This window comes from Bos grunniens, chromosome 18, assembly GCF_055505025.1.
Source record: "Bos grunniens cultivar Pamir isolate PY7600 chromosome 18, Bosgru_T2T1.0, whole genome shotgun sequence".
Taxonomy (NCBI): Eukaryota; Metazoa; Chordata; class Mammalia; order Artiodactyla; family Bovidae; genus Bos; species Bos grunniens.
In genome coordinates, this window is record NC_141182.1 from 60,446,412 (window position 1) to 60,587,459 (window position 141,048).

Genomic DNA, 141,048 nt, shown 5'->3' on the forward strand with positions numbered 1-141,048 from the left:
AACCAAGAATAATGTATTTATCTTTGCTAAGTGATCTTGATTTTTATTTATATTATCATTTTTGGTGAGCTGCATAGGTTGCAGGATCTTAGCTCCTTGACCAGGGATTGAACCTGGGCCCCACAAGTAAAAGCAATGAGTGCTAACCCTGGACCACCAGGGAATTCCTTGATTTATGTTATCTTTAATATGAAATCTTTATGTTACATTTCTGTTACTAATATTTTATGATGGATTTTTGAATCTTCATGGGGGATTTAATTATTCACTTTCTCTTTTTCTATTTGTCTAGTTTTGTTTCCTAGTAATTCTGGCCTCATAAATTGAGTTGACAGGTGCTTCCTCTGTTTCTTTTCTTGAAAATAAATCACATAGAATTGCAGGTAATTCTTTTTGAATTTGATAGAATTGTAAGATGCCATTGTTGCAACTTTGTTAAATTACCTTTTGTAAAGTAGAGCCCTTGAGTGTTGAATGTTAGGCAACAGTCCTGCCAAAGACTGCAAGGGAGAGTGAAATGGAGACGTTTATTACACAGAATCTTGAGGAGCTACAAGGTACATCTGGAGGGAACATGTAGAAAGTCCAGGCAGGGTCTATGCAGAGCATGATGGAGGAGTTTAATTAAGCTCTCACAGTCACTATCTCTGCTTTTGAGTTTCTTTCTTAGGTGGTGGGCATTTTGAAATTATAAATTTGCATTGCAGTTCATGGCAGTTATTCAAATAATGTTTAATATTGGTGATTTGTTGTAGGTTATGGGTTTCATGGAATTAGTACATTTCATCTTATAATCTTGTAGAGTTTTTGTAAGAGTTCCTTTCTGTCCTTTTCATGTCTGCATGGTCTATAATGATATTCCCTATTTTATCTAATATCAGTAATTTTATTTAGTGTAAATGAAGGGAAAAGTCACTTCTGATAGATGCTGCAGTTATTCATATATATAGAAATATTATGTACAGCCATTTATCAACCTTCTGTGAGATCATGTGTGTCTGCCCTTTGATATCAAGTTTGGTCACTAGACTAAGGCAACCCTCCCTTTCACTTGAGAGGATTTGCACTTTTTTTGCCCATTTCATGCAAGCTTGTCTTTTTGAGTTCTTGGGCCAATTTGGTATGAGTGGAGAGGCATGTTTCAAGTTTAAATGGAAGCTTTCAAAGCTTTTATTTGCTTCATGTAACCCTGTCTTTATTTGCTTGGGCTCTAAAATCACTGCAGATGGTGACTGCAGCCATGAAATTAAATGGCTCTAGCTCCTTGGAAGAAAAGCTGTGACAAACCTAGATAACATATTAAAAAGCATAGACATTACTTTACGGACAAAGGTTCATCTAGTCAGAACTAAGGTTTTTCCAGTAGTCGTGTGTGGATGTGAGAGTTGCACCATAAAGAAGGCTGAGTGCAGAAGAATTGGTGCTTTTGAACTGTGGTGTTGGAGAAGACTCTTGAGAGTCCCTTGGACTGCAACATCAAACCAGTCAATCCTAAGGAAATCAGTCCTGAATATTCATTGGAAGGATTGATGCTGAAACTGAAACTCCAATATTTTAGCCACCTGATGCAAAGAACTATCATTGGAAAAGACCCTGGTGCTGGAAAGATGGAAGGCAAAATGAAAAGGGGACCACAGAGGATGGGATGGTTGGATGGCATCACTTGACTCAATGGACATGAGCTTGAGCAAGCTCCGGGAGTTGGTGATGGTCAGGGAAGCCTGGTGTGCTGCAGTCCATGGGGTTACAAAAAGTCAGACATGAATGAGTGACTGAACCCTGTCTTCTACTTCAAGAATGGCCTTGGGTAGACTGAAATTTTATGCCGAATGACAGAATTTTAGATACAAGAAGTGAATAATGATAGATATGGTAAGAGGAAGTCTGGAGGGTGAGCTGTGTGATTTGATGCATCCTCTGCCCCTTCTAAATCTATGAACACTTAGTCTTTACTGTCCTTGTAGCAGTATGACTGCTGAGTGACCAAGGATGGTGAAGGTTTCAAGTAAAACTCTTTTCATTTTTAGATTTTGTCTGATTTTCAGCAAAATGTCTGTCTCATATTTTCCCTAATATTAGCTACTAGTTAAATGGCCAGCATAGTTTTAATAAGAAAAATTAATTTCTGCAATGTCCCATTTCCACCTAAAGAACAGAGAAAAGGTGAAAAGATGTGAGGGAGAGAACATGTCTGCAGTTTGTTATTTATCCTGAGTATAACATGCGATGAGAAATGCTTATTAAACTTACTGTGATAATTATTTCAGTCTCTGTAAGAATATCGTGCTGTGCAAATTAAACTCACAGTCATGTAAGTCAGGTATATCTCAAACTGGAGGTGGGAGCGGATGTGATTTTAAAAGGCAAGTAAAACACTTGAGCAAAAAGAAGAATGCAATTTATAAGAATTTTTTTTTAAATATTGCATTTTTTAAATGTATTGCAGTGATTAGTGACAGAAATTACTACATGTCATGGTGCTCCAGTCTCAGATGCTAGGTTATGTCCCTGAGGCTCTGGAACCAAGGCGTTGAGTTAGTTGTCCTACCAGAATGAGGATTATAGAAAGGGAAAAGTATTCTGTAAGATGTCGGTGTGAAATGGCCCATTCTTCAGTGGGAGACTTTCATCACTCATTCTAGTTTGGTAATACAGAAGGGCATGTCAAGTTCTTGTTTCCCTAAACTGTTCAGTTCAGTTCAGTCGCTCAGTTGTGCCCGACTCTTTGTGATCCCTGGACTGCAGCACACCAGGCCTCCCTGTCCATCACCAACTCCGGGAGTTTACTCAAACTCACGTCCATTGAGTAGGTGATGCCGTCCAACCATCTCATCCTCTGTAGTCCCAATTGCTCAAGTGAATTGTAATTGCCGCACAGAGTCGGACACGACTGAGCAACTTCACTGGCACAGCAACCACTCTTAGTCGCACTTTCCCAACCACCGAAGTGTTTGCTCCTCGAGACCACAGAGTGCGAGCAACCTGCTTGCAAAAGCAGGTTTTCCCGTAAGCATTCTCCACTTGTTAGGAGGAAACAGATTAGCTTCCCACCAAGGTAGCCCACACGGCTGTACGCTTTTACTCCCAAATTGTTCAAGACAGTAAGGTAACAGCACATTAGGGGATCCTGAGAGGCGCCGGGTCCCGCCTGCCCTCCCAGGTCTGAGTTCACACGCGGCCCGCACCCGCCCTGAGGCCGACGCCCCGCCCGGCGCCCCCGGAGGCCCAGCGTCCAAGTCCGCGCGTGCGCAGTTGGTTACGGAACGGGAAGCGCGGAGCGCAGAATGAACGTTGAACCGCGGCGGGTTAAGCGTCAGCTTTCTGTGTAAATTCCTGCTGCGCCTCCTCCGTCACTCAAACCTCGGGAGCTGTGGAGTGACTAGATACCTGACATCTCAGCACCTGGCCCTTCCACCCCCAGGTAAATCCAGAAGTCCTCGTGCAGTTCGGGTGTTTGGGGTTTAGATTCATCCGGAGGTCGGTACCTCGGCTCTTCTGCCTTCAGTCAACGTAGACGCCGCCTTTCGCTACATTTTCTGGCTGAAAAACCCGTTAGTCCTTCCGCTCCCCAGTTAAGCCCTCTTTTGCCAGGCGGATTCGCGCCCCTCTCCTCCCAGCCCGCTTTCTGGAGCCCTGGAGGGCAGCGCTGGCCTTCCCGCCCAGGGAGAGGCCCCGTCCTCCTGGCGGGACCTGGTGAAGCTCTTTTGTGTCGTTGGTGGCGGTGGAAGGGGTCGCCGCCGAGCTTCCACACCACAGTCCTTTCAGTCTCAGTGCAAAAAAAAAAAAAAGTCAAATCAGTGAGAGGCAAAGTGATAGATAAGTGATTTATTAGAATAGGAAGTTTGCGAGTCTTACAAGTGGGCAGCCGAGAGTATGCAAAGCCCAGAGAACTTGCTGGGCTACAGATTTATCATCAGAGGGAAAGTGGCGTTGGGGGTGAGGTGGGGAGAAGACTTTCCTCGTCTTTCTTGAGTAGGTGTCAGCCTTCCTGCACCAGTCCCACCAACAGGTTGGGCAGGGGAGTTTTTTGTTGTTTTTCCTACCTGGTCAAGCTAGCTTCACAAATTAGTGCTTTTTATGGGTGCACAGAGCGTGTGGTAATTTACTGAGCTCACTGAGCGGGGTTGTTTCAGGGTCCTCTTGAGCATCTGTTGAATAGCTTTGTTGCTAAGCAAGCCTGCTTTCTTGAGTAATCATTAACTTGCAGGAGTCTGACAAGTCTGTTATTCTACTGACAATCCCCTAGTTGGATTAACTATTTAATCACCTAGTTTGTCTCCTCACTCCCGTTCCTAACTCTGGGATTCAAGACAGCCCGCCCCTCTCCTAAGACCCCCTCCTCCCTGCCATCACCTCGGTCCTCCCATCTCCTGAGGCCAGTCCTTCTGCCCAGCAAGCCTCCCCTTGTAATGGGAGGTGACCTGAGCTAGCCTTGTGAAACACAGTGGTCTTCTGTTCCAAATTCCACATGATGGAAAAAGTGTTTTCTTTTTTTTTCCTGTAGGCAGATGTCTTACTCAGCCCTGTAAATACGTGGGTCAGAGAGCTCAGGAGAAGCAGATAATGAGCAACTGAGAGAAAAACTGAGAATGAGAAGAGGATGAAGGAGAATCCATAGGGATAGAGACTGTGGCTGAGGGACTTGTAAACCGAGTGAAATGAAAGATTAAGCACTGAAAATAGCAGGTGAATAAAGATGTAGAGTTTTTACAAAGTTGGATCTCTGGGGATGGGAGATGTCAAGTTTAAAAAAATGCACAATATGAGGTTTGCAAGTAAAGTTTTGTTTGGGGCAAAATGAGGACTGCAGTCCAGGAAACAGCACTTCACATAGCTCTGAGAAGCTGCTGCAAAGAGGCAGGGGGAAAGGTCAGTATATAGAGTTTGGTGAAGGGGGATTACATGCAATCAAGCACATATTTTTTTCCAGAAGTTTTCTACTACTTTTGTGAAGCTTTGCTAATCACAAGGAACAGTCATCACCATGGAGGACTTTAGTGCTTTTCTAGATATGGGGAGATACAAGAATTGGGCTCATAAAATTGGCTCCTGAAAATATCTATCTGAAGACCTGATCTGCCAGTTTCTCCCCCAATCACAGATGCCTCATTTCTGCTCTCCACTGTGAACTCCTTTCAGGAGGTATTGAAGGTCAGCAGCTGCAGCAGCACATGAAATAACCCTTGTAGAGGTAGACAGGTAGATTATTATTGTTTAGTTGCTAAGTTCTGTTTGATTCTATGTGGCCCCCAGGACTGCAGCATACCAGGCTCTTCTGTCCTCCACTATCTCCCGAAGTTTGCTCAAACTCATTGAGTCGGTGACGGTATGCAACCTTCTCATTTTCTGCTGCATCAGGGTCTTTGCTGATGAGTTGGCTCTTGCCATCAGGTGGCCAAAGTATTGGAACTTCAGCTTCAGCATCTGTCCTTCCAGTGAATATTCTTGGTTGACTTCCTTTAGGATTGACTGGTGTGATCTCCTGGCAGTCCAAGGGACTCTCAAGAGCCATCTCCAAGACCACAGTACGAAAGCATCAGTTCTTCGGTGGTCAATCTTCTTAATGGTCCAGCTCTCACATCCAAACATGACTACTGGCATGTGGGTAGATGGCAAGTGCCAGTTTGTAACTGACAGAGAGTAACATAGAAGGGCCTTGGATCAGCGGTAGGGCAGGGCCACCAAAGGAGAGGCACTTCACATAGAGTGGGGTGAGAGGATGAAAGAGCTGGACACTTGGGCTGCAGAGCTGCATGGCGCTGGGAGAGAAGGAGGATCAAGTGTGACCACAAGAGGAAATGAGAGCAGGAAGGATGCATGACCACCTGGGGTGTCAGAGAAGGGGGAGAAGGAGAGTGGAAGAGGGAGAGAAGGGGTGTAACTGGAGGGCAGAGAGGGAGCAGGGAGGGGCAAGAAAGAGGCAGAAACACAGATGGAGGACCATCAGAAAGGATGCAGAGACCAAGCATCTCGAGGGAAACAGTTTACAGAGTGGGCAGGACAGGTGTGAGGGAAGAAACAGGAAGAGCTGGAGAGCAGAAGGGAAGAAAAGAGATTAACCGACTGAAATGGAAACAGTAGAGCAGGTGGGTAGTGGGAACTGGATGCAGATGGATGGTGAGTTGTTTGGTTGTGGATAAGTTGTGATATATGATTTCTTATTTTAGAATGTAATAAAATGTCTCTAATTGTACAGATGAGGATGAGAATTGCAGAACTTGTGTCTTGTGCATTCTGTAATTCTTCATATCAGAGGATAACTTGTATTTGCAAGCCCTGTTTAGCCAGGGGGCTGCTGCTGCTAAGTCACTTCAGTTGTGTCCAACCCTTCGCGACTCCATGGACTGTAGCCCTCCAGGCTCCTCTGTCCATGGGATTCTCAAGAATACCAGAGTGAGTTGCCAGGCCCTCCTCCAGGGGGTCTTCCGACCCAGGGATGGAACCTGCATCTCTTATGTCTTCAGCATTGGCAGGCAGGTTCTTTACCTCTAGCGCACCCAGTGATTTGATTCACTCAGTTGTGAGTCACCCCCTTCCCTTTGCTTGACATGGGGCACAGGAGTAGGAGACGACAAGTGGGGCAAGAAATGATTGAATCTGTCACTGCATGGTGCCTTTTAAAAGGAACATTGAGGACTTTCCTGGTGGTCCAGTGGTAAAGGATCTGCCTGCCAAGGCAGGGGACGCAGGTTCGATCCCTGGTCCGGGAAGATCCCACATGCCTTGGGGCAACTAAGCCCGTGTGCTGAAACAAGAGAAGCCACCACGATGAGAAGCCCTCACACCACAACTAGAGAAAGCCTGATCACAGCAACGAAGACCCAGTGTGGCCAAAGAATAAGTAAATAAAAAGTCAATTAAAAAAAAAAGAACATTGAGAATGCTCCTTTTTGTGATGGGCCTACTTTTCTTTCTTATACCTTTACATATAATTCTTTTTGTAGCTTGGAAAAAATTTTAGTTTATTCAGTTTCTGCTTCCCTGGAAATGATCATTAACTTTTGTTAATAAGCTTTGGTGCTTTTCTATAATCAAATCATTCTTTAAATAGTAATATAATGCATTGTGAAATTTTTAAAACATTGACACCACAAATATTAGATGATAAAAATTCATTCTTTTGAAAATGTGTTTCAGGTTTCTTGGCGGCCTGCTTGCTTTGTCCTCTTTTCCCTTTGTACTGGAAAAGCTCTTTGGTATGTAATAAATAATTTTAGATCTTTTTGGTGGGTACTTGGTAAAGTTGTCAATGATCTTTTATATTAACAGACAAATCCTAGTTTTATCAGTTAGTCTAATATTTTGTTTTCTCCCTTTTTGTGTGTCCTGCTAAGAGGAAGAGGAGGAAACAGAACAGGAGCCAGGAATGCCTCTTTCTCAGGTAAAGTCATATTCTCAGCCTGTCCTCCAAATGTCCTTTTTTGGATTCTCTATTCTTCCCTGGCTCCAAAGTATCCTCCCTGACACTTGTACATTCATCCTCTTTTTCAAGAATATTTTAGCTGTTTGCTGGTTCTTGAGATTCCCTATGAATTTAGGAATGATTTTTTTTTTCCTTTAACTGCAAAAAATGGCATAGGAATTCCTTAAATCTGTATACTGTGCCTCCTGCAGTGGAAGCCTGGAGTCCTAACCACTGGACCACCAGGGAAGTCTCTCTTTGGGTCTTTTTTTTTAAGAAAATTTTACAATGAAATCTTACTGGCTTGATTTTTGTAGTTTGCTATTTCTAAGGAAAGAAAATGTTATCTGTTTTTAATCAGCTCAACTGCCTCTTAATTTCCATTGAAAAATTATAGGGGCATACCAGGTCTTGCTGGGTTGCAAATGAAGGAATTTTTTAAATTATGTATTATTATTTGCATTTTTAAATATTTATTTATTTGGCTGCACTGGGTCTTAGTTTCGGCATTGCAGGATCTTCAGTTTTTGTTGCAGCATTCAGGTTCTTTAGTTGCAACATGCGAACTCTTCGTTGCAGCGTGTGGGATCTAGTTCCTTGATCAGGGATGGAACCTGGACCACCTGCATTGGGAACATGGGGTCTTAGCCAGTGGACCATCAGGGAAGTCCCGTACATTTTTTAAAATTTATTTTTAATTGGAGGATAGTTGCTTTGCAATGTTATGTTGGCTTCTGCCATACAAGAATGTGAATCAGCCATATATCCCCTCCCTTGGGAGCCTCCCTCCCACCCTAATTTGGTCATTTTAAAAGCATAAAGTTCCCACTCCAGGGTGTGTTTCTATTTATATGTATCTCCAGGGACTTTTGTTTTAAAGTTTAGTACTTTTCAGTGTAGAGGTCTTACACCTACTTGTCTGATCTTTTTCCTAAGTTTTCTATAGGATTGTTCTCTCATTTTCTGTCTAAATGGTTCATTGTGTGTAGATAGAAATGCAGTTGATTTTCATGTGCTGATATTTTATGCTGCAACTTTTCTAAATTTTTTCAAAAATTTAATTTATTACTTATTTATTTTGGACTGTGCTGGGTTTCCTTGTTCGCACTGTGTTTTTGTTGCTGCAACCAGGCTTTCTCTTTCGGGTGGTGCAGAGCCTGTTCTTTAGTTGCAGTGCTCAGGCTTCACAAGGCGGTGGCTTCTCTTATTATGGAGCACATTTGAGCATTACCTTATTAGCATGTGAAATGAGTGCAGTTGTACAGTAGTTTGTACATTCTTTGGCACTGTCCTTTGGGATTGGAATGAAAGCTGACCTTTTCCGGTCCTTTGGCCACTGCCGAGTGTTCCAAATTTGCTGGCATATTGAATGCAACACTTTCACAGCATCATCTTTTAGGGTTTGAAATAACTCAGCTGGAATTCTATCACTTCCACTAGCTTTGTTTGTAGTGATGCTTTCTGAAGCCCACTTGACTTCACATTCAAGAATGTCTGGCTCTAGGTGACTGACCACACCATCGTGGTTATCCAGGTTGTGAAGACCTTTTTTGTATAGTTCTTTTGTGTATGCTTGCCACCTTAATCTCTTCTGTTTCTCTTAGTCATTGCCATTTCTATCCTTTTATTGTGTTCATCCTTACATGAAATATTCTATCTCCAATTTTCTTGAAGAAATCTCTAGTCTTTCCCATTCTCTTCTTTTCCTCTATTTCTTTGCATTGTTCACTTAAGAAGGCTTTCATATCTCTGCTTGCTGTTCTCTGGAACTCTGCATTCAGTTGGATATATCTTCCCCTTTCTCCTTTGCTTTTTAGTTCTCTTCTTTTCTGAGCTCTTTGTAAGGCCTCCTCAGACAACCACTTTGCCTTCTTGCATTTCTTTTTCTTTGGGATGTTTTTGGTCACTGCTTCCTAAACAGTGTTACAAACCTCTGTCCATAGTTCTTCAGGCACTCTTATTTACCAGATCTGATCCATTGAATCTATTCATCACCTCCATTATATAATCATTAAGGGATTTGCTTTAGGTCATACCTGAATGGCTAGTGGTTTTCCCTACTTTCTTCAATTTAAGTCTGAATTTTGCAATAAGTAGCTCTTGATCTGAGTGACAGTCAGCTCACTGTCTTGTTTTTGCTGCCTGTATAGAGCTTCTGCATCTTTGGCTGCAAAGAATACAATCAGTCTGATTTCAGAATCGTCCATCTGGTGATGTCCACGTGTAGAGTTGTCTCTTGTCTTGTTGGAAGCGAGTGTTTGCTATAACCAGTGCATTCTCTTGACAAAACTCTTTGTTAGCCTTTGCCCTGCTTCATTTTGTACTCCAAGGCCAAACTTGCCTGGTACTCCAGGTATCTCTTGACTTCCTACTTTTTGCATTCTAGTCCTCTGTGAGGAAAGGACATCTTTTTTTGGTTCTAGGATGCCTTGTAGGTCTTCATGAGACCCTTTTACTTCAGCTTCTTCAGCATTAGTGGTTGGGGCATAGACTTGGATTACTGTGATATTGAATGGTTTGTGTTGGAAGTGAACAGAGATCATTCTGTCCTTTTTGAGATTGCACCCAAGCACTGCGTTTCAGATTCTTCTGTTGGCTATGTAGGCTGCTCCATTTCTTCTAAGGGATTCTTGCCCACGATAGTAGATATAATGGTCATCTGATTTAAATTCACCTGTTCCTGTCCATTTTAGTTCACTTTGCCATCTCCTGCTTGACCATGTCCAATTTACCTTGATTCATGGACCTAACATTCCAGGTTCCCATGCAGTATTGTTCCTTATTAGCCTCGGACATACTTTCACCATTAGACACATCCACAACTGAGCATCATTTCTGTTTTGTCCCAGCTGTTTCGTTTGTTCTGGATTTATTAGTAGTTGTCATCCACTCTTCCCCAGTAGCATTTTGAACACCTTCCAACCTGGGGGAGACAAGATTTAGGGAACACAAGCCCTCCTCACACCCTAGTTTTATCAGAGACTCCACATTTGAATCCCTGTTATAAACCCCTTCATCAGGTCCTCCTGGGTTGATGTTAGATGTGTATATATTTATAATTATTATAGCTTCTTGGCAAATTTACCCTTTTCTCATTTCACGATGTATTTTGTGTCTTGTGTTAGTTTTTTTCCTTAGGTTATTTTGTCTGATATTGTGCAGTAATTCCTGATATCTTTTTCCATCCTTCTACTTTTTGATTTAGATTTGTGAATGTTCACAGTTCCAGCTCTGACATGCTGTGTGTCTTGCTCCCACTCTGTTTTCCTCTCGTTACTTCCTCTGTTGGTCCCTGCTCAGGCATGCTGTACTGAGGTGAAAGGCAGGACCCCTGGCCAGCCCCCTTAACTCCACTGTCAATTCGGTATGAATTCATCAAGTGTTTCCTTCTGATCATGATATTTAGAGAAATATTCTTTCTTAATTACAGTATATTTTTTTCCGTAACTTTTCTAAGTTTGAGTCAATGTTTTAGGAGTCAAGTGTTTACAGAAATAAATACTGTGTTTTTAAATTGTATTTATATATAGGTATTCCGTAGAAGCTGTACTTAACGTTTCCTGCTTTTTTCCTGTTGGTACCATTTAGCACAGGTAACTCTTTCGTTGTTCCAAAAAATGCTGAAATTCACATATATAAAACTGATGATAAAAAATCATGCAAAAATATGTCCAGAGGGGATGGCCAGGTAATTCCCTCTCTTTTATATATAGCAGCAAGTGTGTATATTTATTCCCAACCTCCTGGAAGTCTCCTTAACTGTTGTCTCAAATTTTCTTTATGTTGATTGATTTATCCTCTCTATCCTTATTGTTTACTTATTGCATACCGAATCCCGCACAGACTGTTGGGAGTAGAATAGTGAATTCTGTGAACTCACTCCTTTCTCTTAAGGAATTTCAGACTAGTTAGGGAATACATAAGGGTGTCCTGTCCCTCCTTGTTCATTTGGGTCTTACCATTCCAGTACATTCTTGATGGCAACTGACTGCAAACACTGAACTCTCCTGTTTGGGCCAGGAACAACCCCCAAAAATGAGGGATGGGGGCTTCCCTGATGGTCCAGTGGTTAAGACTCTGCACTTCTGCAGGGGGGGGCAAGAGTTTCATCCCTGGTTGGGGGAGCTAAGATCCTTCATGCCATGCCTTGAGGCCAAAAAAAGAAAAATGAGGGCTGGGTGGGAGTAAGTAAGTAAACACCCAAGCTCCCTCACCCCTCTGTGGGGGCAGTTCTGAGGTTGTTTCACAGACTCTCAGAGCATGTCCATTCACATGGAGCTCCAGTTGCCCATGGCTGCAACTTTCTCTTCCTCACTGGAACTTTCTGGAATGTTCCTTTTTGGAATGATGCTGCTGGATATTTCTAGAATGATCTCTCAAATTATTTGCACTTGAAAAAAAAAAATGTCCCTAGATAACATCTCTCATTTCAGTTATTTCTGCGTTTGTAATACACGTGCGTCCATAAGTTAGTTCATGGATCTGCAAGTCCATGGTTTTGATAAGACATCATAATTTTAAAACTATGTACTGCATTTTTTTGTAGCTGAAATTATATCATAAATATATTCTGTGGCCTTGCATTTTTTCCTACACTCTCCTGTTCAAGGTTCAGATAACAGTAAGATTACTAACATGTTATATGTATGTGTTTGTGCACCCACATCTGTAACGATCTTTTATTGCCTTCCGTGTTGTTCGCTTTGACCTTATTTCAAGTTTTCTCAGGGAACCCTCTATCAGTGTGCTTCTAGTGCTCTTCTTTATTTTTTTTTCTAATGCTCTTCTCTTACTTGAGTTTTTGCTTCTTTACCTTGAGTTCAAGACCTCATTCTCCTTAATTGAGATTCTTGCTGTATGATTACTTAGTTTCTTGAACTAAGTAGAGTTTCTCCAAATGTCTCTGACACTTTTGTCTCTGTAGGATGGCATACTTCTTTTTCTACTGAGCTATGATGTTGACTAAAAAAAAGTTCATAGCCATAAAGCATTTAGAGTATTGTTTAGCATCTTTGAAGTATTCGAACACCCTTAGTCACTGTAATCATGGTTTAAGATTTTGACCTTTTTTTTAAAGCACTGTTGACTCTGTCATTTCTGATGCCATCACTCATAGTGTAGCTCATCTAGATATTGAATAGCAGTGTGTAACAAACACATACTCTAACAGTTCTGGAGAAACTACTCATTATTAAATCTTATTTACATATATTTCATGTAGTGTCCACAAAAATGGACATTGATTTACCTCCACATTGGACATCAATCATCCTCCACATTGGTTAGAGGTTATCATAATCTCTGGGAAAAAGCATAAGGAATTAAAATTAAAGGCCCATAATTTCCTCCAAATAGCTTTCCATGGATCTGTCAGAATATTACTTCAACTGAGTTCATCCTTAGCCCTCTCTCCTCTTCTCCTTTTGTGTGAAAATAAGAGCTCTCCTCATGGCCCCTTGGTGAAATGTGTTTTCGTTTCAGGCACAGCTGACCTTCAAGGATGTGGCCATAGAGTTCACTCAGGAGGAGTGGGAATGCCTAGATGCTGCTCAGAGGGCCTTGTACAGGGACGTGATGGTGGAGACCCTCAGCAACATAGTCTCCTTGGGTGAGGATCACTTCCCTTTGAAGTTGGGATCTACCCTGGGGTATCTCTGCATTTCCCACTGTGTGCCTCTTGGGAGCCCCGGTTTTACTTGACTGATCTGAAATCCCTGTTGATTCAGACGTGAAGAGCTTCAGGACGCAGCCTCAGGAGTTTAAATCTACCTTTTCCTCTGACGATCTGCCCACTTCATGATACATCAGGAATTGTTCTAGAGCTTTTGTAGTGATAAAGTTCAATGGAAAACTTTTAAGACACGCCTTTTCCTGTTTCCTACCTATGTGCTTTTGATTTAGAAGTCTTAGGAAAAGGGGTATGTTTCTGTGCATTATACTGTTCCCTTCGTATTCAGAAGGAGATAACAGCCTGTAAATTTTGGAAATATTTTTCTGTTCCTCTCTGTATTCCCATCAATCCTCAGTTGAGCAAGGGACTAGGATTCTGGCAAAGCCACAGTAAGTTATGTGTCTTTCCTCTTATGTGGAGGTATTTGTTTCTTATCTGAGTATTTTACCCTTGTAACGAAGCAAAAAAGACTCCTGGTCTGTAGAGTGAGGTACATGCCTTTGAGGGTATAACAGGTCATATCTTGGAAGGGCCTAGAGGAAGCTTCATTATTGACAGTGTGTGCAGACTTTCCCTTCATCAGAGAATTCTATGGGAAGTACAAACATTTACTTCTTCTTTTTTTTTTTTTTTTAAACATTTACTACTTATCTGAACTCTCAGAGGAAATTTTTCTTCTGTGTAACTTATCTATGGGGTGAGTTTACTGGTTGACAGATTATTTTGAAAAAAAAAGCAGAGACATTACTTTGTCAACAAAGGTCTGTTTAGTCAAGGCTATGGTTTTTCCAGTGGTCATGTATGGATGTGAGAGTTGGACTATAAAGAAAGCTGAGCACGGAAGAATTGATGCTTTTGAACTGTGGTGTTTGGAAAGACTCTTGAGAGTCCCTTGGACTGCAAGAAGATCCAACCAGTCCATCCTAAAAGAGATCAGTCCTGGGTGTTGATTGGAAGGACTGATATTGAAGCTGAAACTCCAATACTTTGGCCACCTGATGCGAAGAGCTGACTCATTGGAAAAGACCCTGATGCTGGGAAAGATTGAGGGCAGGAGGAGAAGGGGACGACAGAGGATGGGATGGTTGGGTGGCATCACCGACTCAGTGGACATGGGTTTGTTTGGGTGGACTCCGGGAGTTGGTGATGGACAGGGAGGCCTGGTGTGCTGAGGTTCATGGGGTCGTGAAGAATCAGACATGACTGAGTGACTGAACTGAACTATTCGTCATATATTGTAATCTTTTTCCGCTATATAGAAAATAACCACTTCATGCTATATTGATATGGTCTGCATATTCTATGATATGAAATAAGAAATATCCCCAGAGCCTGGCTGATAAATCTTTCTGGGTGTTTTTGTGCTTTTGAGCAGTGTCACAAAAGCCTGTCTCAATGGCATCATGACAGTGATGTTCACATGTGCAATAACCATCCCCTTACATTCTCAGCAAGCAGTATAGGGATTTCTCTTCAGGATAACGCTGTCCAAGTTCCCGTTCTCGTTTGTGAAGCTGTTTTGTAAACTGTTACTGATGCCATCTTTTGGTCACCTGTGTGCCATTATTCTTTTACATCAACAGCTAAGTTTAAAACATCTAAATTAGAGAACTTATGAAGTGGAATGATATTTTCAATAGGAAACATAGTTCATTTTTTGTTTAATAGCCTGTCCTTCCCCCATTGGGTGGTCCACATCCTCTTGTTGAACATGGGGATCCCCTTGGACCACATACACAAGAATTTATTTCTCATGCCACTGTTGTATGCCACTGGTCTTTGTGCTAATACCACACTGCTTGGATTAGTTTAGGTTTCTGAGACTTTTAAAAGTAATTGTGAAACCTCCAACTTTGTTCTTTTTAACCTCAGTTTTTTTGTTGAGTGTCTCTTTAAAAAAAAAAAATGTTATTTGGCTGCACCAAGTGTTAGTTGCAGCATGTGGGATCTAGTTCCCAGACCAGGGATGGAACCCAGGTCTCTTGCATTGGGAGTATGGAGTCTTAGCCACTGGACCACCAGGAAAGTCCTTCAGTGTCTTTTGAGGTTGCATTTGAGTCTTAACGATGGATTTATCTATTTAAGACACACTATCGGGGTTTTGTTAGGGATTGGGTTAAATCTGTTGATTACTTAGAGGAGATCAGGGTTGTTCAGGGTGGTATGGCCTTGGACTGTTGATCACTTAGAGTAGTAGTATTTACACCCTGACCATGTTTACTTCTAGTCCATAAACTTGAGATGTCTGCATTTGTGTCCTTTGGGTTATTTTTCAGCTGTTTTTAGTTCACAGAGCATATATCTTTGCTTTCTTCTGTAAAGTTTTGCCAAGTACTTTAGTTTTTTAATAATATTTTAAATGGAGTTTTCTGAATTTCCTTCATGATTTTTTTATTGTTAATATATAGAAACAGTATTGACTTTTGTTTGTTGGTTTTGTATATTGTTGTTTTTCTGAGTTCATTATTTCTTTTTTTTGCCAACTATTCAAGGTGTGTGTGTGTGTGTTTTTTTTTTGCCTTACCATGTGACTTGTGGGATCCTTGTTCTCCCAACAGGGATTGAACCTGGTCCCCTGACAGTGGAAGTGTGGAGTTCTAACCACTGCACTACAATAATTTCCTGGGGTGTTTTACGTATTCGAACATTTCATTTTTCAGAAGAGATGGATTTGCTTCATTTGCTGTTGGGACTGGTTATATGTGTTTTTCTTCTATCTCCATGTTCTTGGTAGGAATTTCCGTAGTTTTTCTTTTAGAAGTAGTGCAAACATCTTTGTTACATTCCTGGTCTTAGAGGAAAAGGTTTAAGTCTTTCCCCATTGATTATGATGTTAGCTGTGGGCTTTTATTACATGTCCTTTATTGTGTTTAGGTCACTTTTTTCTATTTCTAGTGTTTACTGAGTGTTTCTATCATGTTTTTAGCATTTCTGCCTGAGGGAACCTCTGGGAATGGGGAGACTTGTGCCAGTTAACTCTCAATGCAGTGTAAGAAGGAGGAGGGAAGTTGAAGGCCAGGAAATTGTCATGAACTTTCCTATGTTTTTCCGTCTAGTGTTTTAGGACAAGCATTTGCTTGGGTGCTGCCTCTTCTTGATTGGTTTGTTGAATTTTCCCCAATTGCTTTTCTTTTATTGTTTTTAACTTGGTTCCCTCATGGGTAATGGGTGCCTATGGTTTACTGTCCTGCTGACATCACTCCCTCATGGTTTTGTTTTTCTTTGCAGAGTTTGTGTTAAGAAATTTGATGATATGACTTCTAGTATTTAGACGGGCTAGCTAAAAGAACTGCTGTCATGTTTAATAACAAGGGATGTTGATGTAAATATTTTATATAACCAAAGTATGTTATGTAATTAATATTTTAGTAACATTTTTTTTTCTTTACTTACTTAACTATTGTGATCATATCCTGAAATTGCTCAGGCTTCGGCAAACACTTTCTGCTATCTTTTTTTCCCCATACAAGGTGTTCTCGCCTAGCCAAGAGATCTTCATTCCAAAATCACGATCTCCCTCCTTTACTTTGCCCTGTTTTTGTGTGCACAGAATGAACTGATTCATCTCCTTCTGATAGTCTTCTCCTGGTTTTCACTTCTGCTTTCTGCTAAGATCATTATTGCACAGTCTCCTGAAATATTTTGTATGTGTTTATTGAACATATGCATGGAAATACAGTCATTGGAATATTCGGTTTGCATAGCAAATAGTATAGCAGATTGAAAGTTAATTTCCTTCTGCAGTGTTTAAATCTCATGTGGTTCTTTCCCATACTCATACTATAATTCCCCTAGTTAAAAATGGACCAGTAGTATACTATTGCTAAGCCAGTTCTTTTAAGGTCAGTATTTTAATTGTCCTCACACAGTTATAACCACACAGATGTGCTCCTACATATGCATATACCCTGAGCTCCAATCAGTCCCTTTCTCAGTTCTGACCTTTCTTTATATGGTCCCTTGGAGTGGATGAAAAGGTTGTTATTTCCTAGAATGTTTAAGTTATTCTCCTGAACTTCCCAATTTCCATTGCACTCTTTCACCCACCCCTCCACCTTCCACATTACTCACACTGTAAAAATAACACCTCTGTATATTGATCAACTTTCTCATGACCCAACCTAAATCATTGTGTGCAGCTGTGACAACTCAGAAACCATTTCCAGGAGGGGTGGCTGAATCCCCTTAGTAGTTACACAGTCCACTGCTTGCAGCTCCCTTGAAGTTTTCTTCTAAGCTCCTGGTATTTGTTGCAGTATTTTGTAATATACTGCTTGGGTAAGGGTCATGTTTAAGAATATATTGTCTCAGTCTCTAGGTTACAGTTCTCATCATGGTTCTCACTACTTTCTGTGTCAGTTGGGGTCATGTACATAAATCTGTGATTCCACTCTCCTTACTTGAAAAATTGTGGTAATTATCCTCAAGCCTTTAAAAAGAAATAGTATTTTTTTTGTCTTTAGGTTTTTGTGTTTGTTTTTTGGCCCCACCATGCTGCTTGTGGGATCTTCCTTCAAGGAATGTAACTTTGGTCCATGGCAATGAAAGTACTGAGTTCTAACCACTGGACACTCTTAAATTCCCAGAAATAGTGCAGTTTTTATATTAAGTCAAAATGTCTTTTGTGTAAAAAGATGCATGAATAGTCTAGCATATTTATTATGCTATCCCTTTCTTGCATTATAAATTGTATGCTTTTTTTTTCAATTTGTTCTCAGCAATATGGTGTATCAACCTAGTTAAAGTAAATTCACAAATTGCTCACTCTATATTATATACATTTTGGAGCCAAAGAACTGGATATTTTAGGGCACTGCAGAATTAGGGAATTGCTCTATTTAATGGCTGTCAATATAAATGGAGAATATTTCATTTACTAATCTTTAATTTTGATTTACAGAAGGTGGCCTTTCTGAATGTTTTATGCTGCTTCATGGGTACATAGTTTTACAGGAGGTACTTAGAAGAACATTTTGTTTTTAAAAAAACTTTTTTATCATATGCACCATTTTCTCTATTCTTTGTTTGGCAAGTTGAAACTATCACTCATTGAAATTATTCATTGAATAAGTTAGTTTTGGATTATTTACTGTTACAGTAGATTTTGTCTGGTTTTTAGCATTCATTTGTATTAAACAAGTATGCCCAATATATGTATAATATTCTTTTCCCCTCAGTTTTGAGCCACCAGTAGGTATGTTTACTGCTAATTGGTATGTGCTTTGGTGTCATGGTTGAAAATTACACTTTCTTGGATTGGTAACAAAAGTTTTTCCAATGTGAGTGTTCTTGTTATAGGTTGTTTTAAAATTTGTTGTTGTTGAGTTGCTAAGTCGGTTCTGTCTCTGTGCGACCCTGGGAATGCAGCACACCAGGCTTCATTGTCCTTCACTGTTTCTGGAGTTTGCTCAAATTCATGTCCATTGAGTCAGTGATACTAGCTAACCATCTCATCCTCTGCCACCATTTTCTCCTTTTCCCTTCAGTCTTACCCAGCATCAGGGTCCTTTCCAATGAGTTGGCTCTTCCCATCAAGTGGCCAAACTGTTTGAAATTTAGGTGCCCTAAAATTAAGTAATATTATCACAGATCAGTTTACCTTTAGTAAAGAATCATTCCATTTGTGTTTGAAAGGTTTTTATATCATGGTTGGTAATTTTCATAACTCCTTTTTGTGTAAGTACTAGTTTGGTGTAATATCACCAAGTATCATGTTTAACATGAAATATTTATTTATGAGTTATAATAAGTGAGATACTTACAGTTTTTTGTATCTTGTAGATATCTCTCATATACTTGTGATCGAGAAATTACAACTAAATGAAAAAACTGATAGAGCAGAAGAATTCCAAACAGTGATATTGGGAAGACACGAAAGGAATAAAATCAAAGATTTTTACCTCAGGGAAATCCAGGAAAATATATATGACTTTGAGTCTCAGCCAAGAGATGAGGCAAGAAATTACAAAGTAAAGCCTATAACACATGACAAAAATCTCACCAATGAGAGAGAGGAACACAGTAGAAGTATTGCAGGAATCAAGCCTATTGAAAACAGGCTTGCATTAAGCTTTTGGGATGACCTGCATGTTTACAAAAGTGAAGAGAAGATTGATGAATTTAATCAAGCTGACAAGAGTATCAGTATTAGTGCTTCATTTTCACTACTTCAAGGAATTTCTCTCCTTGTCCAAACCAACATTTCTAATTCATATGGGAATGATTTTATGCATCCTTCAATACTAACACAAGACCAGAGTACACACATGGAATGCCCTTACAAATGTAATCAGAGTGGTGAAACCTTTCATCAGGGCTTGAACCTTACCCAGCATCAGTTTATCCATACAGAAGAGAACATGTTTAATTGTGATGTGTGTCGCAAAGTCTTTAGTCGACATTCAGACCTTGCTATTCATCAAACAATTCATACTTCAGAGAAATCTTACAAGTATAACAAGTGTGGCAAAACCCTTTACCATGGCTTGCACCTCACTGGACATAAGATAATCCATACAAAAGAGAACTTACATAAATGTGATATATGTGAAAAAGTGTTTACTCAAAGTTCATACCTTACAGTTCATCAGAGAATACATACTGGAGAGAAACCATACAAATGTAATGAATGTGGCAAGGTGTTTAGTCAGAATTCATACCTTGCAAAACATCGCAGAATTCATACTGGAGAGAAACCTTATAAATGTAATGAGTGTGGCAAGGTCTTTCATCACAAGGCCAACCTTGCAAGTCATCAGAGACTTCACACTGGAGAGAAACCTTACAAGTGTAATGAATGTGGCAGAGCTTTTAGTCAGAAAGGAAACCTTGCAAGCCATCAGAGAATTCATACTGGAGAGAAACCTTACCAATGTAACGAGTGTGGTAAGATGTTCAGTAGTAGATCAACCCTCGTCAGTCATCAAGTCATTCATACTGGAGAGAAACATTACAAATGTAATGAGTGCAGCAAAACCTTTTATTTTGGCTCACACCTCAAACAACATCAAATCATCCATTCAGGAGATAAACCATATAAATGTGATGTCTGTGGGAAAGTTTTTGGTCAAAATTCATACCTTGCAGTTCATCGGAGAATTCATACTGGGGAAAAACCTTACAAGTGTAAAGACTGTGGCAAAATCTTTAATCACAGCTCGAACTTCAAGAGACATCAAATAATCCATACAGGACAGAAATTATGTAAATGTGATATATGTGGCAGAGTCTTCAGTTTTAATTCATATCTTGCAAGGCACCGAAGGACTCATACTGGCGAGAAACCTTACAAATGTAACGAGTGTGGCAAAGTCTTCAATCGAAATTCAAGTCTTGCAATTCATCAGAGAATTCATACTGGAGTTAAACCTTACAAATGTAATGAGTGTGGCAGCTGCTTTAGTCGAAAGGCATACCTGGCAAAGCATCAGAGTGTTCATACAAAAGGGAAACCTTTCAAAAACAAAGACTGTTGAAAACCTTTCATTAGATCTCAACTATCGCTCCACACCAGGTAATAAATACAATGGGGAAATCATTTAACGTGATATATGTGGGACTGTCTTCATTCATTCAAAATTTACACTGTATATTCTTGGGAAATTCATAGTGGATTGAAATTTGCACGTCATAAGAGTGGCAAAACCTTGCCATTACATAATCTGTACTAGGCCGAAACTCTAGAAATATGTTGAATGTCTCAAAGTCTCCAGTCCACAAAGTCTCCAACCTTAACATGAACTGAAGTTTCATGTTGGAGAGAAACCTGACAAATATTATGATGAGTTTCAGAAATCCATCAGTGTACTTTGAAACCTACCTTTCCATCAGGTAATCCACATTGATGATGAACATTAAGGATGTGTTTTAATTTATCTGATGTTGCCATCTTAGACTTCATTGAAAATATCATCTTGGAGAGAGAAATCAGATAAGTATGTTTAGTTGACCAGCCCTTAGACAAGGAATTCATTCGCCAAAGATTTCTTTCTGGAGATTATTACCTCACAAATGCCAGGAATGGGCAAAACCTTTACTTGGGGCTCACATTCTACCCATCATCAAATAATCTGTGCTGGATAGAACATTACATATGTAATGAATAGGGCAAAGTTCCAAATTAGTGCTCACTCATGACTTATATTAGAATATTTATCCTAGAGAGAAACCACACAAATATGTGTGGCAAGGATTTTATCCAAAGATAAGATGGGGAAGATACTGGAGTCCCTTAAATGCAACAAGTGTGGCAAAATCTTTACCTTGAGTTCAAGCATGAGGCAACAATGGAGAGTCCATTGAAGAGAAACCCTACAGACATATGAGCAGAAGCTTTATCCTAACTGCACAATTCACCAGACTTCTCATATATGTCTTTTGAGAGAAACCACACAAACTAATATGTGTGCCAAGGCTTGTACCTGAAGATGAAACCTCTGAAACAGAGAATTTAGTCTGGAAAGCAATGTTTCACATGTAATAAGTGTTGTAAAAAGTTTTTGTCAAGTAGCTCCACTTTTGATGTAATGATAGAATTCATACAGGTTAGAAACTATAGCAATTTACTAAATGTGGAAAGAATTTGATGAAATGATGCATCCTGAGGTTTCATCACAAAGCTCATGCTATTGGGGATAATCCTTACAAATGTAATGAATTTGGTGAATTTTTCGCACAATTCTTAAATTAGCCTACATATCAGAGAATCCGTAATAGGAATAAGTTAAGGCTTTATTTCTCCCAAGAGTAATATGAGATTGTTATGCACTTCAGAGTCATTAGAAGTCACAGAATGTTAAAACTTAGGAAATGACATGTATATGACATACAGAAGAACATATGTGTAAATGGCCAAGTATCTGTGTAAATGTTCTATTGAGCTTTCTTGAAGACCACATTACTATTTATGCCTTTCAACCTTAATTTTGAAGACTGTTGATCTTACACCTTCATTATAGGCCTTTGATGATGGTCTCTGGGAAGGAGTCAGTAAGGTGAAAGGAGGCAGCTTCATTAGGTGTGGTTCATTCACAATCCATGTTCCCTGGAAAAACAAGGACCCTGAATTACCAAAATCAGTAGTGTGTCAGTTAGCATCAGGAAGGGGCTCTAAAGAATAGTGTAAAATTGCTGTTGCTTATTGTGCTTGTTATGTTCATGGTCCATGGATTGATCACAGTGGACAGAATCCTCTACTAGGTGACTGTGAGCAAAGCAGTAAGGACATTAAAGGGCTTGACTATTCATGAGAGGAGAGGGACAGGTTACTAGGGATGGATTATGTGGTAGGAACAGTGCCCAGAACAAGTTGGTTGTTTTCTCCATTGCATGGGAATAAGTGTTATTTGCATCTATGTGTTTTGTTTTGGCCATACCATGTGGCATGCATGATCTCAGTTCCCTGGCCAGGAATCAAGCCAGTGCCGCCTAGAGTGGGCACACAGAATCTTAGCTACTGGACTGGCAAGGAAGTCCCTGCATCTGTGTTTAATAAGATATTAGTCTTAAGAATTGAAGGGAGAGCAATTTACCTGAGAGGAAAAATTTAATTACTGGGTGAAGCTTACAGTTTGAACTTCCAGTTTGTCTCAAAGGAAGGCACCCTCAGGCTTTAAAGAAAAAAGTTTGTCCAGATAGGCTGAAAAAGAAGAGGTTTTTCCTGAGCATTAAAAGGTTTCAGTAATCAAATAGCAAAAAAAAAAGGAGTTGGGAATTCCTTGGCGGTTCAGTTGTTAGGACTTAGTACTTTCACTGCCAAGCTCACAGGTTCAGTTCGTGGTCAGGAATCTAAGATCCCGTAATCCCAGAAAAAAATTTTTAATGGAGTCAGACTTCATAAAACACTGAGGCAGAGCCCTCTTCTTGCCTACCAACTTATGTCCCTCACAAGTGTCCTATATTAAGAAGTCTACTTCTTGCCCGTCACTTTGCTTCTTGCTGAATTCCTTCTGTGCTGAGACACAAAGAACCTGAGCGTTAGTAAGTCCAGGCTCCAGAGACTGAAACCCCCACCAAGTGGGAGACACTAAGCCTGCTGCCCACCAGCATGTGGAACCCAGAGCAGTTGGAGCCAGAAGGTTTATGATGCTGACTGCCACTTACCTCACCACCAGCCAATCAAAGAAGAGTTCATGAGCTGACCACACCCACTTTGAGCCATTACTATAAAACTCCTCTCTACCCTTGTTTGAGACACACAGTTTTGAAGTCATTAGCCTACTGTGGCGCCTTTGCTTGGCAAAGCAATAAAGCTATTCCTTTCTACTTCATTCAAAAAGAAGGGGGGGAAAAAAAACTGAATGCTTATTTCTGAAATTCCTGGCTTTCTGACTTGGAAAAGCACATTTATGTTCATGCTAATAATTTATTAACATTTCTTTTCCACAGCACACACATATTCTGTTGTTTAATATGATTCTTGAAGATGCTTGTAAAACTAATCTGTTGGAGATATTTTTACCCTAGTTTAGTAAAATCTTTGGAAATGTTTATTAGCTAGTATAATGAAATAGTTTACTCCAGCAATTTTCCAAGTGTTTTTAAAATTTCAGTTTCAAATTAAGCTAATATGCAATGTGTTACATTGTTTACTTTTCTAGTGTAATAAAGAGTTTTCAGTTTTCCTTAGCAATATTTTTTCTACCACGTGTATTTGTCCTATTTTATCCCAAGGGATTACTGGGTTGTTTTGGGACTCCTGTGACGTGATAATGCCTATAAGGCCATGACAGGTACAAAGTAAATGCATTGTGAACATGAAAAACAGTTACTTTGGGGCTATAGTTCAGTGAAAGAACTGACATGGCAAAAGGGTGACATGAAATCTTTTTGTGGGACATCCAGTATCCACATAGAATTTGTTTGTAACCAAGAATAATGTATTTGATAAGTAATCTTGATTTTGATTTGTATTTTTAGTTGAGCTTCATTGCTTGCAGAATCTTAGTTCCCCAACGAGGGATTGCACCTGGGCCCTGCCAATAAAAGAGATGAGTCATAACCACTGGACCACCAGGGAATTCCCTGATTTATATTACCTTTGATAAGAATTCTTTGATTCATTTCTATTACTAATATTTTATGATGAATTTTTTAATCTTCACACGGATTGATCATTTTACTTTTTTCTATTTTTCTAGTTTTGTTTCCCACTAATTCTGGCCTTATAAATCGAGTTGACAAGTGCTTTCTCCTTTTCTTAAAAATAAATCATAGAATTACTGGTAATTCTTTTTTAAAAATTTAATAGAATTGTCAAATGCCATTGTTGCAACTTTTAAAAATTACCGTTTGTAAAGGAAAGCCCCTGAGACTGCGAGGGGAAGTGAAGTGGAGACATTTATTACTCAGATTCTGGTGGAGATTCATGGTATTGCTAGAGGGAACATGTAAGAAGTCCTGCAGGGTTTTGCAGAGCATGGGACATATACCTTTATTAGGATCCATAGATGGGTCGTTTGAATTGGATTGATCAATTCAAACTCAAAAGAGTAGGAATTGCTAAGCTTCAGTCAGGGGAGGAGAGTCACATCTAAAGAACAAGAAGGGGAAGGCAGGTGGTGATAGGGAGTCATATCCTGTGTCTGCTGTTACTTAGGATGTATTGTCAAGGGAAAGGGCAATGTCAGTTCAAGACCCCTGCAGGGCACTTGTGGTTAGTCACTCAGTCGGGTCGACTCTTTGCGACCCCAGGGACTGTAGCCCCCAGGCTTCTCTGTCCATGGGGATTCTTCAGGCGAGAATACTGGAGCGGGTTGCCATGCCCTCTTTTAGGGAATCATCCCAACCCAGGGACTGAACCCAGGTCTCCTGCATTGCAAGTGGATTCTTTACTGTCTAAGCCACCAAGGAAGCTGGCAGAACAGTAGGCTACACCAAATACATCAGCACTCATATGATGGAGGAGTTTAAGCTTTCACAATCACTGTCTCTGCTTTTAGGTTTCTTAGACGGTGGGCATTTTGAAATTACAAATTTATATTGCAATTCAAAGCAATTACCCAAATATGTTTCACATAGGTGATTTGTTGTAGGTTATGGGTTTCATGGAATTGGTGCATTTCATCTTAAATCATGTAAACTTTTTGTAAGAGTTCCTTTCTATCCTTTTCATTTCTGCGTGTTCTATAGTAATAGCCCCTATTTTATCTAATATCAGTAATTTTATTTAGTGTAAATAAAGGAGGGAGAAGTCCTAATAGAAGCTGCAGTTATCATATATAGTAATATTCAGTTCAATCGCTCAGTTGTATCTGATTCTTTGCGACCTCATGCGTGGACTTCAGCATGCCAGGCCTCCCTGTCCATCACCAACTCCCGGAGTCCATTGAGTTGGTGATGCCATCCAACCATCTCATCCTCTGTCATCCCCTTCTCCTCCTGCCTTCAGTCTTTCCCTGCATCAGGGTCTTTTCAAATGAGTCCGTTTTTTGCATTAGGTGGCCGAAGTATTGGAGTTTCAGTTTCAGCATTAGTCCTTCCAATGAATACTCAGGACTGATCTCTTTCAGGATGGACTGGTTGGATCTCCTTGCAGTCCAAAGTAATAATAATATTACGTACAGCCATTTACCAACCTTCTGTGAGATCATGTCTGCCCTCTGATATCAAGCTTGGCTACTAGACTAAGGCAACCCTCCCTTTCACTTGCGAGAATTGCACTTCTTTGCCCATTTCATGCAAGCTTGTCTTTTTGAGTTCCTGGGCCAATCTGGTATGAGTGGAGAGGTATGTTTCAAGTTTAAATGGAAGCTTTCAAAGCTTTTGATTCTTGTAACCCTGTCTTCTCTACACTGCAAGAATGGTCTTCGATAGACTGAAATTTTATGCTGAATGACAGGATAGGATTTTAGAAACAGGTGAATAAAGATAGATACAGGAAGAGAATGTCCAGAGGGTGAAGTATGTAATTTGATGGTTCCTCTGCTCCTTCTGAATCTATGAGCACTTAGTCTTTACTTTGTAGTAGCATGGCTGGTGAATAACTAAGAAAGGTGAAGGTTGAGACCAAAACCCTCTTCATTTTTAGATTTTTGATTTTCAGCAAAACATCAGTCTTACGTTTTTTTCCAAATATTAGCTACTAATTAAGTGGCCATCATAGTTTTAATAAATGTGAATTTTTGAATTTCATATTTCCACCTGAAGAACATGAAAAATAAAGGGAAAATATGTTAGGGCTCGAGCATGTCAATAGTTTGTTCTTTATCCTGAGAGTATAATATTAAAAGATACATGCTTAATAAACTTAACTGCAGTAATTATTTCAGTCTGTGTAAGAATACCATGCTGTACAACTTAAACTCACAGTCATGTAAGTCGGATATATATCAATAAAACCAGGGGTGAGAGGTGGGAAGTGTAATGTGCTTTTAAAAGGCAAACACTAGGAAGAATGCAATTCATAAGAACTTATTTTTAATGATATTCATTTTTAAAAGCAATGGTTAGTGACAGAAATTATCACATGATTTAGTGCTCCAGTCTCATGCTAGGTTCTGTACTGAGGCTCTGGAACCAGGAGAGTGTTGAATTTGTCCTCCTGGCTGAAATAAGAATGGAAAAGAAAAGCTATTCTGTAAGGTATCAGTGAGAAATGACCCACTTTGTACTAGGGAAATTTTTCATTACTCATTCTAGTGTGTAAAACAGAGCATGTCCGGCTCTTGTTTCCTTAAACTAGAAACTACTGAAATGATTTCTAACTGCCAGACTGGAGACCCACTTTTCCAACCACTAAATTGCTTGAGCCTTGGGAGCAAACCTATTGCCAGTAGGTTTTATTGAAGCCATTTTCAACTTGTTAGGGAGATACATATTAGCTTCCCACCTAAGTAATCCACACAACGGTAAGCTCTTACTCCAAAAGGTTCAAGACAGTAAGTTAACAGAGCACTTTGAGGATATGAGGAGGAATCATCTCCTCTCCACTGCCTCTTTGGGGGCTACATAGAACTACCGCCATTTTCGTCACGCCCCTCACCGGTAGCGCACTGCCAAGGTCCCGCCTCCGGAAGCCGGGCTTGTGAATTTGCGCTTGCGCAGTTTCTTACGGAAACGGAAGAGCGGAGCTCAGCGTGAATGTCGGGCGTTGCTGGGTAAGCGTTTCCTTCCTTGTGTAGATTTGCGCTGCGAGGCCCCCCGACTTTAGTCAAACCTCAGTATCTTCGGAGTGACTAGGGATCTGAAATTTCAGCACCAGGTCCTCCGCCCCAAGTAAAACGAGTAGTCCCCTTACTGATCGGGCATTTTGGGTTTAAATTCGTTTCGAGGTTTGTCCCTAACCTTGCCTTTCTGCCTTCGGTGCACGTGAATGCCTCCCTTCCCTACATTATCCTGCTTAAAACTCTTTACTACCTCAACCCTTATGTAAAGTCCTCTTTTGCGAGGTCCTTTTACACCTCTCACCTCCTAGCTTAGCCCTCTCGCCCCTGGACGGCAGCGCTGGCCACCCCACCCGGGGAGAGGCCAGCTCCTCAACCTCAACCTGGACTTGGTGAAACCGTTTGTGTCTTTTCCCGCGAAGGGGTGCTGAAGAGCTCCGTGCCAGAGTCCTTTATATCTCATCTTTTTCGACAGGCAAAGTGGTAGATAAGTGATACTAGAATAGGACCCCTTGTGAGGCTAACAAGTGGGCGGGCAAGAGGGTGCCATGGCCTGAGGACTTACTGGGCTACAGTTTGAAAAGGGAAAAGTGGGGACGAGAAGACCTTTCTTGTCTTTCTTGAGTAGACCTTTTGCTTCCGTCTTCAGCCCGTCCTCCAGGTTAGGCAATGGAGTTTTCTTGGTCCTGCAAGATCAAGTTAGATCCACAAATTACTGCTTTTTATGTGTGCGAAGAGAGTGTCCTAACGTAATGAGCTCACTGGGCACAATGTGGGTTTCATGCCACCATTGTTTTATTGTTTTGTGGCTCATCTTGTGCTCTGTTGTTTGGGTTTATTGCTATGTAACCCTGCTAGGTTTTGTGGTTAAGCAAATCTGATGTCTTGTGTAATCATTGACTTACAGGCATCTCCCTTAAATTTTTCTACTAGCAATGCCCTTAGTAGGATAAACTTTTCTTTTCTAAGTTTATTTGTTTGGCTGTGGTGGGTCTTATTTGTGGCATATGGTATCTAGCTCCCTGCTGCTGCTGCTAAGTTGCTTCAGTCGTGTCCACTCTGTGCGACCCCACAGATGGCAGCCCACCAGGCTCCCCCATCCCTGGGATTCTCCAGGCAAGAACACTGGAGTGGGTTGCCATTTTCTTCTCCAATGCACGAAAGTGAAAAGTGAAAGTGAAGTCGCTCAGTCGTGTCCGACTCTTAGCGACCCCATGGACTACAGCCTACCAGGCTCCTCCGTCCATAGGATTTTCCAGGCAAGAGTACTGGAGTGGGGTGCCATCGCCTTCTCCGCGACCAGGAATCAAATCCAGGTTCCCTACATTGGGAGTGCAGAGCGCTAGCCACTGGAACACCATGGAAGTCCCAGGATTAACCTGCTTTATCCCTTTACTCTGTCTCTATCTCTGGCCTTCTGGAGACCCCACCCCTCTCCTGAGAGCTCCCTCTCCCAGCCCCTCTGTCCTCCCTTCTCAGGTTGGTCTGTCAGCCACTCAGGCCTCCCCTTCATTGGGAGCCTTTCCCCACCCAGGCGGAGGTGACCTGGGGCAGCCATGTGACACATAGTGTTCTTCTATGTGTCACAAATTCCACCCAGTGGAAAGCCTTTTCCTGTAGGCCGGCATCCTGTTCGATTGCCATCCCTGTAAATATGTAGGGGACCAGGAAAAGCAGAGAAATGAGCAACTGAGGGAACTAGAAAAACTAGGAACAAGAAAGAATGAGGGAGAATAGCTAGGAATAGAAAGGGTGGCTGAGGGACTTGTTAAAAGAGTAAAAGCGGTTAAGCATGGAAAATACCAGGTGAATAAAATAAGTAAAATTTTAAAAAGATGATTCTCGACTGATAGGATCTGTCAAAAAAAAAAAAAAAGCACAATGTGAGGTTTGCAAGTAAACTTTTATTTGGAGCAAAATGAGGACTGCAGTCCAGGAGACAGCACTTCACACAGCTCTGAGAAACTGCTACAAAGAAGCAGGGGGAAAGGTCAGTATATATGTGATTTTGGTGAAGGGTGAGTACATGTAATCAAGCACATATTTTTTCCAGAAGATTTCTACTTTTGTGAAGCTTTGCTAATCACAAGCAACAGTCATCACCATGGATTTTAGTGCTTTTCTAGATATGGGGAGATATAAGAATTGGGCTCATAAAATTGGCTCCTAAAAATATCTATCTGAAGACCTGGGCTTTCAGTTTTTCCTGAGCACAGAGTGCCTCATTTCTGTTCTCCACCCTAAAGTCCTTTCAGAGGGTACTGAAGATCAACACCTGCAAAAGCACATGATTTAATCCTTGTAGAAGTAGATAGGTAGATTGTTGTTCTTCAGTCCCTAAGTTGTGTATGACTTTTTGAGTCCATGGACTGCAGCACATCAGGCTCCCTGTTGTCCACCATCTTGCCAAACTCATGTCCATTGAGTCAGTGATGCTGTCTAATTGTCTCATCCTCTGCCACCTCCTTATCCTCTTACCTTCAATCTTTCCCAGCATCACAGTCTTTTCCAGTGAGGTGGCTTTTGCATTAGCTGGCCAAAGTACTGGAGCTTCAGTATCAGTCCTACCAGTGAATATTCAGGGTTGATTTCCCTTTGGATTGACTGATTTGATCTCCTTGCAATTCAGGGGACTGTCAAGAGTCTTCTCCAACATCACAGTTTGGCCCTCAGCCTTCTTTATGATCCAGCTCACACTTCTGTACATGACTACTGGCATGTAGGTAGATGGCAAGTGCCAGTTTGTAGCTGACAGAGAGTAACATAGAGGGGCCTTGGATCAGCGGTGGGGCAAGGGCACCAAAGGAGAGGCACTTCACGTAGAGTGGGGTGAGAGGATGAAAGAACTGGACACTTGGGCTGCAGAGCTGCATGGCGTTGGAGAGAAGGAGGATCAAGTGTGACCACAAGAGAAAGCGAGAGCAGGAAGGATGCATGACCACCTGGGGTGTCAGAGAAGGGGGAAAAGGGGAGTGGAAGAGGGAGAGAAGGGGTGTAACTGGAGGGCAGAGAGGGAGCAGGGAGGGGCAAGAAAGAGGCAGAAACACAGATGGAGGACCATCAGAAAGGATGCAGAGACCAAGCATCTCGAGGGGAACAGTTTACAGAGTGGGCAGGACAGGTGTGAGGGAAGAAACAGGAAGAGCTGGAGAGCAGAAGGGAAGAAAAGAGATTAACCGACTAAAATGGAAACAGTAGAGCAGGTGGGTAATGGGAACTGGATGCAGATGGATGGTGAGTTGTTTGGTTGTGGATAAGTTGTGATATATGATTTCTTATTTTAAGAATGTAATAAAATGTCTCTGTACAGATGAGGATGAGAATAGCAGAACTTGTGTCTTGTGCATTCTGTAATTCTTTGTATCAGACGATAACTTCCATTTGCAAATGCTATTTCTCCAGGACATTGATTTGACTCACTCAGTTGTGAGTCATCCCCTTCCCTTTTCCTGACATGGGGCAGAGGAGCAGGGAGAGGATAAAGGGGGCAAGAAGTGATTGAATCTGTCACTGCATTGTGTCTTAAAAGGAACATTGAGAGTTCTTTTTTGTGATGGGCTTACTTTTTTCTTTTTATATCTTTACATATTATTTGTTTTGTAGCATGGAGAAACAATTTAGTTCGTTCACTTTCTACTTCCCTAGAAGAGGAACATTAACTTCTGTAACAAGCTTTGGTGATCTTATATAATCAAGTAATTCTTTTCTAAATGTTAATACACTGTGAAATTTGTAAAATGTTGACCCACAATTATTAGGTGATAAAAATTCACAAATTGTTTCTTTTTAAAATATGTTTCAGATATCTTGGAGGCCTGCCTGCTTTCTCCTCTTTGTCTTTTGTATTGGAAAAGCTCTTTGGTATGTAATAAATAATTTTAGACAGTTTTGCTGGGTACTTGGTCAAGTTATCAGTGGTCTTTTATATTAACAGACAAATCCTAGTTTTACCAGTTAGTCTAATATTTTGTTTTCTGCCTTTTTGTGTGTCCTGCTAAGAGGAAGAGGAGGAAACAAAAGGAAGAGAAGTCAGAAATGGCTTTATCTCAGGTAAGTCATATTCTTAGTTGTTTTTCAGTCTGTCCTTCTTGAAATGACCTTCTTTGGACATGCTGATCTTTGAAGAATCTGAAGTATCCTGCCTGATAACCTGTGTGTTCATCTTCTTTTTCAAGAGTTTTTTGGCTGTTTGCTGGCTCTTGAGATTCCCTATGAATTTATGAATGATTGTTTTTCTATAGGTGCAAAAATTGCCTTTGAAATTTTGATAAGGATTCTTTATATCTGTAGACCACACCCCCTGCAGGGGAAGCGTGGAGTCCTAACCACTGGACCTAATTTGGGAAGTCCCTAATTTGGTCATTTTTTTATAAAGAAAATTTTGCAATGAAACTTTATTGACTTGATTTTTATAGTTTGCTACTTTTAAGCAAAGGAAGTGTTACCTGTTTTTAATCAGTTTGGCCTCTTAATTTCCATTGAAAAATTTGGGGGGTATGCTAGGTCTTATCTGCTGGGTTGCAAGTGAAGGAATTTCTTTTTTTTTTTTTCTATTATTTAAATTTTATTTTTAATTGGAGGATATTTGCTTTACAATGTTGTGTTGGTTTCTGCCATACAACAACATGAATCAGCCATGGATATACATATATCCACTACTTCTTGAGCTTCCCTTCCACCCAAATTTGGTCATTTTAAAAACGTAAAGTTCCCACTGCATGATTAGAGGGTGTGTTTCTTTCATATATATCTCCAGGGACTTCTTAAAGAGTTTCCTATTCTTCAGTTTAGAGGTCTTGCACCTAGTTGGCTGATATTTTCCCTAAGGATTCTATGGGATTGGTCTCTGATTTTTTGTTGACATTGTTCATTGTGTATCGAAGTGCAGCTGATTTTGGTGTGCAGATATTTTATGCTGCAACTCTTCTAAGGTTTTTCTAAATTTTTGTTTATGTATTTATTTTGGGCTGTGTTAGTTCTTTGTTGCTGCGAGTGGGCTTTGTCTAGTTGTGACAGTTGGAGGCTACTTGCTAGTTGTGGTACATGAGCTTTTCATTGCAGTTGCTTCTCTTGTTGCAGAGCACAGGCTCTAGGTGGGCAGGTTTCACTAGTTAGTTGCCCCACTGCATATGGGATCTTGCTGGACCAGGGACTAGCAGGCGGATTCTTTACCACTGGACCACTGGGAAAGTCCTTAGTGTTTTTAGAGTAGTCAGTTTTCTTCTACAATCTCTTCTGGGTTCTAAATATAAAATCTTGTCACCTACAAAATAAAAGGTAATTTTGCTTTCTTTTCTGTTTAGATAACTTAGATTTTTTGTTTTTTCCTTTTCCAATTGCTCTGGCTAGGTTGTTCAGTAGTTTCTTGAAGAGTAATGCAGAGTGTGCACCTTTCTCTTTGTGGTTGTAAGGATTTAGCAGCGTGGACTTCCCTACTACTGCATCTTTGACTACCTGTTAATAAATTTGATATGCTGTGTTTTTATTTTCATTCACATGCTTTACAATTTTCCCTGTGATTTCTTCTTTGACTCATCCCTTCTTAAACAATAAACTGCTTACTTTCCACTTTTGGAAGCTTTTCCTGTTTTTCTTCTGCTGTTTATTTCTAGTATCATTTTACTGTGGTTAAAGGAGATACTCTTCTCTTTTTTAGAAGATACTTTTTATGATTTCAGCCTTCATATATTGAGCTTTGTTTTATGGTTTAGCATGTGGTCTGTGAAATGGAGAAGGTTTTAAGACATGTGCTGGAGAAGGATGTGATTTTTTCTGTTGTTGAGTGGAATGTTCTGTACACGTTTGTTGCTGCTGCTGCTGCTGCTGCTAAGTCACTTCAGTCGTGTCCAACTCTGTGCGACCCCGTAGATGGCAGCCCACCAGGCTCCGCTGTCCATGGGATTTGCCAGGCAAGAGTACTGGAGTGGGTTGCCATTGGCTTCTCCGACATGTTTGTTAGGTACAGTAATTCTACAGTGTTGTACAAGTGCTCAGTTTCCTTGTTGATCTTTTGGTTTCCATGTGCTGGTAAAACTCAGGTAGTGAAGTCTGATACTAATGTTGTGCTATTATCTATTTCTGTTTTTACTTCTGTTAAGATCGTCTTCATTTTCAGGGGAACTCTGATGTTAGATATATACATATTTGTAATTGTTATATTTTCTTCATAAATATACCTTTTCCCATTTCATAATATATTTTGTGTCTTTTGTTAGGTTTTTCCTTAGACTGTTTTGTCTTTTGTCTGATGTTGTGCAGTAACCCCTGCTCTCTTAAGGACTGAATATCTTTTTCCATCCTTTGACTTTTCACCTTAGACTTGTGAATGTTCACCGTTCCAGCTCTGATGTGCTCTCTGTGTGTCTTGCTCCCACTGTTTTCCTCCTGTCACTTTCTCCAGTGGTCCCTCCTCGGGCACACTGTACCATGGTGAAAGGCAGGCAGGATCTCTGGCCAGCCCCCTTCACTCCACTGTCACTTCAGCGAGAATTCATCAAGTATTTCCTTCTGATCATGATGTTTGGTGAAATATTCTTGGTTGATAACAATATATTTTTTTCCATGTTGTTTTTGTTTTCTTTTTGTCATGGTTTTAAATTGTCCAACAAGTTTTTTATTTTACTATGGTGCTAATTTTGTTATTAATCTACAAATAATGTGTAATAATAACTTTTCCAAATTTGAATCAAAGTTAATTACTGCCCAAAACAAACTCATTGGCCTTTATTAATGTGTTTTGGTTAAGACGACTGTGGGATAACATGGCCACGGCCATGGGCTTCACAAAGATCACCCCAGAGACAGAGGCTGGAGCAGCATAGTGACCAGTGCCCCCATTTCCTAGCATGGAACCTGCAGTGGCAGCAGATTGGCCCTAGGTCCACCAGCGGCAGCAGAAAAGCCTGGGTATGGTCGACTCGCGTGCAGCTGATCAGCTCCACTGGCAGACAGTGGAGGGCAGCAGATCGTCTCTACAGTGGACAGTGACTCCCAGTCTGTGGTGGATCCCAAGGAGGCCAGCCACTCCTGGGCAGTGGATGGCTCCGGGATAGCCAATGGCAGCAGTGAGGCCAGGGTTCCCTGAACTTCTGGGCGTCATCCAATGTCAGCTGCAGCCCTTCCTAGACCCCCTTCCCCGCCACTCCAGCAGGGCCTTTGCCTCAACCCCTGGTCGCACGTTGAGAGACTCCACAGCCAATGAATGTTTAAATGGTCAATGGGGACCAGCATTGGGACTGCCAGGGCACCAAGCATGTCATCCAGCTACACTGAGTGGCTAAAGGGCATGTCCTTGCTAGTTAGGGCCTGACAAAACATCCACTGGAGAAAGGAATGGCAAACCACTTCAGTATTCTTGCCTTGAGAACTTCGTGAATAGTATGAAAAGGCAATAAGATATGACACTGAAAGATGAACCCTCCAGGTTGGTAGGTGCCCATATTCTCCTGGGGGTAAAGTAGAGAAATAGCAAAAGAAAGAAGAGGCTGAGCTGAACACCACCACAAGAGATGATTCTACACATGAACATCACCAGATGGCCAATACTGAAATCAGATTGATTATATTCTTTGCAGCCAAAGATGGAGAAGCTCTATACAGTCAGCAGTAAAAAGACCTGAAGCTGACTGTGGTCAGATCATGAGCTCCTTATTGCAAAATTCAGACTTAAATTGAAGAGAGTAGGGAAAACCTGTAGGCCATTCAAGTATGACCTAAGTCAAGTTCCATATTATACCCCATATAAGTGGGGGTGATGAATAGATTCAAGTGATTAGATTTGGTAGACAGATTGCCTGAAGAACTGTGGTTGGAGGTACATAATATTGTACAGGAGGTGATGACCAAAACCATCCCCAAGAAAAAGAAATGCAAGAAGGCAAATTGGTTGCCTGAGGAGGCCTTACAAAGAGCTGAGAAAAGAAGAGAAGCGAGAAAGGGAAAGATATACTCACTTGAATGCAGAGTTCTAGAGAATAGCAAGGAGAATAAAGAAAGCCTTCTTCAGTGACAAATGCAAAAAAATAAAGGAAAACAATAGAATGGAAAGACTAGTGATTTTTTTAAGAAAATTGGAGTTACCAAGGGAACATTTCATATAAGCTGGATTGAGAAAAGGCAGTGGACCCAGAGATCAAATTGCCAATGTATGCTGGGTCATAGAAAAGCATGGAAATTCCAAGAAAACATCTACTTCTGCTTCACTGACTATATTAAAGCCTTTGTGTAGATCACAACAAACTGGAATACTCCTAAAGAGATAGGAGTACCAGACCACCTTACCTGCCTCCTGAGAAACCTGTATGCAGGACAAGAAGCAGCACTTAGAATGAGACATGGAACAATGGACTGGTTCAAATTGGGAAAGAAGTATGTCAAGACTGTATATTGTCACCCTGCTTATTTAACTTATATGCCGTGTACATCATGAGAAATGCCAGGCTAGATGAATCACAAACTGGAATCAAGATTGCTGGGAGAAATATCAATAATCTCAGATATGCAGATGACACCACCCTTATGGCAGAAAGTGAAGAGGAACTCAAAAGCCTCTTGAGGAAAGTGAAAGTGGAGAGTGAAAAAGTTGACTTAATGCTCAACATTCGGAAAACGAAGATCGTGGCATCTGGTCCCATCACTTCATGCGAAATAGATGGGGAAACAGTGGAAACAATGTCAGACTATATTTCTTTGGGCTCCAAAATCACTGCAGATGGTGACTGCAGCCATGAAATTAAAAGAGGCTTACTCCTTGTAAGGAAAGTTATGACCAACCTAGATAGCATATTGAAAAGCAGAGACATTACTTTGCCAACAAAAGTCCAAGATGGTCAACATAGTCAAGGCTATGGATTTTCCCAGTGGTCATGTATGGATGTCAGAGTTGGACTGTGAAGAAAGCTGAGCAATGCTTTTGAACTGTGGTGTTGGAGAAGACTCTTGAGAGTCCCTTGGACTGCAAGGAGATCCAACCAGTCCATTCTGAAGGAGATCAGCCCTGGGATTTCTTTGGAAGGAATGATGCTAAAGCTGAAACTCCAGTACTCTGGCCACCTCATGCAAAGAGTTGACTCATTGGAAAAGACTCTGATGCTGGAAGGGATTGGGGGCAGGAAGAGAAGGGGACGACAGAGGATGAGATGGCTGGATGGCATCTGACTGGATGGACGTGAGTCTGAGTGAACTCCGGGAGTTGGTGATGGTGGCTGCTGCGATTCATGGGGTTGCAAAGAGTCGGACACGACTGAGCAGCTGAACTAAACTGAACTGAATGGGTCCAGATACCATGATCCTAGTTTTTTGAATGTTGAATTTTAAGTATTTTAAGTACATTCATTTTAGTACATGAATTCATGGATATGCAGTTCCATGCTTTATATAAAAGTCATGATTTTAAAACTATATACCTTTTTGTTATAGCAATTATATTTCTAACATGTTCTAATTACTAGCATTTCTTGTGCATGTGTATGCACACACATGTATAAAGACCTTTTAGGCCAATCTGTGTTGTGCACCTTGAACTTCTTTCATGTGTTCTCCATGAAACATTCTGGCAGTGTACTTTTAATGTTCTCTGTGTTACTTAACTCTTTCATTTTAAACTTCAGTTCTAAAGTCCAGCCTTAGGAGTTCAGTTGCTTGCTCTGTGATTCCTTAACTTCTAGACCTGATTGGAGTTTCTCCTTGTGTCTTTGACACAGGTCTCATCTGCAAGATCAGAATAGGTCTTTCTCTAATGAGCTGTGATGCTGACAACAAGTTAATACATGTAAAACAGTTAGAGTAATGCATTTCAGACAGGAAGTTCAAACAGTGTTCATCTTTGCTGCTCCTGTCATCATCGTGATAAAAAATTCTGAGTTTTCCTTAAACACACTATAGACTGTCATCACTGAAGATCACTCAGCTCCTCCACATCCAGCTTTGATCATCCCTCAGTGATGAAACATACCAAGACTTTCATATAGACAGCCCAGCTTTGAATTTTTATTTGTATCTATTTCATGTATTTCATAAGAAAATGAAAAACCTGTATCTCTTTGGAGGATATTATAATCTTTATGATAAAGCATAAGAAATTAAATTAGACAGAAGCAGCGTCTCTGTCACAATACCTACTTCAACTTGATCTTTCCACCTCTACTCATTTTATATGCAAGTAAGAACTCTACTCATGTTCCCCTGGTTAAGTGTTTTTTGTTTCAAACTTAAGGCACAATTGACCTTCAAGGATGTGGCCATTGAATTCTCTCCAGAAGAGTGGGAATGTCTGGACCCTGCTCAGAGGACCTTGTACAGGGACGTGATGGTGGAGACCCTCAGGAATCTGCTCTCTGTGGGTGAGGATAATTTCCTTCCAAAAGTTGGGAGGGTATTTTTGCATTTACTGCTCTTGGCCTTCTGGAACTCCCTATCTTGCTTAATGGAGCTCAAAGCAGCGTTGACTCAGGCATGAAAACCTTCATGATGTAGGTTCAGGGGTTTCAACATGTCCTTCCTTCACATGATCTGGCCACTTCATGTTAGGAGTTTTTCCTGCGCTCAATGTCTAACCCCTATCTGGAAACTTTTAAAATATTTTAATTCTCTGTATTCTACTGTGATTTTGACTCAGTACTTATTTGAAGAGTGTTGGATGATACCTGCATATTACATAGTTCACCTCTGAATCAAAAACACGGCAGGCAGTTGATTTTGTGAAACATTTTTCCAGAGCCACCTATAATGTCCTCACTCTCATGTGAACACAGAGTTGAAATTCTGGAAAAACCACAGCAGTTGACTTTCTGTGCCTCATTTTTTCTTTTAAAAATTAATTAATTAATTAATTTTTTATTTTGTTGGATCTTCATTGCTGTGTGGGCTTTTCTCTGGATGCAGCAAGTGGGGGCTACTCTAGTTGTGATGTGCAATCTTCTCTTGTTACAGAGCACGGGCTTTAAACTGTCAGGGCTTCGTGGTTTTGGCTCCTGGACTTGAGAGCACAGGCTCCATAGTTGTGGCTCAGGGCCTTATTTTCTCCCTGTCATGTGAGATCTTCTTGGATCAGAGTTTGAACCTATATCTCCTGCTTTGGCAGGTGGATTCTTTGCCACTGAGCCACCAGGGAAGCCCCTAGTGACCACCTGCTTTGATCCTCAAGAAATGGTTTGAGAATTTTTTCTAGAGATAACATCGTCCGAGTCCACATCCTCATGCAAGGGTATTGACTAAACTGTTGATGCCATAGTTTTGATGCCTAGATGCACCATTCTACGTCCACACTTAAGCTTGAAGCATCTTAATGAGAGAGCTTGAGAATTCCCTCTTGGTCCAGTGGTTAGGTGCAGGTTCCATCCCTGGTCAGCGAACTAAGATCCCACAAACCATGGTGTGGAACCCTCCTCTTCTCCAAACACTGAGACAGCTAATGAGGTGGAGTGATACCTTCAGTGATGACCATCATTTGTTTTTGGCACTGCTGCTTTCATTTTGTACTTTTCTATGCATAATAAATGGTCTCGATTTTATTTCTTTAACCATCAGGTTTATGTATTTCATGTTACTTATAGTGCTTGTTTTCTGTTTTCAGTGTGTGGGTTGGTTGATGGGAGGTGAGCCAGCCCCGTCCAGGTAGAATTGGTAATTAGTTCTTTTTTAATTTTTATTTATTTTTAACATTTTTATCTTATTGGTTTATTTTTTGGCCTACCATGTGGCATGCGGGATGGTAGTTCCCTGACCAGGGACTGAACCCATGCCCACCATACTGGAAGTGTGGAATCTTAACCATTGGATCACCAGGAAATTCCAGTGATTAGTTGTTTTTAGAGTTGTTTACATATTCTTGATATTTTATTATGACATAAATCATTTGTAAATATTTTCTGCCATAGCATAGATTATTTTTCACTCTACTAGGTGTGCTCTAATGCACAGTAGTTTATAATTTCCAGGGAGTTCGTATTTCTGTTTTAGGTTTGTCACTGGTGCTTTGCATGTTATGCATAATAAATCATTGGTGACTGCTGTGTCATAAAGCTTTTCCTGCATGTTTATTTCTAGCAGTTTTATGCATTTGGGGCTTGGTTAGGTCTTTTATTGGTTTTGTATATTATGTCAGTTAATGGTCCAGTTAATTGTTGTGTATTTGGAGAACTGGTTTTCTCCACATTTTCTTTTTTTTAATAGACTGCCCTTCCTCCGTTGAGTTGTCTTGACCCCCTTCTAGAACATTTGACCATATATGAGACATTTTTTTTTTTTAATGTCCCTGTACTGTTCCACCAGTTGGTCTATCTTTATCTTTGTATCACATCATTTTATTAGTACAGGTTTGGAGTAAGTTTTGAAATAAAGACCTGCGAAACCTCTGGCTTTGTTCTTTTTAAGCATACTTTGCTCTTCAGCATCTTTTGATATTCCAAATGAATTTGTAGGATGTGTTTATCATTTCTTCAAGAAGTACTATTGATTTTACGAAGCAGTGGGTTGAATCTGTTGATTGCTTTGGTTAATACTGACATCTTGACAATATTGACTTCAAATCCTTGAGTTTAGAATATCTTTGTGTCAGTTGTGTCTTTTCTAATGTTTTTTAGCCATGTTTTTAGTTTGCAGTGTACACATCTTTCTGTCCTTGTATAAGATTTGTCCTTTAATGTGTTGCCATAGCTTTTTAAATTCCTTGTTTATCAAGTGTTTTATTATGAAAAGCTGTTGACTTATGTCAAATGCTTTTTACTGCATTAGTTCAGATAATTATTTTATTTTTTGTTTCATTCCATTAATATACTTTACTTTGCATATTTTGAACCATTCTTAGATTTCAAGAATATATCACCTTATGGTTGCATATAATCCTTTTAGCGTGGTGTTAATTTTAGTTTACATTTATTGTGATTTTGCTTCATTTTAGAAATTTTGATCTGTGGTTTTCTTGTGTCTTTGACTGGCATCGGTATTAGAGGAATTCCTGCTTCATAGAGTTTGGAACTTTTCCTTTTTCTTCTGTGTTTTCCAAAAAAGTTTAAGGAAGATTGACCTTAACTGTTTTGAAGTATTGTCTGCATTTGTGCAGTGAATGTATGTGACTTGCCTCACAATGGTTTTTGATTAACAGTTCCATCTCCTTCCATGACTAGTTTGCACAGATATTAATTTCTTCCTGGTTCTAATAAAATATATTGGTAGGTTGTTATTCTCTAGAAATTTATTCATTTGTTTGTTCTACTTTATCCATTACCTACACATAGAATTTTCTTGTTTCCTTCTAATTTTCTTGATTTCAGTTGAATCATTTGTAATGTCTTTCTCATTTCTAATTTCAGTAATTTGAGTCTTCATTCCTTTTGTAAGGTATTCTACATAAGGGTTTGTCAGTTTTATTCTTTTCAAAGAACCAACTTGTGGTGTTACAATTTTATGTAGTTACTATTCGCTATTTCATTGATCTCTAATCCAGTTTTTTCTTCTACCTTCTGCTAGATTAGGTGTATTGTGTATGCCTAACAGTTTTTATTTGGGTTGAATTTTTATTATCATTTTTTTCCTTAAATTTATTTCTGTTCAGTTGATAAACCAGGACTGTTTTGTCTATGTGCTCATTTTTTCTCTTTCTCTGGTTTATTGAAATTTAATTAATGTTTATCATTGTGTTAGTTTAAGATCTATAGTGTACTGTGGCAGATTCATTTTGATATTTGGCAAAACTAATACAATTTGTAAAGTTTAAAAATAAAAAAAAAAAAAGATCTATAGTGTAATGATTTGATAGTTCTATTGTAATTACCTTAGTAGGTTACTTAATGTATTCATCTGTGACATAATTCCACTTTTTTCTGAGTAGTGGTGAGCTGTTTAAGGTCTAGTGTCTTATTAACTTTTAAGCATGTAATGTAGTAGTGATAGCTATCGTTATCATGCTGTACATTAAATTTGTAGAAGTCTTTAACTAAGAACTGTAAATTTATTCCTTTTAGTAATATCCCCCGTTCTACTAACCCCCTGAGTTTGTTAACAACTATTCTATGTCGCTCTTAGTTTGCCTCCTGTTTTTTTGTGTGTTTTTCCTAAATTAACTTTATTTTATACATACGTGGAATAATTCTGTACTGTTTTCCCTCTGAATTATTTTTACTGAGCATACACCTTCATGGTCCATCTGTGTTGTTGAAAACACCCAGGATATTTTTATTCTTTATGGGTACATACTGTGTATCTCTTCCAGATTTTTTCCCCATTCATTTGTTGGATTATACAGTTGTTCTGATGTTGTGGCATTTGTGGTTATTGCTTTAATGAGCATGGCAATGCAGATATCTTTTAACACAGTGATTTAATTTTGTTTGATATAGTCCCAAAATCTTAACATGCTCCATTATATGATAGTTTTGTTCTTTTTGCAAGATTTTGGGGAACTTTTATACTTTTTGACTTCTTTCTATCTGTATGTTTGTGTACAGAAAAAAACACGTCCATTTCCTTTTGATGGTCTTTTTCTAGTGTTTCCTTCAGGTTTCAACAAAGATCATTCTTACACATCTCACAACATAATATCTGTTCTTAGTGAAAATATGCATGGAAATGGGGCTTGTGAAATATTGAATTTGATAACCTACCTAGCAAATAATGTAACAGATGTACACCTGCTTTATATCTGAAATATCCCATTCTCTTCTCTTTTTAAATCTCTTTCATTTTGGCTACATACCCATAGTATAATTTCCATAGTTAAAAATGGAATAGCTAAACCAATTCTTTTTTCCTTTTAACGTCAGTATTTTTAGTTGCCTGTATGTAGTTTTATTCACACATATGTACAGTCATAAGCCATGATATCCTCTGTTTATTATTCCCTGAAATCTACTCAGACCCTTTATCTCTTACTCTTTTTTTCATGTTCCCTTGATGCAGATAGAAACACTAACCTTTACTCACATATTTTAATAGTTCTCCTGATCTCCCCAGTTTCCAAGTATTCCTTCACCCATCACTCCACCTTTCTTATTACTCGCACTGTAAAAATGATTTCGTTTCATCCCTTGGACAACTTTCTCAGGATACAACTTACTGTGTGCAGCTGTGATGACTCAGAAACCATTTTGAAGAGGGATCCCTGAATAACAATGTTAGTTACCCAACTCATTTCTTCTTGCATCACCTATGATTCCCTTTCTAAACTCCCTAGTGTTTGTATGTTTAGTCTTTAATTTCTTTGGGTTTTGTGGTTATGTTGGAAAAGTACCTTTATTTTTGAGGGCTAATATAAGTTTTTCCAATTTGAATGTTGTGTCATTGTGTGTTTGAAAATAGACTACCCTAAGCTTGATTTGAATTATGGGTAACCACTGTTTCTATAGTGAAGAATCTTATTCTATAGTTTTCCTAAAAATTTTTAACATTGTGGTTGAAAAAATATTTATTCATACACTGTAGTAATATATCTGTGATTCTTTATATTTTGTAGCTATCTCTCATATACATATGATCAAGAAATCACAACTAAAATCAAACATTGATATAGGAGAAAGATTCCAAACAGTGATGTTGGGAAACCGTGAAAGCCATGAAGTCAAGCATTTTTACCATCAAGAATTACAGGAAAATATGTGTGACCTCAGGTGTCAGTGGAGAGATGATGAAAGAAATTATAAAAATATCCCTACATCCCATAAGGAAGGTGTCACTTATGGAAGAGTTCAACCCAGTAGAAAGGATACAGAAAAGAAGCTGATTGCAAATATACTTGCATTAAGCTCTTGGCATGCACTGTGCATGTTTCAGAGTAGACAAACAATTGATGAATTTCATCAGGCTGATGGCAACATGAACAGTAGTATGTCATTTTCACCATCTCAGGAAGTTTCTCCTTCTGGCCAATCCAAAATTTCTAGTATATATGGGAGTGATTTTATGCATCCTTCAGTATTGACACAAGACCAGAAAGCACACAGGGAAAGACCTTACAAATGTAATGAGGGTGGCAAAATCTTTCTTAAGTGCTCAGACTTCAGTAGACATCAGATAATCCATACAGGAAAAGAATTGCGTAAATGTGACTTTTGTGGAAAGATCTTTAGTCGAAATTCACACCTTGAAGTTCATCGGAGAACTCATACTGGAGAGAAACCTTATAAATGTAATGTGTGTGGCAAGAGTTTTAATCATAATTCATATCTCACATGTCATAAGAGAATTCATACTGGAGAGACACCTTACAAATGCAATGTCTGTGGGAAAACTTTTCGGTATCCCTCAGGCCTCTGGAGACATATGATAAAACATACTGGAAGAAAACCATTTAAATGTGATGTGTGTGGCAGAGTCTTTAATCAAAATAAAGACCTTGCAGTTCATCACAGAATTCATACTGGAGAGAAACCTTACAAATGTAATGAATGTGGCAAAGTCTTTGGTCAAAAAGCACATCTTAAAACTCATCTGAGTACTCATACTGGAGTGAAACCTCACAAATTTAATGAATGTGTCAAGGTCTTTTGTGATAAGGAAACTGTTAGAAGGCATCAACAAATTCAAACTGCAGTAACAGCGTACAGATGTAATGCATGTGGCAAGTACTTTCATCATCGGACTACCCTTATACGGCATCAACATGTCCATACTGGACAGAAACCTTACAAGTGTAATGAGTGTGGCAAATTCTTTTGTCAGAAGGTAACCCTTATACGGCATCAACATGTCCATACTGGAAACAAACCATACAAATGTAATGAGTGTGGCAAGTTCTTTAATCAGAAATCCAATCTGGTGCGTCATCAAACGATTCATAATGGTGACAGACCTTACAAATGTCATCATTGTGGCCAGCTGTTTAGTCTGAAAGGAAGCCTTGCAGCTCATCAGAGGATTCATACTGGAGAGAAACCTTACAAATGTAGTGAGTGTGGCAAAGTCTTTAATAGAAATTCAAACCTCGTAGTTCATCAGAGAATTCATACTGGAGAGAAACCTTACAAATGTAATGAGTGTGGTAAGATGTTCAGCAGTAGACCAACCCTCATCAGTCATCAGTTCATTCATACTGGAGAGAAACCTTACAAATGTAATCAGTGTGGCAAAGGCTTTGGTTACAAACAATGTCTTCGAATTCATCACAGATTGCACAATGAATAAGTGGAAGTGAAAGTGATAGTCACTACAGTCATGTAGCCTGTCAGGCTTCTTTGTCCATGGGATCTCCAGGCAAGAATACTGGAATGGGTAGACATTTCCGTCTCCAGGGGATCTTACTTTACCTAATGAGCCACCAGGGAAGTCCACATAATGAATAGAAACATTGCAGATTTGTTATGTGGAAAAGCCTTTACTCAGATCTCAACCCTACCACACATTAGAAAATCCAGCTTGAGAAACACCATGTAAAAAAAAAAAAAGGAAAAAAGAAACACCATATAATTGTGTTATATGTGGGAAGGTCTTCAAAATTCAAACTTCAAAAAAAATTCAAATCTGAAAATTCACAGCTTACAATTTGTTGGAGAATTCATAGCGGGAAGAAACTGTACAAATATGAGTGTTGTAAAGTTTTTTTGCACTCACCACCAGATAATCTGTAATGGGAAGAAACCTTACAAGTTTAATGACCGTCTCTATGTTTAGTCAAAATTCGTACCTTATATATAGTATGCCAGATAATTCATACCGTAGAGAAACCTTTCAAACGTGATGAGTGGCAATTTCTTCAGGGTGCCTTTAAGCCTAAAACGTCCCTACAGGTGTTCCATGATCTTGAACATTGAACAGTGTGGTGAAGTGTCAAGGCTTTTACAGGTGTCCACATCTTCAGCTTTATTAGCGTACTTTGTAGAACTGCAACATCACATCAACTGTAGTGCAAGGACCATAGACACTTGATGAGATGAGAATGTTTCTGGAAAACTGTTTCGCTTTTCTACGTACCCCATACTAAATTTTTCATTTCTGCTGTACCAATTACTACAAACTGAGTGCCTTAAATAAATAGATTTATTCTCTTCTGTTTCCATTCAAGAATTGTAAATGGATCCAAAGTTCTGTGCTCTTTTGGGTACTCCAGGTCATAGTTTGTTTTCTTGCTTTTATGAATTTCCAACATCATTTTCATCCTTTTTCTCATGGTCTCCATGTGGTTTTGCATCACATGCTCTTTACAATGATTTTGTTCAGACATCCTCTTATCATATGAGCACTTCCTCAACACATTGTTTAAATTAGGTCAGCCTCTCTTTCTGTCATTGTATTAATTCATTACTAGGGTCATATCTTACTTAATGATTGCTGACATTCCCTAATAGAATATAACCTTTTGAAGGCAGGGTATTTTATTTCTTGCTACACCATCAGTGATTTGGACCCAGTGCAGGAAATGAATTGGTTGATAAATTTGAAAAATTGTTTTAGACATTTCTATTGCATACTTTATAGTCCAAAGAAGAACTTTTATATGTAGTGTGAATATAAAAAATTTGAGTGACCTACTTTATTGTGTGATTCACTTTATTGTCATTCTCTGGAACTGCATTTGCAGTATTTCCAAAGTATGCTTGTACCTTTATCTCATAGGTCAATATTACCAAAGAATGAATATTTAAATTCATTAGATGCAGGTTCACTGATTACCACATAATTCTGCAAGAAAGATTATTCAAGATGAAGTTGTGTTTACTGAAAAAAATAGGTCACGATTACGATAGATAAAAAACATTTCCCTTTAGGCAGGAAGAAATGTAGAGCAATACCAGTTTCTGAAATTATTGCGCAGTACTGTGACTAGCAGGACTTCCCTGACCATCTAGTGGTTAAGACTCCGCATGTCCAGTGCAGGCAGTGCAGGTTCAGTCCCTGGTCTGGGAAGGGGAACTAAGATCCCACGAGCCATGCTGCCTGCTGGGTAGTCAAAAAAAAGAAATATTCTTCAGATAGAATGGTGGCAACCAAAGTTGTAAAACCTCAAAAGTCAAATTGAAAACTTAGCTTTTGTACCCAGGGATATAAATTAGTTAGGTATAACAAGTTAGGCAAAGTCCCATATGAATTACAAGCTCCAAAGTGGTCCAAGAATTAGCATACTTGGGAGAGGAGAAAAGCTTAAGTAAATTTTGATGAAATCATGTTAACAAGCTTTTCATCCACAGACCTAAAAGAGAAACAGTAATTATTCATAAGGTAATGGAGGGGGAGTTGGAAGATTTCTTTCTTGCTGTTTCTGAAGTAAACAAATGGGCTATCCTGAGTCTTACTGAAATTAAAGAGGAAGCGTAGTTCTTAGCAAGTAAGGGGTCTCCTTCCAGAGAAAAGAAAAGGAGTTCTTTTCTGTTGGCTGTTTTCCAGAGTTACGGGGTTGGAGTAAAGTCTCACATTGTCAGGATGTCATGTGACATCAAGTGAAATTCAAAGACTAAAATGTACACATATGAATAATGGAGTAATAAAAAAATATAATGATGATAACAAATATGCCCAAGAACCTCAGCGTTTAAGCTGTTTAATGGTATCAAAGGACCCTGCGGGGGACCCTGCTTGTTGACATGATTTAAGGTGAGGGTGGGATGATTTGAGAGAATAGCATTGAAACATATATATTATCATATGTGAAATAGATCACCAGTCCAGGTTCGATGCATTAAACAGGGTGCTCAGGGCTGGTGCACTGGGATGACCCTGAGGGATGGGATGGGGAGGGATGTAGGAGGAGGTTCAGGATGGGGAACACATGTACACCGATGGCTGATTCATGTCAATGTATGACAAAAACCACTACAGTATTGTAATTAACCTCCAATTAAAAAAAAGATTTTCTCCTCTCCCAAATATGTTAATTCTCAAACTACTTTGGAGCTTTGTAATTCATATGAGATTCCTCAGATTGCTTTTGACCTACACTCCCTGGACTACAGTTGATCTCTGTCTCCCAGATTTTAGTGTACTCTAAATGGAAATGATGTTCTTGATACCGTTGGAATGAAAATGCACAATCAGCATGAACAGAATTTTGCATTTTACTTGTTAATTTCCATTGCCTACAAAGACAGTCCTGTCTTTGCTTAACTAAATGACCAGTTCTGGGGGTAGTCAGCACCTCCATTGACCCTTCACAGAGCACCCTGGACTCCATCCAATGGCTAAGTTGCCGATCTTTCACTGCCAGTGTACCTGTCTCCACCCACTCATGCCCAGGTGTCTTACTTAATTTATCATGTCATTGTAGGAAATAAATTTTTCCTTCTTTTCACTGCCACAGGGTTTATGGATCTTAATTCCCCAACCAGGAATCGAACTTGGTCCCCTAGAGTGGAACTATGGAGTCCTAACCACTGGACCACTGGAAAATTCCCTAAGTAGCACAGTTTTGAAGTCATTAAGATTAGGTGAATGTGCATATTCATCTTACTGTGAGAATTTCATTTTGAATTTTAAGTGCCTTCATATTTTCATCTTTTTCATGGCATATATATTTTATATCCATTTCTGTAGCCGGCCAGAATCAGGCTTGAATCAGGCTTCCCTGGTAGTTAAGTGGTTAAAAAAAAAAAAAGTCTTCCAATGCAGGTTGATTCAGGAAGACCCCCTGGAGAAGGAAATGGTAACCCACTCCAACATTGTTGCCTGGAAAATCCCATGAACAGTGGAACCTGGATGGCTACAGTCCATGGGGTTGCAAAGAGTCAGTCAGGATTGAGTGACTGAGCATGCAGGAGCACATTCGTTATCTACTGCTATGTAGCCAATCAGTACAAAGCTTAGAGGCTTCACAGTGAGCATTTGATGATAGTCCACAGTTTCTGGGCATGTGGGAACATCTTAGTGGCGTGGGTGTGGCTCAGGGCCTCTTGAGGTTGAAGCCACAGGAAGGCTCCTTCAGGGCTGGATTAGCAGGCTTTCAAACTCCCTCTCCTAGCTGGTGGCGAGGGCCTAGGTCCTTGCCCTCTGGCCCTCTTCATGGGTTCGCTTTCCTCAGAACTCCCTCTGAGACAGAGAGGGAGAGAGTGGAGTGGAGCCTGGGGCCTTTCATACCTTTATTGTAATTATCCTTGTGTAATATTTTAATGATGAACCACAACAGAGAAAAGGATTTTACTGTGTGTCTAAAGTCGTCATGACAGGATGCATTACAGATTGCAACCTAGCTCTCCAGATACCATTTTGAAAGAAGGATACCTAAGTTCAAGCAGTTGTTGTATTTTAATGACTGACCTTAACTATATACTTTTACTAGCAAGAAATGCTTTACTCTGCAGCATGAAGAGATTAGAAATACCAAGTGTTAAATATCAGCTTCTAATCAAATTTGGACTGAAAGAATTATTAAAAGTCTGTGAAAATCTCTTGGACCTGGTCAACTCTTGCATAGCCTAGTCTCTGTGGACCCAGATACCTCTTGGGTGAGAGACAAGCCAGGAGCTGGGGAAGAGAAACTCAGTTGGATGGGACCTGTGCACCCACAGCCGGCCTCGCCCCCATCTTTCCCATCCTCTTCCTGAAGCAAGGTCAAGGGCACCAACTCATATAGGAACCATCACTGAGCATGGCACCCCCTGCAGAGACACTCACACATGTGGAAGGTGAAGACAGGAAGTCCTGACAATAATGTGCAACTCTAATAAGGACCTCCTTTTTCCTCTTCCTCATTTTACATTTGCTTGCAAACATGTTTAATGAATGGACCTTATATATTTTTTAGATTTTCACCATACAGCCATTTTAGATTAGGTAGCAAATGTAACTTTTACTTACTAGATGACATATGAAGAAGCTAGCAAGAGATGTGTTCAGATCTTGTTGCATTATTATGCAGACGATACATAGGTAGACAGAATCGGCTTATCTTTACATTTGGGTTCACAGTTAATTTAATCTTTTGTGAACTTCCAGATTGTCCTGGTATGTGAGCAGGTTGGAAAAGCATTTCCAGACATGAGGTGGAATGAAAGGAGAATAGAGTGGAAGACTGTTAGAATAGCAGGATGGCTCAAGGGAGAGCTGACCTCTTTGTTGGGCTAGTGGCCAATTTTTATAGCCTCCAGACAGAAAATTCTTACTGGAAGGGGTGGCATTAGGTGATTGATTAGGATTCTATAGGATGAGTAATATGGTAGGTGTTTTACTTAATATGGGGGTCACAGAACTGGCTGGATTAGACCTGGAGATTCATGACAACACTTGCTATGGGACTTAGTTCCAGAGATTTTTGTCCTGTGACCTTGGTATAGGGCTCCATGCTGATTATGTAACAAAGTATATACAGTCTACTCAGGAACTATTTTTATCATAGTATTATTTATTGCTTAGTTTCAATGAAGTACTGAAGCAAAATTTTCCACTGCCTGTAAAGGGTACCAAGGGTAAGCTGGACTCATACTGAGAATTGACCACACATGTTAATTAGAGCCGGTATTGTCATATGGAAATTCTGTTATAGAAATCAAGAGAGAATAAAAAGACTAGAAGATGGACATAAAGGAGCTCCTCCAAAGGATAAACAGGTGTTCGTGCCTACGGTTTTGGAAACCAGACTCCATCTCTTCAGCACCTATGGGGAATAGGACCCTGGAAGCCTCTGCTGCGGGAGGCACCGGCCACAGGCCTATTATGGGAAGCAAAGTCGAGCTGTAAAGGCTCACCTGCGGAGTTCAGGGAGGGGGCGCCCCAGGGCAATCCTGACCCGGACCTGAATGATGAGACCAAGGAGTGTACGTGTGCACGCATGTGTGTGGGTGCTTTAAAAATGTTTGTTTTTGTCAACAATTTTTATTATTCACATGTTCCATAGAAACAAGAACCTGGGGGGGGGGGAGGGTCACGGAAGTAGGAAAAAAGATTTTTAATGCAGATTCGCAGTAGCTCTGTATACAACTTGAAGCAGCCAACTCCTCCCTTCTCCCAGTCCCTCCAGTCTACAGGGCACAGGGCTAGGCTTTTTCCTGGCTCCGCCCCTTGCCGGTAGGCCCCGCCTCGGAAACCCGGCCTCTAACCCGAGGAGCCCAGCCTAATGACCCGGAAGATGGAGGGCTCGCAGCCAAGGTCATGGTCCTGAGGTAAGTTTCTTCTTTCTACCGTGAACTTGTGCTGTGCGGTACCCCTAGTCCTCAAGGTGTGGGAGTCGCTAGGGATCTAACATGCCAGGACCCGGCCCTCCGCCCCAGAAAATCTGGACTTCGCCGTTTCGGGTCCGGTATGTTTTCTTTTTGGTTTGAAGTCGCTCTGGGCCGGTCCTTGCCCTTGACTTTTCTGCTTTCGTCCCACGTAGACACTGCCTTTCAAGACTCTTTCCTTCATAAAATCCTCTACTGACCCCCGCGCCCCACCCTCACCCCATGTAAAATACTCGTCCGCGGGGTGGATTTGCGCCCCCCAACCTTGAACTCTCGGTCTCTGGAGGCAGCGCCGGCCGCTCTGCTACCGCAGAGGCCGCGTCTTCTGCCTTCGCCTGGGGGAAGGTGAGCTGGGCGGGTCGTGTGATACCCATGCTCTTCGGTCCCCAGGATCTCTCCATCCCCCGTTAGAAAGTGGTCCTTTCCGGAAGGCGGGCATTTTGTACTTGGGTGAGGGAGTATCTGGAAAAGGGGAGACCGAGGGAGAAGTAGAAAACCTGAAGGGAAAAGAGTGAGGGAAAACGAGTGGGAACGTAGAGGGTCGCTGAGAGACACGCGAAGAAGCAGTAACCTGAAAGTGGGACGTCGCATCTGCAAGATTGCAGGGCAGCATAAGGAAGGGAACCCAGATCAGCGTGAGAAGGCGGGATCCCAGAGGACGGTCATTTCATGAAAAGAGTAATAGGAAATGTTACAAGAGTTGGAACCTTGGCCTTCAGAGCCATGTGGTGCTGGGAGAAAAAGTGGACAGAGGGTGACAAGAAGAGCAAAGGGAAAGAAGGAGCTGGAAGGAAGCATCGCCACCTGGGGTCTCTGAGGAGGAAGGGAGTGTATCCGGAGGGCTGAGAAGGAGCGGAGATGGGGGAAGAAAGAGGCAGAAACACACAGAAATTTTATGACAGTCAGAAAGGGTGGGAGAAAGCCTCAAGAGGCAGAACAGCTTGCACAGAGGGGCAGGACAGGTGTGAGGGAAGAAACAAAGAGGAGGCCAGAAACAGCAGGAGAGCAGAGGAGAGCAAAAAATACACGCGACCAATGAAACAGGGAGGCAGGTAAACAGAGTAAAATGGAAACACCTAGTAGTGCAGGTAGGGGAAAACTGGATCCAAATGGGTGATAGGTTGTTTTGATATGGATCATTGAGTTGTAACATTGATATGTGTCCAGTTATGGCTTTTAAAATTTGTTTCAGATTTTTTTCCTGACATGAATGGCTTCTTCTCTTCTTATGTATGTAGTTTCTTTGGTAAGTAGTACATAATTTTAGGAGGAGGGACTGGCAACCCACTCCAGTATTCTTGCCTGGAGAAATCCCATGCACAAAAGAGCCTGGGAGGCTACAGTCTATAGGGTCTCAAAGAGTTGGACACAACCAAAGCTATTTAGGATGCAGGCAGGCACCTAATTTTAGAATATATTGATGAGTAGTTGGCAGAAATGTCAATGATCTTCTGTACTAACAGTCAAAATTTAGTTTTACGGGTTAGCCTTGTATTGTTTTCTTCCTCTTCCTGTGAGCTAGTAAAATTGTGAACTCTGAGGTGATATGAAGGTGTTTCCCTCAGGTCCCTCTTGGCTATTTTCTGCAAGTTCTCTGAAACATGGGCTTGATTAACTTGGAGAATTTTTGCAACAGAGCCCATCCATAATGAAGAAATTTGCTCACAACTGATTTCTTTCTTTTCCTATTTGAGTATAGTTGATTTACAAGGTTTTGTTAGTTTTAGGTGTACAGCAAAGTGATTTAGTTGTACATATACATGTTGATTGTTTTTCAGATTCTTTTCCCACATAGACTATCACAGAGTATTGAATTAGTTCCCTGTGCTATACAGTATGTCTATATTAGTTATCTGCGTTATATATAGTAGTGTTTATATATTAATCCCAACCTTCTATTTTATTCCCCCCTGCATTCCCCTTTGGTAACCATAATTTTGTTTCTAAGTCTGTGAGTCTTATTTCTGTTTTGTAAGTCAGTTCACTTGTTTCATTTTTTTAAGATTTTAGAAATGAATGATAATCATATATTTGCCTCTCTCTGACTTCTTTCACTTTATAATAATCTCTAGGTCCATCTATATTGTGGCAGATGGCATTCTTTCATTCTTTATATGGCTGAGTAATATTTCATTGTATATATGTACCATATCTTCTTTATTTACACATCTGTTGGTGGACGTTTAGTTTTTCCTTGTCTTGGGTATTATAAATATTACTGCTATAAACATAGGGGTGCATGAATCTTTTTGAGGTATAATTTGGTGTGGTTTATATGCCTTGGAGTGGGATTGCTAAATTGTATGGTAATTCTGTTTTCAGTTTTCTGAGGAACTTTCCACAGTGGCTGCACCAACTTGAATTCTCATCAACAGTGTGTTTCTATATACTTGAAATTTTCTTAGAAAGAATTACATGCTCTCACTACATAGTCTCACAGAATGGTAATTTTGGGTTGATGGAAGTATGGATTACTTGATTGTGATAATTATTCCCAGTGTATATGTTTGTCAGAGAATCACTTGTTCCATTTTCATTCATCTTTTATATCTCAATAAAGCTGGAGAAGAAAAAGAAAAAGTGGGAGATGTGTTGGGCTTAATCTTCTGTTAGTGGTACTCAATCCAGGCTTCATAGTAGATCAATGAGTCATTTGTATAGACATATTTTATACACTTTGACCACGAATTCTTAAGACCGTGGGTATGTGGCGAGATTTCAATAATATTTAATTGCCCCTGTGATTCCAGTCTGGACTTGTCACTGAACATCAGGACTGTGAGTCCTCCTGTTTCTGAGGACTGAGATCTAGCCTGAGGAGGAGGTGCTCTGTTCTGCGTGGGATGGACCAGGGCCTGGTCTGTGACCTGAAGGGGGTTGTCAGGTCAGCTCAGGTGCCCACTGCTACTGTGTGGCATAGCAGCCTCAGGAGGGTGGGGAGATCTGATGAAAAGTGTGGGAAAAGTGACTGGTTGGTCTCTGTGGGGGAGTTTACTGTCCTGAGTCCCTCCTGTGACAGTGGGGAGCACAGGACTCTTAATCCACATGGTGAGATCTTCCCTGTGTGTGTGGTTGCAGCAGAGGAAGAGGGAGTATGTTTATTCTAACCATTAAACAGCCTGTTTTCAGCTTTGAAGCTTGACCTCTAAAGATGCAAGTTGTCTGAGTAAGAAGCCCATAAGAAGAGGAGGAAGAGGACAGTAAAGGATGGCTGTTTCTCAGGTGAAGTCATAGTCTCAGTTGATGCTTCAGTCTGTCCTTCTTGAAATGCCTCTCTTTGGATTTCTTTCTGATTCTGAGGTGTTCTTTCTTGACACCTGTACGTTCATCCTTACCTAGTGCCTTCCCTCAGTACATATTTATTAATTGTTGCATCTTCTTGTGGAATCGACCCTTTTATGATTATGTGATGTCCTTTGTCTCTTGTGTCAGTTTTTCTGTTTATTTTTCTGATACTGTGCAGTCACTCCTGCTCTCTATAGGATAGAATATCTTTTTCCTTCTTTTCACTTTCTGCCTTTCTTGTCTTTAGATTACTCTGTCACTCTAGCTGTCTGTTTTCTTCTGGTCACTTCCTCTCATGGTCTCCACTCAGGCACCCTGTACAGTGGTAAAAGGCAGGAGCTCTGGCCAACCCACTTCGCTCCACTGGAACTTCAAAGGAATGCATTTGGAGTTTCCTTTTAATCATGACATTTGGTAAAATGTTCTTTTTTAATAATAATATATTTTTCAATATTATTTCTGTCTTTTTTTTAATGCTTCAAGAATCTCTTAAGTTTATTATTGTGATTTTATCTGTTGTCTTAAAATAATGTATAACAGTAATAACTTTTTAATTTTTGAATCAGTGTTAGGTCTGTACTAATTTTTTTTAGTATCCTAGTGTAGAATCTTTTTGGGAAACTCAATTGAGTACAATTTGTACATTTTCATTGTCTGAAGGATCTTAGAATGCATGTAAATAAAACCAATACTGAAAAAATAGGCTGAAAAACTGTCAGGAGACTACTCAGTTATTTTAGTGTTGACCTGTATGCATAGGTGTATGGATGTGCATGTCCATGGTTTAGATAAACGATGTCATGATTTGGGGCTTCCCTGGTGGCTCAGATGGTGAAGAATCCACCTGCAATGTGGGATACCTGGGCTCGATCCCTAGGTTCGGAAGATCCCCTGGAGAAGGGAACAGCTACCCACTCCAGTATTCTGACCTGGAGAATTCCATGGACAGAGGAGCCTGGCAGGCTACAGTCCATGGGGTCACAAAGAGTAGGACATGACTGAGTGACTTTCACTTTTCATGATTAAAAAAAAAGAGAGATCATGATTTTAAAACTATCATATCGTTTTGCGGTTGATAGTGTGTTTTTAATATGTTCATCGTTTTGCAGTCAATAGTGTATTTTTAGTATGTTCATCGTTTTGCAGTCGACAGTGTATTTTTAGTATGTTCTTAGTATGTTCATCGTTTTGCAGTCGACAGTGTATTTTTAGTATGTTCTTAGTATGTTCATCGTTTTGCAGTCGACAGTGTATTTTTAGTATGTTCATCGTTTTGCAGTCGACAGTGTATTTTTAACATGTTCATCGTTTTGCAGTCGACAGTGTATTTTTAACATGTTCATCGTTTTGCAGTCGACAGTGTATTTTTAACATGTTCTCTGGCCTTGATTTTTTTTCCTATACTACCATGTTCACAGTTTAAATAATAATAAGATTGCTAACATTTTGTGTATGTGTGCGTGTGTGCACACTTGTATAATGACCTCTTAGGCTGATCCATGTTGTTCAGCTTGAACTTCTTTCAAATTTTCTCAGGGAGTCATCTGTCAATGAACTTTTAATGCTCATTACTTTTGATTTTTCAGCTTCAGTTCTAGAACCCAAACATGGTAGTTCAGGTGCTTACGAGATGATTCATTAGGTTCTTGACCTGAGTCAAGTTTTTCAGTGTCTCTGACAGTTTTCTCCTCTGTAAGATGGTAAAAAATTCTTTAATGAGCTGTGATGTTGCTAACAAGTTAAAAAGTTAAACATTTAGAGTAACGCATAGTATATAGGAAGTATTCAAATGTTGTTTGTCTTTGCTGCTGTCATCATCAGCATCATCTTTGGAGGTTTTGAGCTTTCTTTAAAACTACTGTGGACTTTGTCATCTCTGAAAACACCACTCATATTCCTTTATATCCAAGTTTGATAATTCTCAGTGTGTCCAACATATCTAGCCCTTCCACATAGACAACCTGGTGTTGAATTATTATTTGTATATATTTCATGTATTGCCCACAAAAATGAGAAATCTACTTCTATTTGGAAGCTATCATAATCTCAATGACAAAGCACAGGAAATTAAAATTAGACATACAAGTAGCTCTAAATGCCTTTCCATGGCTCTGTCAGAATACATTCTTCAACTTAATTGATCTTTTAGCTCTATTCATTTTGTATGGAAATAGGAACTCTCCTCATGGCCTTGGTGAAAAAAAATTTTTTTTTTAACTTTAAGTCACAGTTGACATTGAATGATGTGGCCATCCAGTTCTCTCCAGAAGAGTGGGAATGCCTAGACTCTGCTCAGAGGGCCTTATATGTGGATGTGATGTTAGACACCTTCAGGAACCTGCTCTCTGTGGGTAAGGATAACTTGCCTCTAAAAGTTGGGAAGGTATCTTTGGATTTACCCTTGTTTGCCTTTTGAAATCCCCTACCTTGCTTAACTGAGCTCAAAGCCATGTTGACTCAGGCATGAAAAGCTTCATAATGTAGCCTCAGGAATTTTAACATGCCCTTTCTTCAGATGATTTGGCCTGGCCACTTCATAATACACCAGAAGTGTAGTGGAGAATCCTATTTATTGTTCCTCAAAAATTTAACATGGTTGAGAAGTTTCATAACTGTTTGAAGTATTACTTTTATTTAATATCTTATATTCAACCTGAAACTTATATTCATGCAGTGTAATGAATAGGATATCTATGGTTCTTTATATCTTACAGATATTTCTCATCTACACATCTGGAAATTACAACTAAAATCACACACTGATAGAGGAGAAGTATGCCAAACAGTGATTTGGGGAAGAAATGAAATCCCGGAAACCAAACATTTTAACGTCCCAGAAATTCAGGAGAACATGAATGACTTCAGGTTTCAGTGGAGAGATGATGAAAGAAATTACAAAAATATCCGTACATCCCTTAACCAAGATGTCACTGATAGTAGAAGTCAGCATGGTAGAAGGGATGCAGTAAACAACCGTACTGGAAATAGACTTGTGTTAAGCCTTCAGGATGAACTACGTATGTTTAAACATCAACAGAAAATTGCATTTAATCAAGCTGATAAGTATGTCAACAGTAGCTCCTCATTTTCACCTCTTCAAATAGTTTCTCCCACTGTCCAAACCAATATTTATAATATATATGGGAGTGACTTTATGGATCCTTCCATACTGATGCAAAACCAGATCCCACACAGGGTAAGACCTTACAAATTGTATGAGTGTGGCAAAAAGCTTCATCAGGGCTCAAATTTCAGGAGTCATCCGAGAATCCATATAGGAGAGAAATTACACATATGTGATGTATGTGGCAAGGTCTTTAGCCGAAATTCAGATCTTGTCATTCATCAAAGAATTCATACTGGAGAGAAACCTTACAAATGTAATATGTGTGGCAAGTTCTTTAGTACAAAAGGAAAGCTTTCAGTTCATCAAAGAATTCACACTGGAGAGAAACCTTACAAATGTAATGAGTGTGGTAAAACCTTTAATCAGAGCTCAATCCTCAGTCGACATAGGATAATCCATACAGGAAAGAAATTACATCAATGTGATGTATGTGGCAAGGTCTTTAGCCAAAATTCTGACCTGGTAATTCATCAAAGAATTCATACCGGAGAGAAACCTTACAAATGCAATGAGTGTGACAAGGTCTTTAGTCAAAAAAGAAAGCTTTCAATTCATCATAGAATTCATACTGGAGAGAAACCTTACAGATGTAATGACTGTGGTAAAACATTTAGTCAGAGCTCAACCCTCAGTCGACATCAAATAATCCATACAGGAGAGAAATTACAGAAATGTGGTATGTATGCTAAGATGTTTAGCTGAAATCCAGACCTTGTAATTCATGGGAGCATTCATACTGGAGAGAACCCTTAAAAATGTAGTGTCTGTGGGAAAGCCTTTCATTCTTCCTCAGGTATCAGCAGACATGAGATAATCCATGCAGGAGGCAGAGCCATATAAATATCATGTATGTGGCAGAGTCTTTCACTGAAGCCCTTGGACTTCATCAGGAAATTCATACTAGAGAGAAACCTTACAAACGTAATATGGGTGTGACAGGGTCTTTCTTGAGAAGACAACCCTTTTTTACTAGTTTTACTATCCACAAATTCATATGGCAGAAAAGCCTTCCAAATGCAGTGAGTGTGGCAAGGTCTTTAATCATAAGGGAAACCTTACAGTTTACCAGAGAATTCATATTGGAGAAAAACTTTACAAATGTATTGAGTTATACAAAATCTTTTATGAGTTGCCAGCCCTTGCAAAGCATCAACTGAATTCATACTAGAGAGAAACCTGATAAGTGAGTGTGGCACCATCTTTAGTCAAAGTTCCACTCTTTTAAGTCTTTGGATAATTGGTAATGGTGAATTTGTAAGAAGGAGACAATCTCCATTGACAAATGCCTGGGAGTCATCCTGCCATTTCCCAGTGATGTACTGACATACAGAGGCAGAGCATGTTACAGAGAAAAGAAGACTTGTTTTCCTTTGGATTTAAATTCATTCTGGGGCTGGTCCCTGCCCTTGGCTTTTCTTCCACATAGGTCAAACATTTTGCTTCTTCAAACTGTACTACCTCTGCTCCTGCTGTAGCAGAAACTAAATGAGGCACCCCATTGTGTTAGCCCATATACAGTCCTTTTTCTCTTCATCCCATAAGAGAGGGAGATGTTTGTTCTCCCTCTCTTTCTTGCTTATTTGCAATCTGAAAATGATGCCCTCTAGCTACACTTGGCATTTATCCTTCCAAGAAAACATTACTTTCCTCTCGGAGCATTCTTCATTCCAAAAAGAATGTCATGGGACGATGACCTCAGAGACCACCAGAACCTGTTCTTGAATCGCCTCATGCCAGCTGTGATGATCTCAGTTCACCCAGGAAGGGGAGAAGAATGCAAGACCACACCAGCCCTCATTCTTTTTTTCAGCCCCATTTTCCACCTGGGGGGGAAAAAAAAAACACCTGAAAACCTTAAGACCTCTTCCAACTTCCCAGGGAGCAGGGGCACAGTTTTTGACACATTGGCCTACTGTGTTCCCCCTTTACCTGGCAAAGTAATAAAGCTACTTTTTTCTACTCCAAAACTCTGTCACCGTATTTCTATTCAGCATTGGAGAACTTTTGGGAACAATCCCCCAGCCTTGCCCTATCCACCCTTGGAGGGTGGCAGGACATGCCACGTTCTCTCCCTGATCCTGGACAGCCTGCCCCTGAGGCCCCCCTCTTTCCCAGCCCCTCTTCTTGTGTCTCCTCAGAGCAGTCCTTCCTCTCAGGCCTCCCCGTTTGGTCAGACCTTCCTTTCATCCCCCTGTGGAGGTGCCCCAGGCCAGCCATGTGACAGTCATTGTTTTTCTGTGTCCAATTCAACTCAATAGGAAAATGTTCTTGTAGGCAGGCATGTTATTCAGTCACACCCCTGGAAATATGTAGGCAAGAGGGTGTAGAAGAAGCAGAGACAGAAGGACACAGGAAAACAGCTGAAAAGAATGAAGGGAACCAATGAGAATACAGATGGTGATGGCTGGGGATCTTGCAAAGAGACAGTAACATAAAAGAAATTGAGCCTTGAAAGTCAGTTTTATAAAAGTAGTAATGAAAACAGGATCTGCAGGGGTAGAAGAGCAATGTAGGGAGAGGAGTCCTGAATCAGTGATAGGAGGGAGAGCAACAGTGGTGAGGATTAAGGAGTTGGAAACTTGGCATTCAGAGCACTGGGACCCCAGGAGAGAAAATTAGCAATTGGAGGAGCAGAGGAAGAAAGAAAGCAGGAAATTTGATGCATAGTCACCTGGGGGTGCCAGAGAATGAGGTGGAAGTGAGCATAACATGGATAGGTGAGGTGTACCCCCAAAAGCAGAGAGGGAGCAGAGATGGGAAAGAAAGGCAAAAACAAGATGGGGCAGTCAAAGGTTGAGGGGAAAATGCAGTAAGAGGGGAAATGAGTAGAGTAAGTAAGACCCGTGTGAGGTTTGAAATAGGGCAGGAACACCAGTAGAGGGGAACAAAAAGAGAAAGAGGGACTTCCTGGTGGACCAGTGGTTAAGAATCTGCCTTCCACCACCATATGACCCAGCAATCCCACTGCTAGGCATATACCCTGAGGAAACCAAAATTGAAAAAGATATACCCCAATATTCATTGCAGCACTATTTACAATAGCTAGAACATGGAAGCAACCTAGATGTCCATCAATGGATGAATGGATAAAGAAGTTGTACATACACAAATTGGAATATTACTCAACCATAAAGAAACTAAAGTCATTCAGTCGTGTCCGACTCTTTGCAATTCTATGGACTGGAGCCCACCAGGCTCCTCTGTCCATGGAGTTTTCCAGGCAAGAATACTGGAGTGGGTTGCCATTTTCTTCCTCAGGAGATCTTTCTGAGCCAGGGATCAAACTCTGGTCTCCCACTTCGCAGGCAGACTTTACCATCTGAGCCACCAGAGGATTCCAGCCATAAAAAGGAATGCAATTTGAGTCAGTTCTAATGAGGTGGATGAACCTAGAGCCTATTATACAGAGTGATGTAAGTCAGAAAGACAGAGATAAATAGCGTATACTAACGCATATATGCTCAAACTACCACACAATTGCACTCATCTCACACGCTAGTAAAGTAATGCTCAAAATTCTCCAAGCCAGGCTTCAGCAATATGTGAACCGTGAATTTCCAGATGTTCAAGCTGGTTTTAGAAAAGGCAGAGAAACCAGAGATCAAATTGCCAACATCCGCTGGATCATCGAAAAACCAAGAGAGTTCCAGAAAAACATCTATTTCTGCTTTATGACAAAGCCTTTGACTGTGTGGATCACAATAAACTGGAAAATTCTGAGAGATGGGAATACCAGACCACCTGACCTGCCTCTTGAGAAACCTGTATGCAGGTCAGGAATCAACAGTTAGAACTGAACAGGGAACAACAGACTGGTTCCAAATTGGGAAAGGAGTCCATCAAGGCCGTAAATTGTCACCCTGCTTATTTAACTTATATGCAGAGTACATCATGAGAAACGCTGGGCTGGAAGAAGCACAAGCTGGAATCAAGATTGCTGGGAGAAATACCAATAACCTCAGATATGCAGATGATCACCCTAATGGCAGAAAATGAAGAACTAAAGAGCCTCTTGATGAAAGTGAAAGAGGAGAGTGAAAAAGTTGGCTTAAAGTTCAACATTCAGAAAACTAAGATCATGGCATCCGGTTCCATCACTTTATGGCAAATAGATGGGGAAACAGTGGTTGACTTTATTTTGGGGGGTTCCAAGATCACTGCAGATGGTGATTGCAGCCATGAAATTAAAAGACGCTTACTCCTTGGGAGGACAGTTATGACCAACCTAGACAGCATATTAAAAAGCAGAGACATTACTTTGTCAGCAAAGGTCCGTCTAGTCAAGGCTATGGTTTTTCTGGTAGTCATGTATGGATGTGAGAGTTGGACTCTGAAGAAAGCTGAGCACCAAAGAATTGATGCTTTTGAACTGTGGTGTTGGAGAAGACTCTTGAGTCCCTTGGACTTGCAGGGAAATCCAACCAGTCCATCCTAAAGGAGATCAGTCCTGCGTGTTCATTGGAAGGACTGATGTTGAAGCTGAAACTCCAATACTTTGGCTACCTGATGCGAAGAACTGACTCATTTGAAAAGACCCTGATGCTGGGAGGGATTGGGAGCAGGAGGAGAAGGGGACGACAGAGGATGAGATAGTTGGATGGCATCACCGACTCAATGGACATAAGTTTGGGTAAACTCTGGGAGTTGGTGATCGACAGGGAGGCCTGATGTGCTGTGGTTCATGGGGTTGCAAACAGCTGGACACGACTGAGCAACTGAACTGAATGCATATATATGGGATCTAGGAAGATGGTATTGATGAATTTATTTGCAAGGCAGCAATGGGGAAACAGACATAGAGAACAAACTTAGGGACACAGGGAGAGGTGAGCAGAGGGTGAGATGGAGAGAGTAACATGGAAACTTACATTACCATATGTAAGGGAAAATGGGAATTTGCTGTGTGTCTCAGGGAACTCAAACAGGCTCTGTATCAACCCAGAGGGGAGAGAGAGGAGGGAGATTCAAGAGGGCGGGGACATGTACAACTGTGCCTGATTCATGTTGATATTTGGCAGAAAACAACAAAATTCTGTAAAGCAATTATCCTTCACTTTAAAAAATAAGTTTAAAATCTGCCTTCTAGTGCAAGGGATGCAGGTCCCTTGTTGGGGGACTAACATCGCACAAGTCGCAGGATGCAACCAAAATTTTTAAGAAGTAGAGTAGAGCAGGCATTTTAATGAATAATGTAATTCTCCTAAAAAGAAATGTTATGTATGAGATGATGGATACTAAAGTTGTGGTAATTATTTCAATATACATAAATTAGCACATTATGCTGAACAACTTAAACTTATACAGAGACGTAAAGTATATAAAACTGGGTGGGAGTAAGTTGGTTTAAAAAGACAAAACACTCTAGCCCAAAGAAAGAACAACGCAATTTATAACAACAACAAAATGTTGTTAATGACGGACATTATAACATGCCGTAGTTCTCCAGTCTCAGACACCAGGTTTTGTCCCTGAGTCTCTGGAACTGAGCAGAGTGTTGAGTTTGGTCTGCTGGCTAACTGGGGAATAGAAACGCAAGAGCTGTTCTGCAGGATGTCAGTACGAAATGCCTAGGGAGAATTTTGTATTTCTCATTCTAGTTTGTACTAGGGAAGCCCAGATCTTGTTTCCTCAAACTGTTTAAATTGATTCTAACTGCAGTTAATGTTCCCGATCCAACCACTGCCACGCAGCAAATGCTTGGAAACCCACGTTTCAACCTCTTAATTGCTTGAGCCTCAGGAGGAACCCTGGAGAAGGGCATGGCAACTCACTCTAGTATTCTTGGTGGAGAATCCCATGGACAGAGGAGCCTGGAGGGCTACAGTCCACGGGGTCGCAAAGAGTCCCACAACGACTGAAACGCAGTAGCACACACGCAGGAGGGGCACGGGGGAAAACTGCTGTAAAAAAAATAGCTTTTTACTGAAACCGTTTTCAACTTGTTAGCAGAAAAGATCATTTCCGACGTTAGGGGCCCACACATCTCCAAGCTTTTACCACAAAACTGTTCTAGATAGTAACTTAATATCAGCAGTTTCAAAGCGCCCGGAGTTCACTTATCTCCTCCCCAATCCATACACCTCATCCCGGCGAACTCTGCGAGGAGGAGAGCTCACTCGCCCCGCCCATCCCCGATAGCCCTCCGCCCTGGTCCCGCCCCCGGAAACACGGTCTCTAACTTCGCGCCTGCGCGGTTTATTCAAGAATCTAAAGTGGAGAACTCGGCGTAGAGTTTGAGTTGCCTGGGGCGTGTTTTTCCTTTGTACTGTAAATTTGAAGTTCTTTGTCCACCTTACTCTACCTTCGGCTTCTTGAGAATATCGACGGACCTAAAACACCCCGAGTATATCCAGAGGTTGCTTTCAAAGGTGTGGTGTTGTCCTTCGGGGTTGAAATCGCCGTGAGGAGGGTTCCCGAGCCCTTGGCTTTTCTGCCTTTGGTCCACGTAGACACCGCCTTTGCCTCTTTTCCTTCACTTTTAAAATCCCCTTCACTCTTTCCCTTTACTCTCTCCGTCCCCTACCCGCCCCCCCACCCCCCTGTAAAGTCCTCTTCTGCGAGGTGGCTTCCCGCCTCCGCAGCCTTGCCCTCTCGGCCCCCTGGAGAGGCCGCGTCTTCCTCCCAGCTGTGGGTCACTCCCTTTCCTTTTCTGGCTTGAGACACAGGACAGGGAAGAGAAGTGGGGCAAGAAATGATTGACTCTGTCACTGCATGGTGCCTCTTTGAAGGAAAATTAAAAGTGTTTTTTTTTTTTTTTCCTAATCGATTCACTTTGCTCTCTCCTTTTTTTTTTTTTTTTTTTTTGCATTTAATTCTTTTTGAAGCTTGGAATAAATCTTGGTGCATTCAATTTCGACTTCCCTAGAATCGCCACCAGCCTCTGTTGGTGGGAATGTAATTGATTCAGCTCTTAGCAAAATGATATGGAGTCTACTCTATAAATTAAATAAAGAACGGGCCCACAATCTATGAAACCCATCCGAGACTAGATATCCAAAGGAAACAGTCATTCTAGTGAGGGAAATATTTGCACTCCAGTGAACATTATTGCGGAGAAGGCAATGGCACCCCACTCCAGTACTCTTGCCTGGAAAATCCCATGGATGGAGGAGCCTGGTAGGCTGTAGTCCATGGGGTCGCTAAGAGTCGGACACGACTGAGCGACTTCCCTTTCACTTTTCACTTTCATGCACTGGAGAAGGAAATGGCAACCCACTCCATTGTTCTTGCTTGGAGAATCCCAGGGACAGGGGAGCCTGGTGGGTTTCCGTCTATGGGGTCGCACAGAGTCGGACACGACTGAAGCGACTTAGCAGCAGCAGCAGAACATTACTGCATTGTTTTCAACAACCCAGATGTAGAAACAACCAGAATGTCTGTTGACAATGTATATAGAGATTTATGTCAGTCGTAAATTATTATTATAGCATTCTGGCATTGCTGTTGGAAGGAAAGGAGCAGGTTGCCCTGACTGGACTGACTCCATTTTTAAAGGAAAAAGAACTCCATCTTACACTCTTGGTGAACTTGGGACTGCATACCTGGAAGGCCATAGAGAAAAAATAGCAACAGCTGAGCAGGCCTCCCGGGTGGATAAAAACCAGACCGGGCAGACCCCGTACCTAGACCTCCCAGAGCCAGAAGGAATGCAGTGTCCACAATGTAATCTTAATAATGCTAACTGATGTACACTAAATTGTATGTTCAGGTAGCTTTAGAATGTAAATTTATGGCTGTAACCTGATTGCATCTCTTACTAACATTGTCCAGAGTGGACTTTAGAGAATTTGGGCATGTGGGCTTGGACATGTATACTTTGGGTATAAAGGGTTGTCCCAAAAATCGGTCGGGGTCCTTGGCTAAGGAGGAAACTCTGCCTCGGCCCCACCGATGTAATCAGCTGCACTCCACTATTCCTGCTGTCCTTTTGAGTGAGTTTGCTTACTGAGTGGCTATAACACTGTTACTATTTCTGACATAACTGTGGTTGAAAAAGACACACATATATGGAAGGTTGAAATGTCAAACTCATAGAGCTACAGAATATAAAGGTTTTTGAGGACGTGGGTGGTGAGGTAGTTGGAGAGATACTGGCCAAAAGTTACAAACAGTTCAGTTGTTAAATGAATAAGTACAACATGTACATCTAAGGTACAGTATGCTGACTGTAGTTAATACTGTATATTTGGGATTTGCTGAGAAAGTAAAACTTAAATGTTCTCACAACACAGACACACACTGGTAATTGTGAGTTGATGGAAGTGTAAATTATTGTGATAATTAGTACAAAGTGTATACATCTGTCAGATAATCATATTGTATGCCTCATATGTACATCATTGCTACTTATCAAATATACGTCAGTGAAGCTAGAAAAGAAAAGTGGGAGGTGTGCTGGGCTTGTCTTCTCTGAGTGGGGCTCAACCCAGGCTTCACATTAAGGTGTTGAGGCATTTTGCATATACGTGTTTTGTACTCTCTCACCAGAGATTTCCCTTCATATGGTTGGTATGACAAGAAATAGTCTTATTTGTCACACCTGGCTCAGATGGTAAAGAATCTACCTGCAGTGCAAGAGACCCGGCTTCAATCCCTGGGTCTGGAAAATCCTCTGGAGAAGGGAATGGCAAGCCACTCCAGTATTCTTGGCCTGAAGAATTCCATGGATAAAGGAGCCTGGAGGACACTCCAGGCTCAAAGAGTAGATGCGATTGAGCAACTAACACTTTCACTTCAATAGCCAGATAAGGGCTTCCCAGGTAGCTCAATGGTAAAGAATCCACCTGACAATGCAGGAGACTGGTGTTGGATCCCTGGGTTGGGAAGATCCCCTGGAAAAGGAAATGGCAATGCATACCAGTACACTTGCCTGGAAAATCCCATGGATAGAGGAGCGTGGCAGGCTACAGTCAGTGAGGTCACAAAGAATCAGACATGACTGAGCATGTGCACACACACAGCCAGATAAAGGTCAAAGGGTAAAAGATAGTTCAGTTCAGTCACTCAGTCGTGTCTGACTCTTTGCGACCCCATGTACTGCAGCACACCAAGCCTCCCTGTCCATCACCAACTCTGGGAGCTTACTCAAACTTATGTCCATAGAGTCAGTGATGCCATCCAACCATCTCATCCTTTGTCATCCCCTTCTCCTCCTGCCTTCAATCTTTCCCAGCATCAGGATCTTTTCCAATGAGTCAGTTCCTTGAATCAGGTGGCCAAAGTATTAGAGTTTCAACTTCAGCATTAGTCCTTCCAATGAGTGTTTAGGACTGATTTCCTTTAGGATTGACTGGTGGATCTCCTTGCAGTCCAAGGAACTCTCAAGAGTCTTCTCCAACACCACAATTCAAAAGCATCAATTCTTCAGTGCTCAGCTTTCTTTATAATCCAACTCTCATATCCATACATGACTACTGGAAAAACCATAGCCTTGACTAGATGGACCTTTGTTGGCAAAGTTGTGTCTCTGCTTTTTAATATGCTGTCCAAACCAGGCTTCAGCAATACGTGAACCATGAACTTCCAGATGTTCAAGCTGGTTTTAGAAAAGGCAGAGAAACCAGAGATCAAATTGCCAACATCTGCAAATCATCAAAAAAAAAAAAAAAAGTTCCAGAAAAACATCTATTTCTGCTTTATTGACTATGCCAAAGCCTTTGACTGTGTGGATCACAATAAACTGTGGAAAATTCTGAAAGAGATGGGAATACCAGACCAGCTGACCTGCTCTTGAGAAAACTGTATGCAGGTCAGGAAGCAACAGTTAGAACTGGACATGGAACAACAGACTGGTCCCAAATAGGAAAAGGAGTATGTCAAGGCTGTATATTGTCACCCTGCTTATTTAACTTATGTGCAGAGTACATCATGAGAAACGCTGGGCTGGAAGAAACACAAGCTGGAATCAAGATTGCCAGGAGAAATATCAATAACCTCAGATATGTAGATGACACCACCCTTATGACAGAAAGTGAAGAGGAACTAAAAAGCCTCTTGATGAAAGTGAAAGAGGAGAATAAAATGTTGCTTAAAGCTCAATATTCCGAAAACTAAGATCATGGCATCTGGTCCGATCACTTCATGGGAAATAGATGGGGAAACAGTGGAAACAGTGTCAGACTTTATTTTGGGGGGCTCCAAAACCACTGCAGATGGTGATTGCAGCCATGAAATTAAAAGACGCTTACTCCTTGGAAAGAAAGTTATGACCGACCTAGACAGCATATTTTTAAAAGCAGAGACATTACTTTGCTAACAAAGGTCCATCTAGCCAAGGCTATGGTTTTTCCAATAGTCATGTATCGATGTGAGAGTTCGACTGTGAAGAAACCTGAGCATCGAAGAATTGATGCTTTTGAACTGTGGTGTTGGAGAAGACTCTTGAGAGTCCCTTGGACTGCAAGGAGATCCAACCAGTCCATCCTGAAGGATGCCGGGAGCCGGTGAGGTATTCCACTCGTGACAAAGGTCATGAGGAAGGAGGCTCGGCATACGCAAAGGCGGGATCGAGCCTCAGGAGTCCCCCTGGATATTCTCGAGCATATACCCCCAAAAAACCAGAGTCTGCCTACTTTATTGCTTTGTGCTCTCACCTCTGACTTTACTGGGGGCTGTCCCCCACCACCACCTCCCTCTCTCTGTCAAAGAGTTAACTTACAGCTCCAATTAATAAAGTTCCTGGGCAATTAGGAGTGTTTAAATCCAAACCCCTCAGATGGCTCTCTAACTCGCCTGACAAGTTTACCCGGACTCCTACAGCTATGCATACAATTGTTTACAGTCTCCCAGCCTCGAGAGGCAAGCTTAAGATATTCAAATAGCTTAGAGCCTCTCAGAGAGTTAGAAACTGTCAGAATAAACTAATAAAAGATTTCATTGATGAGCCAATGCTTGCTGCCAAGTTTCCACATCCCCGGTATTATATCCTTGAATATGTATTAATTAATATAGTTGGTATGTAGAAAAAATAAGTAATGGCCTTAGTGTTAGTAACTTTAGACCCTTAAGGTAATAAATTCTTTCCTTTGTTGTAAACCCATTACACATCCACCCTATAGGAATGCAATTTTATCTTCGGAAGATGGCGCCAAACCTTAAAATAATTACTCTTAGAGAAAATAAGTCTTTGTTGATAAGTCCTTGTCAAGAGTCATAAAATGTTAATAGGCCTTCTGGCCAGAAGATGATGTAAATCACCTAAACCATTTGTATACAATAAATTTGCAGGAAAGAAACCCTGGTTTTTGAAAAGGGTCAAAGACTGCTGACTTTGCATCCCCTATTATCCTCTATGTGTAACTTAGGGTATATAAACCCCTGTTAAAAATAAAGCTACGGCCTTGCTCACCAGAGCTTGGTCTACCCATGTCATTCTTTCTTTTCACATTCTGGCTGAAGTCTCCATCTGGAGCGTGGATATCCTCTGCGACCATTTATTTGCCTGAGCTTCTAAGACCCACTCGAGAAAGTGTCTAAGGTGGGGCACCTTCTGCTATTTGAGAGGGCGCCTGCGGCCTCCGTGGTCAGAGCTAACCTGGTGTCACAGGTTATATTGGTTTTCCACGTAAACCAAGCTACTCAGCCTCTTTTCTCCACTGAATTTTCCTACTGAGCTATCCTCATTCTATTACTCTTTATATCTTTGATAAATAGGTAAATAGTCGCCGACTCCGTCTCCCCTTCGAATACCCTGGATCAGCCGGGGCTGGACCCCGGCAGAAGGAGATCAGTCCTTCGTGTTCATTGGAAGGACTGATTTGAAGCTGAAACTCCAATACTTTGGCCACCTGATGCTTCATTTGAAAAGACCCTGATGCTGGGAAAGATTGAGGGCAGGAGGAGAAGGGGACGACAGAGGATGAGATAGTTGGATGGCATCACCGACTCAGTGGACATGGGTTTGGGTAGACTCTGGAAGTTGGTAATGGACAGGGAGGCCTGGCGTGCTGTGGTTCATGGGATCGCAAAGAGTCGGACATGACTGAGTGACTGAATTGAACTAAACTGAACTGAGGTTGGTCATAGCTTTTCTTCCAAGGAACAAGTGTCTTCTAATTTCATGGCTGCAGTCACCATCTGCAGTGATTTTGGAGCCCCCCCAAAATAGTCTGACACTGTTTCCACTATTTCCCCATCTGTTTGCCATGAAGTGATGGGACTGAATGCCATGTTCTTAGTTTTCTGAATGTCGAGTTTTATGGCAACTTTTTCACTCACTTTCGCTTTCATCAAGAGGCTCTTTAGTTCTTCTTTGCTTTCTGCCATAAGGGTGGCAGAAAAGGGTGGTCATCTGCATACCTGAGGTTATTGGTATTTCTCCTGGCAATCTTGATTCCAGCTTGTGTTTCATCCAGCCTGGCATTTCGCATGATGTACTCTGCATTTAAGTTAAATAAGCAGGGTGACAGTATACAGCCTTGACGATAGTATACAGCCTTGATGTACTCCTTCCCCAATTTATAACCAGTCTGTTGTTCCGTGTCCAGTTCTAACTGTTGCTTCTTGACCTCCATACAGATTTCTCAGGAGGCAGGTCAGATAGTCTGATATTCCCATCTCTTGAAGAATTTTCCAGTTTGTTGTGATCCACACAGTCAAAGGTTTTGGCATAGTCAATAAAGCAGAAGTAGATGTTTCTCTGGAATTCTCTTGCTTTTTCAGTGATCCAACAAATGTTGGCAATTTGATCTCTGGTTCCTCTGCCGTTTCTAAAACCAGCTTGAGCATCTGGAAGTTCATGGTTCACTAATTGCTGAAGCCTGGCTTGCAGAATTTTGAGCATTACTTTGCTAGCGTGTGAGATGGGTGCAATCGTGCAGTAGTTTGTGCATTCTTGAAAAGATAATTAAAATATGGTTGAATTATTTCCTAAGGCTTTGTTCTCAAGTACCTGACTGTAGCCAATTACTTGCTCACAGTCTCCAAAGGAGTCCCTCAGCCAGACATGTTTGGGGTGGAAATTTTTCCTCTTTTTTTTTTTTTTTGTCGCCTGGATTGTGGGATCTGTTCACGGAAAGCATTGAAAACCTGGAACCCTAACCTATAGATCACCAGGAACTGCACCCTCCCCCCACCCGCCTCAAATTCTTATTATTTTTGATGGCTCCAAGTGAATGGGAAACAAAAGAAAAAGTAACGCTCCGAGGGGAAGTGAGTATAAAATTTCACATTCCACATAGGCACAATTTTGCATTTCCAGTTACTCCTAGTTTCCGTCACCCGCTCTAAAACTCCTGCCGTCGCTTAAGTAAAGAAGCTGTAACTGCCTGGGGTCTCAGAAGGGCCAAAATCCAAGCTCCGCCCACAGTTCCAAGCCCCGCCCCCACGTCCCAGCGATAGGGCGCTTGGATGGTCAGAGGGTCTGTGTCCATCCGCTCGTGTTTTCACATAAACACTTGTCAACCGGAAGTGCCCTGGCTCTCTAATTCCGCACAGAGCCTGGCTCCAAAGGACACCGAACACGTTCAAAGGATCCAAAGTAGAAACGCAGAACCCGTTCGGAGAGGAAGAGACAAGAATCTCCCAGGACGAGACCACGTCTGCAGGCTCCGCCCCTCTAGGGACACAGCCTCCTTCCATCCTGACGCGTCTCAGCGGTCCTGCCCCCGGCTCAACGGTGCGCATGCGGAATCCCCTCCAGACACGGAAGCGGATCCCCAGGAAAGACTGACGCGCTCGGGTGAGTGACTTGATTGCTTAGGTCGTTACTGCGCTCTGTGGAGTTCAGGCCCCCTCCTCCACAGCTGGGTTTCGGGCGTTTCCCAGTAAAGTAAACCTCTGAACCCGGTTGTCGCTCTCGCTCTGAGACCACCCCTACCGCCTGTGGTGGCGTCGCCACAAGCCTCGGTTCGGTCCCGGGAGTCCGGGCCCGGTTCCGGTTAAAATCGCTCCGACTCAGGTACCGGCCCAAGCTTTCTGCGTTCGGTCCATATAGACGCTAAACGCCTGCAGCTCTTTACCTCTTTCAACCCTTTGGCGGACTCCCGACTCCTTCCCCTCTACCCCCGCCCTCCTCCGCCCTATTCCGTTATAGCAAGTCCTCACTCTGGAGGTTGAGCGCCCTTGACCGCCCTCCTTGGAGAGCAGAGAGGGAATATTGAAGCAGAAGTATATGCAGTTAGCGAGGCATCAGAACGTTTGAGGAGAAAGAATTACAGGGATGAACAGAGATTGCAACAGAGTGAGGCCTAACAGTCTGTGGGAGGAGGAACAGAGAGGGTGGGAAACAAAATGATGCCTATGATCAGACGAGGAAACACAGAAAAGGACACAAAAGGAGAGAAGTAGAAGGACCCAGGGAGACATAGAGAACAAAGCACACAGTGGTGGCGAAAGCGGAAAACCCAAACCCAGCTGAATATTGAGTTGATTAAATGTGGAATATTAAGTTACGAAGTACTAAGTAGTGTCTCTAATAAGCTATATTTGTTTAAAGTTTGTTGACATGTTTAAATTATGCAGAGGAGAGTGATAGTTGCAAAAGCAGGTGTTTGAGGCATCTGCATTTTCTAATTTTTGCTTCAGATGACTCCATTTGCAATCCCAGGCCTTCCAGAGGGCAGAGACTTAGTTCCAGGTTGTTCTCTTCCCTTCTAAGAAATGGGGACAGAATCTGTGTTACCACAGAGTTCTTTTGAAAATGGCCAGTATTACCAGTACTGTTGCAATCACCCCCTTTGTTCTATGGCTCATGTCAATCTTTTCTAAGTTTGATGTATCCTCACACTTGTTTTAGCTTTAATCTCAGGAACCATTGGATATGTTATAATATTTTTACTGTAAATTTTATTGCTCAGATTACCAGGTTAATATACTTTCTACTGTATTCTATATTGGAACTATTCTGAATAGACATCAACTCTATTTGTTGTCTGGTAGATAACTTTACTGTGTATGTGGAAAGGATGTTGATCACCTTTTAACACTCAAAACCTAGTTTAACCAGTTTAATATTCAGTAGCTTCTTTCTTGGTTTAACTTATCAGCTCAATTGGTGAGCTCTGAACTGAAGTGTCCAAATAAAACGATTGTTTCCTCTCCGCAGATGTTAAAGGATGGGCTGGATTTGTTACCGATCTGAGTTCTTGGGCTCTACTCAATAGGAACTGATAACAGGCCAGGTGAGGAATTCAGGCAAAGCTTTACTGGGACTTGTCCTGCAAGACAAGTGAACAAGAATAAGAAACATTTGCCCTTGCTTGTTCCCTGATGGGAGGCGGGGCTGGTTCCTTAAATGGGGTGGGAGTGGGGGCGGATAAGTAGATCTGATGGAAGTGTGGCTTAGATGGTCTGCCCACCTGTTTGGTGATGCTGTGTGCAGAGGTCCCATGCAGTATACTGCTTTTGTTCTCAGCACCTCAGAAGTGGCATTTGGGTTTTGGCCTTTTTGTGTCTTCAGTTCAGTCGCTCAGTTGACTCTTGCAACCCAAGGACTGCAGCACGCCAGGCTCCCTGTCCATCACTAACTCTCGGAGCTTGCCCAAACCCATGTCCATCAAGTCAGTGATGCCATCCAACCATCTCGTTCTCTGTCATCCCCTTCTTCTCCTGCCCTCAGTCTTTCCCAGCGTCAAGGTCTTTTCAAATGAGTCAGTTCTTTGCATCAGGTGGCCAAAATATTGGCGTTTCAGCTTCAGCATCAGTCCTTCCAATGAGTGTTTAGGACTGATTTCCTTTAGGATTGACTCAATGGATTGCCTTGCAGTCCAAGGGACTCTCAAGAGTCTTCTCCAGCACCGCAGTTCAAAAGCGTAAATTCCTCGGCACTCAGCTTTCTTCATAGTCCAAATCTCACATCCATACATGACTACTGGAAAAAACATTGTTTTGATTAGACGGACCTTTGTTGGCAAAGTAGTGTCTCTGCTTTATAATATGCAGTCTAGGTTGGTCATAGTTTTTCTTCCAAGGAACAAGTGTCTTTTAATTTCATGGCTGCAGTTACCATCTACAGTGATTTTGGAGCCCCCTTCACTGTTTCCACTGTTTCCCCATCTATTTGTCATGAAGTGATGGGACCGGATGCCATGATCTTAGTTTTTTGAATTTTGAGTTTTAAGCCAACTTTTTCACTCTCCTCTTTAACTTTTATCAAGAGACTCTTTAGTTCTTCTTCGCTTTCTGCTATAAGGGTGGTATCATCTGTATATCTGAGGTTATTGATATTTCTCCTGGCAATCTTGATTCCAGTTTGTGTTTCATCCAGCCCGGCATTTTGCATAATGTACTCTGCATTTAAGTTAAATAAGCAGGGTGACAATATACAGCCTTGACGTACTCCTTTCCTGATTTGGAACCAGTCTGTTGTTCCATGTCCAGTTCTAACTGTTGCTTTTTGACCTGCGTACAGATTTCTCAGGCGATAGGTCAGGTGGTCTGGTATTCCCATCTCTTTAAGGATTTCTCACAGTTTGTTGTGATCCACACAGTCAAAGGCTTTGGTGTAGTCAATAAAGCAGAAGTAGATGTTTTTCTGGAACTCTCTTGCTTTTTCTATGATCCAGCAGATGTTGGCAATTTGATCTCTCATTTCTCTGCCTTTTCACAATGCAGCTTGAACATCTGGAAGTTCGCAGTTCATGTACTGTGAAGCCCAGCTTGAAGAATTTTGAGCATCATTTTGCTAGCGTGTGAGATGAATGCAGTTGTGGAGTAGTTTGAACATTCTTTGGCACTGCCTTTCTTTGGGATTGGAGTGAAAACTGATTTTTTGCAGTCCTGTGGCCACTGCTGAGTTTTCCAAATTTTCTGGCATATTGAGTGAAGCACTTTCACAGCATCATCTTTTAGGATTTGAAATAGCTCAACTGGAATACCATCACCTCCACTAGCTTTGTTCCTAGTGATGCTTCCTAAATCCCACTTCACTTCACATTCCAGGATGTCTGGCTCTAGGTGAGTGATCACACCATGGTGGTTATCTGGGTCATGAAGATATTTTTTTGTACAGTTCTTAGGTGTATTCTTGCCACCACTTCTTAATATTTTCTGCTTCTGTTAGGTCCATACCATTTCTGTCCTTTATTGTGCCCATCTTTAAATGAAAAGTTCCATTGATATCTCTAATTTTCTTGAAGAGATCTCTAGTCTTTCTTGTTCTATTGTTTTCCTCTATTTCTTTGCATTGATCACTGAGGAAAGCTTTCTTATTTCTCCGTTCTAGTCTTTAAAACTCTGCATTCAAATGGGTATGTTTTTCCTCTTCTCCTTTGCCTTTCACTTCTTTTCTTTTCTCAGCTATTTTTAAGGGCTCCTCAGACAACCATTTTGTGTTTTTGCATTTCTTTTTCTTGGGGATGATCTTGATCACTGCTTCCTGTACAGTGTCATGAACCTCCATCCATAGTTCTTCAGGCACTCTGTTTATCAGATCTAATCCCTTGAATCTATTTGTCACTTTTTTTGGGGGGGCGGTATCTTACTGTTCATAATTTTCCCCAGCTGTGCATGTATGCAGTTATTTTTAGTTCTTTACTGTTTTTTTTTGTATTCTGTGCTCAGTATGCATTTGTTAAGGTACAGAGCAGTGCTATGGGGGGGTCCCAGGTTCCAGCCTTTCTTAGATTGATGTGAAACTTTGTTCCAATAGAGCCCAGTTCATGATGAAGAAATTGTTCAGAGCACATCTCTGTGGGTGACCTTCTTTCTTGTGTTTCTGGAGTAATAACTATTTTTCATTTTATATTTTTTGATTATAATGTTTTTTGGAAAACAGGAATTAAATGTTTGAAATAGCTCAGATGGTAAAGCGTCTGCCTACAATGCAGGAGACCTGAGTTCGATCCCTGGGTTGGGAAGATCCCCTGGAGAAGGAAATGGCAACCCACTTCAGTATTCTTGCCTGGAGAATTCCATGGACCAAGGAGCCTGGTAGGCTACAGTCCACGGGGTCTCAAAGAGTCAGACACGACTGAGCGACTTCACTCACTCAAACCCATGAAAAAGAAGCTTCTCTTGCTCAGGAACATGAAAGTTAATCTGGAATTAGGACAAACCCTTTCTACTTAAGTCTGTCCAGACTGCCACTTCAACCCAGTTCTGCTTACTCAACTCAGACTTTTTCAGGGTAACTTTGTAAAATTATTCCTGCTCTGAGCCTCAGTATACTCACCTGTAACCCACAGTAGACCAACTTGCCTGTATCGTTAAAACTTCAAATGTGTTCCAGTCCTGCAACAGTTACAAAAAACACTTAAGAAAGAAACAGAGGCATAGGCCCAGAGATAGAGGCGTATCTTTTTCTCAGCTTGTCTTTCTCTATCTCTGAATCAGAGGTAAATCATAAATTTGATTGTGTCATCCTTGGCATTAAATCCTTTTACGGTTTCCCATAACCATCAGGACAAAAATCTCAGTTGTTCATTATAGCTCACAGGGAGCTCTAGAACTGGGGTGACCCTCCAGAGTTGCTTCCAATTAACATAAGGGGCAGCTTCCATATCCTGCATCTACCAGTCATTGGATGCTGGCCACCTGCGAGAGAGAACTTGGAGGAGGCAGTTTCCTTGGGCTGAGTGCCAAATGGACGAAGGGTGATGTAATTGGAGCAGAGTGTGGGTTTCGGCAGCAGGGAGGGGCTTCCTGAAGTGGGTGAAAAACTTACTAATTGGTCTTCCTGTAGAAATTTATTGCCCCTGGATCCTTCCTTTTACAATTGGCAGCAAAGGACCATCTTTCCCCACATTAAGGTTCACCTTCTGGTATCTTTGTGGCAGAGCAGGGGGGTATGTTGATTGTAAGCATTAAACAACATATTTTCCTCATACAGAATAATCTTACCTGAAGAATCTAAGAAGAAAAAGAGGAAAGAAGGAAGAATGAAGCTTTCCCAGGTAAAAATCATAGTCTTTGTTGATCTGTTAACTCTTTCCTAAAAAGACAAGATTTGGACTTGTTAAACTTCTCTATCCATGAAGTTTCCTGCCTAAAATATTTAATCACACACAGGGCCTTCCCTGAATCTCCTCTCATCTCCCTGCAGATTGATCTTCACTGTGACCCAGTGACCTAGAACTTAAGGAAGAGTGTCCTTTTAGGTGATCCTCCTGTGAAAGGTTTTGTTCTCAGGAGTGGATTGGAGGTGAGAGTAGGCTCTGTGGTGTCAGTGAGGTACGGTAGTAAGGATTGTTCAGAAAACCCTTCTGCATGCCCTTTCAGCTCCATGTAAACCAAAGAGGCTACATATAAGCAATGTACTGGTTGGCCAAAAAGTTCGTTCAGATTAGAAAAACTCAAATGAACTTTTTGGCCAATGGAATACTAATGTAGGTAAATACCCGAGGAGGTGTAGAATGAAAGACTGATGGGGAAACATGCTTTTCGAGATTTTAAAAGTTAAAAAAGTGAATCAGTATGTTTCTGGCTCTAAAATATTTCTGTACACTAGCAATAAACAACTTGAAAGTAAGTAAAAATGCAAACTAGTACAGCCACTATGGAGAACAGTGTGGAGATTCCTTAAAAAACTGGAAATAGAACTGCCTTATGATCCAGCAATCCCACTGCTGGGCATACACACTGAGGAAACCAGAAGGGAAAGAGACACGTGTACCCCAATGTTCATCGCAGCGCTGTTTATAATAGCCAGGACATGGAAGCAACCTAGATGTCCATCAGCAGATGAATGGATAAGAAAGCTGTGGTACATATACACAATGGAGTATTACTCAGCCATTAAAAAGAATACATTTGAATCAGTTCTAATGAGGTGGATGAAACTGGAGCCTATTATACAGAGTGAAGTAAGCCATAAAGAAAAGCACCAATACAGTATACTAACGCATATATATGGAATTTAGAAAGATGGTAACAATAACCCTGTGTACGAGACAGCAAAAGAGATACTGATGTATAGAACAGTCTTATGGACTCTGTGGGAGAGGGAGAGGGTGGCAAGATTTGGGAGAATGGCATTGAAACATGTATAATATCATGTATGAAACGAGTCGCCAGTCCAGGTTCGATGCATGATACTGGATGCTTGGGGCTGGTGTACTGGGACAACCCAGAGGGATGGTATGGGGAGGGAGGACGGAGGAGGGTTCAGGATGGGGAACACATGTATACCTTTGGTGGATTCATTTCGATATTTGGCAAAACTAATACAATATTGTAAAGTTTAAAAATTAAATAAAATTTAAAAAAAAAAGAGAGTAAGTAAAACAGTTGCCTTCACAAGACCATCAGAAAGAGTGAGAATTAATTTAAGGAACTGGAAGATTCATACAATGAAAACTACAAGTATTGATGCAAGAGTTGAAAGAAAAATAAATGTCAAGATATTCTGTGATTGCTGATTGGAAGACTTAGAGTAGTTAAGATGGCAGTACTTGCCAGAGTGTTAGAAAGATTCAGAACAATCCCTGTCAGAATCCCACCAGTCAATTTTGTACAAATGTGACCCTGGTCCTAAAATTCATTTTGAATAAGTGTGGCTCCCAGACAGCCAAAATAAATGTGAAAAAGAACAGAGTTGGAGGGCAGCATCAAACCATACTACAAACCAGGGGTAAACAAATCTGTGTTTTTAGCATGAGAAGGGTAATATAGATCAAAGTGATAGACTGAGTCCATGAGCAAACCCATCCATATTTCTTTTTTCTTTTTTAATTAATTAATTATTTGGCTGTGTTGGGTCTTAGAGGTGGCACATAGGCTTCTCTCTAGTTTTGGTGCTCAGACTCCAGAGTGAGTGGTCTTAGTTGCCCCACAACATGTGGGATTTTACTTCCCTTACCAGGGATTGAACCCCAGTCCCCTGCATTGGAAGGTGGATTCTTAGCCACTGGACTCCCAGGGAAGTCCCAGTCTATTCCTCTTTTTGAAAGAATGCCAGAAACATTCACAGAAAAAGAGTATCTGTGTTTTTTTTTTTTCTTAAAAGAGTAGTCTCTTTAAAAAAAATTGAAGTGTAGTAGACTTCAGAAGTGTAGATTCACAATGATTTGTCAATGTCTGGTGTACATTAAAGTACATTAAAGTGTATATATATATATATATATACACACACATATACACACACACACACATTATTTTTTATATTCTTTTCCATTATGGTTTATTATAAGATATTGATGATAGTTCTCTGTGCTGTACAGCATGACCTTGTTATTTATCCATTCTCTATAGAATGGTTTGCATCTGCTAATTCCAAACTTTCAATCCATTCTCCCCATCCCACCTCCCCCCTGGCAACCACAAGTCTGTTCTCTGTTGGCGAATTTGTATCAGTTTGATAGATAGGTTCATTTGTGTTATATTTTAGAATCCACATATAAGTGATATGGTATTTGTCTTTCTCTGAGTTATTTAGTATGATAATCTCTAGATGCATCCATGGTCTTGCAACTGAAATGGCTTCATTCTTTTTATGGCTGCATAGTATTCCACTGTATGTATGCATGACATCTTGTTTAGCCATTCATCTGTCAGTGGACATTTATGTTGTTTGCATGTCTTGGCTATTGTGAATAGTGCTGCTTTGAACACAGGGGTGCATGTATCTTTTTGAATTATAGTTTTGTCCACATATATTTCCAGGGAGTGGGATTGCTGGATCATATGGCAACTCTATTTTTAATTTTTTGAAGAACCTTCATACTGTTTTTCCATAGTGGCTTTGTCAGCTTACATTCCTACCAACAGTGTAGGAGGGTTCCCTTTTCTCCACACTCTCTCCAGCATTTCTCATTTGTAGATTTTTTAACAATGACCATTCTGATCAGTGTGAAGTGAGGTACCTCATTTTTAGTTTTCGTTTGTATTTTTTTTGATAATTAATGATGTTGAGTGTCTTTTCTGGAGAAGGCAATGGCACCCCACTCCAGCACTCTTGCCTGGAAAATTCCATGGACGGAGGAGCCTTGTGGGCTGCCGTCTATGGGGTCAGAGTCGGACATGACTGAAGTGACTTAGCAGTGTCTTTTCAAGTGCCTTTTGCCCATCTGTATGTCTTCTTTCACGAAATGTCTGTTTAGATCTTCTGCCCATTTTTCGATTGGGTTGTTTTGTTTGTTTTTGAATTGTGTGAGATATGTGTATATTTTGGAAATTAAGTACTTGTTGGTTGCATCATTTGCAGGTATTTTCTCTTGGTCTGTAAGTTGTCTTTTTTCTTTTGTTGATGGTTCCCTTTGTTATACAAAACCTCATAAGTTTGATTGGTCCCATGTGTTGATGTTCACTTTTACTTCTATTGCTTTGGGAGGCAGACCTAAGAGAAATAATTTTTTGGTTCAGCCATGTTATAGTATGTATCAATACTGCATTCCTTGTCACATCTAAAGTGGGCCTCTTGTAGGCAGCATATGGTGTGCTCAAGGTTTTCAAGCCAGTCTGTCACTCTGTGTCTTCTAGTGGAGCATTCAAGTCCATTGACATTACAGGTAATTATTAATAGATAGGTATATACTGCCAATTTAAACCTGGTTTTCAGTTGATTCTGTATTTCTTTTTTTTTTTTTTTTTTTTCCTATTTCTCCTTTTGCAGTTTGATGATTTCCTATTATATTATGCTTGTGTTCTGTTCCTTTTGGTTTCTGTGAAATAGTTTTTGATTTATGGTTATCCTGTTTTTCAAGTATGTTAACCTCTTCCTGTATCTACTTTCTTTAGGCTGATAGTCATATAGACTTAAACACACTTTTTGTTAAAAAAAATTAACAAATCTACATTTTCTCCTGGATTGGAAGAATGAATATGGTTTAAATGGCCAAACTACTCAAATACATCTACACATTTAATATGATCCATATCAAATTACCCATGACATTTTTCACAAAAGTAGAACAAATAATCCTAAGAAATCAGACAAAAGGTTACATTTTATACTATTCTACTTATATGCAAATATCCCAAAGAGGTACATCTATTGAGATAAAGCATTAGTGGTGTCCAGGGACTGATAGCAAATGGGGAAGAAAGAAACAACTGCTGAATGGGTAAAAGATTTCCTCTGGGGACGACTGAAATATTTTTGAACGAGAAAGAGGTGATGTTCAACATTGTAAATGTACTAAATGTCACTGAATGGTCCTTTCAGTTCAGTTGCTCAGTCGTGTCCGACTCTTTGCGACCCCATGAATCGCAGCATGCTAGGCCTCCCTGTCCATCACCAACTCCTGGAGTTCACTCAAGCTCACGTCCATCGAGTCAGTGATGCCATCCAGCCATCTCATCTTCTGTCGTCCCCTTCTCCTCCTGCCCTCAATCCCTCCCAGCATCAGAGTCTTTTCCAATGAGTCAGCTCTTCACATGAGGTGGCCAAAGTACTGGAGTTTCAGCTTTAGCATCATTCCTTCCAAAGAACACCCAGGACTGATCTCCTTTAGAATGGACTGGTTGGATGCCCTTGCAGTCCAAGGGACTCTCAAAGAGTCTTCTCCAACACCACAGTTCAAAAGCATCAATTCTTCTGCGCTCAGCTTTCTTCACAGTCCAACTCTCATATCCATACATGACTACTGGAAAAACCATAGCTTTGACTAGATGGACCTTTGTTGGCAAAGTAACGTCTCTGCTTTTGAATATGCTATCTAGGTTGGTCATAACTTTCCTTCCAAGGAGTAAGCGTCTTTTAATTTCATGGCTACAGTCACCATCTGCAGTGCTTTTGGAGCCCCCAAAAATAAAGTCTGACACTGTTTCCACTGTTTCCCCATCTATTTCCCATGAAGTGATGGGACCAGATGCCATGATCTTCGTTTTCTGAATGTTGAGCTTTAAGCCAGCTTTTTCACTCTCCTTTAAAAGTGGCTAACTTTGTTAATATGAATTTCACCTCAGTTAAAAAAAATTGGAGGATTGTAACTTGCTCAGAATTATCTTATATAGATCACTCAGAACATTCATTCCAGCCAAGCCAGTCCTTACACGTCTGATTCTGTAAGACTGATTTTCAGAACTCTCTCCCTATTCATTTGGTGAAATGTTTCCTTTCAGGGACTGTTTACATTCAAGGATGTGGCTGTAGAATTCACTCAGGAAGAGTGGGAATGCCTGGATCCTATTCAGAGGGCCTTGTACAGGGATGTGATGCTGGAGACCTACAGGAACCTGCTCTCCCTGGGTGAGGAAAACGTCTCTGTTTGTAATTTTTTCCCATACAAATGTTCTGTCTGACCTTAGGTAACAAATTTCCAGAACATTTATTGTACACTATATATGTATATTTTTGCCATATAATTGTACTCCATGAAATCCCATAGTTGAGATTTCAGACAGTTTTCCTTAATTCTTAAACTTTATACATGTGTGTGTTGATCTGAGCCTGATATTTCAAAAGTCAGTGCTTCTCAAGATACTTTTTACTTTGCCTATCATGTGTTCCTTCTGGAATGAAAAAAAATTTTTTTGTACTTACTCAAGAGTCTTTTAGAATTCCAGAGACTATTATTTTGTATAATTGTGGTTATTTATTAACTTACTTGCTAGATTTATCTTTATTTATGAAAATGTATCAATTATTGTGATGTATAGATTTGTAAAAATATTTTTTATTGCATCATGTTCACATGTGATTAAACAGTATTATAAAGATTAGGGATTAGGGAAGACAGTCTCGAATCTCAATTATGATTTCATGCCTCCAGTTCTGTAAGCCAGTACGTAGATAGACTTTCTACTTATGGAGTATCATTTAATTATCCAAGTTATATGGCAAAAAAGTGTGCGTTGTACATTGTATGTACTTGAAATTTTATTATCTGAGATAAGAGAAAACATTAATGCTGGAAAAAGTACAAAAAGAAAACTAAAAGAACTGTCATAGTGTTTGAAGACCATGATTGAAGAACTTTTGTGGTCGTTGTATTATTTTTGTGTAAGTGTCTAATTCAACATGAAATATTTTCCAACTCTGTGTAATAGGAAGCTATTCTGCCACATTTGCAGTCAAGGAATTATCATCCCCAAAAGAGGACATCAGTAAAGGAGAATTATGCCACCTAATGACATTAGAGAAAAATGAAACTTATGGCATCAAGGATTTTGACCTCAAGGAAATCTGTGAAAATATGCAGGAGAGTGAGAGTGAGTGGGGATATGATGCAAGAAACGACAAAGAAGTGCTTTTGACCCACAACAAAAATCTCAGTCAGAAGGAAGATCAGGATAATAAATCCTTAATTAATTTTCCTCAGAGTGTTTCTGTAAGAAGTAATACATATGAATATTTCACGCACGACAAGCCATTCATAAGAAATTTGTTAACAATGAAAGATAACATAATCATCGCTGGACACAATATAAAGTGTTTGGACAGTAGAACTGGAGCAAGACTGCAGGCACAGGTGGCTGAACTGCAGAGATTTACAACTGAGGAGAAAATGTATGGAGGCACTCAACTTGAGAAGTCAGTCAGCAATGGTTCCTCAGTTTCCTCACTTCATCAAATTCCTCCTAGTGTGGAAACCACTGTGTCATCTGCACAACACAGGAAAACACACACTCGAGAAAAATCTTACAACTGTAATGACTGTGGGAAGGCCTTTAGCAAAAAATCAAACCTCACAAATCACAAGAGAATTCACTCTGGACAGAAACCTTACAGATGTAGTGACTGTGGCAAAGCCTTTAACCACCAGTCCCACCTTATAGCACATCAGAGAGTGCATGCAGAAGAGAAAGCATATAAATGTGGTGTCTGTGGCAAGGTCTTTAGTCGAAATTCACATCTTGCAAATCATCACAGGATGCACACTGGAGAGAAACCTTACAAATGCAATGAATGTGGCAAAGCTTTTACCCAATTTTCACACCTTAGCAGACATCAGAAGATGCATGCTGGAGAGAAACCACACAAATGTAATGAGTGTGGCAAGCATTTTACCCAGCGTTCAAACCTTATGGCACACCAGAGAATTCATACAGGAGAAAAACCTTTTAAATGTAATAAATGTGATAAGGCTTTTATTGAACGGTCACAGCTTTGGGGTCACGAGAGAACTCATACTGGAGAGAAACTTTACAAATGTGATGAGTGTGGAAAAGCCCTTACAAGACATTCATATCTTACGCAACATAAAACCATCCACACTGGAGAAAAACCTTACAAATGTAATGAGTGTGGCAAAGCTTATACCCAGTTTGCAAGCCTCACGAGGCATCTGAAAATACACACTGAAAACAAACATATGCCTCACACATATGGAAACGCTTTTATTTCAAAGCTCAAAGTTAAAACAATTCAGACAAAATTTCTGCATGTATTCCAGCCTTACTCAGCTAATGGGACTCTATCAGGGTGGAAAAACACATACAGATGCCCAGCAGACACATGAAAAGATGCTCAGCATCATTAATCATCAGGGAAATGCAAAACACAAAGTCAATGAGATCCCACACTATAGTTAGAAAGACAATAAATAACAAGCATTAGCAGTGCTGTAGAGAAAAGGGTACTCTTGGGCCTTGGTGCTGGTATTGTAAATTGGTGCATCATTTATGCAAAACAGTAAGATTCTCAGAAATTAAAAAACAAAAAACCTATTATGTGAGCCAGGTTTCGCACTTCTGGCCATTTACTGGCAGAACAGAAAAACACTAATTTGAGAAGATATAGGCACTCTTAATATTCACTGTAGCATTATTTCCAATAGCCAAGATATGGAAGCAACCTAAATATCCATTAATAGATGAAAAATTAGAGGATATGTGTACAAGGCGCACACACACACACACACATACACACAGGAATATTAGCCATAAATAAAGAAGTATAGCCATTTGCAAGAACATGGATGGATCTAGAGGATTATACTAAGTGAAAGAAGTCAGATGTAGAAAGACAAATACTGCATGATCTCCTTATATGTGGAATATAAGAAACAAAACACAGTGAAAACAGCTTCATAGATAATGAAGAACAAATGCCTGGTTGTTGCCAGAAGGAAGGGTGGTGTGGTTCCAGGTAAAAGAGATGAAGAGGACCAAGCCATACGAATTCCTAGGTATTTATATATGTCATGGGACTGTTACATCCTGTGTAAGGAAGATGTTTAAAAATATTGTGATGACATAGAGGATAGATGGCTACACACATCATTGTAATTGTTTTTATAAAGCAAATGTTGCCTCGTGTGTGTAGTACAGCTAAAATGAACAGTTACAATCAATTATATTTCAATAAAAGAGATTCAACCTTAGAGAGAAACCATACAAAACTAATGTATATGATTTTTAATATTTACTTGATTGAATTTTTGTTATTTATACTAAATCTGCAGACATCAAAAGGACAATAAGGGACTGTTAAAAATACTCTACACGTATATACTTGAAAACATATGTGAAATGGTAAAGGTAAAAAGAAAAGTGAAAGTGAAGTCAGTCAGTCGTGTCCGACTCTTTGCAACCCCATGGACTGTAGCCTACCAGGCTTCTCCATCCATGGGATTTTCCAGGCAAGAGGACTGGAATGGGCTGCCATTTCCTTCTCCAGGGGATCTTCCCAACTCAGGGATTGATCCCGGGTCTCCCACATTGTAGGCAGGTGCTTTACCGTCTGAGCCACCAGGGAAGAACCTACCCTAAATCACACATGTGAAACAGATCATTTGAATGAATACTTTGAATTACAGAATTAATGTGTAATTTTTATCTGTGGAGGGATTACATACTACAGTATGAAATACAAGACTATCCTTGATTATAACGAGCAATGTCATTCGGATACCTGCCAGAACAGCCTTTCTGTTTCTATTCATCACTGTTCATTCTGTTCATTATCAGTTTCAGAGACTCTTAAGGACAAGATTTGGGGTTTGAGGATTGGAGGACTATTGTATATGATGCTTTAGGTCACTAACCATTGCTCTAAAAAGAGCAGTGTTTAAAAAAATTTTTTTAATAGATGACATCATTATTTTTTGCTAAGGTGTTCATTTACCTTTTTAAAACCATCATTCCCTCATCCCAGTTTTATAATTGACATATATCAACTTTAAACTGTACAGCAGAATGGTCTGATTTACATGTATCACGAAATCATTAAGTTTACTTAGCATCCATCATCTCATATGGGTACAATAAAATGAGAAAAATAATTTTTTTTCCTTTTAATGAGAACTGTATTGTTTAAAATACTTTATTCCACACTCTTGATGAATTACCTTCAAATACCTTTGAGAAAAACTTTATATCATAAACTCAAATCAGTAATGTCTAAATGTAATTTCAGATTATCTATACATTCATTTTGAGGGTAGACAGTTTAACTTTAAAATTATAATATAGCTTAGCTCTTTTCTGTGTTCTTTATCTTGGAATGTTTTGTCAAATGTGGGTAACAAAGCCTGTAAGACATGAAGACATTGGGATTTAACTTTTACCTGAAGTATTACCATGTTTGCAGTATTTCTTAGGGCATTTTGTAGGATGTATATTCTGTTTAATATGAATTGTATATTAAGTAAAGCTAGATTATCAACTATCAAATAATGTCATTCCTACACTCACTAACTTTTGTGGCAATATCTGTTTCTTAACATCTACTGCAAGGTATATGTTCTCACATTCTTACATGTGAAAGATATCATATGCAGGAATTGGTAATCATTTGAAATATGGTAATGTTTGGATAGGGTAATTAGCATATTCAAATATTTTCACATACAAATAAGCAAAATGTCTTAGCATGGCACACACGAATAGAAGATATATCCTTACATTTGTAAAAGATCTAGTGAGTAGGATAGATTTTGGGATCTTTATAAGGTAGTTTACTCTGTATTATGCAATATTGCTAGCTCGTCATGGTGACAAGAAAGATATTTCAGCATGGAGTTGATAGTGGAACTTTTCAGCAAACACAGATCAATAGGAGAAACTGACTATAGGCATTCATGAGTCCATTTTGTTCCTGATGAGTTTTGTTTTAATAATTTAAAGGCAGCAAAATGGGCATATTCACAAGAAAAGGATATTTCCTCAATGGCAATAGATTTTTAAACGTCTCCTGTAATATTAAGAAACAAATGTAAATTATTAGTGATCAAAAATGTGACAATACAGTGATGTCATTTGACCTGTGTATATATATTAAACCCTATAAGTTGACTGTCCCCTCAAGTCCTCTCTGCACAGTTGTTAAAGGATAGACTGTATTTGTTACCGACCTGGGTTCTTGGACTGTTTAATCAGTAGAAATTGGTAATAGGCCAGGCAAAGAATTCAGGCAGAGCTTTATTGGAACTCCCTTGGACTGCAAGGAGATCCAACCAGTCAATCCTAAAGGAAATCAGTCCTGAATATTCACTGGAAGGACTGATGCTGAGGCCAAAACTCCAATACTTTGGCTACCTAATGCGAAGAACTGACTCATTGGAAAAGACCCTGATGCTGGGAAAGATTGAAGGCAGGAGGAGAAGGGGATGACAGAGGATGACATGGTTGGATGGCATCACCAACTTGATGGACACGAGTTTGAGTAAATTCTGGGAGTTGGTGATGGACAGGGAAGCCTGGCGTGCTGCAGTCCATGGGTTCACAGAGTTGGACACGACTGAGCAACTGAACTGAACTGCAGCACAGGTGAGAATAAGAAACAGGTGACTTACTCGCTCCCTGAGGCTGGGTGAGCTGGTCTCTTAAACTGGGTGAAGGTGGGGGCAGAGTAGGAGCAGATTGGGTGGGTCCCCCTAGCTGGTCTGCCCAACCCCTTGGTGGTGCTGTGGGCGGGGGACCATGTTCAGTACCCTGCTTTTGTTCTCCTCACCTCTGAAGTGGCAGTTGCAGTTGGGTTTTGGTCTTTTTGTATGTTATTCATAATTTGTCACAGCTGTGCACATAAGCAGTTATTTTTAATAGCTTATGGTTTCTTGGTACTTTAAAAAAACTTTTAAATATATTTTATTTAGTTATTTTTGGCTGCACCCTGGGTCTTCTTTACTGCTTGGCTTTTCTCTAGTTGCAGTGGGTGGTGGGAGCTACTCGCTAGTTGCAGTGCACAAGTGGAGAAAGAATCTCAGTGAAATAATTTAAAAATACAGAGTTGCACAAACATAGCTGCTGATGTGGAAAACACTGTAAAGGGGTCAACTTAGAAATAAGCTCAGTCATTTCTTGTTCCAGGTGCCCTCTTCTCTGACCTCTACTCCATGCCAGTAAAAGGAAAGGAAGGGGTAACCTGCAACTGAGTGAATCAAGTCACTGCCCCCACGGAATAAAAACTGCAAATGGAAGTTATCTTCTCAAATAATTACAAGATGCACAAGACCTATAGACACGTGTTTTGCAATTCTCACCCTCATCTGTATGATTTAAACAAATTTTAAATGTACTAGATTCTAAAAACACAACTCCTACATCACAACTTAATTATCCATATCCAAACAGCTGGAGCCAGTTACCCACTCCCTCTACCTGTACTACCAGGTTATTCCATTCCATTCACCTTACCTGTCTCCCTATTCTATCCCTGTGTCTCTTTTTGCTCCCATCTACCCTCCTGCTGTTTCTCCCCTCCTAGTTCTTCCCTCACACCTGTTCTGCCCCACTCTTCAACTTATTCCCCTCCCCTCTTGCACTCTTTTTCCCCAACCTGACTGCCCTCAATCTCCATTATTTCTGGTCATTTCTTCCCCTGACTCTCCTACACCTGACACAGGAGGGAAGGGAACAGGGCACAACCCTTAAAATAATGACTCAGTCATTAAACCTATGACAAAATCCAGTTACAACTAATTAGACCCAAGATGGTGGGAAGATTTGACTGCCAACAAACCTTGAACCTCATTCTATGCTCGTCGTGACATATTAGTTAAATGACATGCTCATAGGTGCTATGACAGTTCTGACGCCAACTGTCAAAAAGGCCAGAAAGTGGGGGGTGGCCCAATTCCCAAAAGTCTCCATCTCTCCCTGAAATAGCTTAAATAATTACTCCACTCTCTAGACTGTGAAATTACTCAGCCCCTAAAAACTAACCACCTTGTATTTCAGGATCGCTTTCACTTTCTGAGACTGACTACATTCTGCCTATGGAACGTGCATTATCACAGGGCCTCTCACCTTCTGAGATGACCTACTTTCTAGCTATGGAATGTGTGCGGGCACGCGCATCGGCTCAGTACTGTCCGACTCTTTTGCGACCCCCATGGACTTGTAGGCAGCCAGGCTCTTTTGTCCATGGGACCATCCGGGCAAGAATACTGGAGTGGGTTGCCATGCCCTCCTCCAGGGGATCTTTCCGACCCAGGGATTGAATCCACGTCTTCTAAGTGCCTCCTAGGAGGCCCTGTGGAATGTGTATCTCTCTGAATAAATCTACTCCTTACCTATCACTTTGCCTCTTGCTGAATTACGTCTGCACTGCTATGTAAAGAACCTGAGCATCATTAAGTCCTGAGACCAGGTGTGCAGTATTAAGACCCTGGATTCCAGTCCGAATTGGAGGAGTGTGGTTTCGCTTCTTTCTCCCTAACACTCCCTCCTCACTCCCTGGCACCCCAGGGTGATACGTCTTTCCTGCTCTTCCTCAGCGCTTCTTGCCACTAGTCCTCTTTCTCTCCCAGCACCAGAAGACTCTGAAGGCCACGGTTCCAACTCTTATCTTCTCTCCTGACTCCCTGTGTGAAGTTCCTCGTCACTGCTGCTCTCTAACCTCTGGAGATCGGGCTCTTTATTTCTGTTTGATATACCTGCTACATTCAATCAGGACTTAACTGCTTTCACTTTATCTTCTCTTTCTTTACAAGTCCCTGAGCCATCTTCTATGTTCTCATCGGTTCTCCCTCATGTTTTTCTCTTTCTCAGTCGCTCTGTATCTGCTTCTCTTGATTCCCTTTGCCCCCAAATTTTCAGGGGTGGCGACTGAATAAGATACCCTGGGACCCAAAGAGACCGTTTTCCAACTGAGTTGAATTTGACACGGAACACTGATGTCACACGGGCAGGTCATGGTAGCACCCTGCTGTAGGGTGATGGGACGGGCTGACAGGAAGGGGAGGCCTGTGGAGCCGAAGGACCGGCGAGGACAGAGGGGCTGGGAGGGAGGGGGTCTCAGGACTGGGGTGGTCTCTCCAGGATCCCAGACACCCGGAGAGGACACTGCCTCTCCAGGAACGGGGCGCCCCGGCTCTACCTCCAGGGCCTGACAGGGCGAGACGGGTGATGGCGTCATCGAATTCACTTTGTTCTCTTAGCAGAGGACGTTGGAGGCGGAAGTGGTAAAGGATTTAAAGCAGGAAAATGCCTTGAAAGGCGGTGTTTACGTGGGTCAAAGGCAAAAAAGCCAAGGGCTCAGGGACCCGCCTCAGGGTGATTTTAACCCAAAGGAAAACAGTCGACTTGAAAGGCCGACGTCCGGATTTACTGGGGGCAGAGGGCCGGATGCTAGGATTTAAAGTCCTGAAAGTGAAGTCAGGGGTACCGCGCAGCACCGATTTACACAAGAAACGAGAGGCTTGGTACAGCGTACCCGACTTCGCATTCTCCGGTTCCGCAAGGCGCTGCATGGGCGGTGTTTTAGTGGCCTCCGGGGCGGGGCCTGAGCGGAGTGCTACCGGCGAGGGGCGGGGCGAGGAGGGAACCCCGGGCGGCTGGGGACGGGAGGTGCCTCCCCGTACCTTGAAATTGCTAATTTTAACCGTCTGTCTGTAAAGAGGACTGTGAGGCGCAGGTCCAAGCTAGAAAAGTGTTAACTCTTGCTGCCCAGCGTGACTTGTGTTCTGCACTACCAGCTTCCCGGTCTTGAAGAAGGCGCGTGCGCTGAAGGACTGTGGGCGGGGCCTGAGCAGAGCAGGACCAGCAAGGGGCGGGGCGTAAAGAACCCGGGCTTGCGCTACGACTGAGATGGAGGGAGGAGAGCCGGTAGAGGTGTGGTGTGTGCGTCCCTTGGATTCCCTCCCAAGTTTACCTTTTCTAGGTTTAGACGTACTTAAGGGTCTTTGTATCTTATGATAGGATGGCTTCCTGCTTAGCTTAAGTTACTGTCTCTAACAAGTTTTAAATTAAATGCTTACAGTTGTGTGGGCCACTTATTTTGGAAATTTCTTTTTAACAAGTTGAAAACAGTTTAAGTCAAAAGCTATTTTTGCCAGCGGTTGACCGTTGGTCCTGAACTGAGAAAACTGTGATCTCAGTGAGGAGTAGCTGTGGGGCGGTAGTTGGATCCAGAAGCATTGCCTGCAATCAATTAATTTAAGCAATTTAAATTAAAAAGAACTGGAGTTATCTGTGTAGGGATTACAAGTTAAAATATGAAATACAAAATTCCCAATGGGTAGAACGGACGATAGAATATTAAACGCTACAGAACAGCATTTTGTTTCAGAATTTTTCGCCATGGAAGGGTCTAGGCAGCCAGGAGGCTTCGTCCTTTTCTCTCCTGATTTTAGGCTCTTTTTATTTCTGAAGTGGGTCTACTCAGCCTCAAGTAGCTACCCCTTGGATGAGCTCACTGCGGTCCCAGTTGAAGTTACACTCGCCCTTTGTGCTTGGTGAGGGTGAGGACTGTCCGGGTGGAGGGTCCTGCTTCTGCCCTCCTCTGCTGTTCCTGGCCAGATAGATCCCTTTCCACTCTTCCAGGTCAAAGGACCCCTGCACACATCAACCCCCTAAAGTGAAGGCCATACCAGAGGGTGTACTAGTTTCATTTTGTGTTCTTCTCATTAATTTGCTGACCATGTGCAGAGTATGTAACTACAGTCCAGGCTTGTCTGCATCAAGAATAAAATGGTAAGCCAATGGAATACACTCTACCACCTCATCCAGGTTATTTTTAAATCATGGAGACAAACACCATCCTCTGTCACTTACAGTCATGCAAGTCAAATGCCCCAAAGCAAAGGCCTGGCATGTGGACGCCCCCATCACACCAGCTCTACCTTGTCCCCGTGTGGCTCATCACAGCTGGAGAAAAACACAGCCCCGAACTGACTGTTCTTGATTCAGATTCCTGGCTGTTCCCTCACATTCCCTGTGTGTTTGCTCCATACCTTTCCTATGGAGCTCCTCAAAAGTCCACCTCTACCTCTCCCATCTTTTTTTTTTTTCAAAGACCCTGTTTATTCTCCATTGAGCTCCTGGAGCAAAGGAAGAGATCTCCTCTAACTGCCTCAACAGTCTGCCTCAGAGCATGTGTTCTCTCCTCACTATTGACTGTGAATAGCCTGAACCCACCTCTGGCTGTTGGTGATCCTGAAATTGTGTCTTTATGCCAACTCCACTCTGTGTCAGGACAGCATGGCATTCTTCCTCCTCTGCTACACACACACACACAGGCCTTCTAAACCTTTTTATGCACTCTACCATCTTTAAAAGGGCTTCCCTGGTGTCTCGGATGGTAAAGAATGGGCCTGCAATGCAGGAGACCTGGATTCAACCCCTAGGTTGGGAAGATCCCCTAGAGGAGTATACGGCAACCTACTCCAGTATTCTTGCCTGGGGAATCCAAAAGAGCCTGGCGGTCTACAGTCCACGGGGCTGCAAATAGTTGGACACAACTGAGCGACTGAGCACAACCACAAAAGTATACATTTTTGACAAAGCTGATCACAGGCATCATATTTATAAGGTTTCTCTCTAGTAAGAATTTTGTTACATTCCAGAAGGCTTAAACTTTGGCTACCCTTTGCCAAAATTTTGTGTGGTTTCTCTTGAAGATGTACATTCTGCCACCAAATAAATGTTAGGCACAGTTACAGGCTTTGCCACATACGTATGTTTTAAATGATTTCTCTCCTCGAGGGGCTCTCTGATTTTAAGGTCCGACTACCTACATACATTTTATCTCAATCATTATATTTGTGAGATTTCTATTATTAATTTTTCGATGATGCCCAAAGCTTCAGCTTTTAATAAAAGCACTGCCACATAGACTAGGTTTATGTTTCCTTTCAGTATGTATTTTCTGATGCCTACCCAGGTTTGTAAACTGAGTAAAAGCTCTGCCACACTCATGACATTTGTAAGGTTTCTCGCCAGTATGAATGATCTTATGTCGATTGAGATGTGAACCATCTGTAAAGGCTTTGCCACACTCGTTACACTGATAAGGCTTCTCTCCAATATGAGTTCTCTCGTGACGCCAAAGTTGTGAATTTTGGGTAAAAGCCTTATCACATTTATTACATTTATAAGGTCTTTCTCCTGTATGAATTCTCTGATGTGCCACAAGGCTTGAATGCTGGATAAAAGCCTTGCCACATAAACTGCATTTGAGTTCTCCAGTGAGAGTTTTCTCATGACTGCAAAGTTGTGAATGCTGGACCAATGCCTTATAGCACACATCATATTTGTAAGGTTTCTCTCCAGTATGAGTTCTCTCAAGATCCCAAAGCTGCGAATGTTGGATCAAAGGCTTAACACACACATTGCATTTACTCGGTTTCTTTCCACTGTGCCTTCTCTGATGCCTACTAAGACTTGAAACTTGGGTAAAAGTTTTGTCACACTCATCACATTTGTAAGGTTTCTCTCCAGTGTGGGTGGTCTTATGTTGAGTAAGATTTGAATGTTTCGTAAAGGCTTTGCCACACTCAGTACATATATAAGGTTTCTCCCCAGTATGGATTCTCATATGTTGAGTAAGGATTGACCGCACGGGAAAGGCTTTGCCACATTCATTACATTTGTAAGGTTTCTCACCAGTATGGATTTTCTCATGAATCCAAAGGAGTGAACGTTGCATAAATGACTTACCACATTCTTTACACTTATAAGGTTTCTCTCCAGTGTGCAGCCTCTGATGACTTGCAAGGATTGAATTTCGACTGAAGACCTTGCCACAGACATCACATTTGTATGGTTTCTCTCCTGTATGGATTATCTGATGGTTCCTTAGGGCTGAATGCACACTAAATGCTTTGCCACACTCATTACATCTGTAAGGTTTCTCTCCAGTATGGACTACCTTATGTTGAGTAAGATTTGAATGCTTCCTAAAGGCCTTCCCACACTCATTACATCTGTAAGGTTTCTCTCCTGTATGGATTCTCTTATGCTGAGTAAGGCTTGAGCGCTTCCTAAAGGCTTTGCCACATTCATTACATTTGTAAGATTTCTCTCCAAAGTGCACTGTCTGATGACTTACAAGGACTGATTTTCGACTGAAGACCTTGCCACAGACATCACATTCATAGGCTTTCTTTCTTGTATGGGTCAACTGATGTCTAGTGAGGTTTGAGCACTGATTAAAGGTTTTGCCACACTCTTTACATTTGTAAGGTTTCTCTCCTGTATGAATTCTCTGATGACACGCGAGGTGTGAATTTCGACTAAACACCTTACCACATACATCACAATTATAAGGTTTCTCTCCCGTATGGATTAACTGATGTCTGCTGAGGTTTGAGCTATAAGGAAAGGTTTTGTCACACTCATTACATTTATAAGGTTTTTCCTTGTATGCTTTCTGGTCTTGTGTCAGTACTGAAGGGTGAATAAAATCATTCCCATACGGATTAGAAATGTTGGTTTGGACAATAGGAGAAATTGTCTGCAATGGTAAAAATGAGGTGCTACTGTTGCTAGTCTTGGCAGCTTCATTAAATTCATCAATTTTCTCTTCTCTTTTAAATATACACCATTCATCCTGAAAGCTTAATGCAAGTTTATTTTCAATAGGTTTGTTTCCTGGATCCCTTCTACCATGTTGATTTTTTCCATCAGTGAGATTTTCATTATTGTTTACAGGCATTCCTTTGTCATTTCCTTCATCATCTGTCCACTGACACTCAAAGACATGCATGTTTTCCTGGATTTCTGTGAAGTAAAAATCTCTGACTTCCTGACTTTTGTATCTTCCCAACATCACTCTCTGGAATACTCCTGTATCACTGTTTGCTTTTGGTTTCAATTTCTTGATCACGTGTATATGACAGACAGCTACAAGATATAAAGAACCACAGGTATCCTATTAATTACAGATGGTAAATAAATGTTTCATGTTGAAAAGGTGATATTACACAAAAGGCATTACCAATCCTGGACAGTTATTCAACTTCCCAACCATGACCTTCAAGGTAGACACAACTAAAGAAATGGGATCTTTTATTAAAGAAAGAATAATCACATGTAATTCAAGTTAATTTTAGGGTAGCCTAGTCACTCAATGACAAAATCACTCACATTGTGCAAACTTACGTTAGCTCTCAAAGAAAGGGTATTTTCCACCGTGACCTCAAAGATCACATACCTTTTGGCAGTAAACATACTGCTGTCTCATAACTGAGGAGAAAAAACTATTACACATATTTTATGCATAATTACTATACAAATATAGGTACTAAAGAACAGTCAATGTATTGTAATGCTGCTGCTGCTGCTAAGTCACCTCAGTCATGTCCGACTCTGTGCGACCCCATAGACGGCGGCCCACTAGGCTCCTCTGTCCCTGGGATTCTCCAGGCAAGAATACTGGAGTGGGCTGCCATTTCCTTCTCCAATGCATGAAAGTGAAAAGTGAAAGTGAAGTCGCTCAGTCGTGCCCGACTCTTAGCGACCCCATGGACTGCAGCCTACCAGGCTCCTCCGTCCATCCTCCGTCCATGGGATTTTCCAGGCAAGAGGACTGGAGTGGGTTGCTGTTGCCTTCTTTGATTGTAATGCTAAATAATCTGAAACAAGCTTATCTAATAAATAATCTAAATAACTTATAGTTTAGAATTGCAAAACCATTGTAGAACTGAGAAAATAAAACAATTTATAAGAAAACAAAATATTTACCTTAATACACATTATATATCCACATGTACCCACTGAGAGAAAGCATTTTACAACATTAAGAGATGCTGTGTGTCAGATATATTGCATAATGTATGCTGAAAGATCATCTATAAATCACAATATAAATAGAAAATTATTCCAGTAAACCATGATAAAGTCAGCACAGATAATAAGTCACCATATTACAGAAAATTTTTACTCTGTATAACTCTAGACATTCCCCCTTAAGAATAAAGAAAGAACTTATATTCTAGAAGGAGCACACAATATGAGAGCTGGGAGTTATACAGAAATCACTGACTTATGAACTATCACATCAGGAAAATACATAACATTATTAAAAAAAACTGGAAAAGGAAGTCAGAAGTCACAATTATGATTTCATGACTGCAGCTACATCACAGTCAACTAATAGAGAAATTCCCTGTCTATGCACTGCCCTTTAGTAATCCTGGTCACTGGCCCCAAATCATATGTGATACATCGCATATGCTTTGAGAATTTATTAACGAATATATTGGAAAATGAAACATACACAGGAGCTTCCCTGGCGGTCCAGTGGTTAAGAATCCACCTGCAATTCAAGGAACACCAGTTTGATCCCTGGGAAGATCCTACATGCCATGGAGCAACTAAGCCCGTGCACAACAAATACTGAACCCTAGCTCGAGAGTCCAGAAGCTATAACTTCTGAAGCCCAAGCACCCTACAACCACTATTTTAAAAATAAGGACAGCAGACTCACAGGATTGATGTACCTGACACCAATGTACATAGCAAGCGAGAGAAAGACAATCTGAACCTGTACCTACAGAATCAGAAAACATGTTCTTGAGCACAACTGGTTATTCAGGCAGCCCACATTATAAAATACTACAATGAATACCAGGAGCTGAGAAAGAAATAATTCATGGGAGATAATAAGAACTCTAACAGTCAGACTTGGCTATCCCTCCTGGAATTGGCTTTTGAGTCATCAGCCCTGTATATACTGATTTAGCTTCTGTCGGGAGAAAGTTGTTCAGTGGATGAACATGCATACATATGTGCTCAGTCACGTCCAACTCTTTGCAACCGCCATGGACTATAGCCCACCAGTCTCCTCTGTCCATGGGACTTCCCAGAAAAAAACTGAAGTGGGTTACCATTTTCCTTTTCCAGGGAATCTTCCCAACCCAGGGATCGAACCCACATCTCTCCTGCATTGGCAGGCAGATTTTTTTTATCACTGTGCCACCTGGGCTTCCATAGAATTGCACAAGGGTGACTAGAATACTGACCTTGGAAGAAAAGAACTGGCAGGCTCTGAGACTGAACTCAAACCCTCCCAAAACCCAGAGCTGCCCTTAGGAGGAAATGCAAAGCAAAACTACAGTGACATACCACCTCACACCTAGTAGAATGGCCATCATAAAAAAGTCAAGAGATAGAAAGTGGAGGTGAAGATATGGAGAAAAGGCAACTCATTGCAATACTGATGGAAATGTAAATTGGTGCAGCCACCATAGAAAAAGAGTATGTAGAATTCCTCAAAATATTAAAAAAAAAAAAAAAAAAAAAGAAGGACAAGCATAAGATATAGCAATCTCACTTCTGGGAATACACTGAAAGGAAATGGAACCACTCTCTTAGAGAGATATTTGCACTGCTCTGTTGTTGCAGCATTATTTACAATAGCGAAGACATGAAAAAAAGCTAAGTGTCCAACAGTGTGTAAAGAAATTTTAAAATGTTACACATACAATAGAACATTATTCAGCCAAAAAAAAAAAAAGTAAATCCTGCTATCTGTACCAGTACAGACCTTCAGGGCATTATGCTAAGTGAAGTAAGTCAGGAGAGAAATACAAATAAAGTTATGACCTCACTTATATCACATATATATGGAATCTTAAAAACAAAAGCCAAATGATTAGAAAAAGAGAGTAGAAGAGTGATTGCAGGGGCAGGGGAATATGATTACATACAATGGAATATTATACATACAGGGGAATACTATTACATACAGGGAATAGTATTACAGTTTCAGTTATATTGGCAGTTTCAGTTATAAGGTGAATATGTTCAGGAGATCTAATATACAGCATGGTGACTACTGTTAACAAAACTGTCTTATATAATCAAACTTGATTAGACAGTAGACATTAAATGTTCTCACCACACACACACACAAACACAAATTGTAATTATGTGACTTGATGGATGTGTTAAGTGTGTTCTGGTAATTATTTTAGTAATATATATATATATCATCACTGTACAGTTTACATTTATACCATGTTATGTGGATTGAAGTGAAGTGAAAGTTACTCAGTCATGTCTGACTCTTTGCAAAACCATGAACTATAGTCCATGGAATCTCCAGGCCAGAATACTGGAGTGGGTAGCTTTTTCCTTCTCCAGGGGATCTTCCCAACCCAGGGATCAAAGCCAGGTCTCCTGCATTACAGGCACATTGTTTAGCAGCTGAGCCACAAGGGAAGCCCAAAAATACTGGAGTGGATAGCCTATCCCTTCTCCGGCAGATCTTTCCAACCCAGGAATCAAACTGGGGTCTCCTGCATTGCAGGTGGATTATTTACCAGCTGAGCTATCAGAACTCATGCTATGGTCTGTGTCCACATAACACATATGTGGATTACATGTCAATAAATCTGGGAAAAAAGAAAATACAAAGGAGTGCACAAAAGAAATCCTGGTTGACCATGAATAAAAATTTTAAAAAAAAGAGAGAGAGAGAAAGGAAGAAAAGATTGGGAAAAAAAGATCTCAGAAGAACAAAATAGAGCCAAAGCTAGAGAAGGAAGGAAGAAAAAGATTAAAGGAATTAGAGAATAAAAAAACTACAACCACAAAACTCAAAGTTGGTTCTTTGAAAATAAAGACAAAATTTACACTCAGCAAGATAAAGAAAAAAAATCAGAAGACTCAAATAGCTAAAGTTGGAAATGAAAGAGGGAACATTACAACTGATCACAACTGATTCTACAGAAATCAAAAGGATTATAAGAGAATACTATGAGCAATTCTGGGCTTCTCAGGTGGCACTAGTGGTAAAAGAACCCGCCTGGAAATGCATCTGATGGAATCAAGAAAGAGAGACCAACGGAAAAAGACTATCCCATTCTCCTCAAAGTCAAGGAAGCAAAGAATTCTCAGGAGCCAGAAGACGGAGTGTAGATGGTGATAAACACTTTGCCTTGGTCTGTGTGGGAGCTGTTGTAGCACCACTGAGTGTGAAAAGATAAACTTTACATATTGCAGGACAGAACAAGTCAGGGAGGAGAAAAATTTTCTCTGAAAATTCACAAGAAATAAACTTCTGTTTTCCCATAGACATCTCCCACTTAGGGAGAGTTTCCCAAACACTATTAATGGTGCGGCTTCCTCACTGCCCTTCTGAGCTCCGACCTGTGTTGGCACCTTTGATACATTCCCATTTGTTTACTTTTTTTTTTCTATTTTCACTTCATTCTCTAGAATCTAGAGTTCTTTCCCTTGCTCTAAGATGGAGATAACGTTCAGAAAAAGAAATTCATACTTAACAAAAAGAAAAGAACAGCCTTCCCTGGGTGGTGCAGTGGATAAGAATCTGCCTGCCAATGCAGGGGACACAGGTTCAATCCCTGGTCCAGGAAGATCCTACATTCCTTGGAGCAACTGCGCCCTTGCGCCACAACTATCGAACCCGAGATCTAGAGCCCATGAGCCACCAGCACTGAAGCCCACTTGCCCTAGAGCTTGTGCTTTGCAATAACAGAAGCCATTTCTTTCTGGGGATGTGCTGGTCCCCAGTCTGCCCAGGCCTGCGGGGATGGCTCTGGGGCTTGGGAAAGCCAAACTGCCAAGACTCAAAGCAGCCTCCTTCCCATCTGGGAGGCTGGGTGTCCTCACGCCTCTGGCTTCTCTGTCCCAGTGGGCAGTGCCTAGAGCCCACAGCCCCCAAGAGAGCTCTCGGCAGACAAAGCCAGGGGCCGAGCCTTACCTGTCCCTCCTGGCCTGCCAGCCTGGAGTCATGTGCCCTGGCCTGTCAGTATTTATTGCCTCCATATGTGCTGTCCTTTGGGCCCGCTGGCCTGCCGCCTCTGCCCCCAGGCTTGGTGCCACCATCCCCAGCAGGCCCTCCCTGGACCACCCAGGACAACCGTGGGACCAAGCTTGCACAGCTAGAGCCGTCCCCTCTGCCCGCACCCCACCTTACCCCACCCTTCGTTGGTCAGGCCTGGGCCTAGAATGCACAGGGTCCTGTCCCTGATTCTTCTTTTCTGACTGGGAAATAAACTTCCCCTTAAGAGGGGAAAAAAGAGAGAAAGAGAGAAGCCATTTCAATGAGAAACCTGCACAGCACAAGGAAGAGTAGCCCCTGCTCGCGACAACTAGAGAAAGCCCGAGCAAAGCAGTGAAGACCTAGTGCAGCCAAAAATAAATAAATAATTTAGAAGAAAAGAAAAGAACTCCCAGCTCCTCACGAGGAGTGAGGACATTACAAGGGGGAGGTCTGGGAAAATACTTCACACATTCATCTACTGCCTCCTTCTGAATACAGAGGGAACAGCCTAATATGTAGGTCTCGGGCTCTCTTCCTAGAACTACTGAATCAAAAGCAGAGGGAGAGAAAACAGGAAATTCGGTATTTTACAAGTTTGCCATTAGACTTTTTAAATACTTAAGCTCTGGAACAACTCCTAGGGTATCATGAAATGTGCATATTTCTGAAGAAACAGTTAAACTCCTGATGCCAATCACGAAGCTTTGCATGTCTGAGTCAACAAGGCTTTGAGCTCAGTCAAGCAAAACAGGGGCTCCCAAGAGGCACAGAGGGAAAATGCAGAGATACCCCAGGGCAGATCCCAACTTCTAGAGGAAAGTGATCCTCACCCACAGAGAGCAGGTTCCTGTAGGTCTCCAGCATCACGTCCCTATACAGGGCCCTCTGAGCAGGGTGCAGGCATTCCCACTCCTCCTGAGAGAATTCGATGGCCACATCCTTAAAGGTCAAATGTCCCTGAAATGAAAAAATATATCTCACTGAGGGACTACGAGGAGAGTTCTTATCTTCACACAAAATGAGAAGAAGAGAGAGGATCAATTGGGTTGGAGAACGGGTTTTGACAGATTCCAGTACAGGCATTTTGAGCAAGTTATGTGCCTCGAATTTTAATTTCTTTGCTTCTGTAAGAGAATATGATATCCTCCAAATCAGTGTGGATGACTGATTTCTGTGGATGATACATGAAATATACAAGCAAAAATGAAACACAGGTTGGCTACACAGGAGAGTCAGATATTCTGTTGTACACTGAGTGGGATTCAATATGCAAATGAGCTAGTGAGTGGTGTCCTGAGAGACGAAAAAGTCCACAGTAGCTTTACAAAAAGATCAGGATCTTAACATTGAGATGAGGATAACAAGAGAAATGACAAAAAGCGTTTCAATACTTCCTATGTGCTAAGTGTTACTCTTAATGCTTTAAGTGTATTGACAGTTACTACATGTATTAACATAGAGGGTTCCCGGAGAAAGTTGAAACGAGTACAAGGTGAACATGTGCAAATGCATAATGTGTGTACACATAGGCCTGGCAGGCTAGTCAATGGGGTCGCAAGAGTGCAAGAGTCAAACATGACTTAGCGACTAAACCACCATTGTGAAAGTGAAGTCGCTCAGTCCTGTCTGACTCTTTGCGACCCCATAGACTGTAGCCTACCAGGCTCCTCTGTCCATGGGATTTTCCAGGCAATAGTACTGGAGTGGATTGCCATTTCCTTCTCCAGGGGATGTTCCCGACCCAGGGCTCGAACCCAGGTCTCCCACATTGTAGACAGATGCTTTACCGTCTGAGCCACCAGGGTTGAAAAGTTCTTGAAATAAAAATTGAAAAAAAAAAAAAAACTTTTATTGAGCAAGAACATACTTAACCATCAGAGAAGACTGGTAATTCTGAAGCAGGGCATTTTGGAAGGACCGACAAAACAATTAACTGAAAATGTGACTTCACCTGAGAAAGAGCCATTCTTGACCTCTTTTCTTTTCTCTTCTGCCTCCTCTGGATTTCTTCCTCAGAGGTGAATCTTTAGAGGTCAATCCTGAAAGTTGAAAACAGGCTGTTTAAGGCTTAGAATCAACATCCCCTTTCCTGTGCCACAACCACACACACAGGGAAGACCTCACCATATGGAAGAGACAGTCCTCTGCTGCCCACTGTCACAAGAGGTGCGTGTAGGCACCCACCAGGACTAAGGCACCCATCTTCCTGCACACAGCGCTCCCATGGGCTCAGCCCAGAACCTGTTTTAACAACATCACAGGAATACATTTCCCTCTGCCAAATCCACTGCCTTTATTCTTCCACAGGTGAGATCATGTTACTCAGTTCAACCCATGCATGCACATCTCAGCCTCAGCATCTGTGTGTCCCAGGAAACCTGAGCTAAGATGCTATGGTACCCACACCATTTCACACAGCCCACACCATCCATAAACCCACTTGCAGATGCTCCAGCCAGAACAGCAACATCCTTTGCCAACAGTTCCGTACACCCCATGATCCCACAACTATGCCTGGGAAACACACACACACACACACACACACACACACACACAATTCACTGGGCTCATCCAGAGGCCCACACTTGCTCCCACAACTCTCCTGCAGACCCCGACAGGCTCCCCTCCATTTTCTCCATTTTTCCTCCTCTCCTCCACGAAGGCATGAACAAACAGAGCTGAAAGGCATAGAGACCTCTGGGCACCGGCACTGTAAGAGGGACGCACAGAAGCTGCAAATCCAAGGACTCTGGGTGTCCAGGAATGGAGACCAAGAAGCTGACCCTTCTGGGAAAATACTGAAGGGTTTAGCTTGGAAATAAGCTCTGTGAGAATGTGCTCATCATGAATAGAGGGGCTCTGTTGGAAGGTTTGAGGTCAATCAGCCCATTCTGCATCACCGGCAGAGAACACAGAAGAAAGACCTGAGGGGAACATCCACTTAGTACCTCACTATTTTAACAGATCGCATAAAATGGAAGACAACGGAATATTAGACTATATTAAACCCAGCAGTTAAACTAGGTTTCAACTGCTAAAAAAAATCAGTGACATCCTTACCAAGTACTCATTGAAACAGGCCCTCACCTGTCCTCTACGAGGCCATCTGTCCTCACTCATTCTTATTTCCACCTTAGTTTTCCTACTTTGTGAACCACTCTGTCTCGGCTTCTCCTGATCCCTCTCGCCCACATATTTACAGGGATGTCGACCGAATAAGATGCTCGCCTAGCGGAAGACAGCATTTTCCAGCGAGAAAGCTGGGTGTCACGGGAGTGACCATGTCATCTACCCCCACACGCGGACGTGGAAACGTCACTATGAAGAGGCCTGTGCGGCAGAAGGACCGGCCGGACGCCAGGACAGAGGGGCTGGGAAGGAGGGGGTCTCAGGAGCCGCGAGGGCTCCCCAGAACCCCAGGACCGGGGAGAGGACGCGCGCGGCCTCCAGGGCGAGGTTATGGGGGACGAGGAAGGGAAGGAGGAGGGGAGAGCGAATCCATGTCGGGGGAGAGGGCTTTACGCGGGTCAGCGGGGGCGGCGATCAGTAAAGGATTTTAAGCAGGAACATAGAGCAAAGAAGAAAACCAAAGGGGGGAAAAAAAAAAAAGCCAAGGCACCGAACTAGCCTGAGAGAGATTTGAAACGCAGAGGGAAACGCCCCCTGTGACGGCGACATCTGGACTTACGGGACACGGAGGGGTAGGTGCGGTGATTTTCAGGTCCCTAGTGACTCCCACACCCTGAGGAAGGGTTGGGCGCGCGGCTATGAAGCGCAAATTTACACGAAAAACAAGAAACAACGCGCCGCAATATGACCTTTTCTCCGCGATCTTCGCTTCCAGGTCCGTTGCCAGTTGCGCACGCGCGGACTCGGAGGCACGGCGGCGGAGGCGGAGCCAGGGCGGAGCGCGGCCGGAGAGGGGCGGGGCGTGGGACCCTGGTCCGCGCGGGGCGGGCGAGAAGGCGGGGAAGGGGCGGGGCCTGCGCGTACCTCCGCGTCGCTGCGAAGGCGTAGCTCTCTGGGTTAGAAACGCTTGAGAATCTTTTGCATCTCTTGATGCATCGTTGCTCCCTGCTAAGAGATTAAGTTACTATCTCTCCATCTAAAGGAAATCACTCCTGAATATTCATTGGAAGGACTGAGGCTGAAGCTGCAACTCCAATACTTAGACCACCTAATGTGAAGACCTGACTCATTGGAAAAGACCCTGATGCTGGGAAAAATTGAAGGCGGGAGGAGAAGGGGACGACAGAGGATGAGATGGTTGGATGGCATCACCGACTCGATGAACATGAGTTTGAGTAAACTCCGGGAGTTGGTAATGGACAGGGAGGCCTGGCGTGCTGCAGTCCATGGGGTCGCAAAGAGTCGGACATGACTAAGCCACTGAACTGAACTGAAGATGTTTTCCTCTTACAATGAAAATGGCTTAAGTCAAAAGCTTGTTTGTGCCAGTCAGTAGGTTGCACCCAGTCCTGTGAGACTGAAGCAATTCAGCGGTCTGGGATCTCGAAGAAGGATCTGTATGTGGTGGTGGTTAGATCCAGAAACATTTCCTGCGGTTGGATTTAAGCAGTCTGCAGTTGTTCCATACAAACTAGAATGTGAAATACAAGCTCTGCATGCGTAGAAGTAGCTATTTTACACTGACATTCTACAGAATAGTATTTTGGCTTCTATTCCCTGTTCTCGCAGGAGGCCAACTTGGCATTGTGCTCTGTTCCAGAGACTCATTGCGACAGGACCGATCAAAGAATTTTTCACATATTGATAAGTAGGCAAGTCATTCTGACTTCAGTTAACCTGAATTTTATGCTGATAGCCTGTTTGTGTCCTTTTTCCTGTGGAGGGAAAAGTCCAGTTCCTCCTACCTGTGTGTTTCTTCCCTCTGTCTCCTTTACCCTTGAACGACTACCACACTGACAGAGAACACTCCACTTTCTGACACTTCTGATCAGCATATGTGGGTGTTTTTTCCACAAGCAATTGCATGTGACACCAGCTGGGTGTCCTACAATTCAACTCAACCTCAGCATTTATCCGATATAGCATCAGATCCCACACATTCCACAAATCTGCCACTCCCCTGTCCCCACTCCACTCCCCCTACAGTACACTTCAGATGCCAGTAAAAGTCCAGGTTGTCACCTCTGCTTCTGACCAGCTGACTTTAGATTGGAGTTTCCAAACCCTTTTTTGGTTCATACAAAAGTATACACACAGCTGGTTTATATAGTGCTGCTTCTAAGTCCTGGAAAAAAAAAAAAATCTAACTGGAAGTCCCAAATTTTAAATGTCTCCAGTGGAAACTTAGTATCACACCCCACCAAGCCACACATCAGTTGTAACTAGTCCTCAGTCATTGTAAATGTTCCTGTCCTGGCAATTTTCTCCCAGTTTGTCCACTCAATGGCCTTTCTCCATTTGCATGACACTCTTCAATTAATGAGTAATTCTTCTCAAATATCACCTTATCATAGAGCATTCTCTGAACACACTGTTTAAATCAGGACTCTCATTCTATGATTATACATGCACACCTTCATTGTATTTATCAGCATCCTGTTTTATTATTGCTGACTTCCCTTACAGAATATAAGCTATTTGAAGATGGTCATTGATTCCCTGCTGTATCATGAGTGATTAGAATTGTTCCTCATTGATAGAATGAGTGAATGCATTTTATCACTACAAAGAAGAAAGCTGCTGCAATGCATAGGTTTACAGATCAGTGGGTTGTCATCAGGTAAACCTCAAATTATATTTGTGGCATTTAAATGGAGCTGGACTCTATGATCCTTGCCCCCTCCCCACCCCCCACCATGTCTTCTGCCTGCCTTTTGCCTGTTGAATGCTTTAGTCAAAGAATAATTTTAATCAGAAAAGTGAGAAATGCTTAAACAAAGGAAGGAGACTAAATAATAATAAGGTAGTCATTAAGCATAGTCAAGGACCTTTAGTTCTTTCTTAAGGGATGTAGATAATATTCTGAACCATATCCTGTGAGCTGTCCTATAGATACCAAAACCCCAGGTGGAGAAGTTAACTACAAGATGGCCAGACTGTACCCAGGACTTGAGCTGCCACAATTCCAAGAATTGACCACAAAGAAATGGGAACAAGTGCACCCCAGAACTAAAGATTAACTGTACCTAAAACAACCAAGATGCTACTGCTAGTCAGACCACTGATGACCAAAATGAAGATGACTGTTAGAGATGACTGTGCTATTTCTGCATGTAATCTGCTCCGCGCCCCCCCAGGCCCCCCCCACACACTGTCTATAAAAGCTCTCACCCCCTGCTTGTCGGGGGCAGGGTGGGGAGTTAGCCTTTGGACAGACGTCCACCACCCCTCCCCCACAGTTGCCAGCAACTGAAATAAACTTTCCTTTTCCCCAACCTGGCCCATTTACTGTCTTTTGAGAGGTGAGCAGCCAGACCCCCTATGCATACCTTTTGGTAACAGCATCCGATTCTTTACTCCCATACCACACAACCTAACATTCTGAACATTTCTGATAAAATTGTCATGCTATTGTACCATTAATTTTCTTGTGGACAAATATTGTGACAGAGATAACATGAACATCTCAAAGAGATATACTACTTTTATTTCAGTAAAGTCAGGATCAGTCTCATTTTACTATCAAAGTTTGTTCAGGTCATATATAATCTTTTCAATTTAAGCCAAATTAAAAAAAAAAAAAAAAAAAAGACCAGCCAACCCAGTTCATTATAAAGTTCCCTGCCTAGGGAAGTTTTTTTTAAACATTTATTTGGCTGCATTGGGTCTTAGTTGTGGCATGTGGGATTTTCATTGCATCATGCAGGATCTTTCATCATGGCACATGGGTTCCAGAGCGTGCGTGCTCAGTAACTGCAGTGTTCAGGCTTAGTTGCTCCATGGCATGTGGGATTTTAGTTCCCTGACCTGCATCCCCTGAATTGCAAGGCAGATGATTAACCACTGGGCCACCAGGGAAGTCCCCTGCCTAGGCAATGTTAAACCATGCTCCCTCTGATGACTCCAAGTCCTGAGAAAAAACAGCTCGAATAAAACTCAGGACATCACTTAAAGCAATGATGTCTGAATATCAGGAGAAATCACTAAAGTACCCAAGAAACACTGAAGAAGTGGGCGGGGCTCAAAGGACCCACGCTGGTACCAAGCATGGGTTTAGGACAGACTCCAGGGTCCTCCAGTAGGTGTCCCTGATAGCCTACTGACTACAAGAAAATGTCAACAAAATTCCATTAACAATCAAGAAGGAAAAAGGGAATTTTATTTGAGCCAAGCTGAGGATTATAACTTGGAAGGGTCTCATAAAGCTCTGAGAACTGTTCTGCCTGTTAGAAGTCGAAGGCACAGTTGTATATACATTTTCAAGATAAAGGATAGTTCATCAATATGACATGTTGACCATTTTTCATAAACTTCACCAAGGACATACGGTCCAGGTAACCATGTACAAAGCAAGCAGTAAGTCACCATGACCTTTCACAGAGTTGAGAAAGAACACTACTCTTAAAAAATATCTAATATTTATTTGGCCAGGTCTTAGTTGCAACATGGATCTAGTTCCCTCACCAGGGATCAAACCCAGACCCCCTGCATTGGGAGTTCTAAGTCTTAGCCACTGGACCACTAGGGAAGATCCTAGAACACTTTTAAGAAGTTAGATCAGTAGTGTCAGAAATAAAAAAGTAAGTTGACCTTTATGGTCGAGGAGGCACTCCCACCTCTGAGGAGCTGTGGTTTATGTGTAACGCACAGGTACACTGCACATTAGGGATGGAGGGGGGAAGCCCAAGCAAACAGAAATGTTTCTTTCTTGTCTTGCCTTGAAATATAAATTTTATTAAAATATGAACTCCAAGCACACACACACAAGATTATTTTATCTTATTTCTGAAATTTTATCTCCTAGTATTTTTATGTTCATCATATGTCGTCACTTCATGTAAAGCTTTAAGTGCACACACACACACACACAAATGTATGTAGGAATATAATCATACAGTGTAGATTTACAACCGAGGAGGCAGATTTCAGAGGACTGAGTCTGAAATTGTACTGCTACAGTATTTTCATTATAGTTACAGAAATTATCTGGGTTACACTATGGAGTTTTTAACTCCAGTGTAAATTGTGAATATATATCTATTTCAAATACGTTAAGTTGTTTAAATCTAATTTGAAAAGAAATCGTCACAGATGCCATTCAACCTAGAGAAACATGATGATGTATACTTAAGGGTCATTATTATGAAGCCCCCAATGCAGTGGGATATGCTTGCATTAATAGAAGGCACATGATTCACTAAGGATTACAAAACAGATTGGGTTTCCTTACTGGCTCAGGTGGTAAAGAATCTGTCTCACACTGCAGGAGACCTGGGTTCAATCCCTGGGTTGGGAAGATCTCCTGGAGAAGGGAATGGCTACCCCCTCCAATATCCTTGCCTGGAAAATCCCATAGACAGAGGAGCCTGGCGGGCTATGGTCCATGGGGTCGCAAAGAATCAGACACGACTGAGCAACTAACACTGTAAAAAAAAAAGATTACACTTTATTCATTTGGATATGAGAAGTATGATACATTCTAATAAACAAAATGGTATCAAAATGCAACTCTAGAGGCCAAATCCACAGCCTTCGCAGATACACTACTCTGATTCTTTTGATGACTGTCCTCTGTAACACTGTCTCTTCGGTTTCCCAAAATGAGACTAATTTTGAATATTTTATATATACAGTAGCTATTCCCCTTCAAAACACAGGGAGACCATTGTTCCACCTCCATTTTTTTCTCCCACATATGCCATCCCTGAAGTTACTTAGCATGCACACATGCAGTGGATAATTCAATATTATGTTCCAGGTGTACCACGTAACTATTTTAACAACTGCATACAGGATGAACTAATCACCCCAGTAAATCTAGTAGCCATCTGTCCCAGTACAAAGTTATTATCACTGACTATACTCCTTATTTTGTATATTACACCCTACACTTCATTATGTAACTGTAGACCTGTACCTCTTAAACCTTTCCTACTTCACACACAAGGGCCTCCCTGGTGGCTCAGACAGTAAAGAGTCGGCCTGAAGTGCAGGAGGCCAGGGTTCCATCCCTGGATTGGGAAGATCCCCTGGAAAAGGAAATGGCAACCCACTCCAGTATCCTTGCCTGGAAAATTCCACAGACGGAGAAGCCTGGTGTGCTACAGTCCATGGAGTTGCAAAGTCGGATGTGACTGAGAGACTTTTACTTTCACTTTTTCACTTTCTTTCACTTCACACACACCTGCCCTTCTGGCAACCATTATTTGTTCTATGTATGAGACTATTTTCCTTTTGTTTTCTAAATTCCACATATAAGTGAAATCACGTGCTGTGTCATTCTCTGACTTATTGCACCCAAATACCCTGTAGAATTGTGTATGTTACTGGAAATGGCAAGATTTTGGTTTTTCTTCACAACTAATATTCTACTATATGTGTGTATATATGTGGATGTGTGTGTATATGTATATATATATATTTTTCCCTTTATCTATTTTCTTTATTGATTCATCTATTGGTGGACTTTTGGTAGGTTTCTTACCTTGGCTACTTAAAAAAAATTTTTTTTTTATGTGGAACATTTTTAAAGTCTTTATTGAATCTGTTACAATATTCTTTCTGTTTTATGTTTTGTTCTTTTGGCCTCAAGGCATGTGGGATTACCTCCCTGACCAGGAATTGAACCCACACCTCCTGCAATGGAATTGCGGATTCTAAGCCACTGGACTACCAGGTAAGTCCCTTGGCTATTATAAATAATGGTACAATGAACAATGAAGTTCATATATTTTTTGAATAAGCATTTTTGTTTTCTCTAGGTAAATGCCCAGATGTGCAATTGCCAGATTAAATGGCAGCTCTATTTTTAATTTTTTGAGGAGTGGCCATAGTTTGCCATAGTAGCTACCAATTTACAATCCTACCAAAAGTGCTTGAGGGTTCCCTCTTCTCATCTTCACCAACACTGTGACTTGTCTTTTTGATGCCAGCCCATTCTGACAGGTGTGAGGTGATATCTCATTGTGGTTTTGACTTGAATTTCCCCGATGATTAGTGATGCTGTGCATCGTATCATGTACCTTTTGGCCATCTGTAAGTCTCCTCCTCCATGATGGAGTCTCTCAACCTGAGTAGGGCTTGAATACTTGCACAAGTTTTGTGTCAGGCATTACATTTTAAGGTTTCTTTCTACTATGAATTGTTGGATGATCCCCAAAGCTCAAGTTCTGAATAAAAGCACTGCCACATGTGTTGGATTTATGTCTGTTTTCAGTATGCCTTTTTTGATGCCTAGTAAGGCTTGCAAACTGGGTATAAGCTTTGCCACATTCATGACATTTGTAAGGTTTCTCTCCAGTATGGATGGTTTTATGTTGAGTAAGGTATGAACGCATTGTGAAAGCTTTGCCACACTCATTACATTTGTAAGGTTTCTCTCCAGTGTGAGTTCTCTCATGACCCCAAAGTTGGGAACGTTGGATAAAGGCCTTATCACAGTCTTTACATTTGTGAGATTTTTCTCCTGTATGAATTCTCTGATGTGCCATAAGGCTTGAACGCTGGGTAAACCTTTTGCCACACACATTACATTTGTGTGGTTTCTCTCCAGTATGAATTCTCTCATGACCCCAAAGTTGTGAAAGTTCAATAAAGGCCTTACCACACACATTACACTTGTGTGGTTTCTCTCCAGTGTGCATTTTCTGATGTCGAGTAAGGCGTGAAAATTGGGTAAAAGCTCTGCCACACTCACTACATCTGTAAGGTTTCTCTCCAGTATGGATTGTCTCGTGCTGAGTAAGATTTGATCTCATGGTAAAGGCTTTGCCACACACAGTACACTTGTACGGTTTCTCTCCAGTATGGATGTTCTTGTGTTTGTTAAGGCTTGACCGCTCGGCAAATGCTTTGCCACATTCATTACATTTGTAAGGTTTCTCACCACTGTGCATTTTCTCATGACTCCAAAGGAGTGAATGCTGGATAAAGGCCTTACCACATTCACTACATTTGTAAGGTTTCTCTCCAGTGTGCATCCTCTGATGATTTTCAAGGTGTGAGTTTCTACTAAAGACCTTGCCACAGACATCACATTTATATGGTTTCTCTCCTGTGTGCACTCTCTGATGTGTAGTGAGATTAGAACCCTGGTTAAAGGCTTTGCCACACACATTACATTTGTAAGGTTTCTGTCCAGAATGGATTCTCTTGTGATTTCTGAGGTTTGAGCTTTTGCTAAAAGCCTTCCCACAGTCATTACAGTTGTAAGATTTTTCTTCAGTGTGTGTTCTCCTGTGTTGTGTGGGTAACACAGTAGGTTCCACAGTAGGAGGAATTCTGTGAAGTGGGGAAACTGAGGAACCATTGTTAACTGACTTCTCAACTTGAGGGCCTCTATACATTTTCTCCTCAGTTGGAAATCTCTGCAGTTCAGCCACCTGCGCCTGCAGCCTTGCTCCAGTTCTATTGTCCAAATACTTCATATCTTTGCTTCCAGCAATGCTCATGTTATTTTTCACTGTTAACCAACTTCTTATGAATGGCTTGTCATGCATGAAATATTCATATGTATTACTTCTTACAGAAACACTCTGAGGAAAATTAATTAAGGATTTATTATTCTGATCTTCTCTCTGACTGAGATTTTTGTTATGGGTCAAAAGCACTTTTTTGTCATTTCTTGCATCATATCCCCACTCACTCTCATTCTTCTGCATATTTTCACAGACTTCCTTGAGGTCAAAATCCTTGATGCCATGGTTTTCATTTCCATATAATTCTACTAAATTAATGTTCTCTCTTGGTGATAATTTGTTAATTGCAAATCCAGCAGAAAGGATTCCTATAAGATAATCTGGAAAATAAATATATTGAATTACATAATTATACAAAAAATGTGTTTAATAGCATGTGGCAATATGATATAAGAAAAAAAATATTTTAAAAAGTTTATATATCACAATGGGTTTCCCAGGTGGCGCTAGTGGTAAAGAACCCACATGCCAATGCAGGAGACATAAGTGATGTGGGTTTGATTACTGGGTCAGGAAGATCCCCTGGAGGAGGGCTTGGCAACTCACTCCAGTATGCGTGCCTAGAGAACCCCATGGGCAGAGGAGCCTGGTGGGCTACAGTTCATAGAGTTGCAAAGAGTCAGACACAACTGATGCAGCTTAGCAGGCATGCATGCATGCAACCCATGATAAATCTAGCAGGTTAAGTTAATAAATAACCACAATTATGCCAAATAACAGTTTCTGGCATTCTAAAGGATTCTTCCATAAAAACAGAAGAATATATATTCCAGAAGGAATATATTATAGGAAAAGTGAAATATATTTTGAGAATTACTGAAGTTTGTCTATCTTCTGAGAAGTTCTCTCCAGGATATAAAATGTGAAAGGGAACAAATGAAACAGTCCTAGGGTCAGGACAACAGAGAACTTGATATGTATTAATTGAAAACCAAGAGAGATCAAGGGGAAAGATGACTCTTGAGAGAGCCATCTCAGTCCCTCTCAAACTAAAGCATCAAAATGGTCAGCGGTGTCCCTTTATAAAATAGAAAATATAATGTTGTAGGCCACAACAAAGCCCTTCCTCAGCTCTGAATGAGCCACAGCATCATGGTGGAATGGAGTTTAAACTTTTATATATTTGAACAAGAGAGTGACAAGTTTGAGTGTATGGGATGGATCTCCTTTGAGATCCGCTAAGAAACAAACTGTTATTTTTCTACAGATAATTCCCACTTAAGGAGAATTTCCCAAGCAATATTTAATGGAGCAGTTTACTCTGTGCCCACTTGAGCTCCTATCTGTATTCCCATCTCAATCTATTCATACTTGTCTGATTTTCCCCGATTTTCACTTTGCCTTCCAAAGTCCAGGGCTCTTTCCCTTGCTCTAAGATGAAGATAACATTCAGCTTGTAAGAGATTTCAATTCATAAAGTAAAATGGGACATGACATGCTAGGCTATTACAGAACACATGCCCAGCTTTTTGTTCAGCTAAGAAAGAAAATTATAGATGGGTCTAGAAATGTATCATAAAAATTAGTCAACTGACTGCCTCCTGAAGTTTTAGATTAAGTAGGGTCAGGAAAATCCACTGCAGAACGGATAGGCTACCAACTCTGGTATTCATGGGCTTCCCTGGTGGCTCAGATGGTAAAGAATCTGCCTGCAATGTGGGAGACCTGGATTTGATCCCTGGGTTGGGGAGATCCCCTGGAGGGGATAGCAACCCACTTCAGTATTCCTGCCTGGAAAATCCCATGGGGTCGCAAAGAGTCAGACACAACTGAGCCACTAAGCACACCACAGCACGGCGTGCAAATTATCTAATTAACTTTTAAGAACTACTGAATCAAAAACACAAAGGTGGAAGCACAGAATGAGATGTTTTGAAAAAATGTGCTGTAATGCTTTCTGACTACTAATATTCTGCAACCACCACTGATTAAGCACAAACGCCCAACTTCTAACAAAATGAGAAGTTATAGATGATAAGCCATGTCATGAAGCCTTTTCATTCTGAATCCAAACAGCTTCAATCACTCTCTTAAGAACAGGGATTTGAAACTTTAACAAGCATGCCAGGGGATTCCAAGTTTGAGACTCAGAAGGGAAAACTCAAAAGATACATAGAACTAGTTACCACCTTCCGGAGAGAAGTTATCATCACCCAGGGAGACCAGGTTCCTGTAGGTCTCCAGCATCACATCCCTGTAGAGGGCCCTCTGAGAAGGGGCCAGGCATTCCCACTCCTCCTGAGAAAATTCAATGGCCACATCCTTGAATGTAAATAGTCCCTGAAAGGAAAGCACATTTCGCCAAGTGGACAAGGAGCAAGCTCCGAGTCTGACAAAATTACAGAAACAAACGTGTAAGGATTGACTTGGCTGGAGCGAATGTCCTGACTGATCTGTAAGACAATTTTGAGCAAGTTACTTTTCTCAAATTTTTTTAAACTGAGGTGAAATTCGTGTAACATAAAGGTAGATATTGTAAGGTACCATTCAGTGAGCGGCATTTAGTACCCTCACAATGTTGAACAAACACTTGCCTATCTAGTTCAAAAACATCATATCATCGTTAAAGGAAATTTACCCATTTAACAATCTCTTCCCGTTCCTCTTTGCCCCCCATCCCTGTATACCATAATGCTTACTGTCATTATGCATTTACCTACTTGTGATATTTTCATATAAATGCAATGGTACGAAATGTGAGCTTTTCTGTGTGGCTTCTTCCACTTACAATGGTTTTTTCAATTTATCCATGATATGGCATCAGTACTACATTCCTAAAGTATTCCTTTTTCAGGGCTGAATAATTGAATTCTATGACTACAACACGTTTTATATATCCACTCATCCTGATGGCCATTTAGTTTGTTACCACTTCTTTCCTAATTTTAACAGTTCTGCTGGAACTTTCACATACAAGTATATGTGCAAATACCTATTTTTAACCTTTTTTTTTTTTTTTTTTGGCTGCACCTTGTGGTATGTGGGATCTTAAATTTTAGTTCCCCAACCAGAGATTGAACCTGTGCCCCCTACAGGGAACTGCAGAGTCTTAACCACTGGACCACCAAGGAAGACCCTTTAATATTTTTTATTCGTTTAAACACAGTTCTCCCACTTTCCTTTAGTTCTTTGTCCATGGCTTCCCGTAGCTCTCTAAGGATGTTTAAGATGGTTGATTTAAAATCTTTACTTAGAACTTGCAAATTCTGTTCTTCTTTACAAACACCATCATTAATGCAGTAATCATGCTTAAGCTCTGGTGAAAGAAATGGCAACCTGCTCCAGTATTCTTGCCTGGAGAATCCCATGGACAGAGAAGCCTGGCAGGCTACAGTCCACAGAATCGCAAAAGAGTTGAACACAACTTAGTGACTAAACAACTACAACAACAATAACATGCTTAAGCTGCTCAATCTGGAGAAATCCTTAGGCATCTGTACTGAAGCCGGCCTGCTCAAAAGCAGCCACTGTGAAATCTTTTATAACAGTCACAAATGTGAAACCCTTGTGTCTTCATGAAGAGAATGATCCAATGAGGATGTAAAAAGGAAAATCACCTCTATGTTTACTAAAGTGAAAATAACTCCAACATGTATGGCTTGTGAAAATTTAAACTTGCAGAATAAATATCATAAGAAAACATTTACCAAAAAATATTTTCTAAAATCACATTACAATATAAGATGCATTTTTATTAAGATTTGGGTTGAGAACAAAGAGTTGTTCCTGATGGAGACATTAAGTGATGCTGGAAGACGTGACAGAGAAAGGGATATTTTACTTAAGCCTCTAATCTGCATCGCTATGTGGAGTTGAATCACAAGTGTATATACATGAGATGTTTAATACAAAAAAAAATAACACTATTTGTTATGATGATCTGTGATCCCTGATGTTATGACTATAACTTGCTGAAGGCTCAGACGATGGTTAGCATTCTTTTTTTAGCAATATACAACACTGAACAACTATAATGGTAGAATCAGATCATGGCTCCAGGCTTTCTGATGGCACAAAGTTCTGCTCCTATGTCTTGGCTGAATTATAACCATTTTAATCGAAAACACCTGCTACATGAGAGCCCCCATTGGAATACCTGGGTCTTTCAGCCATGAATGTGGTATGAATTATATATAGAGCTTTTCCTGTCAGGCAATTAAGTTAATTCCATTTTTTACAACTAATTATGTACTAAAACAAGACTTCCCAGGTGGCACTAGTGGTAAAGAATCCACCTGCCAATGCAGGAGACATAAGAGACTCGGGTTCAATCCCTGGATTGGGAAGATCCCCTGGAGAAGGAAATGGCAACCCACTCTGGTATTTTTGCCTGGAGGACATGGACAGAGGAGCCTGGCAGCTACAGTCCATGGGGTCGCAAAGAGTTGGACACAACTGAAGCAACTTAGCACAGCACATGTACTAAAACACCCTCTTCTACATCCTGTTTCCATTTTGGAACTTCCCATTTTAAAGTACTGATATTTTAGAGTCAGAAACACAATGATTCACTCAACTTCAAATGCCTTCAAAAGCGCGTTTCCCCATATAAGTCTTCCTTTCAGACTTCAGGTATTGTGAGCATTGGAACATCACTTATCATATGTAGTCTCTTTGACCCTGGTTTACATGGAGCTGAAAGGGCTTGCAGAAGGGTTCTCTGAACAATCCTTAGTGGCCTACCTCACTGACACCACAGAGCCTACTCCTACTTCCAATCCACGTCTGAGTACAAAACCTTTCATAGGAGGATCGCCTAAAAGGACCCTCTTCCCAAATGCAAGGTCACTAAGTCACACTGAGGAGGAAATCTGCAGGGAGATGAGAGGAGATTCAGGGAAGGCCCTGTGTGTGATTAAATATTTTAGGCAGGAAACTTCATAGAGAAGTTTAACAAGTCCAATTCATGTCATTTTAGGAAAGAGTTAACATCAACAAAGAATATGACTTTTACCTGGGAAAGGGCCATCCCTTCTCCTTTCTTTCCTCTTCCTCTGAGCTTCTTTCTCAGGTAAGATTATTCTGTGTGACAAAAAAAAAAACCAAAAACACATCTTTTAATGTTTAGAATCAACAAACCTCCCTCCCCTGCCACAAGTATCCACACACAAAGAAACTTCCTCTGGGGTAAAGAAGGTCCCCAGTGACTGGAGGGATCGGAGACAATGAACTCCTATCAGGAGACCAATATGTGAGTTTTCACCCCTTTTTTCAACCCCTTCTCCTGCTGGAACCCTCACTCTGCTGCAACTGCACCGTCCTTTGTCCATATGACATTCAGCCAAAGGAAACTGTCTCCTCCCGGTTTCTGGCTCCTTCCTGGGCAGCCAGCATCCAAGGACTGGCTGATGCAGGATAAGATGCTTATCCATCCAACAATCTGGGCTTCCTTGGTGACTCAGACAGTAAAGAATCTGCCTGCAATACAGGAGACCCAGGTTCGATCCCTGGGTCAGGAAGATCCCCTGGAGGAGGGCATGGCAACCCACTCCAGTATTCTCGCCTGCTTAATTTTTTGTTCATAATCTCTGCCTTCAGTAAAATATCCTTTATATTTTTTTACGACAAATGTCATAAACCAATAAATACTGTTTTTTGCACTTAGTTACTGTGCTCCAATGTTTACGTGAAGACTATAATTCAACAATTATTCTAAAGCCACACTAGGGCTTCACTGATGGCTCAGTGGTAAAGAATCTGCCTGCCAATGCAGGAGAAGTGGGTTCCATCCCAGGGTCAAGATCCTCTGGAGAAGGAAATGGCATCCCAGTCCAGCATTCTTGCCTGGAGAATCCCATGGACAGAGGAGCCTGCTGGGCTACCGTCCTTGGAGTCGCAAAGAGTCAGACATGACTGAGCAACTGAAGAAGAACAACACAGTCACTTTTTTTTTCTATTTTGTTGAAATATAATTGATGTACAATACTATGTTAGTTTTGAGAATACTACAGAGGGATTTGACATTTTCAAACATTATGAAATGATCACAATAAGTCTTAAGAAAAAGACTTCATGTTATGATACAGAGATAGACACAAGCTAAGAGAAAAGTTATGTCTTTATCTCTGGGCCTATGCCCTCTGCCCTTAAGTTTTTCATAATTGTTGGAGGACTGCAGCACTTTTCAAATTCTCATTGTAACTGGCCACTCATCCCAGAAAACCACCAGATGCAAAAACAAGACCAACTTTGTAAATTATTTCTCTCAGAGGATCTCATTTGCTCAGACTCAGAAAACCGGGTCTACTTTACTTCTCCATGTTACAGGTGGTGCACGCGTCTCACAGGGGAAGGGATTTACCAAGTTACTTTGAAGAAGTCTGAGTTGAGTGAGCAGAACTGAGTGTAAGTGGTAGCCTTACACTTTTATAGGTTTAAGTAGAAAGAGTTTATCCTATTTGCAGATTACCTATTTATTTCTAAGCTAGAGAGGCTTCTTTTTCAGGGTTTAATGAAAGACAAACATTTTATTCCTCTACTGTAGAAAAAAACAGAACAAAAAATGCAAGCCACATCAATCCAGCCCATCCTTCAACATCTGCAGAAAAAGGATGAAGGGGATGAGCGAGGAACATCTATTCAATTCTTAGCTGGAGACTTCAGCTCAGAGCTCACTAACTTAGTAGATCTTTTAAGGGAAGAATAAAGTTGTTAAATACCAAAGTAACTGGTGAATCTAGGTTTTGAGTTTTAAAAGATTATCAACATTCATAACCACAGGCCTAGTGAAATACTGTAAAGTTATTTACCAGACATCACAGAAGAGCTCCAAGTTAGGATATAAAGCACATAAACCTCATAATGTGAACAATCAAATTAAGAGGGAAAATAATCTGTAAATTTAAAGGAGAGGAAAGCAGTACCGTTAACAATGGCCATTTTAGCAGCTTCCTTGGTGGTCTAGTGTTTGGGAGTCTGCCTGCCAGTGCTGGGGATATGGGTTTAATCTATGGTCCAGGAGGATCCCACATGTCTCAGGGCACCTAAGGTGGTGCGCACAACTACTGAGATCATGTGCTGCAACTTCTGAAGCCCGCAAGCTCTAAAGCCTGTGCTCTGCAACAAGAAAAGCCACTGCAATGAGAAGTCCAGTGCACCATGAGTAAGAGTAGCCCCTGCTTGCCAAAACTAGAGAAAGCCCTTGCAACCAAGGAAGACCCAGCACAGCCAAAAACAAAAATAAGTAAGTTAATTTTTAAAATAGTCATTTAAACAAAAGCACCATGTGGTGAAAGAAATTTGTCTTCCATTTCTCGGAGGAGGACCTAGAAGTGACTGAGGTAAGCCTTCTGGTTGAAAACGGACTGCAAATAGAATTATTATCTGATTCCAACACCTGGTTTTGCAACTCTCATCTCTTCTGCATAATTTAGACAAGTCAACAAATTTTATAAAAATTAGGTTGTACAGCCACAAATTCACTACTTCAGAACTTAACAGTCCATACCCAATCTACTCAATACTCACCTAGGTTTGGGTACCCCCACTTTCTCTACCACTATGTGCTTTTTTTCCTCGGTATATATCTCTGGATCCTTCTGTTTCTCTTCTCCTTTGCCCATTTCTGCGTTTCTTTCTCTCTTTCCTGTGCATCATTTTGTTTCCTTCTCTTTCTATTTCTCCTCCCACAGACTGGCCTCGCCCTGTTGCAATACCTGACGTTCTTCCTGCACAGTATTTCTGATGCCTCACTAGTTGCAGAAACTTCTGCCTCAGTATTCCCTTCCCGCTCTCCTTAGAGGGAGGTCAAGGATGATCCATCCTCCAGGACTGAGGACTTGTCAGAACGAAATCGGGCCGAGGAGGGTGAGGTCGGGCAGGGGAGCCGGGAGTCGGATAGAAGTTAGAAAGGGAGTCAGAGCAGGAAAACAGCGCTACAGGAGGTCAGCGTCTATACGGACCGAAGGCAGAAAGTTGGGGCCGGTGTCTGCCTTAGAGCGATTTTAACAGGAACCGGGCCCAGACTGCCGGGACCGAAAAAGTTTTCAGGTGACGCCGCAACAGGCGAAATGAGAGGGCTCAGAGCGAGAGCGACGGCCGCGTTCAGGGGTTTTAACTTACTGGGAGCCGCTCCGAAACCCCGGTCGGGGGCCGCGATGCCCGAAGAACGCATAGCGCGGTCACCAACGAAACCAAGACTTTCTCTTCCGAGTGTACCCGTTGTTACGCGGAAATCACTTCCGGCTCTTCAGGGAACTGCGCGTGCTCACTGGGGCGGGGCGGGGCCTGGGCCGCCGCGGGGCGGGGCTGTGGCTTTCGGGTGGATGGAGGGTCCTCCGCCTGTGGTCCTTGATCTGGTCCTCGGACCGGCCCCTGGGAGTTTCTGGTTGCTCCTCTTCCCTCTGGACAGGTTTCTGTACTTTGGATCCTCCGCACTTGTATGCTGTCCTTTGAAGCCAGGCCTCGGTGCAGAATTAGAGATGCACAGTCCACTTCTATTAGAAGCTGAAAGTTGAGAAACATGGACAGAAAAACGTGGTGGGCTGCAGTCCATGGGGTCGCAGAGTCGGACACTACTGAGCGACTAACACTTTCACTCTCCCCCACCCCCGCACCCACTTACGTGGAAAGAGCCAGCAGATGAAGAAACTGGATCCTCTGAGCAGCGAGGATGCAGGAGCCCTGGACCTAGGGCGGGGCTTGGCGCTGTGGGCGGGGTTGGATCCCGGAACTTGAGACCTCAGGCAGTCACACGTTTTTGAAAGTGAAAGTGAAGTTGCTCAGTCGTCTCCGACTTTGCGATCCCAAGGACTGTAGCCGGACAGGTTCCGCTGTCCATGGGGGTTCTCCAGGCAAGGATACTGGAGTGGGTTGCCATTTCCTTCTCCAGGGGATCTTCCGGACCCGGGGATCGAACCAGGGTGCCCTGCATTGCAGGCAGACTCTTTACCCTCTGAGCCACCAGGATTATTTATTTTAAATTTATTTAGTTTTGACTGTGCTAGGTCTTCCTTGCTCCTTAGGCTTTTCTGTAGTTTCCTTGTGTGGGCTTCTCCTTGCAGTGGCTTCTGTTGTTGCCAAGCCTGAAATCTAGACCTTTCTGGCCTTAGTAGTGGTGGTGCAGGGGCTTAGCTGCCCTGTGGCATGTGGAATCCTCCCTGATCAGGGATTGAACCCTTGTCCCCTGCATTGGAAGGCAGATTCTTAACCATTGGCCCACCAAGGAAGTCCCACAGCTTTTTATTTACTTAACCAAAAGCTTGAGTTTTAGAGCAGGTGATGGACACTGGTAGTGTGACAGGAAATGCAGAATTGTGCATGTGGGAAATGTGCAATTTTATACTCACTTCCCTCCTGGGCTTCCCTTGTGGCTCAGCTGGTAAAGAATCCACCTGCAATGTAGGAGACCTGGGTTCCATCCCTGGGTTGGGAAGATCCCCTGGAGAAGGGAAAGGCTACCCACTCCAGTATTCTGGCCTGGAGAATTCCATGGACTGTATAGCCCATGGGGTCGAAAAGAGTCGAACACAACTGAACGACTTTCACTTCACTTTCCCTCCAGAGTATAATTTAAACTTCTGTTTCCCATTCATTTGGAGGCATCAGAAACTAAGTGAGGAAAAATTTCAACCCTAAATATGTCATTGTCCAAGGGACGCCTTTGGAGATTGTGTGCAAGGAGTAGGCTACAGTCAGGCACTTGAGAAAGAAGCTTTAGGAAGGAATTCAACCATATATATATATGTGCAGTATAATTTTTTTTTTCTTTGACTTGTATCAGGCTAGTGGATTTGAAGAATAAGACCATTTCGATAGAAATTTCCACTTCCCAAATATCAACTATTAATGTTATCTTCACTGTAGTTTTGCTGCTTATTAACTTTTCTTATGCACTTTGGCATATTTCTGAATGATTTATCAGTTGAGAATAAACATATCTCCTTTGTCCAAGGCTCTGGTGGAAAACTCCAAAAACCTTTGGAATTTCCACTAACTGAACACTGTGCTCTACAGCAGAAACTGATACAATATTGTAAATCAATTACCCTTCAATTAAAAATAAAAAACAAGATTGGAGTTTCCTGAATGACAGACGTGCTTTTGTTATTATGTTAAAAAGGCAACTTTGAGTGGGGGATCCATACAAAATTTTGGAATAGGAGCTTGGACCCCAGAAAAACCAACCAGGTTATGAGAGAATTGGAATATTACACAGTGGTGAAGCTCAATGAACTAGAGGTACATATGTAAGAAGAAAATCTTCTTGAAAACAATTGGGAGAAAAGTCATGATACAAAATTAGATAGCATAAAGACATGTATATAAACATTTTGCACTCACAGAAAATAATATTTAGAGTTAAAAGTATGTATGTGTTAGAATTTCTAAAAATGCTTGGGAAAGACAAAGATCAAGTTATAGTTGTATATCAGATACATATGTGATCAAATGAAAATGCAAAGTAAATAGGAAATAAATTTCTCTTCCGGTCTTGTGGATGAGACCTGCCAGGTCAATTCCCATGGACACCCATGATTAGATCTCATGTGAATGCATTATATTGGATGTCAGAGGGAATGAAAAGCCCAATGAAACAAGAAGGCATCTTGAAACCAAAGCAGGGAGGCAAGGATCTTTAGGTAATCAATGAATCAGTTTATTGTAGGGTGACTGACTCCAAGAGCCTGATCTAGATCAGGGTGACAGTGATAAGATGAAATTTCACAGCTGCCCTCCACACTACCCCAGAGCCATTCTGACAACTCTGCAGTTAACCTAGGCTATCTGGGTAAATGCTTGGAAGCAGAATAAATTTTCCTAAAATTTATGAATGGATTCTGTCTCTTCTAGGATCATCAGGAGAGGGAACAGATAAAGCATCCATTTGTTCACATGGGACTAATTCAGTAGCATCTCTGTTCTCCTGTTTTGACAGATGTTTACTGATGCAACTTTCATGAAAATTTTGGGTTTCATGGTATATTGGTAATGCTCAAAAGTTTTGTGAACACTCCATGGCTTGTGAAACTGTGACCTCATTTCAGATGGAATCTAAAATTTTAATCTAAAGAATGAATGCTATAAATGGTACAGTTTGCAGAATATCTCAAATATTACCCATGAAAATAAAAAATTTTACATCACCAAAAACAGACCTACATGGCATGTTTATAGAATTACGTTGTCTCTAAAACAGAGGGCTTCCCTGGTGGTAAAGAACCTGCTTGCCAATGCAGGAGATGCAAGAGATGCGGGTTTGATTCCTGGGTTAGGGAGATCCCCTGGAAGAGAGCAGGGCAAACCATTCCAGGGTTCTTGCCTGGAGAATCCCATGGACAGAGGAGCCTGGCAGGCTACAGACCACGGGGTCACAAAGAGTTGGACTCGGCTGAAGCAACTTATCGCACACGCACGCCCCAAAACTGGAAGGAACCCAAATGTCCGACAAATGGTGGATAAACAACCACTAGTCAATCTGTAAAACTGAATGGCAGTCAGCAATGAAAAATAATAAACTCTTACTCTGTGTAAAAACATAACTGAATACCAAAGGCATTATGCTGAGTGACAGAAACATACAAATGGATAGTATTCAGCCTTGGAAAGAAAGGAAATCTTGTCACATGCTACAGAATGGATGCACCTTGAGGACATTATGCTGAGCAAACTATGCCAGTCACAATAACACAAGTATCATATGATTTCACTTACCGAAATATCTAGAGTAGTCAAATTCATAGTTACAGAAATAGTAGGATGGTAGTTACTGGGGACTGAGGGGAGGGAGACCCAGAGAGTAATTTAATAGGTACAGAGTTTCAATTTTTCAAGGTGAAGAAAGTTCTAGAGCTCTGTTGCCTAACAATGTGGATATATTTGAGCTTTGTGAATGTCTGTGTGTGTCTCTGTGTTATCACTGTTTTTTTTATTACCATTATACTTATAGTTAACTTCCATCACCATGGTGGTGGTTTAGTCGCTAAGTTGTGTCTGACTCTTGCAGTCCTCAGGCTCCTCTGTCCATGGGATTTCCCAGGCAAGAGTACTTGAGTAGGTTGCCATTTCCTTCCCCCAAAACATTACTGTTTACTTGGTTACTAAGTGATATGGAAATAAGATGACAAAGGCTAAAATAAATTTCTGAAACTTTAATTTCATTTTTGTTACATAAAAATTATATACATTTATATGCTGAGACTATACGATTCCAGTGTAAAGTGCAAATCAAAACTATACGGAATTAAATACAATAATATATAAAGCCAACAACAATATATATATGAGATTTAATATCCTCTATGAAACCATGGCAAATTGAAATCTATGAAGCAGGAGAAATCTAAAAGTAGGTACATAAGAATAAATACAAAAGGTCAAGAAACCTTTTCATATATCTTGACTTAGGTTTTACCTAAATTAAACAAAAATATGTTTAATATCTAAATTAAACAAAAATATGCCACATGGTGGCATCACCATCTTTCATCAAACTGAAAACTGTAAACATTTCCCAAGACAGATTCTTATTAAAGCTTTGTGAGTATCTGCCTCCATGGCCTGGAGGTGAATGAGGAAAGATCTAGTGCTTTTTCAGGAAAAAAAAAAAAAAGGATATGAATATGTTTTCAGTTCTACACTTCAAAGTGTGCAAATACATGTGAATTACATCCTGATACTTGCTCTCATTATAAAATAATGCCAGTGTGGTACATGCACCTCAGCTTTAGCCCTCCAGAGAGGCAAGGGGCCTGGGAGTTGGTGGGGTGGGGTAGGGGGGGCAGGGGGAAAGAGGCAGGTAGGTGGGAAAGGTGGTGGTTATTAATACACCAACTTGGTTTTTCCAAGATACTCAAAGTGCATGCATTGTCTAGCATGAATTTTAAACTCTGTAATCTGAATCCTCAAGGAAACCCAGATTTCACATTCTGAGTCCATTTTTCAAGTTCCTTTCCTATCACCACCCCGGGTTTGTGACGAACAATCGGCCCTGCTGGTCATTTTGGAGAATCTAGGGGGTTTCAAGGTTTGGCTCTGTCAGAGCTGTGGTCTCTGCTGAGTAGGCTTGGGTCCCCCTGGCTCAAATCAAGCTTCTTCTGACGCCGAAGAGGTGGACTGGCCTCAGAGCTCGGCCCTTCTACTCCATCCTTGGTTGGCCGCAGGGTACCCTGCGCTGGGGCCGGAGAGAGCCAGCCCTCAGCAGGGAAGGCACAGGCCGCCTGGTTGGCCATGGTGTATATGGTCTGCGCCGCGGCCCACAGAGGCCCCCGGAGCTGGGCCAGCTGCTGCCAGCACTGCGGGGAATATCCCGGCTGCTTGTGCATGTGGACTATGCTCTGATAAATGGCCTCGGACATATAGCGCAGGGAGGTCACGAGGCTTTTTCGTAGTGGAGGCAACTGGTCTTCGGGGGACCTGGATCTGGGCCGCCGACTGCGCCCAGGGCGCTTCGGGTGGGGTCTTCTGGAGCGAGGAGCCCGGGTCTTTTCGCTGGAGCTGCTGCGGCCAGACTCAAGCACCTTCCGTTTCTTGTTTTCCGAAGTCACACTGGGTTCATCTGGAGAGGCCCCTACGGACAAAGCATGCGGGTGAGAGACCTGCCACATCAATTCCCAAGGACCCCCCATCCCAGGGATCTCACCACGTGCCTTCAGGTACACCCCACCTCTCCTGCGCCACACCCTCAGCTCTAGAACGAGATGATGCTACACCCATCTTGGGCGCTCAAATGCTCCAGGGATCCCAGAGTTTCCAAATGCCTTCAGCCATTGGACAACCCCCTTTGTGCCCACGCACTGGACAGGTCACCTGCTTTCTCTTCACACACCTCGAGACCCAAAAGCAAGATCCTACCTGTTCCATCGCAGGTGCGGTTCCTGGAATCCATCTTCCGCTTTCTGGAACTCTCGGAACTGGAACCGCGTTCTGAATCTGTGGATCAGGTGAGAGTTTTGAGTGACTGCTTGCAACCCGTGCCTTGGCAATCTAGCTGATCCCCGACACACAAGAAGCCAAGATCGCAACAAAAGCTGGTTTGCCCGCTACGCATCCTAGAGTTCAGGATGGGCAAGGCCTGGCGGCCAAAGCTCACCTAGTTCCCTGCTCAGCGAGACTGGGGTACCCCCTGTCCTGTCCCTCTTCTCCAGAAAAATTAAGTCTTACCTGAAGGAGCAGTGTGTCTGTTTCTGTCTTGGGTCTCGTTTTCCTTCGAATTATCTTTCTCATCCATCTCGGGCTCTGATCCTGGAAAAAAGGGGGAATTAAATGACTGCCCACCTTGGGGGACACTGAAGTGTTTAGTCCATCCCTCGCCCGTATTTTGGGGCAAATCTCTCAACTGAGGCCCTGCAGACGCATCCTATATGAACTGGAGCAATACGGTTCTTGGGGATCATCGCCACAGTACTCAGAGCCCTCATAGGACTAGGGTTCGGCTCCTATCACCAATCTCCAAATAAAATACCCACAAATTAGATGTCCCTGATTCCATTCCTCCTTTCCACCCCAGACCAACAGCTCAGGTTCCTATCTGGCCTCTGGACGTGGCTGTCTAAGTGGAAAGAGGTCTTGCCTTTTTCTTCGGATCGTTTCTCCTCCCCATCTGAGCCCCTTTCTTCCACGGAGTTCTGTTGGAGTTGGGAAGAGACTATTTTGCCTTTCCCTTCAGAGAGTTTCTCCTCCACATCAGAGCTCTTTTCTTCAAAGGAGTCTTGTTGAGATGGGTTCTGGTCAGTGGGTTGTTCCATGGAAGGGCTGTTGGGGTGCCGGTCTTCTGTGCCGGATTCCATCTGGAGCTCCAAACGACGTGCCTGCTCTCAGAGAGGTTCGGAGTGAGACGTGTCCACTGGAGGGATGAACCAGCCTTTTATTAGAACCTCAGGGGGCGTGGCTTGTTCCTATTGGTTGATTGGGTTATGCCGTCTTCTCGTGAGATTAGGAGCCTTATTTGTGGTTGTACTGTTAGACACGACTGAACCGACTTAGCCGCAGCAGCGGCAGCCATTTCCTACTCCCTGGAATCTTCCCGACCCAGGGATCGAACCCTCGGCTCTTAGGTCTCCAGCACTGGCAGTCAGGTTTTGTACCACTAGTGCCACCAGGGAAGCTGTGGTTTAAAATATTATAGAAATTGGCAAAACCTAATTGTAGCACGTTGTTTCAGATGTTTTTTCTCATTTGAGAAAAAAGTGGAACGTATAAAGTAATGGTAAACACCTATAAAACATTCCATCCAATCTGGGGGACGGGATCGGTGATTAGGTTAGGATGATGGGATTATCTGGAGGGCATAGCCAGCGGGTCCTGAGACAGTATAAAGCCCAGCAGAAGAAGGATTTCTAGTCTGCAGTTGCTTCTCCAGTCATCTTGGTGAACATTCTGTCTCCAGTGGTTTTGTGCAGTGTCCACGTATTTGATCGGCTCAGGACAGAGGGCAAGGACACGGCTTAGTTCTGATTTCTCCTTGAGAACTCAAAGAATCCCTCAGAGAAATTGCTGAGTGGGACAAATCTATTGAGGACCAATTTGAGTGTTGAGATGAGGATTAGTTAATTGTTAAATAGCATTTCTTGGCATCGTGCCTGATTCACAAAATACTTCTAAAATGTCAATTTTTAGATGAAAGTCAAACTTTTTAAATAATGGTTACTCGGAGACTGATTTATGTATGTGTGGGGTGAGGTGTTGGATTATCAGTTATGGAGCCCTGTTGTCTTTGAGCAAGGGCTTTTAAAAACTGTGAGTTATTAACTTCTCTATCCTGGTGTACTCAGGAAAATTAGTTTGCAGCTGATTTAAATTCAGGACCCTGAATATTTTTAATGCATGAGGTTTTTTTTTTTTTTTTTTCCTAAATAGGGTCTATTTTTATAGCAGTTTTTAGCTCACAGCAAAAATGAGCAGAAAGCTCAAATATTTCCATGTACCCCCTCCCCAACTCATGCAGATCCTCTCCCACTGGCAGCATAGGCTTAAGTATTTTAAACATAGTATATAATTGCAAAGTTGTACGGTCATATGTCTATCTTTCTAAGATCATATGGAATGCCAAAGACCAAATTATATTTCTTCATTTCTACACACTGGGTATAATTTGGAGTGTGACAGAATGGTTAACAACCACTAGAACATTCCATCCAATCAGGGGAGGTGGGCGGGGCTCTGTTACCATGTGATTAGATTAGGATGATGGTTACCTGAGGGTGTGGCCAGGAGGTCCAGTGGTTAAGACTCTGCACTTCCATGGGAGAAAGCCAAAAAATAAAAATATAAAATACTGAGTTACTCATATATTTTTATCCCAGTGTGTTTAGCAGAACATATGTGGAGCTGGCTGAAATTTAGGACCCTGACCATAAACCTGTAAGAGCTATGTGGAAACCAGAGTTACATTTTCTTTTTAGAAATTTTATTTTATATTTTTATTTTTTGGCCTCCTCCCATGGAAGTGCAGTGTTTTAACCACTGGACTGCTAGGAAGTCCCAGAGATGAGTTATTCTAACTTAATTTGTGTTTGGGAAGTGCTTCCTCAATACTTGAAATTGGTCATTGAAAATATGAAGAGGAAAACACACTTTATTCTAGACCATCAAATATGCCAGTCCCATGATCAGATATACCATGTGCTGACCCTTTCTTTCCTGTCCCTGGCAGAACTGTCTTTTCTTTTTCTTAATATAATCCATTATGGTAAATTTTATTTACTTCTTATGACAGCTTGTGGAATAGGATATTTTCCCACTGCAATCTATTTGTATTTCCATTAGATCTTATTAATTTTTTAGTCAACCCATTCCATCTTTTCAAAGAAGTTCCCTGAGTGAGGGACTTCCCAGGAGATTCAAGGGTAAAGAATACACCTGCAATGCAGGAGACATGGGTTTGATCCCTGGGTTGGGAAGATCCCCTGAAGGAGGAATTGGCAACCCACTCCAGTATTCACCCCTGGAGAAACCCATGGACAGAGGAGCCTCACTGGCTACAGTCCATGGGTCAGAAGAGTCCGCGAGCACTGAGGGACTAATGCTTTCACTATATCGTTTAAATGAAGTAGTTATAAATGTATCTTTCTAAAGTCTTAGGGAATGGCAAAAAACCAAATTAGACTATTTTTTCAGGTTTATACTTCGAAATAAAGTGGGAGTGTAAAAGAATGGTGAAAACACAATACAACATTCTATCCAATCAGGTTAGGTTGTCGGGGCTTTGTCACGTGATTAGGTAAAGGAGATGGGGATATTGGGAGGGCGTGGCCAAGGTGGGGGTTCCTAAGACAGTATAAAGGCCAGCAGAAGGCATTCTGGTAAGTGGTCTCTTCCCTCTTCATCCAGGTAACTGCTCTGTCTCCAGCGGTTTTGCCCAGTGTGCACATATCTGAGTGGCTCTGGACAGACAGCAAAAGCACGATTGAATTCTTTTCTCTTTAGGGGCCTCAGTTTGTCCTCAGCAAACTAGGAGATTGGGAAAACTCTGCAGCGGTCCATTTTCAGGCATTGAGGTAAGGATTAGTTAATTCTTTGCTAGAATTTCTAGCACAGTGCTGATTCACAAAATACTTCCGAAGTGTTAATTTTTACATGAAGGTTAATGTCTTGTATACAGTACAATGTTTCATTTATATAAATTTATATGTATTCTTTTTTCATATTCCTTTCCATTATGATTTGTAATAGGATATTGAATATAGTTTCCTGTACCATACAGTAGGACCTTGTTGTTTATCCATTTTATATATAATAGTTTGCATCTGCTAACCCCAGTCTCTCACTTCATCCCTCCCTCACCCCTCGTCACCCTTGGCAACCACAATCTGTTCTCTATGTCTGTGAGTCTGTTTCATAGATAAGTTCACTTATGTCGTATTTTAGATTCCACGTATAAGTGAAATCATAAGATCTTTGTCTTTCTGACTTACTTCACTTGTATAGTACCTCTAGGTCCATCCATATTGCTACAAATGGCATTATTTCATTCTTTTTTATGCCTGAGTAATACTCATATTTGGAGAAGGCAATGGCACCCCACTCCAGTACTCTTGCCTGGAAAATCCTACAGACGGAGGAGCCTGGTAGGCTGCAGTCCATGGGGTCGCTAGGAGTCGGACACGACTGAGCAACTTCACTTTCACTTTTCCCTTTCATGCACTGGAAAAGGAAATGGCAACCCACTCCAGTGTTCTTGCCTGGAGAATCCCAGGGACGGGGGAGCCTGGTGGGCTGCCGTCTCTGGGGTCGCACAGAGTCGGACACCACTGAAGCGACTTGGCAGCAGCAGCAGCAGTACTCATATTTACCACATCTTCTGTATCCATTCATCTGTGGATGAGCATTTAGGTTGTTTCCATGTCTTGGCTATTGTAAATAGTATCACCTTATTTTTCATTAATTGGTACTCTGTTCCTAGTAGAAGAATATGTACATATACTTTGAATAAAAAGTAGCAGGTGAGATGGTAGGCAGAGAAGAGGGATGGGACTTGACTGTCCTGTACGTGGGAGGTTCTAAGAATGTGTAAAATTCAATGGCCTAAAATTCAATGTCTAAAATAAAATTTCATTTTCTTTACTCCACAGAGAAAGAGAATCTCTGGGGTAAAACCCCAGCGATGGACCCCAGCAAACTTTCCATGGAACAGGATAAAGCATTCTTACAGGAGATCGGGATCCCACAAAGAGATGTAAGTACTCGAGGTTTTAGGTCGGGCAAGTAAGATGTTGAGGAATAAGGTGGACTTCCGCTCTGCTTTCAGTGCTAAGGTAGGCTTTCCTGTGCACAGGGGTGAAATTCAATGATGAACAACGTGGGTGCACATAGGAAAGGGTGCTTGGAGATTGAGTTCAATCATATGACCAATAATTCAATCAATCGAACTCAATCAAAAATCGAGTTTCGATCTAATGGAGACAAAAGAGAACCAACATGCTACGGCTCTGGCTCTTCAGTTCTCACTTGGGGATTCCCAGTATTCCCTTAACACCCCACGTTCACCCCCTGTTGCCTGCTCCTTGAAGATAACGAGAAAACTCATCATGGGGTTGGAGGAAAGAACGTTTACACTCAGACTAGCGTTACATTAAAGACCTTAGGAAACTGGGAGTCTGTTTCATCTTCTGTAATCCCAAGGCTTCTTCCTGGGTGCAAAACTCAGATTGTATGTTGGTTCTCTTTTGTCTCCATCAGCTCGACTTGATGACAGAGAAATGGGTAGTTGATGCTTCTGTGGAGGTTCTGCTACGGTTCCCTCTGTTGCCAGGAGAGGACCCAGCTGCCCGCTGTGTCCCCGATAAGAAATGTCAGCCTCCAGTGCACAAGCCTCACGGAGCTCCACAGAGACCTGGAGTCCAAGAGGAGAGGTAGGTCAGACGTCAGACAGTGATGTGGGTAGGGCCTGGAGGGATTCCCAAGGGCACAGATGTAGCTGTAGATTTCTGCCTGCATAGATGAAAAACCAGTTTTTTTTTTTTTTTCTGGAGTGTAGTTGCTTTACAATAGGTCAGTTTCTGCTGTACAGCAAAGTGAATCAGGCACATGTATACATATATCCCCTCTTCCTTGGGTTTCCTTCCCATTTAGGTCCCCACAGAGCTTTGAGTAGAGTCTCTGATGTTATACAGTAGGTTCTCATTAGTTATCTATTTTATACATAGTATCAATAGTGTATATGTGTCAATCCCGATTCCTCCCTCCAAGAGACTTTAAAACAATTATTTATCTAGTTATTGACTATACTGGGTCTTTGATGCTGCACAGGCTTTTCCGTAGGTGTAGTGAGCATTGTGTGTGGGGGGTACTCTTTCTAGTTGCGGTGTGTGGGCTTCTCTATGGCAGAGCACAGGCTGTAGGCACTCCGGCTTCAACAGTTGCAGCTCTCCGGCTCTAGGCACAATAGTTGTTTAGGCACAATAGCTTTAGTTTAGGCACAAGGGCTTTAGGCACAATAGTTGTGGCACACAGGCTTTGCTTCTCCACAGCATGTGGATCGTCCAGGACCAGAGATTGAACCCGTGTCTCCTGCCTTGGCAGGTGAATTTTTCACCACTGAGCTACCAGGAAGACCCTCCCCCAACCATAGACTTTTGACTTGTGTGTCCCTCAACACAGCACAGCCTCAGCCTGGTGTGAGTTTGCACATATATGTGAGCTTGTACAAGGACCCTCAGACTGCTTGTTCATCTGCGGCTTTGTGCAAAAGCCTCTATTAAACGTTGACCTATGGGGTTGGGGTCATGTCTGAAATTTCACAGGTGTTCATTAATTTACATGTCACATCTTTGCAATGCTTTGTCAGAAGAACTGGCAGGTTTTCTCAGTAAGAAGTTGTTATGTGAAAATTGTGAGTTTTCTGAAAGTATGTGGGGAAAAATTCCATATTTGTTGGCTGCCTCCGTTTTAGCTTTAATAAATATTGGTAGATGCTTAAATGTTGGAGGGAGTACCTGGCTAAAAATCCAAAATTCAGGCCCAAGTTTATGTTGAAATTCTCAGGGAGAAACATTAGAAGAAGCCCTGATCATAGCCAGGTCATCAAAACCAGGCATTCAAGGTTGCAAATCTAATTTCCCTGTTTGTTAATAAGAGGATTCATCTCAGGCAATGTCCCACTCTGGAACTAAGTAATGACGGAAAAAGATGACACATTTCACAGAATGGGACATGAGTTCATGAGTAGACCAACTCACAGAGGGTGTGCCTTAGTGATCACTGAGCCCCTCGTTCATTCAGAAGTGGGGGTATGATGGGCTTCTGTCTTTATGTTCATTGTTGTTCAGTCACTCACTCGTGTCCAACTCTTTGCGACCCCATGGACTGCGGCAGGCTAGGCTTCCCTGTCCTTTACCAGCTCCCAGAGTGTGCTCAAACTCATGTCCATTGAGTTGATGATGCCATCAACCATCTCATCCTCTGTCATCCCCTTTTCCTCCTTCCCTCAGTCTTTTCCAGCATCAGTGTCTTTTCCATCAGGGTCTCTGTGTTTACCTTTATTTTTTTTTTCTTGTGACTAGAAAATCCAATAGTCAACTCCCAAGGAAGAGTGCCCAGAAGCCCCAGGAGGTGAGGCAGATAAAAAGTCACTACATTCACCAACTGCCCCAGAGACCCACTATGGCTCAGAATGTGAAGAAGCTACTGAGGGGACCTGTGGAGCGGAGGACTACTTTCTCAGGCAAGAATAACAAGGTAGGTGGAAGCTTGGATGTTTCAAGAACCACGGTGTCTGCATGCATCCCAGAAAGTGGATTTTACTGTGGAAATGTTTGCAGGATCTTAGTTCTCCAAGTAAGCATTGAACCCCTGCTTGGGGCAATGAACGTGCTGAGTCCTAACCACTGGACAACCAAAGAACTCAGAAACATCTGTGTCTTATGACTCAGATGTTCTTACTTATCCAAGGCTGGCTTGGATTGTAGTATCCTCACCAGGACAATTGACCCATCAGCTCCTCTGAGGAGAAACTTTATTCAGTGTTCAGTGTCATGTCAAGCTGGGTGTTTTTCCAATGCACAAACCTGGTTCATTTTTATTACCTTTAGACACTAGATTCTTTTCTCCTTGATCTCTCTCTCTAAAATGCTCTGTGGGCAGCACCATCAGTTCAGTTCAGTTCAGTTCAGTCACTCAGTCGTGTCTCACTCTTTGCGACCCCATGGACTGCAGCACACCAGGCCTCCCTGTCTATCACCAACTCCCGGAGTTTACTCAAACTCATGACAATTGAGTCGGTGATGCCATCCAACCATATCATCCTCTGTCGTCCCCTTCTCCTCCCACCTTCAATCTTTCCCAGCATCAGGGTCTTTTCCAATGAGTCAAGTTTTTCTCATCAAGTAGCCAAAGTATTGGAGTTTTGGCTTCAGCATCAGTCCTTCCAATGAAAAATCAGGACTGATTTCCTTTAGGATGGACTCGTTGGATCTCCTTGCATCGTAGGATCTCAAATTTCCTGGCAGCTCTGCTCCATGTCTTCTATCCCAAATCAATATGCAACTTCAAAAATCTGTCCTTATGCAGCTGATCCTGAAACAATGCAAGAGTTAGGAGCAGCAAACCTTAGTCAGTGGAAAATCCAACTATGACTTTAGAGCCAGCCCTGTAGTCCATTATACTTGCAAGTGGTTTCCCATCTGAGCATTCAACCAACTTTGGATGTGGTCATCCTACAGTACGTATGTATGAAAAATATCTGAGTGTAAATGGATCTGCCCCGTTCAACCCATTTCTCGAAGAGTCAACTGTATTAACCTTTGAAATTTGCCTGTGGGAACTTCTCTGGCAGTCCAGTGGTTAAGACTCCATGCTTCCAATGCGGGGGGCATGGGTTTGAGCCCTGGTCAGGGAACGAAGATCCCACATGCTATATGGTATGGCTTTAAAAAAGTTGAAAAAAACTATAAAATAAATTAATCTTTGAAAAAAGATTGCCTGTGATACCTGTTAACTTCACACTCCTCCCCCACCCCCAGGTGAAGTGCAGAAACTGTGGTGCTTTTGGACACCTGGCCACCAGCAAGTGGTGCCCCATGAAGTCCTGGGCTGGGGCCGTTGCTCCACAGCCTTTGGGCTCCAAGAAGAAGGAGAATCTGGAACCGAGGAGACCCCAGGACATCAAGACTCCAACGTTCTTTAATGAGGCTGTCAGAGAGCAGGAACCAGAACCAAGGTGAGGAATTGTGGAATTCAGAATGATTTTGGTGGGGTGGGGAACACCCTCAGAGCTTATTCTAGTCCTGAGAATCATGATGGGGGAAGGGCCAGCAGCTCTCTTGAAAGGATGGAGAGAACCACCTGAGAGTGTTCAAGGATGAGACCTCAGGAGGGGAAGAGGCACTTCCGGGAGAGGAAGCTGCCTCTGAAATGGTGGAAGGACTTGCCTTTGCAAAAGTCTCAGAACCTTGGCCACCTTCCTCACCCCAATCAGGGGCTAGGACCAGGCTCCAGGGCTGCTCTTGGCTCCTGGTCAGTGGTGAAGACAGAAAGGTAGGGGCATCCAGACACTTACATGAACTGTTCTGCAGGCAAGAGGTGCCGCAGAGAAATGCTGTTCCCCAGACCCACCCTGTGAGTTGCCAAGGGAAGAGGCAGAGACAGGAGCCTGAGGATTTGCGTGCCTTCATGAGGGTGAGTCTTGCCCAAGCCCCCCTGCTCTGTCCCTCCCTTCCATCCCCCTTGTGCTTCTATGTGATATAGTACTCTTGCTTGGAAAATCCCTGGACGGAGGAGCCTGGTAGGCAACAGTCCACAGGGTCGCCAAGAATTGGACACGACTGAGCCACTTCACTTCATGCCTCTCATGTGTGCAAGGTCATGTTAAACCCAGGCTGGCCGCTAGGTGTCCTGTTTTTTGTTTTCACTTTCTATATTTTTCAGGTTCCATTTTTTTTTTTTTTTTTACACTATGGGTTGGGGAATCCAAAATTCTGGTCCCACTATTTTAATTTTTTATGCAAGTAGGCCAGCAAAAGCTAGTGAAGGCATTTCAGCATTTTTATTGTGCAGTGGCTCAGTCGTGTCTGATTCTTTGCCACCCCATGGACTGTAGCATGCCAGGCTTCCCCGTCCTTCACCATCTCCTGAAGTTTGCTCACATTCAGGTCCATTGAGTTGGTAATTCTATCCAACCATCTCATCTTCTGTTGCTCCTTCTCCTCCTGCTCTTAATCTTTCCTTGCATCAGGGTCTTTCCCAATGAGTTGGCTCTTCACATTAGGTGGCCAACATATTGGAGCTTCAGCTTCAGGATCAGTCCTTCCAATGAATATTCAGGGATGATTTTAGCATACAAAGTGTTTTATCAGATGCCTTCTCTGACTTCAAGTCCAGATGAGGCATCTTTTAACTTGCAATTACTCCCAATTGTCCTCAAAAAGATAGTTGCTATTGACATTCTTCACATTGCATAGGAAAATGTTTCTACCATTGACCTTAACAATAGACAATATAGGAAAGTTTTCATGGCCATAACTGATGGGCAAAAGCCTCAGATTGGTATAGTAATTTTTCCCCTTGACCATCTCTGAGGTGGATTTCTCTGCAAATGTGTAATGACCATTTATTTGCATGTCTTTTCTGTGAAATTTAATTTTGTATGTGTTGTCTGTGTCTAATTGGGTTGTTCCTCTTCCTGTTGTAGAAAAAAACTTCTAGCATATATTTATTTTCTGTCTATTGTATTTCATTTTATTTTATTATATGTATATTACATATATATAATTATATTGTATTAGTCTGCCAGCTAATACAACATTTGTCCCAAATTGCTTATGATGTTCCTGTTTTCTATTACTATATTGTTGAAACGATCAGTGCCAGTGCCGTACTGCATTCAGTTAGATAATTCTGACTCCCGAGGTATCTAATGAGGTTCCTTCTCCCACAGCAACCCACCCGGCCGATGCCTGTCCAAACGTCCAAGAGGAGACCTGTCCTAGGCCCTGTCCTCATGGGTCAGCCACTGGCCCAGATCCCCAAGAAGAGATGACTCTGCCCTTGAACTGAGTGCTTGTGGACACAAGACACGCGGTGGACGCTAATGCCTCACCCAGCTGTGCAGACCTTCTGCCTGGAGGCCACTCTCATGGCCGAGTCGACAGCCAGTGGGCCTGATGGTATCCCGTGGGATATTCCACTCCACCCGGCTTGCCCTGGGTTGTGTCTGTGACCTCTGGGCACAAAGCTAATGTCCTGATATGGGCTCAAAGCCCAGCCCCCAACGTGCTGTACAACAGTGTGCCCAGAACTCAGTGCAGCTTCCAGGCATGACTTGAGAGGGCTTCCTAGATCCCTGTGCAGACTTGCCAGAATCTCTCACCAAAAGGCAAGACTTGGCCTATCTTACAGCTTCCAGCCCCATTCTCAGCACCTGCTCTGGGGCTGCCAGGCTCTCCCATGTCCCCTCAGTACACCTGGACTTGGATCCTGACAAGCACCCACGTGACCAGGAAGACACCAGCCGTGACGCCCAACTTTTTCCTGGCTGTACTCTGAGGCATGTGAGATCTTAGTTCCCTAACTGGGAACGAACCCTCACCCCCTGCATTGGGAGAGTGGAGTCTTTACCACTGGACGCCCCCGGGAAAGCCCCTTTATGCCTGCAGGCTCCACCTAACTCAGTTTGGCCGAGCCCCGTCAAGATCTGCAGTGTCCCCAGTGGTGGGAAGGAGACAGGAGGATGAACTGAGTAGTAGCACTGAAACGTATTTTACCATGTATAAAATAGATAGCTAGTGGGAAGTTGGTGTAGAACACAGGGAGCTCAACCCAGTGCTCTGTCATACCCTAGAGGGGTGGGGTGGGGTGGGGAGGTGGGAGTGAGTTTCTAGAGGCAAGGTACATATGTAGACTTATGGCTGACTGTTGTGTGGCAGAAATCAACACAGCCTTGTAAAGGAATTATCCTCCAGTTAAAACTAAATTAAAAAAAAAAAAAGATCTGGAGTGTCTCTAATCCCCACCACGAGTGTTTCTGGTCAGCCAGACAGAATTGTCTGTATAAGATGGGGTGAGGGCTGGCCAAGCTCCAATCTCAGGTGCTTCCTCCTCTCAAGAAGTCTACACTCGTTGGTCAGAACCCTCACAGCAGCGAGGAATCTGAGGGACAGGTGTGTCCTCGTCTCTTTCTCCCCTGAGTGACCGTGTGACCCTCCCCCTCACTCCCATGGAGGGAGGCTCATCTTCAAGTCTTGCTAGATTGGGATGAGACTGAGTGGCGGAGAGTTGGGAAGATGTGGGCATCCCTGAGTCTGGTGAATCTGCACTTGCCTGTGCAGATTCTGGAACTCCAGATATGACTGGGGACCGGGGGACAAACACTGCCTTGACGTTTTGTAAATTTCTGTTGTATTTAAAATGGAGCTTGCGAAATTATCATAGGTAGTCCTTTGTAAGTTAGCTATGTAAGAAGTGGAATACAAAGAAACTGTTATAATGTCAGTAAAAGCTATGAAATTCATCCGTGTGGATGAGTAAATGACTAAAATATGGGTAACTGGGCAAAAGGCCTGTTTATGATTTTGGAAAATGTCTGAAGAATTTCAGTGTAAGTTCTCTTCACTTGGTTAAGGGCAATTATTTTCTTAACTTTTTGCAGTTTGTTATTAAAAACCATTATAATGTTATTTTTTGATGGATTTCTTTAAGTATTAATAAAATGCTCTGAAATAGAATGTATATTGTAGGTGTTTTCATTTTTGTTTGTCACCTCAAGTTAATTTTCTTTATTTTTCTTCATCAAATTCTCTTGAGTAAAGAGGATCTTGGTACCTGCAGTGAAGTCCAGAGACTGTATCTTGTAAGAAATACAAATCCTTAGCCACAAGCCAGTATTCTCAAACTAATATCTTGAGTCTTATTAACAATTCTAGGTGTTTCATATGTAGCTTGATAAGCGCAAAAATAAACTGGACCTGACTTTGCACATCAGAGTCACATGGTGAGCTTTAAAAATTGTCATGACTGGTTCCTGCTCCCAGGGATATTTCTTTACTGGGTTTGGCATGGTGTGAGACGATTGGGGTTTCCCAGGTGGTGCAGGGGTAAAGAATCTGCCTGCCAATGCAGGAGACACCTGAGATGTGGGTTCAGCCCTTGGTTTGGAGAGATGCTCTGGAGTAGGAAACGGCAAGCCACTCCAGGATTCTCGCCTGGAAAATCCCACGGACAGAAGAGCCTGGCAGGCTATAGTCCATGGGGTCTCAAAGAGTAGACACGACTGAGCGCACACACACATACACACATGAAAATATTGAAAATATGAATATTGGTCTCTTCTCCCTCGCTTCCTGGCACCAAGCTTGTAGTTCAGTTCAGTCGCTCAGTTGTGTCCGACTCTTTCTGACCCCATGGACTGCAGCACGCCACGCCTCCTTGTTCATCACCAACTCCTGGAGTTTACTCAAACTCATGTCTATCGAGCCCACAATGCCATCCAACCATCTCATCCTCAGAGCTTGTAAGACCCATGTAAATTCCTAAGTGATAAGAATACTGGTGAAATGGAACAGGACCCTCTGGTTCTTCCTCCTGTGTCCTCTGATTGCCTTTTGTCTGTGGGAAAAATGTTAGCCAAAGGATAAGTTTAATCAGAGAAGTGCGAAAATGCAGAAACAAAGGAAAACAGTCCAACAAGACTAAATACTAACAATTTGGTTATTAAGCAAAGTCAAGGACCTTTAGTTCCTTCTCAAGTACATGATAACTAGACCGTAGCCATGACAACAGCTGACTCAATTCTGAGACTGGACCTCAAATGGAAACAAACTGATCTTCTGACTGAAGATTGCTGCTGCTGCATCACTTCAGTCGTGTCTGACTCTGTGCGACCCCATGGACAGCAGCCCTTCAGGCTCCACTGTCCACAGGATTTTCCAGACAAGAATATTGGAGTAGGTTGCCATTTCCTTCTCCCGACTGAAGATTAGCTGTACCTAAAACAATCAAGACAACACTGGTCAGAAGGCTGAGCTCCGAAGAATTGATGCTTTTGAACTGTGGTGTTGGAGAAGACTCTTGAGAGTCCCTTGGACTGCAAGGAGATCCAACCAGTCCATTCTGAAGGAGATCAGACCTGGGATTTCTTTGGAAGCAATGATGCTAAAGCTGAAATTCCAGTACTTTGGCCACCTCATGCGAAGAGTTGACTCATTGGAAAAGACTCTGATGCTGGGAGGGATTAGGGGCAGGAGGAGAAGGGGACGACAGAGGATGAGATGGCTGGATGGCATCACTGACTCGATGGACGTGAGTCTCAGTGAACTCTGGGAGTTGGTGATGGACAGGGAGGCCTGGCGTGCTGCGATTCATGGGGTTGCAAAGAGTCGGACACGACTGAGCGACTGATCTGATCTGATCTGAAAACAATCAAGACAACACTGGTCAGACCACCAAAGACCAATTTCAAGATGACTGTCAGAGCTGACTGTTGTTTGTGCAGGTAGCCTCCTCCCTCCATCTATAAAAGCTATGGGGGTGAAGAGTTAGCCTTTGGACAGGAGTCCATTCTTGGATGACCCCTGGTTGCCGGCATTCAAAATAAAGCAAATTTTCCTTTCCACCAACCTGGCCTGTGTATTGGCTTTTGAGCAGGTGAGCAGCCAGACCCCATTCTCACTTACACTAGGAGCATATTTTGTTCTATTGAGGTGACTCGAGTTGGGCTCTTGGATGGAGGCTGATCACTGGAAAGATCAAGCTATGATTTTGTTGTTGTTGTTCAGTCGCTAAGTCGTGTCTGACTCTTTTCAACCCCATAGACTGCAGCACATAGGCTTTCCTATCCTTCACTATTTCCTGTAGTTTGCTCAAATTCATGTCCACAGAGTCGGTGATGCTATCTAATCATCTCATCCTCTGCCACCCGCTTCTCCTTTTGCCTTCAATCTTTCCCAGCATCAGAGTCTTTTCCAATGGGTCAGCTCTTTGCATCAGGTGGACAAAGTGTTGGAGCTTCAGCTTCAGCATCAGTCGTTCCAGTGAATATTCAGGGTTGATTTCCGTGATTAGAAGCTTGGAATTTTCATCCTGCCCTTCATCTTCCAGAGAGGGTGGAAGGGTCTAGGAATGGAATTAATTATTGATCATGCCTACATGAGTAAGCCTTCATAAAATCGAAGTTCTGGGAATATTCGGTGAATTTCCAGGTTGGCAGACATGTTCACACTGGGAGGGTGAAGCAGCCCAAAGCCACGAGTGCCAAAGCTCCCACAACTGGGACCCTCTCAGACCTGTCCTTTGTGTCTATTCATCTGGCTGTTCATCAATAACCTTTACCATGATGCTGCTGCTGCTGCTAAGTCGCTTCAGTCATGTCCAACTCTATGTGACTCTATGGACAGCAGCCCACCAGGCTCCTCTAGGCAAGAATACTGGAGTGGGTTGCCATTTCCTTCTCCAACCTTTACCATATCATTTCATAAATGTTAGCTTCAATAAATATTTCTCTGAGTTCTATAATCTGTTATAGCAAAAATTATTTTGGCTGTGCCACATGGCTTATGGGATCTTAGTTTCCCAACCAAGGATCCAACCCATACGCCCTGCAGTGGAAGCATGGAGTCTTAACCACTAGACCACCAGGGAAGTCCTCATAAGCATAGTTTTAAATTGGCACACCCAGTAACCTAACCAAAGGCAATGGCACCCCACTCCAGTACTCTTGCCTGGAAAATCCCATGGATGGAGGAGCCTGGTGGGCTGCAGTCCATGGGGTCGCTAGAAGTTGGACACGACTGAGCAACTTCACTTTCACTTTTCACTTTCATGCATTGGAGAAGGAAATGGCAACCCATTCCAGTGTTCTTGCCTGGAGAATCCTGGGGATGGGGGAGCCTGGTGGGCTGCCGTCTCTGGGGTGGCACAGAGTTGGACACAACTGAAGTGGCTTAGCAGCAGCAGCAGCAGCAGCAGCAGGAACCTAACAAGTGCACTTTCATTAGACTTATCATCACAGTGTATTTTACTTAATTAGTGCTTACTTATCCTAGTTGTCTTACTCCTTTTAGGCTGCTATATCATAGACTGGTGGCTTAAAGACTAAACATTTACTTCTGACAGTTTTAAAAGATAATAAGTTCTAGATCAAGGCACCAGCAGATTCGATGTTGAGTGAGCGCCCCTATCCTGCTTCATCAGTTCAGTTCAGTTGCTCAGCTGTTTCCGACTCTTTGAGACCCCATGGACTGCAGCACACCAGGCTTTCCTGTTGATCACCAACTCCTGGAGATTGCCCAAACTCATATCCATTGAGTAGATGATGCCATCCAATCATCTCATCCTCTGTTGTCCCCTTCTCCTCCTGCCTTCAATCTTTCCCAGCATCAGGGTCATTTCCAATGAGTCAGTTCATCACATCAAGTGGCCAAGGTTTCAGCTTCAGCATCAGTCCTTCCAATGAATATTCAGGACTAATTTCCTTTAGGATAGACTCGTTGGATCTCCTTGCTGTCCAAGGGACTCTCAAGAGTCTTCTCCAACACCACAGTTCAAAAGCATCAATTCTTCAGTGCTCAGCTTTCATTATAGTCCAATTCTCACATCCATACAAGACTACTGGAAAAACCATAGCCTTGACTAGATGGACCTTTGTTGGCAAAGTAATGTCTCTGCTTTTGAATATGCTATCTAGGTTGGTCATAGCTTTCCTTCCAAGGAGTAAGCGTCTTTTAATTTCATGGCTGCAGTCACCATCTGCTGCGATTTTGGAGCCCCCAAAATAAAGTCAGCCACTGTTTCCCTATCTATTTGCCATGAAGTGATAGGACTGGATGCCATAATCATAGTTTTCTGAATGTTGAGTTTTAAGCCAACTTTTTCACTCTCCTCTCACTTTCATCGAGAGGCTCGTTAGGTTTCTGCTAAAGAGGTTCTTTGCTTTCTGCCATAAGAGTGGTGTCATCTGCATATCTGAGGTTATTGATATTTCTCCTGGGAATCTTGATTCCAGTTTGTGCTTCATCCAGATGCTTAGGAAGCATAACTTCAAGGAAAGCTAGTGGAGGTAATGGAATTCCAGTTGAGCTATTTCAAATCCAGCTTGTGCTTCATCCAGCCTGGCATTTCAAATGATGTACTGGTTCCAAATTGGGAAAGGAGTACATCAAGGCTGTATATTGTCACCTTGCTTATTTAACTTATATGCAGAGTACATCATGAGAAATGCTGGGCTGGATGAAGCACAAACTGGAGTCAAGAATGCTGGGAGAAATGTCAATAATTTCAGATATGCAGATGACACCATCCTTATTGCAGAGAGCAAAGAAGGACTAAAGAGCCTCTTGATGAAAGTGAAAGAGGACAGTGAAAAAGTTGGCTTAAAGCTCAACATTCAGAAAATGAAGATCATGGCATCTGGTCCTATCGCTTCATAGCAAATAGATGGGGAAACAATAGAAACAGTGAGAGACTTCATTTTTGGGGCTCCAAAATCACTGCAGATTGTGACTGCAGCCGTGAAATTAAAAGATACTTGCTCCTTGGAAGAAAAGCTATGACCAACCTAGATAGCATATTAAGAAGCAGAGACACTACTTTGCCAACAAAGGTCCATCTAGTCAAGGCTATGGTTTTTCCAGTAGTCTCGTATGGATGTGAGAGTTGGACTGTAAAGAAAGCTGAGCACCGAAGAATTGATGCTTTTGAACTATGGT

At 41.8% G+C, this 141,048-nt stretch overlaps 8 protein-coding genes across 49 annotated transcripts; 5 read left to right on the forward strand and 3 right to left on the reverse strand.

Moving 5' to 3' along the window:
• Positions 1–3,213: 3,213 nt before the first annotated feature.
• On the forward strand, positions 3,214–23,703 carry LOC147354497 (uncharacterized). Of its 5 annotated transcripts, none has more exons than XM_086354304.1 (6): positions 3,214–3,421; positions 4,505–4,686; positions 7,138–7,196; positions 7,335–7,381; positions 12,884–13,010; positions 18,855–23,703. In XM_086354304.1, the coding sequence occupies exons 4-6, from the start codon at positions 7,367–7,369 to the stop codon at positions 20,546–20,548; spliced, it is 1,836 nt and encodes a 611-aa protein (XP_086210430.1). In that variant the 5' UTR covers positions 3,214–3,421; positions 4,505–4,686; positions 7,138–7,196; positions 7,335–7,366; the 3' UTR covers positions 20,549–23,703. The 5 variants fall into 5 exon arrangements, with proteins under 5 accessions (XP_086210430.1, XP_086210432.1, XP_086210431.1 ...); XM_086354305.1 differs by having other exon boundaries at positions 3,280–3,421; positions 4,505–6,086; XM_086354306.1 differs by lacking the exon at positions 4,505–4,686 and having other exon boundaries at positions 3,235–3,421; positions 7,337–7,381.
• A 3,344-nt stretch (positions 23,704–27,047) lies between these two features.
• LOC147354498 (zinc finger protein 701-like) lies at positions 27,048–50,091 on the forward strand. Of its 5 annotated transcripts, none has more exons than XM_086354297.1 (6): positions 27,129–27,169; positions 29,029–29,165; positions 30,978–31,036; positions 31,177–31,225; positions 37,389–37,515; positions 49,575–50,091. In XM_086354297.1, exons 2-6 carry the CDS (start codon positions 29,094–29,096, stop codon positions 49,589–49,591), a joined length of 324 nt encoding a protein of 107 aa, XP_086210423.1. In that variant the 5' UTR covers positions 27,129–27,169; positions 29,029–29,093; the 3' UTR covers positions 49,592–50,091. The 5 variants fall into 5 exon arrangements, with proteins under 5 accessions (XP_086210422.1, XP_086210421.1, XP_086210423.1 ...); XM_086354293.1 differs by lacking the exon at positions 49,575–50,091 and adding an exon at positions 42,624–45,166; XM_086354295.1 differs by lacking the exons at positions 29,029–29,165; positions 49,575–50,091 and adding an exon at positions 42,624–45,166 and having other exon boundaries at positions 27,061–27,169; positions 31,175–31,225.
• On the forward strand, positions 50,053–58,626 carry LOC147354499 (zinc finger protein 836-like). Of its 5 annotated transcripts, XM_086354345.1 has the most exons (6): positions 50,140–50,190; positions 51,440–51,493; positions 53,377–53,469; positions 53,843–53,946; positions 55,757–55,883; positions 56,247–58,626. In XM_086354345.1, the coding sequence occupies exons 5-6, from the start codon at positions 55,850–55,852 to the stop codon at positions 57,359–57,361; spliced, it is 1,149 nt and encodes a 382-aa protein (XP_086210471.1). In that variant the 5' UTR covers positions 50,140–50,190; positions 51,440–51,493; positions 53,377–53,469; positions 53,843–53,946; positions 55,757–55,849; the 3' UTR covers positions 57,362–58,626. The 5 variants fall into 5 exon arrangements, with proteins under 5 accessions (XP_086210467.1, XP_086210470.1, XP_086210471.1 ...); XM_086354343.1 differs by lacking the exon at positions 53,843–53,946 and having other exon boundaries at positions 50,154–50,190; positions 53,326–53,469; XM_086354341.1 differs by lacking the exons at positions 53,377–53,469; positions 53,843–53,946 and having other exon boundaries at positions 50,053–50,190.
• An 11,670-nt stretch (positions 58,627–70,296) lies between these two features.
• LOC147354500 (uncharacterized) lies at positions 70,297–86,514 on the forward strand. Of its 22 annotated transcripts, none has more exons than XM_086354328.1 (7): positions 70,297–70,556; positions 71,703–71,778; positions 73,211–73,552; positions 74,373–74,527; positions 75,426–75,489; positions 80,597–80,723; positions 81,524–86,514. In XM_086354328.1, exons 5-7 carry the CDS (start codon positions 75,475–75,477, stop codon positions 82,933–82,935), a joined length of 1,554 nt encoding a protein of 517 aa, XP_086210454.1. In that variant the 5' UTR covers positions 70,297–70,556; positions 71,703–71,778; positions 73,211–73,552; positions 74,373–74,527; positions 75,426–75,474; the 3' UTR covers positions 82,936–86,514. The 22 variants fall into 22 exon arrangements, with proteins under 22 accessions (XP_086210454.1, XP_086210452.1, XP_086210463.1 ...); XM_086354326.1 differs by having other exon boundaries at positions 70,297–70,337; XM_086354337.1 differs by having other exon boundaries at positions 70,297–70,337; positions 81,548–86,514.
• On the reverse strand, positions 75,430–102,243 carry LOC147354501 (zinc finger protein 525-like). Of its 4 annotated transcripts, none has more exons than XM_086354253.1 (4): positions 102,058–102,243; positions 100,321–100,408; positions 99,200–99,326; positions 75,430–75,527 (listed from the first exon to the last, which is right to left on the reverse strand). In XM_086354253.1, exons 2-4 carry the CDS (start codon positions 100,333–100,335, stop codon positions 75,517–75,519), a joined length of 153 nt encoding a protein of 50 aa, XP_086210379.1. In that variant the 5' UTR covers positions 100,336–100,408; positions 102,058–102,243; the 3' UTR covers positions 75,430–75,516. The 4 variants fall into 4 exon arrangements, with proteins under 4 accessions (XP_086210379.1, XP_086210378.1, XP_086210375.1 ...); XM_086354252.1 differs by lacking the exon at positions 75,430–75,527 and adding an exon at positions 85,507–85,610; XM_086354249.1 differs by lacking the exon at positions 75,430–75,527 and adding an exon at positions 91,148–93,481.
• Positions 102,244–106,916: 4,673 nt separating this feature from the next.
• LOC147354502 (uncharacterized) lies at positions 106,917–118,109 on the reverse strand. 4 transcript variants are annotated; one of them, XM_086354300.1, is made up of 4 exons: positions 118,037–118,109; positions 114,930–114,997; positions 112,105–112,213; positions 106,917–110,295 (listed from the first exon to the last, which is right to left on the reverse strand). In XM_086354300.1, exons 2-4 carry the CDS (start codon positions 114,942–114,944, stop codon positions 108,617–108,619), a joined length of 1,803 nt encoding a protein of 600 aa, XP_086210426.1. In that variant the 5' UTR covers positions 114,945–114,997; positions 118,037–118,109; the 3' UTR covers positions 106,917–108,616. The 4 variants fall into 4 exon arrangements, with proteins under 4 accessions (XP_086210426.1, XP_086210425.1, XP_086210424.1 ...); XM_086354299.1 differs by having other exon boundaries at positions 112,105–112,255; XM_086354298.1 differs by having other exon boundaries at positions 112,102–112,255.
• Positions 118,110–122,049: 3,940 nt separating this feature from the next.
• On the reverse strand, positions 122,050–124,782 carry LOC147354503 (uncharacterized). Of its 2 annotated transcripts, none has more exons than XM_086354347.1 (4): positions 124,485–124,782; positions 124,076–124,156; positions 123,767–123,844; positions 122,050–123,482 (listed from the first exon to the last, which is right to left on the reverse strand). In XM_086354347.1, exons 1-4 carry the CDS (start codon positions 124,699–124,701, stop codon positions 122,935–122,937), a joined length of 924 nt encoding a protein of 307 aa, XP_086210473.1. In that variant the 5' UTR covers positions 124,702–124,782; the 3' UTR covers positions 122,050–122,934. The 2 variants fall into 2 exon arrangements, 1 of the variants encoding a protein (XP_086210473.1); XR_015146475.1 differs by having other exon boundaries at positions 123,344–123,482; positions 123,579–123,844.
• A 2,029-nt stretch (positions 124,783–126,811) lies between these two features.
• On the forward strand, positions 126,812–136,071 carry LOC147354504 (protein FAM90A27P-like). Of its 2 annotated transcripts, XM_086354360.1 has the most exons (8): positions 127,219–127,243; positions 127,340–127,410; positions 128,485–128,588; positions 129,092–129,264; positions 130,915–131,089; positions 132,373–132,569; positions 132,925–133,027; positions 134,286–136,071. In XM_086354360.1, the coding sequence occupies exons 3-8, from the start codon at positions 128,517–128,519 to the stop codon at positions 134,385–134,387; spliced, it is 822 nt and encodes a 273-aa protein (XP_086210486.1). In that variant the 5' UTR covers positions 127,219–127,243; positions 127,340–127,410; positions 128,485–128,516; the 3' UTR covers positions 134,388–136,071. The 2 variants fall into 2 exon arrangements, with proteins under 2 accessions (XP_086210487.1, XP_086210486.1); XM_086354361.1 differs by lacking the exon at positions 132,925–133,027 and having other exon boundaries at positions 126,812–127,410; positions 134,286–135,308.
• The last annotated feature ends 4,977 nt before the right edge of the window (positions 136,072–141,048 follow it).

Bases quoted from the DNA above. Each gene is read 5' to 3' on its own strand.
- LOC147354497 (XM_086354304.1), top strand. The intron at 13,011-18,854 runs GTGAGGATCACT...TGTATCTTGTAG, and splicing joins CAGCAACATAGTCTCCTTGG to ATATCTCTCATATACTTGTG.
- LOC147354498 (XM_086354293.1), top strand. From the start codon at position 29,094: ATGAGGACTGCAGTCCAGGAGACAGCACTTCACACAGCTCTGAGAAAC. The intron at 29,166-30,977 runs GTCAGTATATAT...AATATGTTTCAG, and splicing joins ACAAAGAAGCAGGGGGAAAG to ATATCTTGGAGGCCTGCCTG. The intron at 31,226-37,388 runs GTAAGTCATATT...TTCAAACTTAAG, and splicing joins CAGAAATGGCTTTATCTCAG to GCACAATTGACCTTCAAGGA.
- LOC147354499 (XM_086354341.1), top strand. From the start codon at position 51,458: ATGGCTTCTTCTCTTCTTATGTATGTAGTTTCTTTG. The intron at 51,494-55,756 runs GTAAGTAGTACA...TTTAACTTTAAG, and splicing joins TTATGTATGTAGTTTCTTTG to TCACAGTTGACATTGAATGA. The intron at 55,884-56,246 runs GTAAGGATAACT...TATATCTTACAG, and splicing joins CAGGAACCTGCTCTCTGTGG to ATATTTCTCATCTACACATC.
- LOC147354500 (XM_086354317.1), top strand. From the start codon at position 73,503: ATGCTTCCTAAATCCCACTTCACTTCACATTCCAGGATGTCTGGCTCT. The intron at 75,490-80,596 runs GTAAAAATCATA...GTTTCCTTTCAG, and splicing joins GAAGAATGAAGCTTTCCCAG to GGACTGTTTACATTCAAGGA. The intron at 80,724-81,523 runs GTGAGGAAAACG...TCTGTGTAATAG, and splicing joins CAGGAACCTGCTCTCCCTGG to GAAGCTATTCTGCCACATTT.
- LOC147354501 (XM_086354249.1), bottom strand. The intron at 93,482-99,199 runs GTGAGGATCACT...TATATCTTGTAG, and splicing joins CAGGAACCTGCTCTCTGTGG to CTGTCTGTCATATACACGTG.
- LOC147354502 (XM_086354298.1), bottom strand. The intron at 110,296-112,101 runs GTAACTAGTTCT...TTTATTTTCCAG, and splicing joins TAACTTCTCTCCGGAAGGTG to ATTATCTTATAGGAATCCTT.
- LOC147354503 (XM_086354347.1), bottom strand. From the start codon at position 124,701: ATGGAATCCGGCACAGAAGACCGGCACCCCAACAGCCCTTCCATGGAA. The intron at 124,157-124,484 runs GCAAGACCTCTT...CCTTTTTTCCAG, and splicing joins GAAACGATCCGAAGAAAAAG to GATCAGAGCCCGAGATGGAT. The intron at 123,483-123,766 runs GTAGGATCTTGC...CTTTGTCCGTAG, and splicing joins CCGCACCTGCGATGGAACAG to GGGCCTCTCCAGATGAACCC.
- LOC147354504 (XM_086354360.1), top strand. From the start codon at position 128,517: ATGGACCCCAGCAAACTTTCCATGGAACAGGATAAAGCATTCTTACAG. The intron at 132,570-132,924 runs GTGAGGAATTGT...ACTGTTCTGCAG, and splicing joins GAGCAGGAACCAGAACCAAG to GCAAGAGGTGCCGCAGAGAA. The intron at 133,028-134,285 runs GTGAGTCTTGCC...CTTCTCCCACAG, and splicing joins ATTTGCGTGCCTTCATGAGG to CAACCCACCCGGCCGATGCC.